Below are 114,194 nucleotides of genomic sequence, written 5' to 3' on the forward strand. Positions count from 1 at the left end.
AGCGGCAGCATACCATATTGCAGAAGGGGAGCCCGCCTGGACTTGATGCTCGTGTTCTGAGCGGTTGATTGTTGCTGCCTGCATTTTAATTGTTCTTTTGATCTGAGTGAGGCTCGGTGTTATGTCAACCTGAACGTGTGAATATTCCGTGGCTTCTTTGGCTAGTTGGCCTGCCAATTCATTCCCTTTGATACCTACATGGCTGGGTATCCAATTAATTGTTATAGTTCCGCCAGCATCTCGTATTTCTTGCGCGGTGGCAATTATGTCAGTAATTAAATGAGTGTTATCAAACGGCTCCTGTTTTCTTAGCGTTTGTATTGCGCTGCCGGAGTCTGTATGGATGATTGTATGGGATGTTGGGTTGATGTCTAGGGCATCATCCATGGCGGTAAGAATTGCAATTAATTCAGTCTGGAGTGTAGAGGCTCCATCTGATACACGCAGGCCAAATGAGTGTTCTCGGCATACGACTGCCGCACCTGCTTTACTGTTATTCACAGAGCCGTCTGTATAGTAGGTTGATGAGTTGGGGGAGGTGAGGGAGGCAATTTGCATTAAGCTCTCTTGGCGTAATTGTTGTACGGGAGTGAGGGCTTTAGTGGTTTATGCATTGCGGTTTTTTGTTGGTCGGTCCATCCAAAGTCAAGTATCACACGAGGTGGACGTAGTTGTGTGTGTGTGTGTGTGTGTGTGTGTGTGTGTGTGTGCGCTCCATGTGTTTTCTGTAACTGTTGCTGCGTTTTTCGTCTGTTTTATATATTTTGTTTGTGCTTTGTGATACTGCAGCTTTATATGCTTGTATGTCCCGTGTTTCGTGTGACTAAAGGTGAACTGCTTAAGAACAGTTCCTTTTATGGATACGATTGCTTCTTCATGAATACAGCAAATGTTTTCAGTTTATTTCGCTCTGTGGACGATTGTATAAGAGCGTCGTGGAAAATACTGGAATTAGAAAAACTGCAGTAGATACAGCCTTGTTTACCAGATATCCTGCCCAAGTTTCATTAGCAGATACGTTGCCCAAGTTGAATAAAATCGTCTGAAGTAAGAATAAGCTTGAAGAGACGTTGCTGTACTGAAAGTCATTGGATATGCCTTGTTTTATGTCTTATCGTATGTGGCTGCCAGATAACAGACTCAGGTTCAGTCTTTTATGGCAAGCGTTAATAGATATCTCAGTGCTTTCTTTAATATGGATGTTAATATATCACTGGAAGGTTTCTAAAGCTTTCCGCCTCCTCTCAAGTAAACATGTTTACTGTGTATTACACTCTCCCAATTGGTAACATCACTGGTGTATTTACAGATCCCCACCTCTCAGGCAAGGGTGTTTACTCGTCTCTGTTACATGGGTGTCTATTACACACGTCCTATTGGTAATCTGTTGATGGTATGTTTTTCAAAGCCTCCCACCTGTCTCTCGTGCAACGGTGTTTATTATCTATTACACTCCTCTTATTAGTGATGTGTCAAGAGCATGTTTTTAGATTCCGACCACCCTCGTGCAAGGCTTTTTACTGATGATTACACGGAAGTGAAGCTTGGACATTGTTGGAAGGACACAAGTCAAGAGTGAGAGCAGTGGAAATGAGTTATTTAAGAGGAGCCTGTGGAGTCACGTGGAGAGACAGGCTGACGAATGAAGATATAAAGGAGCGTTGTGGTCTTGATGTGGATGTGATAGGAAGCGTTATGAGGAACACACTGAGGTGGTTTGGCTATGTGGAGAGGATGGAGGGTGAAAGACTGACGAAGAGAGTGTACGTGAGTGAGGTGGAGGGGGGAAGAGGGAGAGGGAGGCCGAGGATGAGATGGAGTGATGGGGTGGAGAGGTATATGAGAGAGGGGGGCGTGTGAGTTGGGAGCAGGGCAGTGAAATGGCGGGGGACAGGGCGACTTGGAGGCGATTTGTCTGTGGCCACCCCAAACGGGATTCAGGCGTCTGGCAATAGATAGATAGATAGACACACACCAAATTGGGAGTCGTACACGTCCTCTCTGATTATACGATGACAACTCTCTCAAATCATGCATGGTCTTCTCATAGCCTTCATCAGCCTCTGAACCACATAGTCTCGTCTGCTTATACTTGCACTCCTCATAGTCCTAATCAGACCTCAGAGCTACCTATCCAAGCCGTATATTACTGTTATCCTGTGTTCTTTTTATCGTTCTTCTTTTTTTCACTTTTTCTGGCCCCATTCATGCCTTTCTGCGTTTTGTTTCAGTCATTTGCTCTCTTTATCTCATACTCTGATCTGTTTGTTTTTACTCTCTGCTCTTTTTCTCTTATCCTACCTCTTTATCTCTCGTATTCCTGCCACGGTTCGCCAATTAAATATTTCACGGTTTATTATGCAGATACGAGGCTGTAAGTAATGACCAATGACCAGGCAAGATGATAAAGCCGTTGCGAATCAAACAGACATATATGGTAAAAGGTCAGACACAGACTTACACATGCACTTCTAAACTGAACTGGAGTAAAGATATATATATATGTAAATATATATATATATATATATATATATATAAATAGAGAGAGAGAGAGAGAGAGAGAGAGAGAGAGAGAGAGAGAGAGAGAGAGAGAGAGAGAGAGAGAGACAGACAGACAGACAGAGTATAAATTTTTCTTTACAGAACACAACTCACACACCGTAAACACACACAGACACAGACACAGACACACAGACACACACACACATAGACAGACACACACACACACCATCTTCTACTTGTGCACACAGAACCGGCAGAGAACTTGGACGCTGTTACACTCCGTAGACTTTCAGAGAGCATAATTTCTAATATAGCGATTTAGAATGAGCGACCGAAAGTTAGGTTAGGTCACTTTGGGCAGGGTTTGGTCTGATTAGATAATTTTTGGTTGGGTTGGGTTCAGATCGACTAGATATAGACTTTGATTAGGCTTTGATTGCTTTAGAATAGCCTCGGCTTTTGATATATTCTGGGTTGGGCTGGGTCTATTGGGTTGGGTTAGGCTGGGTTAGGTTTCTGTTGGATTTGGTCATTTGAGGCTTAAGTGGGTTTCTGTTAGGTCGGGTATGGTATGGTTAAGTGGAGACTGGGTAGGGATTAGGCAGGGTTAGATGCAGTTAAAAGGCTGGGCGTCAGAATTAGTTAGTTTAGGTATGGGGAGGTTACGTGAGATAGTGAGGTTAAATACAATTAGACTGGGTTAGGTGAGGTTAAGTTAGATTAGTTTGGGTTATTTTAGGTTTAATTAGGTCACTCGAGGATAGGCCAGGTTCAGTTCGAGCAAATATGGATAGGTTTGGAGAGACTGGCCTAAAAAATAAGATTCAGAAAACGTTAAGTAAACACAACCCCCTCCTCCCATCTGATTCTGCGTGACCTACGTCTCTTGCTTCCAGTCTTTTCTCTCTCCCTATTTCCACTCTCTCGTAAAAGTCTTGGTCCCTGTCGAAACGCCTAAATTTACTGCATTGTCAAAGTGGTTTATGCATTGGCAGGTCTTTTGTTGGTCGGTCCTTCCAAAGTCAAGTATCGCACGAGGTGGACGTGGTTTTGTGTGTGTGTGTGTGTGTGTGTGTGTGTGTGTGTGTGTGTGTGTGTGTGTGTGTGTGTGTGTGTGTGTGTGTGTGTGTGTGTGTGTGTGTGTGTTCGTGTGCGTGTGCGTGTGCGTTGAAGCTGTATGTGTACTTGAAGTAATGCCCACATGCACACACAAAGGAAACAGGAGACAGTAGTGTGTGTGTGTGTGTGTGTGTGTGTGTGTGTGTGTGTGTGTGTGTGTGTGTGTGTGTGTGTGTGTGTGTGCAAACGTGTGTACTTGACTAATATCCACATGCATACACACAAAGGCCAGGACACACAGAGTAGTTGTTTATGTGTGTGGGTTTATGAATAGACTACACTCTACACTCAGGCCAGGACAGACATAGGGTAGTGTGTGTGTGCGTATGTGTTTGTATGTGTTAACAGAATACACATACAGAGTACCATGTGTGTGAACAGAATATGTAGAGTAGCATGTGTGTGTGTACGTGTGAATAGAATACACATGTAGACGTGTGTGCTACCCACACTAACACCCTCTAATTCTTTCAGCCAGGATTGGAGACGTAGCGTGTATATGTCAGGACTCGATATTATAATTACAAATCATAATAGATAGCATGATAGATAGATAGATAGACAGATAGATAGACAGACAGATAGAAGCAGCAAGTACGTGTGGACATTCAAGTGCATATACATACATACCAGTTCTGACAAACCACTTACTAAAGTCAGTCAATAATATCTTTACAAAAACTCCCGACGCAGTGCCAAGCGACATAGGTTTCGTAGCACTGTTTTTTTTTTTTTTTAGGGATTTATGTGTATTAAACCTTAAAGATTCTTTAGTATGTTGCGTTTATTGTTTTGATATAGACACAATTTCCATCAGTAACCTTCAGAATGACACCAAGGTGTAATGTACAAAATAATTCGCTATGGAAAACGTGTTAGGAAATCTCAAGAGTCACATATAATATGGCCCAAAAGCTTATGACATCTAACCTTCAATCCGATGACCTAACAGTAATGAGGGGGAAATGAAGACTAAAGCTCACACTTTCAAGTAAGAAAGTCTGCTTCCTAAATGAATAAAATTGCTTGTCGGTATCCACACTATAATGAACCCCTTCAATACGATGTCTACTAGATTTAATTATTGCAACTACCACGAGATTTTATTCAACTTATGACATCTCAAAACTCTTCACCTTAAGTGCAACTGCCGAGACAGACAAAGAGACAGAGCGGAAGCAGAGACTAACAGAGAGACAGAGGCACAGGCAGAGGAAGATTTAGAGACAGAGACATTGGATGAGTTACAAGGACAGGGAAAACTGAGGAGAGGAAATCAGGTAAGGAGAGAGGGTAGAAAGACCAAGAGAGAGACTGAGACAGAGAGAAGGGAGGCAAAGACAAAGAACATGATGCAGAGGTGAGTGCATGCAACTGAATCAGGTAAACGTGAGAGGATGCCGGGTTTGGAAGTGGAGGAAATGGAACGATTCATTCAGTCCAAAATGGAAGAGGCTAAAAGAGTGCGCACATATTCATTCACGCAAACACTGATACAAGCACTGATCAGCGCATGCACGCACAGTAATACACGCAGGCACTGATACACGCAGGCACTAATAGGCACTGATACACACAGGCACTGATACACTATCTATCTATCCATCTATATACCTAGGCTGCTTCCCCCAAGGAAAGGGAGGTAGCTGTGACAGGAGGACACACTCCCCATTTACTCATCCATTCAAAGACGTTCATTCGCATCTTAGCCCCAAAGAGGAGGAAACGGACAGATCCTCACCGCACCACACTGCAACAAGGGTCAACTGTGCAATGCAATCAGTGACATCCGCAGCAGGGCCCGACAGCAGAGCTGCTTTACCCTGCCACATCATAACAGACTCATCCCCTTACCCGCACCTGACCTGGAAATAGCTGATCAGACCAAATGGGGGAGAATATCCGCCTCAGGGCTGCGTCATCACTTTTTCTATTCATTCACAATTCTCTCTCCACCCATTTCTGTCACGCTTGCAGCCACTCTTCCTTGCTCAACAGACGTCCCTCTTGAATCTAGCGCTCTCTTCACACTGTCCATCCATCCTCTATTTGTGGTCTTCCCTCTCCAATAGCCTTACACCTCTCACATCAGATCTAGTTATCTTTTTCACCAATCGATCATTATCCATTCTCTCCATATGCCCAAACCATCGCAACACCCTCTGCTCAACTCTACCAGCCATCTCCCGAACAACTCCAGTTCTCCTTCCCACTTCATCATTCCGGCACTCGATCCATACAGCGTCACTCACACACATACACCTCTGTGACACCTCATCTCCATTACATTCAAACTTTTCCTCTCTGCTAGCACCCATATTCCAGGTTTCCAGCCCCATACAATGCAGTCGGTACCACAACACCCTCATACAGCCTTCTCTTTGCACGTCCATTCTAAGCGAACGACATCTAAACACTTTTTTCATTCCTCCCAGCACCTTTCCTACTTCATTTTATTCCGAACTTCACTTCTGCATCTATTCTTCCATCCACAGAAACATGTGACCCAGGTAGATATTTAAAACACTCTACCTCCTCAAGCAACACGCCATTCAAAACTATATTCATCCTCCTACCATCTACCAACCTCGTACACTTCATCACTTTACTCTTATTCCCATTTACTTTCAATTTCCTCCTTTCACACACCCTTCCAAACTCCTCTACCAACTGTCTCAATCTCTCCTCTGAATCAGCCACCAGTGCAGTATCATCTGCAAACAGCAGCTGCCACTTCAGATTCCACTCTCCACCATCAACATTCACCAGACTCAGACCTCCACCTAAAACTCTTGCATTCACCTCCCTTACAACACCATCCATGTAAATATTAAACAACCAAGGCGACATCACACATCCCTATCGCAGCCCCACTCTCACAGGAAATCACTCACTCACAGCATTTCCCACTCTTACACACGCTCTACTATTTACATAAAAACTTTTCACCCCTTTTAGTAACCTACCATCAAGTCCATACAATCTTAAGACAGTCCGCAAAGCCTCCCTATCAGTTCTATCATACGCTTTCTCTAAATCCATAAATGCCCAAAACACATCCTTACCTTAAGCTAAATACTTTTCACACACTTGTCTCACAGCAAACACCTCATCAACGCATCCCCTCCCTCTCCTAAAGCCACACTGCTCATCACCAATCACTCCCTCTGTACCCTCTCTAACTCTCAAAATTAACACTCTACCATACACCTTACCTACAACACTCAACAGACTTATAACCCTAAAGCTAGTACATTCATACTTATCACCCCTGCCTTTATACAACGGGACCACACAAGCACTTGCCCACTCAATTGGCACCATACCTTTCTCAAAGCACACATTCAACAATCTTACTAACCAGTCAACAGTAGTCACTCCACCACCCTTCAGGCTTGAGATTTTATTAGGTCTTGTGGTATTATTCTTACAAAGCTCATGGCCTCATAGTGCCAGGGATTGATTCCTGGCACTGCAGCATCCTATCCTATCATCATCATCATTGTCGCTGTTCTCAATAAGCAAGTAATATGAGTACCTAGATTAAGTTAACTGGCACTGGACACTCTAGTGGTGGAAAGATCTACTTAGCCTACTCAGCCTGGCACTGCCACTAATCCTAATTATCATCATTAGGCATTATCATTAGCTCTCATCATTAGGCATTATCATTATCAACAGCTCTGCCTCCTTTTCCCATCCAAGGATGGGGTGAGGAATTCTCAATTAAAATTTCATAAGTAGGGGAGCAACTGTAATACTCTGTACATCTCAACTTGGCTAAGAGTGATTTAGAAAGGATGCAAATTCAAAGTATTGCCATCCTTGTCTTACTATGCTTCAGGGCTTTGGGGATTGGCCTACAAATGACACAAATCTTTGCCAAGTCAAGGTGGACAAACCAAAAATTTTCTAACTCACTTTTCAGAAGGGCGGTAATATCCGTAGTTGTAGTGGTAGGTGTAGTAGTAGCAGTAGATAAGATTTGAAGACAGATGGCCTAGGGTAACCTCATCTGACCAGTTAATTTCCCCACAGGTTAAAGGCCACTGTGTTACAAGGAGCCTGCAGCACCAACCCCAATGTAGCATTGTTGCCCATCGCAGCATTGACATCAATTGCAGGATCACTAACCCCATCGCAGCATCACTAACCCCGTCGGCAGTGGTAACACCAACACAGCAACAACGGAAACATCAACACGAGTTTCACAGGCAGCCCCTGAAAATGTGGCAGGTTTTTAGGAGATAATCTCAGCTCTGTTGATAATTTAACTCTTTGTCTGTGGAGGTGTTCAATACAGATCTTAGTTAACTCTTAATGTATTGGTGCTGGAGTGGCACTACTAGGATGAAAGGGGGGAGATTGCCTTCCCTATCCCCCAACAGGAGAAAGGTGCACTACAGAAGGGTAACTCAGCCTGCCATCCACTGAATTCATATTCTGATGGGCCTGGGGTTGCAACTACTACAGCCACTAGTACACGGGAACAAATATGAACAAATCCATTTTACATCATTTGTCTGGCTCAATTCCCTGGTAATAGTCCCTCATGTACTTCCTTATTCCCAGAAAGGTTCTGGACTGCAGCAGAACATGACAATCCTATGGTTCTGCATTATTTACATAAGTCTTAATGACTAGTATTATTCTTGTGTTACTCTTTTGTTACTGTAAAACGCCATAACTTCGGACATTTTTTATATGTTTTAATGAATAACTCCTTGTAGAATGGTGCAATTTTATTCCTGTTGGTGTCATGTGGTAGCCAGGGAGAGTACCTACTAAATCCATATGTTTAAAAAAATTAGCCAAGCTAAACTTGTGCTTTTTTTTTTTTCATTTTCAGGTGTCCAAAGTTAGGAACAAATTTCCTAACTTCGGACAGCTCTTCCAAACTTCGGACATCCATGTATTTTCCCTTTAAACATGAGAATGGTTAATGGGATCTATCTCTGGACACACTGGCCAAACTTCGGACACTTGAGAAGTTTTTAAAAAATGTAAAAAAAAATACTGGGCACTCGTGACCAGAGTTATACATATATATAGAGAAGTATCCCAAAATATCTTCTTTTTGGAGCTCGTAATTTCATATCACATTAAATTGCATCATATCACATTGTAGTGAGGTATTCTGGCCGTAAATAGAACTAAGAACTATTCACGAACTTTTTGAGATGAAAAAATAAAATAAAAATGCACTGCATATACCCAAAACTGTAAGAGGAACTGTCCTCATTTTCCTAAACAAAACTTCACTTAATTATCAAGTATCTACCTTACTGACTCAACAAATGCATACCGAAATAACATATGATGTTGAACATTTCTTACAGTTTCTAAAGACACACACACACACACACACACACACACACACACAAATCAACAGACACACGCACACACTGGCACATGTTATGAAGGCACCATGGAACATATTAACTGTAGTACATCAGTACAAAAAACTATTCCTTAACTACCAGTATAAAATACTGTAACTAAATATATAGTATCATTTTTTTCTTTAAAATAAACCTCATTACTGGTTAAGGCACCTTATTGGCAATAACTTTGGTACTGGCAGTACTGACTATGGTATCTTACAGATCTATATCAAAATTATTATCATTACTTAGGCCAAAGGTTCACATCTACATCAAAAATCATCCTTTGCTTTCGGTCAAGTGTTGGTTCTGGTAACACCTTCAGTATATCCTCTTTGTCTATGTCACTGCTGTCATCAACCATTTGGTATACAAATGTGTGAGGTGTACCCTGAACGTGTTTGAGAAACCTGACATGTATTTCTGGTTTTACCTTCACAATGATAGCAATATAATGCCTATATCTGTCTTGGGTATCAAAGGGAACCCTCACAACTACCCAATCTGAGGGAACAACTTTATCCCCAATAATCTGGGTAGAGGTGACTGTCAGGGGAGATGCTTGTGCTTCATGGTTGGGTGCAGATGTGGAAGTGGAAGGCTGTGCTGCTATCTCTGCTGTATCCTCTTGTGGCTGCAGTGGCTGGGGTTGTGGATCATCAACTTCACACTCTTCATGCTGGCTCGCTGTTTCATTTTGTAGTGCCCTTGTAGTAATACTCATGCCCGGTGACACATTCAACCTTTTCTTTCGCCTTGGTTTCGCTATAGCTGGACTTGAGCTTGACTGACTGGTTCCATGCCTCATGTCCTTCAACAATTCCAACACTGAGCTGTCTAAGGCAGTACTGGCAGATGGTCCTGGTGTACCAGTATCAGCTGTATCTTGGACTGAATCTTCTGGAAGTCTTGAGATGGATTTCTGTGGATCAAGAGGATAAATGCCACACTTCCTAAACCCACTACGTAGGTTGTCAGCAATGGTCCCTTTAACTTTATCCACCAGTTCGGTCAGTAGTGCTGGGAAGCAGTCTTTAGGTAATGAAGCACTCAGCCTACCAACAGTAGTTTTCTTGAAGTTCTCGAGGATCTTACGCCAGTGCACTTTTAGAGGCCGGAACACAGCAACATCGAGAGGTTGTGTCAAGTGCGTGGAGTTAGGTGGTAAGAGAAGAAAGAAGATATTATGTTTCTCACATGACTCATTAACACTGGGTGATACATGGCTTGCCAAGTTGTCTCCTATAATGACAACTCTACCTGTCCTGCGTTTAGCATAGGGGAGGATAATTTTGTGGAACCAGTCATCGAATGAACACGAGTCGAACCATCCACTGGGGGACCTATTGTATAGTGTTCCAGGAGGGCCCCCTTCAGTCCAGGTATCGTAAAGATGGATAGCTTTATACACCACATATTGAGGGAGTAACACACCAGATGCAGTTCCAGAGAACATAATAGATATTGAGGATTTTGTTGAGTTCATGATTCTCTCTGGATATTTAGTGCCCCGCCTCACTATGACTTTCTTTTTACCTGGATCATCAGTAAGATTGGTCTCATCAAAATTTATTATGTTCTCTGGAGGCACACCTTCTAGTGATTTTTTCAGGTTACTGTAGAACTCGGCTAGCACGGCTCTTGTCACTCTGGCTCTGTCAGTCTTTATATTCTGGGACAATCGTCTACTAAGGGTTTGTTTGTGGCGCTTGAAGAAGGAATGGGCCCATTTAACACCAGGTACATTGTTACTGAATCGTGACACAACAACCCCTCGTTTGTCTAAATAAGCTTTCACTAACATCCTCAAGTCCAAATTGTCGAGTGGGAATCCCCATTCTGCCAATGTGAGGATTCTCTGACACACCAGTAACTCTTCATCATGGCTCAATGAAGTATTACATCCCACTTGTTTGCAATGTTTTTGTATCAGGTAATCATGTAATGTGCTCTTTTTTAATTTATATTTTTCAGCTGCTTTGCGCACACTCATGTTCTTGTTATTTATGTCATCTTTAGCCTTTTCCAGGGCACTTTTGGACACTTTACTTGTGTAGACTCTTTTCCTCTTTATAGGAGATTTCGCTGTTTTAGCCATGTTTTTCTGTTTATATAATTAGCATCACTTTACCATTAATATTATTGTCTGTCTGAAGTTTGGACTTTATTTGGCTCAAATAATTTGTCTGTCCGAAGTTAGTAATTTCTTCTGCAAAATAAAGAAGTATTCATTAAAGCAGGCATAGCAGGATTATCCATGCATATATTTTGAAACAGTTTACTTCCCAGTACTTACAGCACTTTTCTACATATAATCGTACTGTTCACTTTTTTACAATTGAAACTGTTTGTTCTGTGTGAACAAAGTTTTGCAGGGTAAGAAAATTCAGTTATTTTTTCCAATGGATTCACGAATTTTTTTCACCCACACATATTCAAGCTAGTTTAAAAGGATTAATACATAATAGTCTTAGAGGATTACCCTACCTACCCACATCATTATTTTTTGCAAATATCGCACTCTCTTCCAATAAACTTGAATTATTACATTTTTTTTCGAAATGTCCGAAGTTTGGACGCCGTCCGAAGTTATGGCGTTTTACGGTACTACTCAAGACTGAATATGAAAAGATAGCAGTTTAGATAAATAGGTAGTAGGAAACGGGGTTGTAGATAGACTTAATTTCTTCACAGAGAGGGCTGTCTCCTAATATGAATAAAACAGTCTGGTGGTAGCAAGTATAAACTATATGACATCAGCAGAAGGCCCCATACTACAGGTCCCTTTGGCAAAATAAAAGATGTCACAGCCAAAAGAAAAAAAAAAACCTGCACTTTTCCCCCCATGTAAGATGAGGTACTTTAACTGGTTATAATAATAATAATAATAATAATAATAATAATGATAATAATAAATCATCCATCATCCAATCCTACATCGGCCAATGAGGCAAGTTGATCCCAACATTTAAGATGAGAGTGACCAGCCTCACTCATCCCTGAATGGCATTACGTGAGCAATAAACTCCAACCACCCCTTGGATATAAACCTTCACCAGCTCAATCCAACTGGAACATCACAATTACCCACTAAGTCACCAGGCACAAAAATTTCGTTATATGATTACCATCCAGCATGATAAATGTTTCCCTGGTGTACAGGAAACCATTTGGCTTGTCACTCAGTGCAGAGTCACCCACAGGCTGAAGGAAGGGGAAAGAATGAAGGAAAGAAAGACAGAGGAGGGGGTGTAAAGTCACCTTTAAGCAGAAGGATGAGGAAAGAATTAAGGAAAGAAAGAGAGAAGAGGATGGAAGTAAAGAAGGATGGAGGAGAGGAAAGGGCAGACCCCCAATAGCAGCTCTACATCGAGTGAGTGGATGGTGAGCACTCCCACCTACCACAAATAATCTATCTATCTATCTATAGCCCGACGCCCTAATCCCGCAAAGGGTGGCCGCAGACAAAACGCCTCCAAGTCACTCTGTCACCCACCATTTGACTACCCTCCCCCCAACTCACCCCCCCCTCCCTCATATACCTCTCAACTCCATCCCTCCACCTCATCCTCGGTCTACCCCTCCCTCTCCCTCCCTCCACCTCACCTACATACACCCTCTTAGTCAGTCTTTCATTCTCCATTCTCTCCACATGTCCAAACCACCTCAGTGTATTTCTCCTAATCTTTTCAACCACATCCACATCTACCCCACAACGTTCCTTCACTTCTTCATTCGTCAACCTGTCCCTCCACGTTACTCCACATGCTCCTCTCAAGTAACTCATTTCCACTGCTCTCACTCTTGACTTGTTCCCCTCTTGCAAGGTCCACGCCTCGCTTCCATACGTCAGGGTAGGGATCACAATACCATCATGCAGTGACTTCTTAACTTCCATACTCACCTCCCTATTTCTCATCACTGCTTTCAGTGTACCAACGACCTTTCATCCCTGCTGTACCCTTTCACGTACTTCATCCCCCAAAGTTCCATCCTTACTCATCACACTACCCAAGTACTTGAATGCACTCACATTCTCCATATCCTCACCATCCAACCTCACTGCACACTCTGTGACTTCATTCCTCTCAAACACCATAACTTTACTCTTGTTTACATTAACTTTCAGCTTCCTCCTCCTACACACTGTCCCAAATTCATTCACCAAACCTTGCAACTCCCATTCATCTTCACTCAACAATACTGTATCATCAGCAAACAGCAACACCGGAAGCTTCCAAATCTCACCCTCATTCATTAAGGCCACCCCCACATCCACTGCCCTACCTTGTACCTCATTTACAACCCCATCCATATATATATTAAACAGCCATGGAGACATTACACACCCCTGTTTCAGTCCCACATTGAGATCAAAGAGCTCACTCAGCTCACCATCCACTCGCACCATAGCCCTAGCTCCCTCGTACATACTCTTCACAGCACTCAACAATTTCCCCTCCACTCCATATATTCTTAATACCTTCCACATACCTTGCCTATCTATTCTGTCATAAGCTTTCTCCAAGTCCATGAAGGCAGCATACACTTTCCTTCCCTTCTCTAGACACTTCTCCACTAAACAGAACAAATATCTGATCTACACACCCATTTCCCTTCCTAAATCCCCCTTGTTCTTCTCCAACTGGCTCCTCTGTCATATGCCTAACCCTATCAATGAGTATTCTACCATATATTTTACCAGTCACACTAAGAAGGCAAATACCCCTATGGTTACCACATACTTCTCTCTCCCCTTTTCCTTTGTACAGAGGAACAATTATACCTGATTTCCAGTCCTCTGGAACCCTTCCCTCTTCCCAAGCCAATCTACACAACTTCCATATCCACTCCACAACAATCTCACCCCCATACCTAAGCATTTCACCACACACTCCATCAATTCCTGGGGCCTTTCCGAGCTTAATCTTCTTCATCGCTTCCACTACTTCCGACCTACTGATCTCTTCCTCCCTCCCCTCATCTCTTCTTCTCCCAGCCATTCCCCAACCACTTATACTCACACTGCTCTCACTCTCTACATTCAACAAATCCTCAAAGTGCTCCTTCCATCTCCTCAATTTCTCTCTCTTCTCCACCAACAATCTATTATTCCTATCTTTCACTCCCCTACTATTTCCCCTTTCACACTGCCTTACTTTCTTTACCTCCTTCCAAAACAATTTCTTACTCTCCCTCCATTTCACACTCAAATTCCTCCCAAACTCTTCATCCACTTTCTTCTTACTCTCCTTCACCAGTCTCTTAACCTCCCTTCTCCTGCTCACATATACCTCTCTCTTCTCTCTCTCATCTTCTCCCCTACCTCTACTCGCCAACCATTCACCATATGCCTTCTTCTTTTGTTCCACAGCTCGTTTCACCTCATCATTCCACCATGCTGTCCCTTGCACACCCTTGCATCTCCTCCTCACTCCACAAACCGCCTCACACGCTGCGCTTATCTCTTCCGTGAATATCTTACATACTTCTTCCACCCCTTCCATCTGCTCTAGCTCATACCTTCCCAATCTTTCTTCCACTATGCTCTTATACTCTGTCCTTTTCTCACTATCTTGCAATTTCTCCACTCTTCTCACAGGAGCTGCTTCCTCCTGTTTTCCCCTTCGCCTCCTCAACCACTTTCTTTGCAGCTCTACAAATAATAATAATAATAGCTCTACAAATAAAAATAATAGTAATAATAATAAGTACTTTAATAACCCTGTCTCCTGCCATTTCACTGATCCCCCCCTCTCATATACCTCTCCATTCCTACCTTAACCTCAGTCTCCCATTCCCTCTCCCTCAACTCCCTATGCCAAATGAGGAGGATGGTGGACCGTAGGAGAAAGGGAACTTCTGGTTTCCTGTCCAGGCAGCTGGCTGGTATTTATATGGTAGCTGGTTGGTATTAATTTGGCTTTCTTCTCCCCCCCTGCTCCCTCTCTGTAGGCGGTTTCCATGGCTCAGTCAACTCACACACCTGAAAATATACTACACATTAGTTCTTTCCTTTCAAACCTTGATTAACAAAAGTAGCTTGTTGGCAGCAAGAACATTATCATCTGGAGACAACATGAGTTAAATAACTTGGCAATACCAAATGCAAGATGTTTTTAATAATAATTCATCCATCCATCCATCATCCAATCCTACATTGCCCCATGTGGAGCATAGGAGCCCGGGGCTAGGTAATTGGTCCCAACAATTATGATGAGAGTGACCAGCCTCACTCATCCCTGAGTGGCATTACATAAGCAATCAACCCCAACAACCCCTTGGATATAAACCTTCACCGGCTCAATCCAATTGGAACATCACAATTACCCACTAAATCACCAGGCGCCAAAATTTGGTTATATGGTTACAACCCAGCATAGTAAATGGTTTCCTGGTGCACAGGAAACCATTTGACTTGTCACTCAGTGTAGTCACCCACAGGCTGAAGGAAGGGGAAAGAATGAAGGAAAGAAAGACACAAGAGGGAATGTAAAGTCACCCGTAGGCAGAAGGACAAGGAAAGAATGAAGGAAAGAAAGACAGAAGAGAATAGAAGGAAAGAAGGATGGAGGAGAGGAAAGGGCAGACACCCGAGAACAGCACTACATCGAGTGAGTGGATGGTGAGCGCCCCCACCTACCACAAATAATAATAATAGTAATAATAATAACTACTTTAAGAATAACGAGAACTACTCTAAGTCTCAATGGCATGCCTAATGGGCCACATCCCCACACATCATTCAAGCCCCTGAAATCCTGATACCACAACACAGGCATAACTATCCACACACATGCATTTCATAAAAACCATCCAATAATCCATCCAACTTTTCAAGTTAAATAAGTGCTGTCAACCCTCATCATGTACTCCCCCATACAAATGTCATCCAATCATCATCTATCTGCTCCGCAAAAAATCAAACACACACCAAAATGAGATACTGGTCTCTGGTTTGAATAAATCTACACTACCTGTCTACCTATAGCAGGACGCCTTAATCCTGTAAGGGGTGGCCACAAACAAATTGCCTCCAAGTCACCCTGTCTCCTGCCATTTCACTGCTCCCCCCCCCTCATATACCTCTCCATTCCTACCTTATCCTCAGTCTCCCATTCCTTCTCCCTCAACTCCCTATGCCAAATGAGGAGGATGGTGGACCGTAGGAGAAAGGGAACTTCTGGTTTCCTGTCCAGGCAGCTGGCTGGTATTAACGTGGCAGCTGGTTGGTATTAATTTGGCTTTCTTCTCCCCCCCTGCTCCCTCTCTGTAGGCGGTTTCCATGGCTCAGTCAACTCACACACCTGAAAATATACTACACATTAGTTCTTTCCTTTCAAACCTTGATTAACAAAAGTAGCTTGTTGGCAGCAAGAACATTATCATCTGGAGACAACATGAGTTAAATAACTTGGCAATACCAAATGCAAGATGTTTTTAATAATAATTCATCCATCCATCCATCATCCAATCCTACATTGCCCCATGTGGAGCATAGGAGCCTGGGGCTAGGTAATTGGTCCCAACGATTATGATGAGAGTGACCAGCCTCACTCATTCCTGAGTGGCATTACATAAGCAATCAACCCCAACCACCCCTTAGATATAAACCTTCACCAGCTCAATCCAACTGGAACATCACAATTACCCACTAACCCACCAGGCGCCAAAATCTGGTTATATGGTTACAACCCAGCATAGTAAATGGTTTCCTGATATAGACATAATTTCCATCAGTAACCTTCAGAATGACACCAAGGTCTAATGTACAAAATAATTCGCTATGGAAAAGGTGTTAGGAAATCTCAAGTCACATATAATATGGCCCAAAAGCTTATGACATCTAACCTTCAATCCGATGACCTAACAGTAATGAGGGGGATATGAAGACTAAAGCTCACCCTTTCAATCAGGAAAGGTTGCTTCCTAAATGAATAAAATTGCTTGTCGGTATCCACACTATAATGAACCCCTTCAATACGATGTCTACTAGATTTAATTATTGCAACTACCACGAGATTTTATTCAACTTATGACATCTCAAAACTCTTCACCTTAAGTGGAACTGCCGAGACAGACAAAGAAAGAGACAGACGGAAGCAGAGACTAACAGAGAGACAGAGGCACAGACAGAGGAACATTTAGAGGAAGAGAGATTGGATCAGTTGCAAGGACAGGGAAAACTGAGGAGAGGAAATCAGGTAAGGAGAAGGGTAGAAGGACAGATAGAGAGACTGAGACAGAGAGCAGGAGGCAGAGACAGAGAACATGATGCAGAGGTGAGTGCATGCAACTGAATGAGGTAAACGTGAGAGGATGCGGGGTTTGGAAGTGGACGAAATGGAACGATTCTTTCAGTCCAAAATGGAAGAGGCTGAAAGAGTGCGTGGGATGGGAGCAAGAAAGAGGAAGGAGAAAATATATAAGTTACTTAATGACAAAGTGTAAGATGGTGAATTGAAGTAGGAAATGCAAATGTGGAAGACAGGAAGACAAAAGATTATTAATGAGAAGCAGTGGAAATTAGTGATTTGAAAGCAGGAAATGCATACATGGAAGGCAAGACAATGCTTGATAGTGTCCTGGTACCAACACAGACGTCAGGCAGTGAAATCTGAACAGTGATAGCGAGGTAAACAAAGAATATTTACACTCCCACTATATTTTGCATTCTGAAGTAAGGCGAAGAGCTGTGAAATACAACACTTTCTGTTTAAATTTTAACAACTGAACAGAAGACAGAGCTGTGAAATAACTATGCACCTCACATTTCAAGAAATATATTATATTTTAACTTTTTTTTAGCATAAACATATATTTTGGCCACTCAGAACTACCATACACGCTGAAATGTATGGGGAAATATTGTTTGGTTTCAGTTTCATGGATGGGAGAGAGTTCGTTACCTTTCTGTTTGATTTAGTTCAGGAAGACAGCTGTTCAGGAGAGGAGCATAAACACCCCAAAGAGGAGAGAGAGAGAGAGAGAGAGAGAGAGAGCACAAAAACCAAACACAAAACAGCCAACGAGAACTACAACACTGTGGGGAAAAAAAAAAAAAAGAAAGAAAAAGGAACTCGAGAGCATAAAAACATGTATGCCTTCAACAGAATACCTTGGGCAATTCTGTGCTGTCTGGACATTGCGACACCTCACCCTGCCCTTGGGTGGGAAAGGAGGTTCGGATGATGATGATGATGATGATGATGATGATGATGATGATGATGATGATGATGAGGAGGAGGAGGAGGAGGAGGAGGAGCAGGAGGAGAGACACGACGACGACGACGACGACGAGGAAGATGAGTGAAGTTTAAAATATAAGGAGTCGATCACGCATACACAAATAGGGCTCAGAAAACGTTATAAACACAACCCCCTCCTCCCATCTGATTCTGTGACCTACGTCTTGGCTTCAGTCTTTCTCTCCCTATTTCACTCTCTCGTAAAGTCTTGGTCCCTGTCGAAACGCCTAAATTTACTGCATTGTCAAAGTGGTTTATGCATTGCGGTTTTTTGTTGGTCGGTCCATCCAAAGTCAAGTATCACACGAGGTGGAATTGGATTTGTGTGTGTGTATGTGTGTGTGTGTAATTCACCGGGTCGGTCAGGATCACTTGATCGTCGTGATGGTTAGCTTTTACCCTCCCGGAAGGGAGCTGAGAGCTCATATAGTCCGATTTAAGGGCAAGGCTGTGACCTTCACACACGCACACACCCGTCCCCTTGCTCAAGGGGGACAGTAACAACCCACTTCGTCAGTGAAACTTTTCGCAGCCTGAGCGAGGCGCGAACTCCCGCCCACCAGTTGGCAAGCGGGAACGTTACCACTGCACCAGCGAGCGGTGTGTGTGTGTGTGTGTGTGTGTGTGTGTGTGTGTGTGTGTGTGTGTGCGCGCGTGCGTGCGTGAGTGTGTGTGTGTGTGTGTGTGTGTGTGTGTGTGTGTGTGTGTGTGTGTGTGCGTGTGCGTGCGTATAGTTGTGCGTGTGTGTGTGCTTCGTGTTCCATGTATTTTCTGTATCTTGTGTTCCAATTTAAGTCTGTTTTATATATTTTGTTTGTGCTTTGTGTTACTGCAGATTTATGTGCTTGAATTGAGAGGTATATGAGGGAGGGGGGCGTGAGTTGGGGGGAGGGTAGTCAAATGGTGGGTGACAGAGCGACTTGGAGGCGTTTTGTCTGCGGCCACCATTTGCGGGATTAGGGCGTTGGGCTATAGACAGATAGATAGATAGATGTTTCGTGTGACTGAAGGTGAACTGCTTAAGAGCAGTACCTTTTATAGTAACGATTATTTCTTCCTGAATACAGCAAATGTTTTTAGTTTATTTCGCTCTCTGGACGATTGTATAAGACCTTCTTGGAAAGTACTAGAATTACAAAGATTGCAGTCGATACAGTCTTATGCGTGATGAGTGGTATGTGTGGTGTGGTGTAGTATGGTGTGTGGTATGGTGTGGTGCTGCGCAGTGTAGTGTGGTGTGACCAAGGTGAGAGGTATGGTGTGATGTGGGCGGGGTGAGCGGTGATATGTGATGCTGTTTGGTGCAATGTGTTGTGTTGTGTTGTGTTGTGTTGTGGTGTGTTGTTCTGTGTTGTGGTGTGGTACAATGACATGCGGTTTGGTGCAGTGTGGTGCGTTGCGGTGTGGTGTTTTGAGGTGTGACGTGGTTTGATTTGGTGTGGTTTGGTGTTTGGTGTGATGTGGTGTTGTACAGTGTGGTATGGTTCAGCGTGGTGTGGCGCAGTGTGGAGTGGTGTGGTGTGACGCGGTGCAGTGCAGTGTGGTGCGGTTCGGTGTGGTGTGACGCGGTGCAGTGCAGTGTGGTGCGGTTCGGTGTGGTGTGGTGTGGTTTGTAGAGTATGATGTGATATGGCTTGGTGTGGTGTGGCTTGGTGCGTTACTGTATGGTGCTGAGCAGTGTTTTATGGTGTAGTCAGCCTGGTGTGATGTAGTGCACAGTGGCGTGTTTTAGTGTAGTGTGGTGTGGTGTGCTGTAACGGAGCGTGGTGTAGGTCAGTGTGTTGTACTGTGGTGTCGTGAGGTGGTGTGAGGTGTGAGGTATTGTCAGGCGTGGTGAAGTGTTGTGTGGTGAGGAGTGGTGTGGGTTACTTTGATGTGATGTCGCGTGATGTGGTGTGGTGCACTGTGGTACAATGGCGTGTGGTGTGGTGTGATGTGATGAGTGTGGTGTGATGCGGGTGGTATGAGCGGTGTATTGTGGTAGGATGCTGTGTGGTGTGGTGAGGCGCTGAGGTGAGTTTAGTGATGTGGTACTGCGCTGAGGTGAGCTTATCCTAGTGGCGTGGTGCCGTGTGGTGTGAGGCAGTGTAGTGTGATGTTGTGTGACAGTCTGGTGTAGTGGTGTGATGTGTGGTGCAGTACGATGTGGTGTGGTGGTGTGGTAGGATGCTGTGGTGTGGAGGTGTGAGGGTGTGTAGGAGCCAGCAGGTGTCCACTGTGGCGCGGGACACCAACGGGTTCACCCCCACACTTTACGTTTAAAATAGTCCCCCACCCAGCCTTGGTCACGTTCAGGGTTCACACACCCCTGAATACAAATACCTTCCTCAAACTTCACAAATCAACATACATACCACACACACAAATACAATATCTACATTTAAACATAAGTAATCTAGCTATCTATATACCTAGGCTGCTTCCCCCACACAAAAGGAGGTAGCCAAGACAGGACGACACACTCCCAATTTACTCATCCAAACACACTCAATTATTCGTATCTTAGACCCAAGGGGGAGAAGGGACAGATCCTCACTGGATGAACATGTTTACATTTTTAAAGCTCTTAGTGATCTAAAATACCCTCCATATTTTATCCACAGAACTAGAAAGAGTGTCACTAAAATACACATGAGTAAATACAAAAAAGAAAAACCTGAGAAAAGAATAATAGTACTCACACCCTGTGTAGCGGACACTGTTTCTCCCTGTATGAATATGGCAGGAATACAGGTAGTCAGAGCAGGAAATACGACTGTGGGCAAGTTAGTCAGAAAACTAACAAATACGTAAAAAGAACAAACAAAGCAGGTGTGTATAAAATTCCGTGCAAAGATTGCGAAAAGGTACCGTACATGTGGGAGAGACTTTTAGGGGGTTGATAAAAGGTTAAAGGAAAATAAATATGATATGAGAGTTTTTTATCTCAACAATGCTACTGTACAACATGGATTTGATACCGAACATGGAACACTGGAATAAGGCAAAGTTTGTGCTACACGAGAGTATTATAACTAAACGTAATGTGTCGAGTCTGCCCATATTGCTGATAGAATAATTTTAATCAGAATAGAGGATTTTATTCACTTGCCAAACCTTAAGCCCACCATTTAACTAGCGGAAGAGCTAAAATAGGGTAGTTAGTTCTGGTTGTTCAAGAGCAGTCGTTGAATGTAAAAATTATATGCCAATCCTGAAGCTCGTCTTGGCGAAATCATAGCTCTCTGTACAGGTTAAGAACTAGACTCACGCTCTTATATCATTTATGACTCAAAATTAGTCCAAGCATAACTTCCTGATTTTTGGCACACTCTCCACGGGGTAGCCTGTACATGTGAGTGAGGGGAGAACCTATGAATATATGCATCTGGTGGAGAGAGGACATAGGGTATAGAACCATGTGAGAAATTCGGGGCGATAAATATATTGCGAAGAACGAGCTCCAACTTTTTACTTCTTTCGTTTCGCTACTGGTTTCACCGTCCAACTATTTTCTGTCACTGAACATGTGTGTCACGTTCTGGCAATTCTAACTAACTAGAATATCCTGCCTCGTTTTTTCCCTCCCTCTCTCTCTCTCTCTCTCTCTCTCTCTCTCTCTCTCCTGGGAGTTGCCTGTATGTCTGTCCAACTACCTCTCTAAATGCTGCAGACCACTGCCGTCGTTTTATAAGTTGTTTTAGTGATGTCGTAGCATATCTACTTTAGTGATTTACTCTGCACATCACACCTCAACTGCATTAATATATACTACTAATGCAATTGTGTTGATATTAAAGCAACACAAATAACAAAGAAGATAATGTCATAGTGTAGCGGGCCAAACAGATCACCAAGAAACGTGTGCTACAAAGCTGGAGTGCCATTTAGAGTACGGTCTCGTGTGTGTGTGTGTGTGTGTGTGTGTGTGTGTGTGTGTGTGTGTGTGTATGTATGTGTGTGTGTGTGTGTGTGTGTGTGTGTGTGTGTGTGTGTGTGTGTGTGTGTGTGTGTGAAACCCTTTCATATCTAAAAGTCTCTTCAAAGCTGAAAGTCTCTTCAAAGCAATCATATGGAGACAGTAAGAGTGAAATAAAAGAAAAAATGTCATCTCACAGGAGAGGTAAAATCCTTTCAGGCCGGAGTGCTTAAAAAGGACGCGATAGCATCTCAAGGAAAGGTTGTGTCTGTCTGTCTCATTAACGTTTTGGGATGCGAGGTACTTCATTCCCGGCGACATGAGCGAGGCCACACCACACCATTCAAAGCCACTCTCTCTTACCACATGACGCCAAAGGCATAATCAATGGGTCTTGAAGCTCCAGCATCTATTATATTTGTATCCAGTTAATTTATTTTTACTAACTCCAAACGATATGGTTCAGTTTGGGAGAGAGTTTTCAGGAGGGGTTTAATACTCGTATAACCTTCATTAACACCTCCCCCAGAAAAAAAAAAAAAAAAGTCCAACGGCATTCTCAGTTGGATAAAATCGTCTGCAAATAGAAAGAAATACCTAAAAAACTGTGAATAGTCTGATGGAATTTATAATTACGAAATCTGTGTAAGTTGCGGCGATCTATCCTTGGAATGTTATGACTTGTCTCAGGTAAAAATAATCACCTGATGTTAATTTGAATACAATAGTTGTGTCCATACCAGCTTAAGGATAATCGAAAGTTACCAACGATTATACTGACAGACTTCTCAGAGCTGAATAACCTTGTATTAGCCTGACTAAAATACCCAGATGCATCCACGGCAGCGATGTAGTTAATATTCTTAGAGGCTGATCAGAATATAACAGATTTGATACTGTGCTGGAAATAACAGTCTACCTTTCAGCTTGACGAATTATTTAGCGTTTCTTTTTGTTGTTCAGGGAACTGTGAATATATAGAGGTTTTTGTCTGACACCTCATCCAGTGAAATGTGATCGGAACCAAAAAGCTCCTTCATCTCTGTCCCTATTCATCAACCATTCGTCCACCTCTCCGTCCTATACTACCCATCTGTTTTCATCATCCTTGATCTAGATTAACCTTTCTTCTCCTCGCAACTACTCCACTCTACATCTTCCCTTGTGTATTCCCTACATGTTCTATCCACGATCGTCTTGGCCTTCCTCTCTTCTTCCAACCACTACACTCTCATACATACTTCTCTTCGTGCTGTACTATCTCACATTGTTTGTTCACCCAGTTCTTTGCCAACTTTTCATTCATCTTTCTTCACTCACATGCTCTCTCCTTCATGTACTCCTTGGCTTTTCTTTCCATCCACGTTGTTATTGGCCTACCTACTTTTTGTCCTTTATACTTCATCACTCATATGCACCTTCCCTCACGGACTGTTTCTCTGTCCACCACCTCATTATTTATAATATGTCTCTCCTCCCAACTATCTATCCCACAGCAGAACATCTATTCCACCAAAGTCAATGGAGGGTAATGTTATCATTGGTGTCCGTCCGTAGAGTTGGGACGGTTAGGCGGGCGCAGAGATTTTATTTCTGGAGCAAATCTCAGAAAGTATTAAATGCAGTCATGAACTTTCATTATCGAACACTGTCATTTCAGTTTGTTCTTTGCCTCCGTCCCCTTTCCCTCTGTTATCCCACTTTCATATATATTTCTTATGTACTCCCTCACTTCTATCCTTCCACCTTGCTCTTGGTCCACCTCTCTTTCCACGCCAATCTCTTACTCCCCATTACCTTCCTATGACCAAACCACATCAGTGTTGCTGAAAGTAAAGGAAGAAAAACTGAACTGCTGTAGCCAGATTGTGTGTGCGCGGGGAAGGATACGTGTGTGTGTGTGTGTGTGTGTGTGTGTGTGTGTGTGTGTGTGTGTGTGTGTGTGTGTGTGTGTGTTTGCTTCGTGTTCCATGTGTTTTCTGTAACTGTTGCTGCGTTTTTCGTCTGTTTTATATATTTTGTTTGTACTTTGTGTTACTGCAGCTTTATATGCTTGTATGTCCCGTGTTTCGTGTGACTAAAGGTGAACTGCTTAAGAACAGTTCCTTTTATAGATACGATTGCTTCTTCATGAATACAGTAAATGTTTTCAGTTTATTTCGCTCTGTGGACGATTATATAAGAGCGTCGTGGAAAATACTGGAATTAGAAAAACTGCAGTAGATACAGCCTTGTTTACCAGATATCCTGCCCAAGTTTCATTAGCAGATTCGTTGTCCATGTTGAATAAAATCGTCTGAAGTAAGAATAAGCTTGAAGAGACGTTGCTGTACTGAAAGTCATTGGATATGGCTTGTTTTATGTCTTTTCGTATGTGGCTGCGAGATAACAGACTCAGGTTCAGTCTTTTATGGCAAGCGTTAATAGATATCTCAGTGCTTTCTTTAATATGGGTGTTAATATATCACTGGAATGTTTCTAAAGCTTTCCGCCTCCACTCAAGTAAAGATGTTTACTGTCTATTACACTCTTCCAATTGGTAACATCACTGGTGTGTTTACAGATCCCCATCTCTCAGGCAAGGGTGTTTACTCGTCTCTGTTACATGGGTGTCTATTACACACCTCCTATTGGTAATCTGTTGATGGTATGTTTTTCAAAGCCTCCCACCTGTCTCTCGTGCAACGGTGTTTATTATCTATTACACTCCTCTTATTAGTGATGTGTCAAGAGCATGTTTTTAGATTCCGACCACCCTCGTGCAAGGCTTTTTACTGATGATTACACGGAAGTGAAGCTTGGACATTGTTGGAAGGACACAAGTCAAGAGTGAGAGCAGTGGAAATGAGTTATTTAAGAGGAGCCTGTGGAGTCACGTGGAGAGACAGGCTGACGAATGAAGATATAAAGGAGCGTTGTGGTCTTGATGTGGATGTGATAGGAAGCGTTATGAGGAACACACTGAGGTGGTTTGGCCATGTGGAGAGGATGGAGGGTGAAAGAAAGACGAAGAGAGTGTATGTGAGTGAGGTGGAGGGGGGAAGAGGGAGAGGGGGGAAGAGGGAGAGGGAGGCCGAGGATGAGATGGAGTGATGGGGTGGAGAGGTATATGAGAGAGGGGGGGTGTGAGTTGGGAGCAGGTCAGTGAAATGGCGGGGGACAGGGCGACTTAGAGGCGATCTGTTTGTGGCCACCCCAAACGGGATTGAGGCGTCTGGCAATAGATAGATAGATAGACATACACCATATTGGGAGTCGTACACGTCCTCTCTGATTATACGATGACAACTCTCTCAAATCATGCATAGTCTTCTCATAGCCTTCATCAGCCTCTGAACCACGTAGTCTCGTCTGCTTATATTTGCACTCCTCATAGTCCTAATCAGACCTCAGAGCTACCTATCCAAGCCGTATATTACTGTTATCCTGTGTTCTTTTTATCGTTCTTCTTTTTTTCACTTTTCTGGCCCCATTCATGCCATTCTGCGTTTTGTTTCAATCTTTTGCTCTCTTTATCTCATACTCTGATCTTTTTGCTTTTACTCTCTGCTTTTTATCTCTTATCCCACCTCTTTTTCTCTCGTATTCCTGCCACGGTCCGCCAGTTACAATATTTCACGGTTTATGATGCAGATACGAGGCTGTAAGTAATGACCAGGCAAGATGATATATTGAAGCCGTTGCGAATCAAACAGACATATATGGTAAAATGTCAGACACAGACTTACACATGCACTTCTAAACTGAACTGGAGTAAAGATATATATATATATATATATATATATATAGAGAGAGAGAGAGAGAGAGAGAGAGAGAGAGAGAGAAAGTATAAATTTTTCTTTACAGAACACAACTCACACACCGTAAACACACACAGACACAGACACAGACAGACAGACAGACACACACAGACAGACAGACAGACAGACACACACACACACACAGATACACACACACATAGACAGACACACACACACCATCTTCTACTTGTACACAGAACCGGCGAAACTTGGACTGTTACACCCGTAGACTTTCAGAGAGCATAATTTCTTATATAGCGATTTTATGGGCGACCGAAAGTTAGGTTAGGTCACTTTGGGCAGGGTTTGGTCTGATTAGATAATTTTTGGTTGGGTTGGGTTCAGATCGACTAGATATAGACGGATTAGGTTAGATTGCTTTAGAATAGCTCGGTTTTGATATATTTTGGGTTGGGTTCTATTGGGTTAGGTTAGGCTGGGTTAGGTTCGGTTGGGATTTGATCATTTGAGGCTTGAGTGGGTTTCGTTAGGTCGGGTATGGTATGGTTAAGTGAGACTGGATAGGATTAGGCAGGGTTAGATGCAGTTAGGCTGCGTCAGAATTAGTTAGTTTAGGTATGGGGAGGTTACGTGAGATAGTGAGGTTAAATACAATTAGACTGGGTTAGGTGAGGTTAAGTTAGATTAGTTTGGGTTATTTTAGGTTGAATTTGGTCACTCGAGGTTAGGCCAGGTTCAGTTCCAGCAAATATGGATAAGTTAGGCAAGACTGGCCTAAAATAAGATTCAGAAAACGTTATAAACACAACCCCCTCCTCCCATCTGATTCTGTGACCTACGTTTTGGCTTCAGTCTTTCTCTCCCTATTTCACTCTCTCGTAAAAGTCTTGGTCCCTGTCGAAACGCCTAAATTTACTGCATTGTCAAAGTGGTTTATGCATTGCGGTCTTTTGTTGGTCGGTCCTTCCAAAGTCAAGTATCGCACAAGGTGGACGTGGTTTTCTGTGTGTGTGTGTGTGTGTGTGTGTGTGTGTGTGTGTGTGTGTGTGTGCGTGTGCGCTTGAAGCTGTGTGTACTTGAGTAATGCCCGCATGCACACACAAATGCCTGGACAGTAGCGTGTGTGTGTGTGTGTGTGTGTGTGTGTGTGTGTGTGTGTGTGTGTGTGTGTGTGTGTGTGCAAACATGTGTACTTGGCTGATATCCACATGCATACACACAAAGGCCAAGACACACAGAGTAGTTGTTTATGTGTGTGGGTTTATGAATAGACTACACTTACATTCAGGCCAGGACAGACATAGGGTAGTGTGTGTGTGCGTATGTGTTTGTATGTGTTAACAGAATACACATACAGAGTACCATGTGTGTGAACAGAATATGTAGAGTAGCATGTGTGTGTGTACGTGTGAATAGAATACACATGTAGACGTGTGTGCTACCCACACTGACACCCTCTAATTCTTTCAGTCAGGATTGGAGACGAAGCGTGTATATGTCAGGACTCCATATTATAATTACAAATCATAATGGATAGATAGATAGACAGATAGACAGACAGACAGCTAGAAGCAGCAAGTACGTGTGGACATTCAAGGTCATATACATACATACCAGTTCTCACAAACCACTTACTAAAGTCAGTCAATAATATCTTTACAAACACTCCCGACGCAGTGCCAAACGGCATAGGTTTCATATCATCTATTTTTTTTTTTTTTTAGGGATTTACGTGTATTAAACCTTAAAGATTCTTTAGTATGTTGCGTTTATTGTTTTGATATAGACACAATTTCCATCAGTAACCTTCAGAATGACACCAAGGTGTAATATACAAAATAATTCGCTATGAAAAAAGGTGTTAGGAAATCTCAAGTCACATATAATATGGCCCAAAACCTTATGACATCTAACCTTCAATCCGATGACCTAACAGTAATGAGGGGGAAGTGAAGACTAAAGCTCACCCTTTCAAGTAGGAAAGTCTGCTTCCTAAATGAATAAAATTGCTTGTCGGTATCCACACTATAATGAACCCCTTCAATACGATGTCTACTAGATTTAATTAGTGCAACTACCAGGAGATTTTATTCAACATATGACATCTCAAAACTCTTCACCTTAAGTGGAACTGCCGAGACAGACAAAGAAAAAGACAGACGGAAGCAGAGACTAACAGAGAGACAGAGGCACAGGCAGAGGAAGATTTAGAGAGAGAGAGATTGGATCAGTTGCAAGGACAGGGAAAACTGAGGAGAGGAAATCAGGTAAGGAGAAGGGTAGAAGGACAGAGAGAGAGACTGAGACAGAGAGAAGGAGGCAGAGACAGAGAACATGATGCAGAGGTGAGTGCATGCAACTGAATGAGGTAAACGTGAGAGGATGCGGGGTTTGGAAGTGGAGGAAATGGAACGATTCTTTCAGTCCAAAATGGAAGAGGCTGAAAGAGTGCGCACATATTCATTCACGCAAACACTGATACAAGCACTGATCAGCGCATGCACGCACACTAATACACGCAGGCACTAATACACGCAGGCACTAATAGGCACTGATACACACAGGCACTGATACACCATCTATCTATCCATCTATATACCTAGGCTGCTTCCCCCAAGGTGTATGGTCTCAATTAATTATGGTTTATTAGAGCCAGGACAATAAAGTAATTAACTTAGTATTCAATATGTATTCGTATATAGTTATTCAATAAATCGCTCTTCAGCTACCCTAAGGTATTCTTCCATACAACAATATAAACAAATAATTCAATCCCTCTAATATTATGCTACATATAAAAAAATTCAGGAGAGAAAATTAATCTGCTTATGACTGTATAATGAATGTGAATATGATCATTTGTATTAAGGTATGTGTATCATCAATGCAAGTATGCATTTGTGTGTGTGTGCATGTGTGTGTGCATGCATGTATTGTGAATACAGGCATGCGTGCATGCAAGTGTACGAGTGTGCATATATTGTGAATGTACAGTGAGCAACAGTAGTAGTGTTGCGGTTTTGTCCGAAGATTAAATGTAACTCGTGAAACATTATGAACCGTCTGTATGACAGACGGCCGAATGTATCAGACGCTTAGCCCGTTAGCTTATGTTTTCACCAAATTTCACGACACGATTATTGTTGCTTACTGTAGGTGTGAATGTTTGTTTTGGTGAGTGTTCTTGCCTATATACTTATTTGTGTTAGGTTTGCTTGTCTTTTTTATTTATTAAATACTTTTGAAATAGCCAAAACAGAGAGCAGCAACTCAAGAGTGTTACAAATCAGGTGCCTTTTACGAGTTTTTCTCTCAAAACGCTAAGCCAATAAAATATTCATGTTTTTTATTGTTCTTAATGTATACATGTTTTTGGCTAAATAAAACAATTTCAGTTTCAGTTTCAGTAAGCAGATACAGGAAGGTGGTTCGAAACAGCTCTTAAAAACATCCACACACAGCTGGGCCAGGCTGTTTCCTGCAGTCTCATATTTATAAACTCGTTCACAGAATGCTACGCATGGTACTAATAAATGAATATTAAAGATTCTGAATATTACATATGAATATAAGCATTGTGTATCGGCCACACGTAACAAACCATATTGAATGGGTTCACCTGAAACAGTGGCGGCAACAACACAAACAAATTAAGCTGAACGTCATCGTACCGAAAGGATTTAATGTCAGGGAAATGTAATAATGCACTTAGAATATTAGGACTACGCGTCACAATATATCCTCAATCAAGTGGATTACACATGGAATACTAACACACAACACCGTGAAAGGCCTTAATCCCGTCACTACGATGATCTCTATTCATTTTATGCTGGCTAACTCCGGATAATTTTATTCAGAAGAGTTCTCATATTCAGGGTGTTGTATTCTACCTCAATTACCCCATTACCTACGATGGCAATATATACATCAGCCTCTAATGGAGGTGACGTCTCGTGTTTATCTTACCTACGCTACTGACTGATATTCTTCGGCTTAGGGGAGGCAATTTCCATAGCCTCTTCCCAATGATGACGTCCTTCATATTTTACTTGTTATTCACACATGATTATACTTTAGGTTTGGGCAGCTCTCACGTAGAAAAGGTGTTAAATTCGGTCTGGCTCTCTCCTGTCGACTTTATTCGGCTTGCTAATAACTAGTTGATTCCAAGAACTTAACCGCACTCCCTGCTCCTCAAGTGCTCCTTCCCCTCCTCAGCAAACTCCTTGGCATCACTTCTTCCCTTCCCTCAGTTCACCTCCCATTCCTCCTAACTCCCCTTTCCTCTCTCCACTAGCTCTTCTTTCCTCCTTCCACTCAAACCATTTCCCTTCCTCCTCCTACCATCACCAAAGACGACTGTGAAGCCAACCAAAAGGGCCAAAGTAAGTTAATAAAGGGGAGTGAGTGTTAACTGACAGAATTACCATCATATTAGGCTAACTCTCTTGCCCAAATACATGGGACGGGAGGGATCCAGAGACAGGAACAGGATAGTCAAAGTTAGGAAATCTATCAACAGAGTCCCTTCAAAATCTGCCTATTTTCAGGAAACATTTCGTTTGGTATTATTCTCTCGATGGGGAGTGAAATGGAGGAGGAGGAGGAGGAGGAAAACAGAAACGAAAATAAAGAAGATGAAAGGAAACAAAAAAGGACAAAGAAGGAGAAGAAATTAGAACGAAGAAAGAGCAAAGGCGAAGAAAAAAAGAGGAAATGAGAAATAAGGAAAACAAAGGAAAAGGAAGAAAGACGAAAGAAAAAAGAAAGAATGAAGAATATAGGAGAAAGATGAACGAAGAAATGAGAGAAGAAAGGAGAAAAGAATGAAGAATGGAGAGAAAAGAGAAGAAAGAGAAGGTAAGGAAGATGAATGAAGGAAAAGGAAGAAAGGACGACGAAAGGAGAGAAAAAAGAAGAAAGGAGGGAAGAAAGAAGAAAGGAGAGAAGGAAGACTGGAGGGAAAAAGAACGAAAAGAAGGAAAAGAAAGGAGTGAAGAAAGGGGAGGTAAGGAAGAAGAATGATGGAGCAGGAAGAAAAAGAAAGAATATGAGAGAAGAAAGGAGAGAAGAAATAAATAAGAGAAGGAAGGAGACAACGGAAGGAAGAAGAGAAGAAAAATATGGAGAGAAGAGGAACGAAAGGAGAGAGACGAAAGGAGAAAGAATGGAGAAGAAAAAGGGAGCCAAAGAGAAAGAGGAAAGAAGAGGAGAAAGTAGGAGAAAATAAAAAGAAATGAGATGAATGAAAAAGAGAAAGGAAAAAAAAGGAAATAAAAGACGGAAGGAGAGGAAGAGAGGGAAGGTCAGGAAGAGGAGGAAGATTAGGAAGAGGATGAGGAAGAACAGGAGGAAGAAGAGGAGGAAGGAGAGGCAGAAGGAGGAAGAAAAGAAGGAAGAGGTGTAAGATGAGGAAGAATAGAAGGAAGACGTGGAGGAAGAGGAGGAAAAGGAACAGGATGAAGGAGAAGAGGAAGAGGTAAAAGCAGAGGAGGAAGGAAAGGAAGAGGAGGAAGAGGATGACGAGAAACGAGAAGAGGAGGAGAAAAAAAATGGAAGAAGAGGAAGAGAAAGAGGAGGAGGAAGGACGAAATGAAGGAAGAGAAAAGGGAGAGGAAAAGGAAGAGGAAGAACAAGAGGAAGAGGAACAGGAAGACGAACAAATGGAAAGGGAAGAGAAAGATGGGGTAGAGGAAATGAAAGAGGAAGAGGAAAGGGAAGAGGAAGAAGAGGAAGGAGAAAGAGGAAGAAGAGGAACAGAAAGACCGAGGAAAAAATGGAAGCAGAAGAGGATGAGACAGAGGGAGAAGGGGAAGAGGAAAGAGGGAGAAGAAAGATGAAGAGGAGGAAGAACAGGTAGAGGAGGAAGAGGAAGAGAAAGAGGAAAAGGATGAAGAGGAAGAAGAGGAAAAGGAAGAAGAGGAAGAGGGAGAAGAGGAAGAGGGGGAAGAGAAAGAGGAGAAGAGGAAGAAACAGGAAGAGATGGAAGAGGAAGATGAGGAAGAGGAAGATGAGGAAGAGGAAGAAAGTGAATATAAGGGAGGGGGAAGAAAATATATAAAATCCAGCTAATCATTTCTAAATTGTCATTATCACATTTAGAAAATAACATGCACGACACAAGCCGGCAGGTAGGTAAGCGTTAACTATCGTAATTGATGACTTAACTGTACAGCAATAATAATAATAATACCTCCCCTATTCCATAGAACATCCAGATAATAACGACATGATGAATGCAATCAGTTTAAACCGGTAAGGAAGTTACAGTAAGAGGTAATTATCAAGAAGCCTGCGCTTACAAAATGTAGGACGATCAAAATGGCTGACCTTGCCGGTGGTGTCGGGGTGGCGGCCGGGCAGTTCACCTTAGAGTCTTCAGGACCTCAGTCAGGCCCCGTCTCTTCACACCAGAGCGAGGCCATCAGGTCCACAGTCACTCTTGTTCTCGAAGTTCACGACAAGACGCATATCACACACAAATTAAAGAATACTTTCTTCTGCAACGCCACCTGCGGGAAGAGACGGGAACAAGTTTTTTGGTTGGAGCAGGGTAGGTGGCACGTGGTGGGCAACGCAGGTGTGCCAACCGTCTCGTGTCACAAGTCAGTAACCTCACCTGCCACAATCCAACGTGCTACGTAATCCACAAGCATCAAACACAACCACACAGGCTACTGACTAATCTATCTGCATTTCGGGATTAATACAAAGTGGTTCAGAGAGTTTCACAAGCCTAGACAACTAATATTAGAAAATAAAATTAAATATCACCTCTCAATCACTGAGTGCATCGGAAGCATTGGTACACTTGATGCTACAGACATGCGCGATGCACAAGCTCAACTGAAGTTGCTACCGATCAGATTTACAGCACGACTAATAACAGTCAATAAGCCACTTTTTACGGCTCAGTTATGTATAGTTTTTAGCTATATTTAATTATAACACGATGAGTTTGTTAAGATAAGATGATAAGAATTACTGGAATACAATATTTAATCGCACTAAGCAACAGCACTTGTTCATTCCGCCTTTGAAAGAATAGACAAGAGGGGGGGAAGGGGCTGGGGGGAGGTGGGGGCTGTTGCAGGGGAGAGAGGTTGGGGATGTCTTCGTCTTGTTTCACTATTCATAGTACAAAAGATACACCCTTAGTTATCGGGGATGTGAATGATAGAAACAGCCTCAGGACAATATGATGGAAATGAATGACAAAGAGGAAGGCGAGCTGCAGAGGTGAACGATCAGTGTGCAGATCCGAACACTGTTTAGGATAAAGAACGTCTAATTTCTATCCCGTGTGTTATTTTCCATTACGGTTCGCACTCGGTGAAATTAGGTTTGAAAATAATGCGGTTATGGTTTACACCAATTTAACAAGACATTAATGTGTTCAAGTGATACATCGATTAATGTGTGTGTGTGTGTGTGTGTGTGTGTGTGAGGAGATGGAGGGAATATGAAGGAAGGAGGGATGACGAAGAGAGGGAGAGAATGCCAGTGACACAGAGAGAGAGTGGAGGAAAGTTGGAAAATGGATTGATGAAGGTGGTGGAAGGAAAGAGAGAAGTCGGTGGTAAGGGAAGAGGAGGAGAAAGAAAAAAATTATGGGAAAATGGGGAGAAGGAAGAGAGGGAAGGAATGGAGAGGGAGGGAGTAGTAGAATGGGTGGTTGGTTGAGGAGAGATGGAGGAAAGTTGGAGGTGAAGGAGAGGGAAAGGAATGAAGAAGGGAGAGGAGGAGGAATGGTTAGAGGTGAAGAGAAGATAGGAGGTTCGAGAGGTGAAAGAGAACGGAGGGAGGGAGGGAGTCACTTCAATATACACACCACGACTGGTCTCGGTGTTCCCATTTTTCTTTTTTTTTTTTTCCCCCTCAGCATTTGCGGTGGGAATCGTGTGCGTTTGTGATATCCAGCCCCTCAAACCTTCCCCTCAATGTGACTTTATGGCCGAGAAATATGGCCAGAGGAGAAAGGTAAGGTGAGAGGGATAACATGGCATGCTAATATGTGTGGAAGGTGGTGTGGAGGGGTAGCGCCCATGTAACTAGTGTCGGTATTGGTGGTGGAGAGGGACGCCTGCACGTGGTGGCACTGATATCACAAGTGGAAAGGTTGGGTGGCAGGGAGACAGGTTAGAGCTGGCATTCTTTATTTTCCCTAACGTTTTGGGCTACACAGGACCCATCTTAGAGAAACTGAGGAGAGAAAATTAAGACTTAAGTTGTACCCTGTGTCTCTCCCACTCAACATTTCCACTTGTCGCAATGGACCAGCTGCCTACTTCATCTTAGGGAAGGTGTTAAGCTCTTCAGTACGATGACCCTCTTTGCTTATTTATTCCTGCTACCTCCAGACGTCTGTAATCAACTCCAGGGAGGACTTAATTTAGCCTTAAAGAATACATGATGCCAATATTTAACCCATCCACTGCGGTAAATCTCTCCTGAACTGAATAAAATCGTCTGGAGGCAGCAAGAATAAATGGAAAAATAAGTCACCGAACTGAAGGTGTTACTGGACAGCCTCTCCCTCCTTCTCCTCCATGTTGGTTGTCTCTCTTGCTGAATAAAATCGTCTGCCGCTACCAAGATTGCCTAAACCCCTTCTCCCCACGACGTATCTCAGCTTTATTCTTGCTACCTCCAGACGATTCTGGAGAGAGAGAGAGACCTAGTAGTGACGTAAATGTAGGTTGTATCTGTTGCCTGCAGTACAAAATGTATCCCCAGGTAACTATAATCAAGTGAAGGCAGCGATAACACAATGAATAAAGGTGTTGTTGTTGTGGCATCGGGTTTATCTGACACAAGAGACAGCTGAACTGCAGGATGAAGTTGTCCTTTTTTTGCAGTTCAATCATTTCCTGTGGCACCCTCGGGGATGCATAGGGCCTCGATGAACTCACACCACCACATCCTATCTTGTGCTAACTCCTCAAGATCTCCCCAACACTCATCTCCAGCTTCCCGTCTCATTGTCCTCACCCACGTCTCTTTTGGCCTTCCTCTACCTCTCCTACCAGGTGCCACCCACCCTGGTGTACCTCGTACTATTCCCTGTCTCCTATACACATGTCCTAGCCACTTCCATCGTGAGAATCTAACATATTCATCGATCGGCTGCACTCCCGTTATTTCTCTAATTCTACTATTTGGTATCCTTTCCCACCACTTAATTCCTAATATTCTTCTAAGTGCTTTATTTTCAAACACCAAGAATTTATTTTCCATAGTCACTGTGCTGTACCAAGACTCGTGTCCATAAATTAAGATACTCCTAACCATTACCTTATAAAGTTTGATTTTTGTATGCACAGAGAAATTGTTATTATTCCAAATATTTTTAAGCATTTCCATTGCCTGATTAGCCTTCTTTAACCTTTCCTTGAATTCAAAGTTCAAAGAACCATCCTTGGCTAAATAAGTACCTAAATATTTAAACCTATCAACTTGCTTTACAACCATACCTCCAATTACACATTCCTGCGCATTTTCCATATTCATATTGATTATTTCAGTTTTTCCACAATTAATAACCAAACCCACCTTGCGACCTTCACTCACCAAACAGTCCAACACTCTCTGCATCTCTTCTGGCCCATCACAAATCAAAACTATATCATCTGCATAATCTAAATCCAAAAGTTTCCTGTTCTCTCCCCAAAGTATACCTGCACCGGTTTCTGTTCCAACACGTTTCATAATGTAATCAATGACCAATATAAATAGTAAAGGCGATAGAACACCACCTTGAATTACTCCGGACTTGACTTCAAACGAATCACTCAGACAACCATCAACCATCACTTTACAAAATGTGTCCTCATGCATGTTCATAATGACCCTCACAAACTCCTCTGGTATTCCATAATGTCTCATGATCTTCCCCATAGACTCTCTCGAAACACTATCAAAAGCCTTTTCAAAATCAACAAAACAAAGACTTAACGGTACTCTCATTTCATTAACTTGCTGCATCAAATGCCTAACTATAAAGATCTGATCATTGCAACCACGTCCCTTTCTAAAACCAGCCTGTTCATCCCTCAGAATACCCTCAACCACCGGCTCCAACCTATTTAACAACACTCTACTGAAAACTTTCAAAGCTATCGGTGACAAAGAGATTCCCCTCCAATTACCACATTCACTCAGGTCTCCTTTCTTCGGAACTTTAACAATTACACCATTCTTCCAAACTGATGGTAGTAACCCCGTCACCCATATCTTATTGAATAGCTTGGTCAAGATCATTATTAATCTATCCCCCTCCACTTTAAACATTTCCGGAAATAAACCATCCTCCCCTGGTGCCTTATTATTCTTTAACTGTTTTACTGCTTTCTCCACTTCTGCAAGCCTCAACTCTCCTGTTTCTATATTTAAATCTTCCTGAGCAGACGGTATATCCTCTTCTGGTGGTATTGGTCTATTAAGAACTGTCTCAAAATGCTCTTTCCATCTATTTTTAATATCTCCATCTTTGGTCAATAAATTTCCTTCCCTGTCTCTAACTGGTATTTCCTTGCGTTTACCTGCATTACCACTCAGTTCTCTAATCGATTCATATGCTATTCTTTGACTCTGTCCATCATTTTTGTTTATTAAGATTTCAGTCTCTGCAACCTTTTCATCCACACATCTTCTTTTATCTCTCCTAGCTAACCTTCTTACTTCTGAATTCAAACTCCAGTACGCAGCTCTTGCTAATTCAATCTCTTGTTCATCAACGCATTGCATCTCACTCCTCAATTTAGCCTCACCTCTCTTTTTTATCATATCCCACGTTTCCTCTGATATCCATTTCTTTCTCCTGAATCTATGTCTCCTTCCAATCGTACATTCAGCAGTCTCATGCAAAACTTTGTTAACATCCTCCCACATCTCATCTACACTTCTCTCCCCCTCTTCCAACGTTTCCAACACCAAAAACCTATTTCTGCATTCTAATCTGAATTCCTCCTTTTCTTCTCCTTCTCTTCTAAGCTTAACAATATCGTATCTACCAACACCAGATTTTTCCTTCTTCTGATTTTTAAGTTTAAACCTTATTTTTGCAATGCTGAGTTGATGGTCACTACCAATATCCGCTCCCCGTTTAACATGAACATCTAGCAGAGAACTTCTATGCCTCCTACTGATAGCGATGTGATCAATCTGATTTTTATATTTTCCACACGGCGACACCCAAGTTGTCTTGTGTATATTGCAATGCTGAAAGAGTGTGCCCCCGATGACTAAGTCATTTGCTAGACAGAAGCTTCCAAACCTCACTCCGTTTTCACTCATCCTACTACCAACTCCCATCTTACCCATACATGCCTCAAATCCCTCATTTGAACAGCCCATTACTGCATTAAAGTCTCCAACGCAGATCAAAACATCATGTCTAGGTACCCTTCCTACTCCTTCTTGCAACTTTTCATAAAATGTGTCTTTCCTTTCATCGAGTGCATCATTAGTAGGTGCATAACACACAAACAGACTGATGTTGCCATGATTTGATTTAAACCGTGCGTATAACAATCGCTTATCTATAGGATCCCACTCACATAAAGCCTTATTTGCCTTACAACCCAGCAACAATCCTACTCCCTGATAATGCATTCCATCCTGTCGGCCAGATATCAATAAACGTATACCATCCTCCAAATCCAACTTATCGACTCCAGTTAATCTAGTTTCTGTCAGAGCACACATATCAAGTCCGTAATTTTGAAAAACCTTCACTAACTCATCGATTTTACCGTCATGATTTAGCGTTCTCACATTCCAGTTACCAATTTTAATTGTATTTTTTGCATTAACAAAGGAATTAGATTGTAATTGGGGCAACCGTGAGATTCTTAGCACCCCCTGCCCATTTAAGGGCTGCACGGGACTGGGGGCCATTATTGTTCTTTCAGAGTCCATCAAGGTTTCTTTGGCTAACTTCCTGAACACCTCGCCATTGTGTTGCAGTCGCAGTAGGCAGCTAACTTGCCTGATTGCCCACACCCGAAAGACCCAGCTATGCTGTAGCCAGTCACGTGCCGGCATGCTTCCCAGCCATTTCACTCTCAAGTAGTTCCTCTGCCTGGATGTGAGAGGGATGTTTGTAGAGCAAGGAAGAGTGGCTGTGCGTGATAGAAATGAATGGAGAGAAATTGTGAATGAATAAATGATGACGCAGCCTTGGGGGGATATTCTCCTACATTTGTCTGATCAGCTGATCAGGCAGATGCGGGTAAAGGGATGGGTCTATTATGATGTGGCAGGTGTAAACCAGCTCTGCTGTAGGGCCTTGCTGTGGATGTCACTGATTGCACGGCGCAATTGTCCCTCGTGCGGTGAGGAATTGTCCCTTCTCCCCCTTGGGGCTAAGATGCGAATGACCGTGTTAGAGTGGATGAGTAAGTGTCGACCTGTCTCGGCTACACCACTTTCCTTGGGGGAAGCATCCTGGGTATATATATATATATATATATATATATATATATGTGTGTGTGTGTGTGTGCCCTAGTCAAAATGACCTGAGTAGGTTATTCCTTGGGGATTGGGAGCCATTCCTCACCTCACCTGTCCTCACTCCCTACATCCACCCCTCCCCTTCTTTCTCTCTCACTCTCTCTCTCTCTCTCTATGTCTATTTGCCTCTCTCATATACAGTATATATATATATATAGATAGATAGATAGATAGATACAGATATAAATAGATAGATAAATCGACCTACAGAAAAACAGCCAGATAGATATAGGTAGAAATAGACAAGTAGACGGATAGATCGGATAGATAGGTGTGTGTGTGTGTGTGTGTGTGTAATTCACCGGGTCGGTCATTATCACTTGATGGTCGTGATCGTCAGCTTTTTACCCTCCCGGAAGGGAGCTGAGAGCTCATATAGTCCGATCTAAGGGCAAGGCTGTGACCTTCACACACACACCCATCCCCTTGCTCAAGAGGGACAGTAACCACCCACTTCATCAGTGAAACTTTTCGCAACCTGAGCGAGGCGCGAACTCCCGTCCACCAGTTGGCAAGCGAGAACGTTACCACTGCACCAGCGAGCGGTGTGTGTGTGTGTGTGTGTGTGTGTGTGTGTGTGTGTGTGTGTGTGTGTGTGTGTGTGTGTGTGTGTGTGTGTGTGTGCGTGCGTGCGTGCGTGCGTGCGTGTGTGTGTGTGTGTGTGTGTGTGTGTGTGTGTGTGTGTGTGTGTGTGTGTGTGTGTGTGTGGGAAAATGACAGTTCCACAAGGTGACGTCTCTAGAGGTTGAAAATCAACCGTGCTTTGTCAACCTTTTTTAATTTTCATCTATGTGTGAATTGGAAATGTCAGATTCCTGGCCAGATATAAGGAGCCTGCACTGGATGTATATCTCATTCAGTTCGCACTCCAGTTGTTGTAGACGTCTCGGCATCAATTATTTTACTCATCGAAATCCTGTATCATGGAGCATCTGGCCACTGACAGAAAATGCACAAGAAACCGCATCGTAGGAATGGCCATGGCTGGATCAACCCCCTCAGAAATAGCAAGACACCTGGGAATATCAAGAACGACAGTATATTATTGGTTGAGGCGATATGAGGAAGAAGGAAATGTTGATGCGCGCAAGTCGCCTGGAGGAACAAAGAAAACTACTGCAGAGGAAGAGAGAAGAATTGTGGAAGCAGTTAACCGAAATCCTTTTCTTAAGAGCAGTGAAGTTAAAAGGCAGTTGCAGTTAACGGTGTCGGACGGGACAGTGAGGAGAAGACTTCATTCATCAGGTTTTCGATGCCACGTTGCAGCTGTAAAGGAAAAAATGACGGACAGCCACAAAGAACGCCGCCTTCAGTTTGCCCAGCGATACTGTGGCGAAGGGCTCGACTTCTGGGCTAGGGTAATCTTCTCAGACGAAAAGATCTTCTCGTCATGCAGCCATGGGAAAGTGCATTGCTGGAGGATGACCAACACTAGGTAAGACCTGCATTCATTTTGAATCCTTAAACATGTTCTTCCATCATCACATCTATCGGTTATTGTTTTAGAGATAAAATAAGCAATTAGAACCATTTTCTTTTCTATTATTATTATTATTAGATTGAACCGGTGAAGGTTTATATTCAAGGGGTGGTTGGGGTTATTGCTCACGTAATGCCACTCAGGGTTGTGAGGCTTGTCACTCTCATCTTAAATGTCAGGACCAACATGCCTAGCCCCGGGCTCCTACGCTCCTCATAGAGCAAGGTAGGATTGGATGATGATGATTATCGTTATTATTATTATTATTATTATTATCATCATCATCATCATCATTATTATTATCATTCAGACATTCGGGACGTTTATGAAATAACTCGAAATATATTCGGCTTTCAGTGGTTTGGGATATAATCCATATCCAGCCCAGCAGAGACTAATCGATACCTTAATCCTTAATCACTTGATCATCCCCATTGATCATTGTTTTCCTACGACAGATATAACGAGGCGAACATCTTTTACGAGGGAAGGAGCGGCCACGTCACTTGCAATGTGTGGGGGTGGATCCATCTATATGGTGCTGGGGAGTTGGCTCGGATTGAGGGAAGATTCACCGCTGATACTTACTTTGAAACTTTAGAAGAGGTGATGCTTCCTTCAGTACGGGCCTATGCTCTCCCTTACCCAGAGAAGATCCTCTTCATGCAGGACAATTGTAGTGTTCACACGGCAAGAATAGTGAGGAGGTGGTTCGATGAACGAAATGATGTGGACCTCTTGCCCTGGCCCAGTAAGTCAAGTGACTTAAATCCCATCGAAAATGTGTGGGGAAACACTGTCAATTCCTGGGAACAGGAAATGGAGAGAACGCCAGCAAATCTGTTCCAGCATACTCAACGGGAATGGGAAGTCATGCGCAGGAAACAGCACATAATCTATAATCATGTCAGCTCTATGCCAAACCGCCTGCAAGAAGTGATTAGAAATAATGGAGGTTGGACACGATACTGATCGAGAGAGAGAGAGAGAGAGAGAGAGAGAGAGAGAGAGAGAGAGAGAGGCAGAGTGTATGCAGACGCGAGCTTAAAAGCTGGCTACATTTGTCTAACCGTGAACTGTAGTTATCTTTAAATGTGTTATAATGCTTTGTTTATTTTATAATAACATGTTTTATTTATTTTATAATAATTATATCAATAAAATCATACTTTGCACTGACATTATCATTCACCCTACAGAACCTGAGAGAGAGAGAGAGAGAGAGAGAGAGAGAGAGAGAGAGAGAGAGAGAGAGAGAGAGAGGCATATAGACGGGACGGATCTGGTGATGATTATGGGAGAGAGTGGTGAAATGAGGGATTGCCCCATGCTCTTGGATACCGGAGCATGTCGATCGCTCATTAATCAAGGAACCTATGAGAATTTGGGTGAGACCAAGCCTGAGCTCAGACCGTATCAAGGACGAAGGTTAGTATCCGCAAGTGGTAATGAGCTTGAGGTGGTAGGAGTGGTTAGCCTGCCTATAGGGTTGGCTGGTCACACCTACGAGAGTGAATTAGTAGTGGTGAGGAACTTACCATGTACTATCTCAGTGATTCTAGGTTCCGATTTTATTTTCGCTCGGAATATATGTATTACACCAGATCCTTTGTGCATAGAGATCGATGGGGAGAAGGTAGAATTACAGTAGGGAGAGGAGAATCTTCGCATAGATGGTGCTTCCTCCTTGCATGTAGTTGAAACCGGCTTATCAGATGACCAGGAGTATATCTCTGGGCGTTGTATGACGAGTGAGACAGTCGTGATTGATCCGTTCACAAGTGGAATGATCTCGTTAGAGACTGAAATTTCAGGATGGTCCTTTGGGTTATTCTCACCTAATCCTGGTAGTACTTTCGCTGCTATGCTGTGGCCAGGGATTGTACAGATGGTCCCGGGCGAGGCGGGAGGAAAGTCCAGGGTTTATGTTGCCTACACTAACGCCACCCCTGACCGGGTCAGTATATCTGGCAGGTACAGGGTGGGGACAATAGAACCGTTTGAGGAGATAATGTGGGACGAGGATCAGGAGGATGAGCAAGGGCAAATAACTGGTGTGACACAGGGAGAAGGGAGATTAACTAAGCTCTTTCTAAAAGTAGATGAGTTATGTCCACCGGAGATTAAGGAGAATGATGCTCTCAAACGTCTAGTGCGAAAGCATCCTCAAGTGTTTGCCTTGCCTGATGAACCACTGAATATTACACCTTATTTCCTCCATCACATCTGTGCTACAGGACCGGTTGTAAACCGTCGTCCTTATAAGGTACCGGTTAAGTATCACGAAACTCTTAGGCAACAGCTAAATGAACTAAGGGAGCAAAATATAATACGTCCTTCTAGATCACCATTTTGTTCACTCTTGGTCCCGGTGGCCAAGAAGGATGGTGGACTAAGAATTTGTCTCGATTTTCGTCATTTGAATAAGCAGATTACAGCAGACCCCTTACTGACCATTCTATCTGACAACTGACGCGAGTGGTACTGCGATAGGTGGGGTGTTACAACAGGAAGATGAGGATGGACACCTTAGACCGTTGACATATTTTAGTAGAGCATTAAATAAAGCTGAGCTTAATTATGCCACTATCGAGCAAGAAGCCTTAAGTATTGTGTACGGATTGCGGATAAATCGGCCTCTTGTCTTGGGATACAAAGTGATTGTGCAGACGGATCACCGACCCCTCACGTGGCTCTTTAATGTGAAGGAGCCTTCTGGCAGAATAGCTAGATGGCAGATACAGGTTGCCGAATACGACTTAGAGGTATCCTACCTGCCAGGACACCAGAACCGAGTGGATGACGCCTTGTCACGTCTGCGCAGAGAGCAAAACGAAGATATAGAACTTATAGCTGTTACGAGGTAAGTAGAGAGTGGAGGACACGACACATGGTCTTCTCATAGCCTTCATCAGCCTCTGAACCACGTAGTCTCGTCTGCTTATGCTTGCACTCCTCATAGTCCTAATCAGACCTCAGAGCTACCTATCCAAGCCGTATATTACTGTTATCCTGTGTTCTTTTTATCGTTCTTCTTTTTTTCACTCTTTCAGGCCCCATTCATGCCATTCTGCGTTTTGTTTCAATCTTTTGCTCTCTTTATCTCATACTCTGATCTTTTTGTTTTTACTCTCTGCTCTTTATCTCTTATCCCTCCTCTTTTTCTCTCGTACTCATGCCACGGTTCGCCAATTAAATATTTCACGGTTTATGATGCAGATACGAGGCTGTAAGTAATGACCAGGCAAGATGATATATTGAAGCCGTTGCGAATCAGGCAGACATATATGGTAAAAGGTCAGACACAGACTTACACATGCACTTCTAAACTGAACTGGAGTAAAGATATATATATATATATATATATATATATATATATATATATATATATATATACATAGAGAGAGAGAGAGAGAGAGAGACAGAGAGACAGACAGACAGAGTATAAATTCTCCTTTACAGAACACAACTCACACACCGTAAACACACACAGACACAGACACAGACACACAGATACACACACACACACACCATCTTCTACTCGTACACAGAACCGGCGAAACTTGGACTGTTACACCCGTAGACTTTCAGAGAGCATAATTTCTTATATAGCGATTTTATGGGCGACCGAAAGTTAGGTTAGGTCACTTTGGGCAGGGTTTGGTCTGATTAGATAATTTTTGGTTGGGTTGGGTTCAGATCGACTAGATATAGACGGATTAGGTTAGATTGCTTTAGAATAGCTCGGTTTTGATATATTTTGGGTCGGGTTTTATTGGGTTCAATTAAGCGGGGTTAGGTTCGGTTGGATTTGGTCATTTGAGGCTTGACTGGGTTTCGTTAGGTCGGGTATGGTATGGTTAAGTGAGACTGGGTAGGATTAGGAAGGGTTAGATGCGGTTAGGCTGCGTCAGAATTAGTTAGGTTAGGTATGGGAAGGTTACGTGAGATTGTGAGGTTAAATACAATTAGACTGGGTTAGGTGAGGTTAAGTTAGATTAGATAAGGTTAATTTAGGTTGGATTAGGTCATTCGAGGTTAGGCAGGGTTCAGTTCCAGCAAATATGGATAGGTTAGGTAAGACTGGACTAAAACAAATTGGTTTATGCATTGCAGTCTTTTGTTGGGCGGTCCTTCCAAAGTCAAGCTTCACAAGAGGTGGACGTGGTTGTGTGTGTGTGTGTGTGTGTGTGTTCTAATACAGTCTCCCCATTCCTCTTATTTTTTTTACGTCATTATTATCCACACAAAAGAAACCTATTGTAAATTATAAAAGATACTGTACCCACACAGTGAAATTGTGGGAAGTGCCATAATAGAACGAATTAAGTCCGACCAGAATCGTGTTCTTCCATATGAATAGTTATCTATCTATCTATCTATTGCCAGACGCCTCAATCCCGTTTGGGGTGGCCACAAACAAATCGCCTCCAAGTCGCCCTGTCCCCCGCCATTTCACTGCCCTGCTCCCAACTCACACCCCCCTCTCACATATACCTCTCCACCCCATCCCTCCATCTCATCCTCGGCCTCCCCCTCCCTCTTCCCCCCTCCGCCTCACTCACATACACTCTCTTCGTCAGTCTTTCACCCTCCATCCTCTCCACATGGCCAAACCACCTCAGTGTGTTCCTCATAACGCTTCCTATCACATCCACATCCACACCACAACGCTCCTTTATATCCTCATTCGTCAGCCTGTCTCTCCACGTGACTCCACAGGCTCCTCTTAAATAACTCATTTCCACTGCTCTCACTCTTGACTTGTGTCCTTCCAACAATGTCCAAGCTTCACTTCCGTACGTTAGAGTTGGTATCACAATACTGTCATGTAGTAACTTTTTCACTTTCATGCTCACTTCCCTGTTTCTTATCACTGCTTTCAAGGAACCAGCAACCTTTCTTCCCTGCTGTACCCTTTCAAGCACTTCACCCTCCAAACCTCCATCCTTACTCATCACACTGCCCAAATACTTAAACGTACTCACATTTTCCAATTCCTCACCATCCAACCTCGCTGTACATTCACTAACTTCACCTCTCTCAAAGACCATCACTTTACTCTTCCCTACTTTCAACTTTAGATTCCGTTTCTTACACACTCTCTCAAACTCATCCACCAAGCCTTGCAGCTCCCCTTCGTCTTCACTCAACAACACAGTATCATCTGCAAACAACAGTACAGGGAGTTTCCAAACACTATCTTCTCTCACCAGGGCCACTCCAACATCCACTACCCTACCTTGTACCTCTTTTATTACCCCATCCATGTACAGATTGAACAACCATGGAGACATGACACATCCCTTTCAAACCAACTTTCAAAGAGAAAAATTCACTTAGTTCACCATCCACACGCACTGCAGCCTTCGCACCATCGTTCATACTCTTCACAGCATTCAACAACTTCCCATCTACTCCATATATTCTTAACACTTTCCACAATCCTTGTCTATCCACCCTGTCATATGCTTTTTCCAAATCCATGAAAGCTGCATACAACTTCTTTCCCTTCTCTAGAAACTTTTCCACTAAAGATCTAAGAATGAATATCTGATCTACACAACCTCTTCCCTTCCTAAAGCCTCCCTGTTCTTCTCCAACTAATTTCTCTGTTCTTTCTCTAACTCTGTCTATAAGTATCCTACCATACACTTTTCCTATTATACTAAGAAGACAAATGCCCCTATGATTACCACACACTTCTTTTTCCCCTTTTCCTTTGTACAAGGGAATAATTATACCTGACTTCCAATCCTCCGGGACTCTACCTTCCTCCCAAGCCAATCTGCACATCTTCCACATCCATTCTACTACTATCTCTCCCCCATGCTTCAGCATTTCACTACACACTCCATTAATTCCTGGGGCTTTCCCCGATTTAACTTTCTTCATTGCTTCCACAACTTCTATCCTACTGATTTCTTCCTGTCTTCTCACCTCCCTCCTTCTCCCAGCCATTCCCCAGCCAGTTATACTTGCATTACTTCCATCCTCTACGTTCAACAATTCCTTAAAGTGTTCTCTCCATCTGCTCACTTTTTCTCCCTTCTCCACTAGTAATCTACCATTTTTATCTTTCACTCCCCTGCTAACTTCACTTCCACCCTGTCTTACTCTTTTCACTCCTCTCCAGAACATTTTCTTACAGTCCCTCCACTTTACACTCAAATTCCTTCCAAATTCCTCATCCACTCTCTTCTTACTCTCTCTTACTAATCTTTTCACCTCTCTCTTTCTTTCCACATATAACTCTCTCTTCCGCTTCTCAACTTCTTCCACGCCCCTATTTCTCATCCATTCATTGTATGCTTTCTTCTTTTGTGCCACAGCCTGTTTCACCTCTTCAGTCCACCACGCTGTTCCTTGCACCCCCCTCCGTTTTCTCTTCCTTCCACACACCACATCACATGCTGCACATATTTCTTCTGTAAATACCTTACACACAGCTTCCACGTCTCCCATCTGCTCCAATTCATATTTGCCCAATCGTTCCTCCACTTCTCTCTTATACTCTGCCTTTTTCTCATCCTCTTGTAACCTCTCCACTCTCCTTGCAACTACTCCTTCCCCTCGTCTTTCCCTTCTTCTATTCCTCCATCTTACTTGCATCCTAATTCTGGCCACCACCAAGTAGTGGTCAGAAAGTCCACTCCCCCAACCTCTATACACTCTTGCATCCTTTACACATCTTCGCATCCTTTCATCCACACACACATAATCAATCATTGCCTTCCTTTCAGTCAGTTCACCACCCACCCTTCTCATCACTCGCCATGTATACCTGTGGATCATTTTATGCCTGAAGAGGGTATTGGCTATCACCAGCCCCCTCCCAGCACAAATGTCCACTAACGCACTCCCATTCTCATCTATCTCAGCAGGCACACCCCACTCACCAACTATTCCATCCACCTTCACATTACCAACTTTACCATTCATATCACCAATCAAAAACACTCTCTCATTCCTTCCAAACTTTTCCATGCACACTTCCACATTTGTCCAGAACTCTTCTCTCACTCTTCTAGCATGATCTTGCGTTGGCGCATACACACACACAATCGCCCACATTTGTATTCCAACTTTCAACTTTACCCACACAATCCTTGACCCAACTGATCCATACTGTCTTATGCTCTTCTTCCATCTTTTACTCACAACTATACATACTCCTTCCTTTGCCCTCTCATTCTCATCTACTCCTGCACATATACCCCATCCATACTCCCATTCTCTCACACTTTCTCCTCTCCATTTTGTTTCAGTTATTCCACATACATCCACTTTCGCACCCTCAAGCACCTGGACAATCTCTCTCTCTTTCACCTCATCGACACAGTGAAATCAAGACCTACTGTAACGACATCTTACACTGAGATGGTTATATCGTGAACATGGGCCTCGTCTAGTTCCTATGTTGGTATGTAAACCCAAATGCTTAACATCTATCTATCTATCTATAGCCCGACGCCCTAATCCCGCAAAGGGTGGCCGCAGAGAAAACGCCTCCAAGTCGCTCTGTCACCCACCATTTGACTGCCCTCCTCCCAACTCACCCCGCCCCTCCCTCTTATACCTCTCAACTCCATCCCTCCACCTCATCCTCGGTTAACCCCTCCCTCTCCCTCCCTCCACCTCACCTACATACACCCTCTTATTTAGTCTTTCATTCTCCATTCTCTTCACATGTCCAAACCACCTCAGTGCATTTCTCCTAATCTTCTCAACCACATTCACATCCACCCCACAACGTTCCTTCATTTCTTCATTCGTCAACCTGTCCCACCATGTCACTCCACATGCTCCTCTCAAGTAACTCATTTCCACTGCTCCCACTCTTGACTTGTTCCCCTCTTGCAAGGTCCACACCTCGCTTCCATACAGTACATCAGGGAAGGGATCACAATACTATCATGCAGTGACTTCTTAACTTCCATACTCACCTCCCTATTTCTCATCACTGCTTTCAGTGAACCAACAACCTTCCTTCCCTGCTGTACCCTTTCACGCACTTCATCCCCCAAAGTTCCATCCTTACTCATGACACTACCCAAGTACTTGAATATATACATATATATATATATATATATATATATATATATATATATGATAAATATACCTCTCCAGTCCTTCCTTCCATCTCATCCTCAGCCTCCCCCATCCCCTTCCACCTCACCTACACTCTGCTAGTCAGTGTCTCTTCTCCATTCCCTCCAAATGGCCAGACCTTCTCAAGGTATTTCTCATAATACTTTCCATCACATGATACATTGCATAATAATTACCTTAAGCCATGCAAAGGAAGGCATGTTGCCTCGTGTTGTGGCCCCGTGTAGATAGATTAGTATGTAGTCCTCTGCAATTAACTGGTCTAGTGTTGTCAGCACATACCTGTACAAGTAATATATAAGTTTCATATACCTTTGTGCTATTAATGTATTAGGTGGTCCATCTATTGTGCTCTCCAGTCTTGTCTGTTGCAGGAAGGACTGTCTACTAATGTGAGGAACAAAGTCATTTTGGCTGCCTCATGAAATTATTAATTAACTGTACAGTCAGTGAACATAATAGAATAAACAGTAAAAGGCATGAAAAAGGCTATGGGAAGTAGAAAATGATGCAGGGTATGCACTATACTATTTTTACTATAACATGGTTCAGATTTTTGTCCTTTAGTGACTTATTTCATGTTGCTAGTGGGAGAAAAAGACAATACTACACCTGAACATCCTTTTCATAGCATATCTTTATAGGTGACATCATATTCTAGTGTTAATTTATTGTTACAACTCATCATTAATGATGTTGACATGGTAGTTTTAGGCCAAGTTAGAGTAAAAAGGATATAGTATTGCTGACTGAGCTGTCCCAGCAACACATGAACTTTGGTTGCATAATACATGGATCACCCTTGATAAGTTTCACTTATATATTTTACTTAGACTTTATACAAGTTTCATATACTATACTTGTATTTCCACTGTGTAAGTTAGCAGTACCAGTCATATAAAAGTAGCTGATACTTTATTTATATTTCCATATAAATCACTGTTCCAGCATTAGGCCTACATTATTTTAAAATACAGTAATTTCATACAAGCTGGAAGAAAACTTACATGAAGAGGTTGTCCATGACATAATCATAGTCTTTGCGTGACCTGTCAGGGAGGAAGCAGGCAGAAAAGACGATGATGGCCTCATTAGCCCCTGGATAGTAACCCCCGTGGCTCAACACTTTCTTGTACGGCTCAATCACCTGCAACATTATCATCACCATCATCATCATCATCATCCCAACCTCTTTTCCCATACAAGGGTGGGGTGAGGTAGGGTTAAGAGAGCAATAAAAAACACTAATAAACTAGAGGGAGAACTATCTAATTTCTGCCTAGTTAACTAGGCTGCACTCTCATTCACTCACCATTAATGCTCCTGGGATTCTGACTCCACCTTGCAGTCACAATCCTTACAGAGAGAGTGATGGCCTTGGGAGAGGGGGGGAGAACCAACACATCATCCATTTTGGGATGAGATACCCTAGAAAATATGAGTATGAAACGTATTGAAGACGAGGAAAATTTATATAATTAATGATAAACGTAAGAATGCTAAAGATAGCGACATACAGTTAACAAATTAGAAAACTGCCAAATTTCGCAACATCAAAAGCAGTGTTTTGGTGATATATATATATATATATATATATATATATATATATATATATATATATATATATATACTCTATTTGTATGTCATCATCATCATCAGCAGCAGCAGCCATTATAAGTCTACTGCTGAACAAAGGCCTTCCCTTACCTTCTCCACGAATTCCTTGACTGAGGCAATCTCTGTCACATTTTCCCTGAAAATATCTTGTTCTCATATCTCCTCCTCCTCCTGTCTGGCCTTTTTCTGCTATGCTTACAATCTCTTGATGTCCAGTCAGTCAGCCTCTTGCTCCATCGGTTATCCCTTATTCTAGCTACATGGCCAGCTCACCTCCATTTCTGTTCTTTTATAACTTCTATAATGTATTAACTTTTGTCTGCTTTCTCTCCCAAGTTGATCTTTTCCTGTCTCATAGAGATATTCCCAACACTGACTTTTCCATTGCTTTCTGAGAACGGATTAGTATATTTTCCATTGATTTTATTAGTTTCCAGGTATCACAACCACACATCATAGCTGGAATAATTCATTTGTTATACACTTTTTGTTTCATACATATTGCCAAGCTACTTTTCATAATGTCTTTCTGTTTACCAAAAGCTTTCCCTCCAATTGTAATGCGACTTTTTATTTTGTTATCGTGGTCTATCATTAATTTTAGTATTTGTCCCAAGTAACTGTACTCCTTGACTACTTCAAGAATTTCTTCTGGTATACTGATGATGCTCTTTGGTGTGTGAAGATTACACATTACAGTAGTTTTAGTCCAGTTCATCTTTAGCCCTACTTTGAGACTTTCTCTGTTCGGGTCATTTAACATTTCTTGCAATAAATGTACCATCATGCAATCCCATTTTGCCAATATAAAAAGGAGTCCTGAGGCCCAGGCATAGGCTACCCATTCCTAATATTTATAGGCAATGGTGACCAGCCCCACTTTCCCGTGAGTGGCATTGTGCAAGCAAAGAGCCCCCAACTTCCTCCTCAGATGAAACCCATAGAGGCTCCATCTGGTCACAGTGCCTTAACCCACTAAACCACCAAAAACCATTTGGTTATAAAGATATACTGACTGAAAGTATCCAAGCAGATGTTGCTCATAAAGGTGTACAGTACGTACTATGGGTGGATGGGGTTTACTGCTCACACAATACCATTCTGGGACAATAGATTGGTCATTCTCACTTCAAAAATCAGGAATTAAGTAGACCAACCCAGGGTCCCTATGTTCCTAGTGGGGTAATAAAAGATTGGATGATGGATAAATGATGATGTACTGACCTTCATGTCAATCCTCCGTTCAATTCCAGATATGACAACTGATCGCCATGACCGTTCCTCACTGGTTTCCTGCACTGCTGTGTACTCAGGTAGTGGCTCTATCCTTGGCTGAGGACCCAGACCTGAATCAAGATAGAAGGGTCTTGTTATCTATTCTTTTTTCTTCTTCTTTTTTTTTTTTTTTTTGGAGAAGGGATGTCTTCATGTTGTGTCACTGATATAACCAGGCAACTCCACTGCCTGATAATGCTAATGCTCCTGAACTCTCATCCTATCCCCTGAAAAGAGGTTGATGGACTGCAGGGGAAGGACAATGTACACCTGCAGTCCACTGGGTTCATGTTTCAGATGAGCATGATGGCACAACAACAGCAGTTTTTTTTTTTTTTTTTTCCAAATAAAGCCACTGTAAGTTACAGAAAGATTGAGTGTTAAAGTTCTTTTGTCACCTGTAAAGCTCACTTGACAATTTCCCTGTTTCGGTAGTAGATGGATGGCTATCATCAACTTGGGAGATACTACCATGAGAGTGGTATGTGATTACAAGCTCTGTAACAAGGCACATAATCATCACTCTCAGGCATGAAACTTTGACAAATTGTTAGAGTCCAGGATGAGACATTTATATTGTTACAAAGCTTACCGAACATCTCTGATATCTTTTTTCAGCAGTTATCAGCAACTGTAGGAAAGTAATTAGCTAGTTTTGGCACTTAATTTAGTTGCCAGTTCATATAAAACATAAGTAATACCATGATCAACCCTGTATAGTATGACGATTCCACGAGAGGAAACATGGCATCATTTTGCTTGTGCATGTACCTTATATATCCTACTGGCTGCATGGAAAAAACTGTGATATTATGGAACTTATCACTGTAGTGCATTTATTTTAGGTGAATAACCAAGGGGACGCATTCCTGCCTAATAACTATAGATTCATGAAATTCATGCAAGGTCACATGCTATAAAACTGCTTCAAAGAAACTTGGATTTTCATACAAAATCCATAATGTCTACCCTAATGAGCAGTTAGCTGTAATTTGCAAGTCATGTGCAGTCTCAGCATAAATAATGCTTTCCCATGTGGAGTGGATGTGGAGATGTTCCACTAAAACAACTGGACAAAATTCAGAGCAAAGCTATAAGAATAATTAATAATCCTGCAATTATAAATTAACTACCTCTCTTACAAGTCAGACAAAGTATTGCCTCCCTTGAATTATTTTACAGATACTTTTATGGCAAATTATCAGACAAAGTTGCATCCATTGTGCCACCTCTCCATCATTCCCCTGTGCTACATGGGCATCTGGTAGCACCATGATTTGACTGTCACACTGCCATTTTGTAGAACTTCTGCATATCAGAATTCCTTTATTCTCCAAACTACTTCTCTCTGGAACTTGATTCCCCAGATTTTTCCCCAAAACTTCAGCCTTCAGCAGTTTAAGTCAAACTGTTGCAGAGTTTTTATGAATGGAGGATACCTGTAATTTGGTGTATGATATTTTGTTTTGTTTTGTTTTTCCTTCCTCTGTTTGTCTTTTGTTTAGAAAAAAAAAAAAAAAAAAAAAAAAGGACAAGAACCCAGTAAATTGCAGGTTGAAGTTGCCCTTGCATTCAATCATCCTCCTTTCAGGGGATAGGAAGACTGGGAGGGCTTGTATAACTGGGCAGTAGTATCACCCCATTACACTGGTGTCACCTTGTGAAGTCATCCCTATCCAGAACCATGCAACCTTTTGATACAGCCAGACCAATTGTCAGTCAGCAATACTCACACGCCATGATGGATTTCACCATGGGTGTCTGGAGAGGGGGGCAAGGGGGGGCAGCTGCCCCACCTTAGAGTTCCAAAGTGTGTCTGGAACTTTTCCGGACGTCACGTATATTTTCGTTCCTTTGAGTTATAGCACATCAGCATATGAATACTTTTCGCCTGCAATTTAAGTACATCTTGATACTATATTTTATAGTGAATTATATGTTCGGTCGGCACATATATGTATAATTTCTTTTATTTTGCCCCCCCTTACAAAAAATCCTGCAGATGCCCCTGGATTTCACAGTTCATCCAGTGTATCTGTGTCAACACGGGTGAGCACATTGGTGAACTCGCCACATGAAAGCATCTGTGTATCATCTTCATCACTGTCACATAGGTTCTTTTCATGTAACCTTTTGTTGTAACCAAACAGCTCTTAGCAATACTTACATTCCATAATGGATTCCTGCCGTACATCTAGTGTGTCTGCATCATCAATGAACTTGTCTTGTGAAAGCACCTGTGCGTGATTGTCATTATTTCATATAACCCTTTGATATATTCAGACCAGGTGATGACATAATTATGGAGGTATGCAAAATGTAGGAGGACTGCTATGTAGCAGAATGGGTTAAGATAAGCCTGTGCCCATGGTCAGACACGATGAAATGGCTGTTAATCCTTTGCCCAGAGTAAACACATAAAGAAAAAGAGAAAAAAAAAACTCACGCTCCATGATGGATTCCTCTAGTTCATCCGGTGTGTCTATGTCATCTGGCGTAAGCATATCAGTGAACTCATCATGTGAGAGCATCTGTGCGTCATCGTCGTCGTCGTCATCATCGTCATTAATGTGTTGGCTGAGGGAGGAGAGGGAGTGTTGGTCGTCCTCCACCGCCACTGTCAGAAGCTCCTCTGTCACTGTCAAACGTTTCTTCCGGGTCACCTCCAAGCTTGACGGACGCTCTGTAGAAGAGATGCTCAAAAATAAGAAACTGGGAGTGAGATTCTTGAACATAACTGTATTTATGATCAAGGCCCTGTTGTAACTGTGATAAGTATTCCCAGGAAGGACAAAGAAAGGACAGTACAGTGTCTTCCCATGTCTCTTGTTCTTCCCAGAAAAAGAAACCTTGGTTATGAGAGATATTATCGTAGGTTAATATATATATTTTTTGAGGGAAGAACAAGAAAAGGGCAGTACAGAATCTCTCATATCTCTGGTTCTTCCTGTAAAATACATATAAGTTATAACAGGGAATTGATTGCAAATGTGTTTGAGAATCCCACCTTGGGATTGGATTCATAAATACACATAGCCCCGTATTCTCTTTGGTTAAGTAGGCCCCCCTAGATTTTATCTGTGTGTCTGATATAATGTACCATAGTATCTCTGTTTCTAATATACTGTTGATATATACAGTTAACTTTTGTGGTACATGGGGGGGACAGTCATCCTGTCACTCAGTGTAGGGATGCCCTATGGTCCCTACACTGAGTGACAAGCCTAAAGGTTTCCTGTACCCTGGAAACCATTTACTACACTGGGTGGTAACCCTATAACTGGGTTTTTTGGCAAGGTTAAGTATACCCCAGATTCCCCTATCAAAAATCACTTATCATGGCAAATGTTTTGGAGAGCCTCAGAGGACCCAATACCAGCCAAGGACCCCAACCAAATGGACAGGTTTCATGGCCATGTGGAATGTGAGAGGTGTGCATCAGGACAGCAAGAGGGCGGAAGTGGTGAATGTGTTCAAGAGTGCGAGATATGCCATGATGACACTGTGTGAAACAAAGATGAAAGGGTGTGCAGTGGAGGAGTGGGAGGGTGTAAAGTGTGTGAGGTCGGGCATGAACGGGCGAGGAAGATGCAAGGAAGGAGTTGCTTTGTTGATGAATGAGGTGTGGCAAAATGGAATGAGAGATTACAAATGTGTCACCTTGAGATGTATGTATGTCATGTTCAAGTTTGAGAAGGTGAAAGTGGCTGCCGCTGATTCTAGCATATGCACAGTGTGATGACAGGAGTGAGGGAGAGAAAGACAGGTTTTGGAATGAGCTGGATGAAGCAGTGGGAGAAATGCCTAGGAGCTAGAAAGTGATTGTAATGGGCGATATGAATGGAAGAGTAGGAACTGGTCCTGAGGATGACATAATGGGTTGTAATGGAGTACCAGGAGAAATTGATAACAGGAAGCAACTGAAGGATATATGTCAGGAAAAGAGGTCCTGCATTTGTAACTCGTATTTCAAACACAGAGATGCACATAAATATACATGGTATAGAGGGAATGGGGATCAAGTTGAAAGAAGCCTGACTGATTATGTGCTTGTGGAGGTCAATGCTGGGAATGGTTGCTGATACGAAGGCAGTAAGAGGACGATGTGGTCTGTCAGATCATATGATTGTGGTATGCAAGATCAAGCTGAAAGGAGTGAGGTGGACCAGGAGAGAGAGGACCAGTCAGGGAGAAAGTCTGAAAGTCGAGAATCTGAGGATCAAAGAAATGGATGAATACAGGACCAAAGTAGGGGAGGAGTTAGAATCAGTATATTGGAATGAAATGGATCTGGACATCCTGTAGAATGCATATAGGGATTGCTTAGTTAGGAATGCTGAAGTGGTGTGTGGTGTGGCAAGAGTAACAACAAAGAAGAAAGGTACGGCATGGTGACGTGAAGAGATTAAGAGAGGCGTGAAGGAAAAGAGAACGAAGTGGCTGGAGTGGTTAAAGGACAGGGGTTCAATTGAAATAAGAACTGAATATATTGAGTGCAAGAAGCACGTAAAGACTAGTGAAGAGGAAAAGGAGATAAATGATGATCAAGGAAGAAAAATGAATGCAAATTCCTCTGAAAATAGGAAGTTATACTGGAAAGAGGTGCATAAATGTAGAAGTGACAGTGGAAAGAAATGTGAAAGAGTGAAGGATGTAAGTGGTAGATTTTTAACCCATGGGGATGAAGTAGGGACAAGAGGGAGAGAATATTTTGAAAGCTTGGTGAATACGTATAGAGAGAGCAGAGCCACTGTAAACATGATTGGGTTTGAGGATGCGCAGAGGAATGCAGTGATAGGAAACGTGACACTTGCACAGGTGAAGAATGCTGTGAAGTGGCTGAAACATGGGAAAGTAGCTGAGGTGTATGCAAAGATAATTAAGTCTAGTGGAGAGAGCAGAATGAAGTGCTTTTTGGAGATATGTAAGAAGGCATGGATGAGTGAAACTGTGCCAGCAGATTGGAAAAAGGCTGTGATTGTACTCCAGTAGTTGAGCAAAGTGGGTACAAGGATTATTGTGGCATAAGTTTATTAAGTGTGGTAGGGAAGGTATTTGGAAGAATTATTATAGAGAAAGTAAGAAAGATATCAGAAGTCCTAGTGAGTGGTGAACAGGGTGGCTTTAGGAGTGCCAGAGAATGTGTGGATCAAATATTTGCAGTGAGACAAATAGTGGAGAAGGTTTGTGAGGACTTTAAGGTGTTTATGGTATTCAAGGATCTGGAAAAAGCATACAGCAAAGTAGATAGAGAAGGATTATGGAAGATTTTGCACATGTATGATGTAGTTGGGAAACTGCTAGGTGCCATCAAGAGTTTTTATGATAGCAATGAAGCATGTGTAAGGGTAAATGGGCATCTAAGTGAATGGTTCATGATCGGTGTGGGTGTGTGACAAGGTTGTGTGATGTCCCCATGGCTGTTCAGTATATATATGGATGGGGTGATGAGAGAAGTAAAAACATGAGTAATGGAGAGAGGGATGGCATTGGTATTGAATGATGATGGATGGAATATCTCAAATTTGTTGTATGCTGATGATGGAGTACTACTTGCAAATACTGGACAAGAACTTAGTAGACTAGTGCAGAGTTTTGCAGATGTCTGTGACTGTCGTGCCTTGAAAGTAAATGTAGAAAAGAGTAAAGTGATGGTTATTGAGAAAGAAGGTGACTCCCAGTGTGATGTTACAGTGAATGGAGAAAGACTGCAATTGGTGAGAGAGTTCAAGTACCTGGGTACAGTGATAGAAATGAGAGGAAAATGTGCAAAAAAAGTGGAAAGTCAAGTGACACAAGGAAGTAAAGAAGCTGGTGCTATTAAGAACTTGATAACAAACAGAGGCTTGAGTGTTGCAGTTGTGCGAGGCTAACATGAAGAAGTGTTCGTGCCAACTTTAACATATGGATGCGAGAGTATGGTGTGGCATGAAAATGAAAAGTCAAGAGTGAGAGCGGTAGAGATGGGACTGCTGAGGATTGTATGTGGAGTACAGAGAGTGGATAGGATACAAAATAATGATTTGTGAACGATGTGGAGTGAGGAAGTCTGTGGACACCAGAGTCAGAGAGAGTGCACTGAGATGGTATGGTCATATGGAGAGAATGGATAACAATAGAGTGGTGCAAAAGGTATATCTGAGCAAATTTGAAGAAGGGAGGAGGCGAGGTAGGCCAAGGAGAAGGTGGAGGGGTATGGTGGATGAGTGTGTGAGGAAGAAAGGTATGGAAGTCAGTGAGGCTAGGTAACTGACAGGAGATCAAGCTGGCTTGATGAATGTTGTGAGAAGAAGCTCATGATCAGGGATTTGGCACCCCTTTTTAACGTGATAGCATCCAGAGTGATTATATTGGATACGTTTATGTGAAACTACAGAGTGTGGTGAATGTTTTTAACGTATCAGATAGATCCAGGATTCTGGAGGCTTGAATGATGAGTGAATGGAAGCATGGACCATTGTACTGGGCAAATTTGGGCTGTCTAGACATTGCTGCTCCTCACCCTGCCCTAGGGTGGGAAAAGAGGTCCGGATGATACTGACTTTCAGTTATCTGCCATCACAATATACGGCTGAAGGCAATATCTGGCGCTGCTGGCTCAGCTCTGTTAAAGCAATATCATTCATGGGAAAGTTTTTAGGATAGAGGGTCGACAGGGATAGTAACACAGTATCCTGCTCGACGCTGAATGTCGAGCCGATGGAGGGTATTATGCAGTATCTGGTGTTTCACTTTATTTGGCATAGGGCTTGGCTGAATTATGCGGGATAATTGAAGGTTTACTGTACACATTTACAGTCACACTCTTCAGCCAGTCATCTTTTTTTTTTTTTTTTTTTTTTTTAATAACAGAACGGAGGAAGGAAAAACAAATGGAGAAAAAAAAATAATCCATACACCAGATTACTGGTGTCCTCTGTTCATAAAATATCTGTAACAGTTAGACTTGAAGAGTTGTAGGTTGAAATTTGGAGGAAAACAACTCTGGGGAAGCGAGTTCCAGAGAGATGCAGTTCGGGGAATGAAAGAATTCTGATAGGCAGAAGTTCTGCAATATGGTTGAGTGACATTCCAGTCATGAGCGCTACCAGATGCCCGTGTAGCACGAGGGAAGGCATGGAGAGGTGGCACCATGGACGCAACTTCGTCTGAGCATTTGCCAAAAAAATATCTGTAAAATAATGCAAGGGAGGCAACATTCCTTCTTACTTGCAGGGGAGGTAGTTTATATGTAATGGCAGGGTTGTTAATGATTCTAACAGCTTTATTCTGAATTTTGTCTAGTTGCCTTAATGCAACCTCTCCACAACCATTCCACAAGGGTGAGCAATATTCAAGCTGAGAGCGCACATGACTCTTATAAATTATAGCTAACTGCTCATCGGCGAAGAAGTTACGGACTCTGTACAATAATCCAAGTTTCTTTGAGGCGGTTTTAGCAAGTGATCTGACATGAGAGGTCCAGCTGAGGGCACTGTTAAGTGAGACACCAAGAATTTCAATACTTTTGGAGATGGGAATATTAGTAGCACTGAAGGTAATGTACGAGTCTGGCAATATCTGTCTATTGGTAAACTGTATATATTTAGTTTTACTAGCATTAAAAGAGACAAGGTTGTTTTGTCCCCATTCACTGATTGTAGATAGATCTTCATTTATGGAGATGGCTGTATTGAGTTGAGAGGTAGAGATATTAGACTTTGTAAATGGATGTCTGAGTGTGAATGAACTATGTAGTGTTGAGTCATCTGCATATGAGTGAATGGGATTGTGAGTGACAGATAAGAGATCATTAATATGAACCAGAAATAGGGTTGGCGCCAGAACTGATCCCTGCGGCACGCCGGCGTTAATTGAGTGGAAATTCGAATATACATCATCTACTTTTACTCTTATTTTCCTGTCACTAAGATAAGAAGAAATCAAAGGAACAAAAGACGTTAGTCCATAGCAAGGGAGTTTGGACAGCAGGGAACGGTGCCATACTCTGTCGAAAGCCTTAGAGATATCAAGAGCTACTGCATGAGTTTCTCCAAAAAGATCTATTGATTGATGGATGGTATGAGTTAAGAGATTGAGTATGTCAATGGTGGATCTTTCGTGGCGAAAACCGTATTGTCTATCATTAATTAAGTTGTTGGATTCAAGATGTTTAACAATATGCTTATTAATTAAAGTTTCAAATACCTTACCAAGAGAAGATGTGATAGCTATTGGTCTGTAATTGGAGGGGTCAGACGAACTTCCTTTCTTCGGAACTGGGTGGATATTGGCTTCTTTCCATGAATTTGGGAATAAATCAGCAACTAAACCCACTCATATATATCTCCTGAGGCCTTCAGCTTTTCAGCAGTAAATCCAGAAACACCCACCACCTTCCCCAACTGCATATTGCCTATCGCTCTGCTCCCAGTATCATCAATCAAAGTTCAAGGGCCAAACTTTGGATCTGCTGACTCTAAACTTTCCCTGTTCCAGTCAGACTCCTCATTCAGCAAACAGTTATAATGCTCTCTCCAGGGATCTTTAATATCTTCACTGTCTACCATTACCATTTTTTCATCATTCTTCATATACTGCTTACCTATGATATCCCTGTTTTCCCTTTTTGTCTGATTTTCTACCTTAAATACCATGTTCTTCCTTTTCAGATGAATAATGTTGGCAGTGATGATGATGATGGTCCTTTATGTATTATAAGTTGATGATGATGATGGTGGTGGTGGATCCTTTATGCTTCCTAAGTTTATAGTGATGATAATGACAATGACAGTGATGATGATGATGAAGATTCTTTACATATCCTAAGTTGATGATGAGAATAATGATGATCCTTTACCTTTCCTAAGGGTGACCTGGCCGGTTGGGGGTGAGACAACAGCGGTGTAGAGAGAATAATCGTCCTCTGTAGGGGTGACAGGTGGCTGTGAGGTTTCTTCCCTCTCTGCAAGTCGCACTCCCCCACACTCCTCACTGCCAGGCTCCACCAGGTATCGGAGGGTTGTCGGGGAGCTTGGGAAGTCCACTGGGGGTTGACAGGAAGGGGGGTTGACAGGAAGAGAAATTAACAGATAGACTGATGCTTTAGTTTACTGGATGAATAAGTAGATTAGACAGATTGGTAGTTAAAATTATAGACTGTTTTTTACAATTGACTTATATGATCACATGCTTTTATGACTGTAACATTTAGCACATTTTTTTCATTGGTGTTTTTCACTGCTACATTGCCCATTTTTCTCATTATACCTGTATGTTCATTTCCTCACTTACAGTATATGATTGCTAGAACACTAAATTCATTAAAAAATCATTTATTATACAATCCATCCACCCATCCATCATCCAATCCTACATTGCCCCTTGAGGAGTGTAGGAGCCCAGGGCTAGGCAGTTGGTCCTGACATTTAAGATGAGAGTGACCAGCCTCACTCATCCCTGAATGGCACTACATGAGCAATCAACCCCAACCATCCCCTGGATATAAACCTTCACCACTCAACCCCAATCACTCCTTGGATATAAACCTTCACCGGCTCAATCTGATTGGAGTGCAATAATTACCCACAAAACCACCAGGAGCCAAAATTTGGTTATATGGTTACCACCCAGTGTAGTAAATGATTTCCTGGTGTACAGGAAACCATCTGGCTTGTCACTCAGTGTAGAGTCACCCACAGGCAGAAGGAAGAGGAAAGAATGAAGGAAAGAAAGACAGAAGAAGGAGTGTAAAGTTACCCATAGGCAGAAAGACAAGGAAAGAATGAAGGAATGGAAGACAGAAGAGGACGGAAGGAAAGAAGGATGGAGGAGAGGAAAGGGCAGACACCCGACAGCAGCACTACACTGAGTGAGTGGATGGTGAGCATTCCCACCCACTTTCAAAAATGCATCCCATTCATATAATGATGGCATGCTGTTGATAAATAAGTAGACATTTTGTTGACCACAACCTCTGTAGGCATAAATTTATAAAACTGCATTTTTCTTTTCTCCATCCAGTTGACACTACATCAAACTCAGTCTGTAACTTGCTTAACATCATACATGTACCATGTCCACTAACATTTACAGAATATATAGAAGAGTATGTATAATGCATGAATATTATAACCTCTTTCATGTTGTCTCTATATCAGAAAGGGTGTACTCAGGGTGTGTGTGAAGCTGAAGGGTGTATTATTATTATTTGTATTATTATTATTATTAATATTATTATAATTATTACTATTATTATTCTGTGGTAGGTAGGGGCACTCACCATCCACTCATTCAGTGTAATGCTGCTCGCGGGTGCCAGCCCTTTCCTCTCCTCCTTCCTTCTTTCCATCCTTCCTTTTCTGTCCTTCTTTCTTTCCTCTTCCTTCGGTCTGCGGGTGACTCTACATTGAGTGACAAGCCAAATGATTTCCTGTACACCAGGAAGCCAAATGCTGCACTTGGTGGTAACTATATAACCAGATTATGGCGCCTGTGGTTTAGTTGGTCATTAAGGCACTCCAATCGGATTGAGCCGATGGAAATTTATATCCAAGGGATGGTTGGGGTTTATTGCTCATGTAATGCCACTCAGGGATGAGTGCGACCAGTCACACTCATCATCAATGTCAGGACCAACCTGCCTTGCCCAGGGCTCCTACTCTCCTCGTGGGGCAACACAGGATTAGATGATGGATGGATGGATGGATTATTATTATTACTGTTATTATTACATGATTGGATGATGGATGGATGGATTATTATTATTATTATTATTATTATCATCATGATAGAGAAGTTAGAAGGAGAGTGGAAGATAAAAATAGTAGATTGATGGTGGAGAGGGGAGAAAAAGTGAGTAGACGGAGAGAACACTTTAAGGAACTGTTAAACATAGAGAATGAAAGTAATGTGAGTATAAGTGGCTTGGGAGTGGCTGGGAGCAGGAGGTAGGTGAGAAGGGAGGAAGAGATCAGTAGGATGGAAGTAGTGGAAGCAATGAAGTAAGTAAAAATGGGGAAAGCTCTAGGAATTGATGAGGTGTGTGGTGAAATGCTAAAGCATGGGCAAGAGATAGTAGTGAAATGGATATGGAAGATGTGAAGATTGGCTTGGTAGGAAGATAGAATCCTAGAGGATTGTAAGTCATGTATAATTTTTCCCCTGTACAAAGGAAAAGGTGAAAAAGAAGTGTGTATCAATCATAGGGGTATTTGTGTAATGGGAACAGTGTATGGTAGGATGTTTACTGACAGAGTTAGAGAAATAACAGAGGAATAAGTTGGAGAAGAAGAGGGAGATTTTAGGAAGGGAAGAGGTTGTGTAAATCAGGTACTCATCCTTAGGTCTTTAGTGGAAAAGTTTCTAGAGAAGGGAAAGAAGTTGTATGCAGCCTTCATGGATTTGGAGAAGGTATATGACAGAATGGATAAACATAGCATGTGGAAAATATTAAAAATATACAGTAAAAGTCCTGCAATCTGAATGACAGGGGACTGAGGGTCTTTTGAACACCTTTTTTTTTTTTTTTTTTTTTTGACTATTGAGAGGGACCTCAGAAAACATTAGAAATATGTACATGATCATTAAATAAACACTTAATATAATATGGGTCATTGTTTTACTCGCTGGAAATGCATAAAGGTGTAGCTGAATAGTTGCAGGCAGTTATTCCAAGTCCAAGAGCAAGTCCAAGCCAGATAAATCCTTTGATAAAGCCCAGACAAAGCCCAGAGAAAAAATCCACTTGATTTACTTAGTTTTCACTCAGTTAACTAAACAGTAACTTACTGTAATTCACTTAATTTTCACTTAATACACTTATATTTATTACTGCATTTAAAATTATCTGCCAGCTCAAAAAATTTGGAGTATTGGGATATTCAGATTATTGGTGGTTGGATTAAAGGACTTTTACTTAATAGAGTAAATGGGAAGCTGCTGAATGCTGTGAAGAATATGTATGAGGGTGCTAAGGCTGCAGTGCGTGTGGATGGTGAACTGAGTGAATTATTCTATCTGAATGTTGGATTCAAACAGGGATGTGTCATGACTCCATCACTGTTCAATCTGTATATGGATAGGGTTATAAAAGAGATGCAAGGTAGGGCAGTGAATACTGGTGCAGCCCTAATGAGAGAGAGCAGCATTTGGAAACTTCCTGTTCTGTTGTTTGCAGATAATACCGGTACTGTATTGTTAAGAAAAGACAAAGGGGAACTGCAAGGCTTGGTGAAAGAGTTTGGGAAAGCGTATAAGAAATGGAATCTAAAGGTGAACATAGGGAAAAGTAAAGTTATGGTCTTGAAGAGAAATGAAGTCACTGAATGGTCTGTGAGGTTGGATGATGTGGAAATGGAAAATGTGAGTCTGTTTAAGTACAGTACTTGGGTAGTGTGATGAGTAACGGTGGAAGTTTGGAGGATGAAGTGCTTCAAACGGTACAACAGGGAAGAAAGGTTGCTGGTGCTTTGAAAACGGTGATAAAAAATAGAGAAGTGAGCATGGAAGTAAAAAAAGCCGCTCCATGAGAGTATTGTGAAACCTGCTGTAACATATGGAAGCAAAGCTTGTGCCTTGTTGGAAGGACACAAGTCAAGCGTGACAGCAGTGGAAATGAGTTATTTGAGAGGAGCCTGTGGAGTTACATGGAGAGACAGACAAATGAGGAAGTGAAGAAGCATTGTGGTGTGGATGTGTATGTGACAGAAAGGATTAGGAGAAATACACTGGCCATGTGGAAACAATGGAGAGTGAGAGACTAATGAGGAGAGTGTATGTGAGTGAGGTGGAGGAGGGGAGAGGGAGGAGGAGGCCAAGAATGAGATGGAGGGATGGAATGGAGAGGTATGTGAGAGGGGTGTGTGAGCTGAGGGGAGGGCAGTGAAATGGCAAGGGACAGGGTGACGTGGAAGTGATTTGTTTGTGGCTACCCTTTACAGGATCAAGGCAACTGGGAGTTGATAGATAGGAAGATAGATAGTAGTAGTAGTAGTAGTAGTAGTAGTATTAGTATTAGTATTAGGATTAGTATCAGTATTGTTATTACTATTATTACAGTACAGTAAATGTCCTCTAATACGAATCACATGGAACTAAGGGTCTTTTGATTGTTTTTTTTAGGACTATTAAGAGGGGCCTTTGAAAACATTTCAAATATGTACATGATCTTTAAATAAACACATAAATGATATGAATTATTGTTTTACTCACTGGAAATGCATAGAAGTGTAGATGAATAGATGAAGGCACGTATATCCAAGTCCATGGGCAAGTCCAAACCAGATAAATCCTTAGATATAGCCCAGAAGAATTGGAAAAACACCAGAAAAAATAGAAAATTTTTGCCTTGGCAAATTCTGAATATTGGGATTTTCGGATTATTGGTGGTCGGATTGGAGGACTTTTACTGTATTATTAATATTACTATTTTATCTATCCATCTATCTATCTATTGCCAGTTGGCTCAATCCCATAAGGGGTGACCACAAACAAATGGCCTCCATGTCGCCCAGTCCCCCGCCATTTCACTGCCCTCCTCCTAGCTCAAAACCTCCTCTCTCATATACCTCTCCACTCCATCCCTCCATCTCATCCTCAGCTGCCCCCTCCCTCTCTCTCTCTCCCCCTCTCCCCTTCACTCACATACACTCTCCTCATTAGTCTCTCACTCTCCATCCTCTCCACATGGCCAAACCACCCCAGTGTATTTCTCCTAACGCTCTCTATCACATCCACATCCACACCACAGTGCTCTTTTACTTTCTTATTTGTCAGACTGTCTCTCCATGTAACCTCACATGCTCCTCTCAAATAACTCATTTCCATTGCCATCACTCATGACTTGTGTCCTTCCAACAAGGTCCAAGCTTCACTTCCATATGTTAGAGTTGGCATCACAATACAGTACTATCATGCAGGCACTTTTTTTAAATATCATGCTCAGTTCCCTATTTCTTATCGCTGCTTTCAAAGAACCAGCAACCTCTCTTCCTTGCTGCACCTTTTCAAGCACTTCATCCTCCAGACTCGCACCCTTACTCATCACACTACCCAAGTACTCGTGCTTAAATGCACTCACATTTTCCATTTCCTCGTCATCCTACCTCACTGTACATTCATTGACTTCATTCCTCTTGAAGGCCATAAATTTATTCTTTCCTACATTATTATTATGGAGAATGAGAGTACATTCAAGTACTTGGGTAGTGTGATGAGTAAGAATGGAACTTTGGGGGATGAAGTATGTGAAAGGGTACAGCAGGGAAGGAAGGTTGTTGGTACACTGAAAGCAGTGATGAGAAATAGGGAGGTGAGTATGGAAGTTAAGAAGTCTCTGCATGATGGTATTGTGATCCCTACCCTGACGTATGGAAGTGAGGTGTGGACCTTGCAAGAGGGAAACAAGTCAAGAGCGAGAGCAGTGGAAATGAGTTACTTGAGAGGAGCATGTGGAGTGACATGGTGGGACAGGTTGACGAATGAAGAAGTGAAGGAACGTTGTGGGGTGGATGTAGATGTGGTTGAGATGATTAGGAGAAATACACTGAGGTGGTTTGGACATGTGGAGAGAATGGAGAATGAAAGACTGACTAAGAGGGTGTATGTAGGTGAGGTGGAGGGAGGGAGAGGGAGGTGTAGACCGAGGATGAGGTGGAGGGATGGAGTTGAGAGGTACCGGTATATGAGGGAGGGGGGGGTGAGTTGGGGGGAGGGTAGTCAAATGGTGGGTGACAGAGCGACTTGGGAGGCGTTTTGTCTGCGGCCACCCTTTGCGGAATTAGGGCGTCGGGCTATAGATAGATAGATAGATAGATGATATGGGAGGAAATATTGTACTGAACAGCAGAATTATTATGACTCCTATGCCCACAAACGTCAGCTGTGTTTACAGCCACAGCCCTTGCATCTACTTCTTCCCCATCTGATCACTGTCACTCCACCCCTCACTCACCACTCAGCTGTTTTGTAGAAAATAAAATAAATATGTAGGAATTGCAGGCACAGTAATTTTGTCTGGCAAAACAAACATTTATTCCTGTCAACTAGATTTCTCTTCTTTGCCAGAGCAAATGCAATGACGAGTGAGTGCCCTGGAACACCACGTATCCCCCAGCCTCAAAGAGACCCATGATGATGGCTAAACAGGACCTGGTACTCAATAAGGTTAGTTACACCTGTTTGGTTAGTGTGTTACATCTACTCAACCTCTGATCACTCTTTCAGTCATACTCATAGGTGATACGGTGATGGAAAGTAGTCAGCTAAGGCATTAAAGGAGGTCTAGGGACCAGTCTAAGGTTCTATCTATTTATCTATAGCCCGACACCCAAATCCCGCAAAGGGTGGCCGCAGACAAAACGCCTCCAAGTCACTCTGTCACCCACCATTTGACTACCCTCCCCCCAACTCACTCTCCCCTCCTTCATATACCTCTCAACTCCATCCCTCCACCTCATCCTTGGTCTACCCCTCCCTCACCCTCCCTCCACCTCACCTACATACACCCTCTTAGTCAGTCTTTCATTCTCCATTCTCTCCACATGTCTAAGGTTGCTGTTGTTATTTTTATGGAGGGGGAAGGGTGTGGGTTCCACTTGGCCTCAAACATAGCCTTATTAAACCCATGTTTTAATTGTCCCGGTATCCCATAAATCATTATCAGATCCACTTTTCATAATTTAACCCCATCGGATAATGGTGGTGTGCTGTACTGGCATTATTCTTAGGCATCAGAGTATTGAATCACCCTGTAGAAACTTGAAGCCTGCTTTTAAATGCAGAACTTGGGGAGGCAGGAGGGAGGGTTGTACCTTACCTGTCACTGGCTCATAGATCGCTGTCTCTGTCTGTCTGTACCTCATAAATGTTCATTAAAAAAAAAGATCAGTATTACTGTCAGGAACTGTGCATTACTTGTCTCTGGCCGACAGATTTCTCTGTTAGGCACGGTGTACTGCGGGTGTGTGATGCTGAGGATAGGAATGAGAATTGCAGATGGATGCTGCAGATGATAAGATGTAAAGTTTTGCAAATGGCTGTACACAACCTGTCTGGGAATACATTACCTGTCTCTAACTGTACCTTACCTGTCTCTGGCTCATAGATCTCTGTGTCAAGTAGGGTGTACTCTGGATATGTGAGGTTGAGAGGTGTGCCCCTGTGTGCGATGGGGGCCTCCACTCCACTGAGGGCAAACATCTCCTCCTCCTCCTCCATCGCAGCGCCCACCAGGCGCCCATTCTGCTTGAACACAGCATTAATGTCTGCAGTTCACTGAGATGGTTAACCATGTTGAAAATATGGAGAATGACAGACTGACCAGGAGAGGGAATGTCAGTGAGGCCGAGGGTAGGGGGAGTGGGAGACCATGCATGAGATGAAGGAATGGGGTGGAAAGGTATATGAGAGAGGGGATATGAGTTGGAGAGAGAGAGAGCAGCCTCTTGGCAGAGGACAGGGTGACATGGAGATGATTCATTTGTGATTATGTTTTCCATGATTAAGGTGTCTTGCTATAGGCAGATTGATGGTGAATTGTTTAGCAATGAAGATAGTATTAGCATTAGAATAGTTTAAAAGAAAAAAAACCTGTCTGACACTATACTGCTTTACTGTACACAACAAGTTCAAGTGTTGTATAAGAAACTTTAATTTCTTACTCCTTATTTTAATTTTTTACTCTTTATTTTGAATATTTACCAGGAGTAGACTGTAGCACCAGTTGAACAGGGCGGCACTTCCGAGGTGGAGGGCAAGCTTGTGCCAGGGAGAGCTGGAGCCCTCATTTCACCAGCCCTCAGGAATTGATCCTTACCATCACCCTTTGCTTGAACATTTTCAGTGCTTTCATTTACACAGAGAGTAGGCCAGCATATTCTCTTAATACCAGTACCTTCAACTGTCTACACCACACTATATGCATGTAAAATATCACACCTCCTATTTCCATTCCCTTTACCAATAGCCGCTACATTAACATCAGCAAACGAGGTGATATCTCGGATTGCCACCACTGGCAAGGTAGGGCTGGCAGCACAGGGTCCTCCTGGTTGCCATGAAGCGACTGTACCAGCAGCAACTGTTGCAAATTCTGTTCTTGCTTGTCAGCGGAGAAGAGCAGGTGCAGCCTTATTCTTCGCCAGTGTCCGTGCTTTTGGTACCAATTAAAATTCAGTTCATTTTTTCCTACAGTCCATATCCTCTCTAGCCTTGTTCCTCACAGAACCCCAAATTTGTCCCTCTACCGAATTTCCCCATTTTGTTTTCCTGGTTACCATCTCTTCACAAACTTCTGTAACAAGGGCGGCACCTGTTGTTATACCAAATCTGAATATGCAGTTGACACTGTTTTAAACTTCACCTCAACTAATTTTGATTACTCACTGTATAAACTAAATTATCTAAATATTACCAAATGTGTCTGTGTAGTCTATCACTCCCCCAATGCTTCTTCAGAACCCAGTGTATTTGACTCCATATCCACACAGCTGAGTAACTTTAACTTTGTCCTTAGCACCAAGATTACCATTTTGGGTGATTTTAACGTACTTAATGTTGAATGGTTATTGCATTCTGCCAGGATTGACGATGCTGGTCTAGAGTGCGAGCCGTTTGCAGAATCATTTAATCTCACACAGTTGGTAAAGCAACTAACCAGAATACCAGATAATCCTGGCCATAATGCCCATCTCTTGGATCTGTTCCAGACAAATAATCCAGATCAATACAGGATAGAAGTACTGTCACCACTTGGATCCTCTGACCACAGTCTCATCAAAGCCTCATTAGTCAGCCCCCCAGACCTCCCTATTCTGAACCTGTCAAGGTGACCCAATGGCACATTGATTATCTTGCTGACATTCCATGGCAGGCTATCTTCTCTAGTGATGTCAATTCTGTCCAGTCCCACATTAATGACTTAATACTGCCTGGTATAGATTTATTCATACCAGGTCAACAGTTAAGTAAAAGATCAAACTCTCCAAAATGGTTTGATAACAACTGTGCCAGAGCAATGGCCCAAAAGTCATTAGCATTTTTTTTTTTTTTTTTTTTTACGTGTCCGACTCTGAGCAGAGGTTCAGGGCCTATTTCTTGGGGGCAGTGGCCTATCCCAAGGCCCAGTAGTCCTCCTACACCTCCACATGTCACCACTTTGGCACTAACACCCACTGTCCATATTGAATACATGCTAGGGCTGTCTCATACAGGACTGGTGTACTGGTATTAGCGGGGGTACTTTTATGACATGTCGGCGGGTCATCTGGTAGATCAGGAAAGTCTGCTTTTTAGGAAATTCAAATCCTTAAATGTCACCACTTTGGCACTAACACCCACTGTCCATATTGAATACATGCTAGGGCTGTCTCATACAGGACTGGTGTACTGGTATTAGCGGGGGTACTTTTATGACATGTCGGCGGGTCATCTGGTAGATCAGGAAAGTCTGCTTTTTAGGAAATTCAAATCCTTAAACTGTTCCCTGCCCCAGCCGGGATTCAATCCTGGGTCCATCAGGACTGCAAGCCGCCTCTCTACCGATTCAGCCACCGCATATAACTCTTACGTGTACGAAAAGTGTTAAGGATATGTATGATAAAAATGGTTTAATATATGGGACAGTACAAGTTTGACTCATTCCTGTGAAGATACAATTAGGTAAGAACACACACACACACACACACACACACACACACACACACACACACACACACACACACACACACACACACACACAATGTATACATTATCATTACCTCAGTGCAGTCTGTATCACTAAAGTCTTACCTGCATGGGGAACCTGAGAGGGTCTCGAACAGACTGCTGGTAGGAGTAAATAGGAGGTGGGATGGATGTGTGATCTGAGAGGGGAGACTGGTTGGCAAGGGTACCACTGCTGCTGCTGCCACCTTCAGACAAGTCCATGCTCTCTTCACTGCCTGGCTCTCCTGCACCCTCACCCTCCCACCTGAAGAAACGTGAAGCTGTAAGAGTTACTCCCCTCTTTGGAGTGTAGGGATTCAAGACCATGTTATCATAGTCCAAAACATTTAGAGATAGGAGAGAGTAAATGGTAATAGTCAATCCCATGTTGCCCCCTTTAGAATGTATGGGTCTGAGTCTTGGCTACCTTTTTGTATTGTATGATACTGATTACAAAGACATCGACATGCTTGCATTCATCGGCTTCGGTCGCCTAATGACAACTCTAGACACTACTTGATCTCATGCAGCCACTTTGTTGTATGCTTTTTCCAGATCCATGAAAGCCATAAACACCTTATGGTCCTTCTCACAAGTTTTCTTTGTTATCTGTCTCACTGCAAATATTTGATCCACACATCCTCTGCCACTCCTAAAGCCACCCTGTTTATCACTTACTAGGACTTCTGATTTCTCTCTTACTTTCTCTGTAATAATTCTTCCATACACCTTCCCTACCACACTCAGTGAACTTATGCCATGATAATTCATGCACTCACTTCACTCACTGTTATTTTTTTACAGGGGTACAATCACAGCCATTTTCCACTCTGCAGGCATAGTTTCACTCATCCATGCCTTCTTATATATCTCCAACAAGCATTTAATTCCTCTCTCACCACTACACTTAATCATCTCTGCATACACGTCATCAACCCCAGCTGCTTTCCCATTTTTCAGCCGCTTCACAGCACTCTTCACCTGTGCGAGTGTCACGTCTCCTGGCACTGCATTCCTTCTCTGCACACCCCTAAAACCAATCATGTTCACAGCCACTCTGCTCCCTCTATTCCCATTTATCAGGCTTTCAAAATATTCTTTCCATCTCGTCCTTGCTTCATCCCCATGGGTTAATAATCTACCACCTACATCCTTCACACCATCACATTGTCTTTCTTTTTTTCACTTCTACATTCCTGCATCGTTCCAGAAGGAGAGTTAATGAGACAAAAAGCCTTTGACTCCACCTTGTTGAGAAGAGTGTATGTGAGGAGCCTCCCCACACAAGAGAGTTATACTCTACACAGGGGCGAATAAAACATTGTGTGTGTGTGTGTGTGTGTGTGTGTGTGTGTGTAATACTCACACGTGTGGCCGCTACTCACGTGTCGTTCATCTTCACCTAGAAAGAAAAAAAAGAACAGGTTAGAGATAACTCTCTAAGTACAAACTCATTATGGGATCTGGCTATAGATAGATGGATAGACAATTTTTTGTTGTTTCCTTTTTGTCAACTTTATTTTGCCATTTCCATTTTTCTTGTCTGTCTATTTTGTTTAATTTTCTCTATAAAGGCTCCAACATGCTTGCATGAGTCAGACTTAGTCACTTAATTATGGCTGTCTGTGCTATACTTGTACACAGAACAGGCGAAACTTGGAATGTGACATCCGTAGACTGTCAGGCAGCAAGATTTTCTCATAGCGAATTTATAGCCGATCGAAAGTTAGGTTAGGTCACTTTGGGCAGGGTTTGGTCTGATTAGGTAATTTTTGGTTGGGTTGGGTTCAGTTCGACTAGATATAGACGGATTAGGTTAGATTGCTTTAGAATACGTCGGTTTTGATAGGTTTTGGGTTGGGTTTTATTTGGTTGGGTTAGGCTGGGTTCGGTTCGGTTGGATTAGGTCATTTTAGGCTTGACTGGGTTGGGCTAGGTCAGGTATGGTATGGTTAAGTGAGACTGGGTAGGATTAGGTAGCGTTAGATGCGGTTAGGATGCGTCAGAATTGGTTAAGTTAGGTATGTGGAGGTTTCGTGAGATTGTGAGGTTAAATACAATTAGACTGGGTTAGATGAGATTAAGTTAGATTAGGTTGGGTTAATTTTAACTTTATCAACTTTATTTTGTCATTTCCATTTTTCTTGTCTGTCTATTTTGTTTAATTTTCTCTATAAAGGCTCCAACATGCTTGCATGAGTCAGACTTAGTCACTTAATTACAGCTGTCTGTGCTGCTCAGTCCCTGGCAGCCTCCCTATTCAGTCCTTTATCCCAGAGGTCACACTCTATGACCTCATCCCAGGTCTTTTTTTGGTCTGCCTTTCACAACCCTACCCCCATCGTTCATACTTGTCACTTTCTACACCCAGTTGTCATCCCCTATCCTCTCCAGATACCCAGACCATCTCAGTATACCCCTCCTCACCACAACACCAATACACCTTTTATGTTTTCTCTTTGTTTCGTATCATATATTTTTTTCTCAATTTTCTTCATTTGTCTTATAATAATTTAGCATTGGTTAAGAAGAGGTACATGATTGGATAATAAGGTGAAGGTCTTAGTGTTTTCTTGGTTGTAGGTAGGGGCACCCATCATCCACTCACTCATTGCAGGGATGCCTTATGGTCTCTAAACTGAGTGACAAGCCAAATGGTTTCATGTTCCGAGGAAACCATTTACTGCACTGGGTGGTAACCATATAATCAGGGTTTTTGGCCAGGTTAAAAGTCCTTCAGATTCCCCTATCTAAAATCACTTAATCATGGCAAATGTTTCAGAGAGCCTTAGTGGGCCCAATACCTGCCCAGGACCCCAACCAAATGGGTAGATTCGCGTGGCCATGTGGAATGTGAGAGGTGTGAATGAGGAGAGCAAGAGGGTGGAAGTGGCGAATGTGTTCAGGAGTGCAAGATATTCCTTGATGGCACTGTGTGAAACAAAAATGAAAGGATGTGAGCTGGAGGAGTGGGACGGTGTGAAATAAGTAAGATCGGGCATGAATGGGTAAGGAAGATGCAGGGAAGGAGTTGCTTTTTTGATGAATGAAATGTGGCAGAACTGAATAAGAGATTACAAATGTGTCAGCTGGAGATCTATGTATGTCAACTTCAAGTTTCAGTAGGTGAAAGTGGCAGTAATTGTAGCTTATGCACCGTGTGATGACGAGTGAGAGAGAGAAAGACAGGTTTTGGGATGAGCTGGATGAAGCAATGGGAGAAATGCCCAAGAGCTATAAAGTGATCGTAACGGGCGATATGAATAGATGGAACGGGGATCATGTTGAAAGGAGCATGATTGATTGCGTGCTCGTGGAGAGGTCGATGATGGGAATGGTTGATGATACGAGGGCAGCGAGAGGACGATGTGGAGTTTCTGTCAGATCATATGACAGTGGTGTGCAAGATCAAGCTGAAACAAGTGAGGTGGACCAGGTGAGAGAGGAGCAGTCAGGGAGAAAGACTGAATGTCAAGACGCTGAGGATCAAAGAAATGGCAGATGAATACAGGACCAAAGTAGGGGAGGAGTTAGAATAAGCGAATTGGAATGAAATGGATCTAGACAGCTTGTGGAATGCATATAGGGATTGCATTGTTAGGAATGCAAGGATCTAGACAGCTTGTGGAATGCATATAGGGATTGCATAGTTAGGAATGCAAAAGCAGTGTGTGGTGTGGCAAGGGTAACAAACAAACAAGAAAGGTATGGCGTGGTGGTTTGAAAAGGTTAAGAGAGCAGTGGAGGAAAAGAGGAAGAAGTGGCTAGAGAGGTTACAGAACAGGAGTCCAGTTGAAATAAGAACTGAATGTACTGAGAGAAGAAGCACATAAAGAGACTAGTGAAGAGGAAAAAGGAGAAGGTAAATGATGATCTAAGAAGAAAAATGAATGAAAATTACTCTGAAAATAGGAAGTTATTCTGGAAAGAGGTGCAGAAATGTAGAAGTGACAGCAGAAAGAAATGTGAAAGTGTGAAGGACGTAAGTGGTATATTATTGACCCACTGGGATGAAGTAAGGACCAGGAGGGAAGAGTATTTTGTAAGTCTGATGAATGTGAATGGAGAGAGCAAAGCGACAATTAACATGACTGGTTTTGGGGGTGTACAGAGAAGGAATGCAGTGCCAGGAAACGTGGCACTTGCAAAGGTGAAGAACGCTGTGAAGTGGCTGAAAAATGGGAAAGCAGTTGGAGTTGATGAGGTGTATACAGAGATGAAAAAGTGTAGTGAAGAGAGCAGAATGAAGTGCTTGTTGGGGATATGTAAGAAGGCATGGATGAGTGAAACTGTGCCAGCAGAGTGGAAAAAAGCAGTTATTGTACCCCTGTACAAAAGTGAAGGTGAGTGAAGTGAGTGCAAGAATTTTTGTGGCATAAGTTATTGAGTGTTGTAGGGGAGGTATATGGAAGAATTATTGTAGAGAAAGTAAGAGAGAGTTGTCAGAAGTCCTAGTGAGTGATGAACAGGGTGGCTTTAGGAGTGGCAGAGGATGTGTGGATCAAATATTTTCAGTGAGACAGATAGTGGAGAAGGCTTGTGAGAAGGACTATAAGGTGTTTATGGCATTTATGGATCTGGAAAAAGCATTCAACAAAGAAGACAGAGAAGGACTGTGAAAGGTTTTGTGCATGTGCGGTGTAGATGGTAAGCTGCTAGGTGCCGTCACGAGTTTTAATGAAGGTAGTGAAGCATGTGTAAGGGTAAATGGGCATCGAAGTGGATGGTTCACAGTCGGTGTGGGCATGCAACAAGGTTGTGTGATGTCCCCATGATTGTTAAATATATATATGGATGAGGTGATGAGAGAAGTCAAAACATGAGTAATGGAAAGAGGGATTGTGGTGGTAGTGAATGGTGATGGATGGAATATCTCAAATTTGTTGTATGCTGATGATGCAGTGCTACTTCCAAACCCCGGACAAGAGCTTGGTAGTCTAATTCAGAATTGTGCTGATGTCTGTGAGTGTCGTGCCTTGAGGGTAAATGTAGAAAGGAGTAAAGTGATAGTCTCCCAGTGTGATGTTACAGTGAATGGAGAGAGACTGGAATTGGTGAGAGAGTTCAAATACCTGGGTACAGTGATAGAAAAGAGAGGAAAATCTGCTGAATTGGAAAGTAGTGGGACACAAGGAAGGAAAGTAGCTGGTGCAATGAAGGCCTTGACGTGAAACAGAGGCTTGAGTGCTGCAGCTGAGTGATGCATACATGAAGGAGTGTTAGTGCCAACTTTAACATATGGATGTGAGAGTATGGTGTGGCATGAAAATGAAAAGTCAAGAGTGAGAGCAGTAGAGATGTGACTGCTGAGGAATGTATGTGGAGTACAGAGAGTGGACAGGATATGAAATAATGTGATTCGTGAAAGGTGCGGAGTGAGGAAGTCTGTGGACACCAGAATCGAAGAGAGTGTACCGAGATGGTATGGTCATCTGGAAAGAATGGATAACCACAGGGTGGTGAAAAAGATATATCTGAGCGAATTTGAAGAAAGGAGGAGGCGAGGTAGGCCAAGGAGAAGGTGGAGGGATATGGTGGATGAGTGTGTGAGGAAGAGAGGTATGGAAGTCCATGAGGCTAGGGAACTGACAAGAGACTGAGCTGGCTAGATGAATGTTGTGAGAAGTGCATGATCAGGGATTTGGCACCCCTTTTTAATGTGACAGCGTCTGGATTGACTCTTTGGATACGTTTATGTGAAGCTACAGAATGTGTTGAATGGTTTTGGCGTGTCAGATAGAGCCAGAATTCCGGAGGCTTGAACAATGAGTGAATGGAAGCGTGGCCCATTGGGTTGGGCAAATGTAGGTTCTCTGGACGCTGTTAACCCTCACCCTGCCCCCAGGGTTGGAAAGGGGGTCCAAATGATGATGATGATGACGATGATGATGATGATGATGATTATGATGATGATGATGATAATGATGATGATGATTATGATGATGATGATTATGATGATGATGATGATGATGATGATTGTTATTATTGTTATTATAATATCCCTACGCGACGCCTCACCAACCACTCACTCAATGTAGTGCTGCTTTGGTGTCTGCACTTTCCTCTCTTCCTTCTTTCTTCTTCTTTCATTATTTCCTTCATTCTTTCCTCTTCCTTCTCACTATAGGTGACTCTGCACTGAGTGACAAGCCAAATGGTTTCCTTTACACCTGGAAACCATTTACTATGCTGGGTGGTAACCATATAACCAAATTATGGCACCTGGTGGTTTAGTGGGTAATTAAGGTGCTCCAATCAGATTGAGCCGGTGCATGTTTATATCCAAGGAATGATTAGGGTTTATTGTTGGGGTTTATTGCCACTCAAGGATGTGAGGCTGGTCACCCTCATCTTAAATGCCAGGACCAGCTTGCCTAGCCCCTGGCTCCTACATTTCTCGTGGGGTGACATTGGATTGGTTGATGGATGAATGGATGGATTGTTATTATAAAATTTTATTTTTGTTACTACTTCTGCTACTATTACTACTAATAATATTTTTTTTCACTTAAGATCACCTCCATCCATATTTTATATTATAGTGTGAAGATCAGTACCAATCTTCATAATACAAGGTCCCATTTGGAGTTGTAATGTGAAGTACCGATACTACTGCTACTACTGCTGTTACTATTACTACTACTACTACTATACTACAATTGTTATTGGCACCATAACAATTTTCATACTACAGACGAATCTCATACATGATAATACCATACATGAGAGAGAGAGAGAGAGAGAGAGAGAGAGAGAGAGAGTTTAATATACATATCCCAGGCCTGTTATTTTCTTGAACTGAATAACTTTTCCAGGATGAAAGGCCTCATCAACTCTGCTTAATTTTTACAGTAAAATATTCACGGGTCCAGAAAGATGACGGTAATATTTGGAGAGAGAAAAAGGGGTTGTGGGGTGGTGGTGATTATGATGACGTTGATGATGGTAACAATTATTATAAAGCTGCTGCAGCTGCTGGTGATGATGATGATAATGATGATGGTAATGATGATAATGATCCTTCTGCCACTGCTGCTGCTGCTGCTGTTGTTGTTGTTGCTGATGATGATGATGCTGCTGCTGCTGATGATGATGATGGTAATGATGATAATGATCCTTCTGCCACTGCTGCTGCTGCTGCTGTTGTTGTTGTTGCTGCTGATGATGATGATGGTTGAACAGTAACATTAGGAGTGACACTAAAGAAAGGAACAAGGAAAGATGAGGAACATGAAGAGAGACCTAGCAATGACCCGAAGAGACTGGAGGAGGGATTGGAGAGGGAAGAGAGGAGGGGAAGAAAGAACAGAGGAGGAGGGAAAAGGGAGGGGACTCGAGAAAGAAGAAAAGGATGAATGATGAGAAATGTGAGGGGAGGAGAGACTAAACGGAAGGTAGAGAGAAAGGGTAGAAAGAGAGGAGGGGGAGGAAGAGAGGAGTGACGGGAGGAAGAGAGGGAAAGGTAGATAAGGAGGGGAAAGAGAGAAGGGAAGCAAGTGAGAAGAGGAAGAAAGAGAGGAGAGAAACAAGTGAGAAGAGGAAGAAAGAGAGGAGGGAAGCAAGAGAACAGGGGGAGGATGAGAAGATAGATGGGGAAGGAAGGGAGAGAGGAGGGAGAGGAAGAAAGGATTGCGTGAGAGAGGAGGAAATGAAGAAGGAGAGGAAGAGAGAAAATAAGAAGAGTGTAGGAGAGGAAGATATGAGATGGATGAAAAAGAGAGAAATGAGAGGAAAAGAGTGGGAGAGGAAAAAAGAAATGTGAGGAAGAAACTGGCAGAAGGGGAGAGGTGCGGAAGATGAGAGACTCAGGCTAGGAGGAATAGAGAGGGGGGACGACGAGAGGAGAGGAATGGAGAAAGGGAAGGGGTAGGGAGCGAGCTGAGGGAGGAAAAGGGTTAAGAAGGGAAGAGACAAGGAAATGAATGGATCTGAGGTAGAGGTGAGGAAGGGAAGAAAGAGGGGCGGCACGAAGAGATACGAGGGCAAGGGGGAAAGGAATGAATGGAAGAGATAGCGAAGGAAAATCGAAAGGAGGGGGATGGAGAGGTGATAGAGGGAGGGAGCGCACAGGAATGGAGGGAGGGAGGGAGAGAACAGGGACGGAGGGAGGGAGGGAGGGAGAGAACAGGGATGGAGGGAGGGAGGGAGAGAACAGGGATGGAGGAGAGGAGAGAGGAAGATAAGAGAAATGGTGGGAAGAAAGAAGGGAGAGAACGGAGCGGGGATATAAAGGGAGGACGGGAGAGAGGAGAGAAAATAAGAATGGAGAGAAGATAAGAAAACAGACAGAAGGAAAGGAGGGAAGACTAAAGGGGAGAGAGAGGAGAGGCAGGATAATGGTGGGAAAGTTGGAAACAGGAAACATGAAAAGGAGAGGAGATAGAAGGAAGTAGAGACAGAAACCGCAGAGAGAGAGAGAGAGAGAGAGAGAGAGAGAACTAAAGGACACGTATTGTTGACACCCAGACCCGGTACACAACACTGTACCCAGTCCGCGGTGCAACACACACACACACACACACACACACACACACACACACTGTAAAAAACTGCATAAAAAGAGAGACGACAAAGACGTAAGGAAATTTAGTTTCCCAAATAGGGCAATTGATCAGTGGAATGCACTACCGAAGGAAATAGTGTGTGCCAAAACAATTCATAAATTTAAGGATATGTACGATAAATATGGTTTAAGACACGGGACAGTACGACCTTGACTCATTCCTGTAAAGATACAATTAGGTAAGAACAATTAGGTAAGAACAAACATATACTTGTATACAGAACAGGCGAAACTTGGAATGTGACATCCGTAGACTGTCAGGCAGCAAGATTTTTCTCATAGCGAATTTATAGCCGATCGAAAGTTAGGTTAGGTCACTTTGGGCAGGGTTTGGTCTGATTAGGTAATTTTTGGTTGGGTTGGGTTCAGTTCGACTAGATATAGACGGATTAGGTTAGATTGCTTTAGAATACGTCGGTTTTGATATATTTTGGGTTGGGTTTTATTTGGTTGGGTTAGGCTGGGTTAGGTTCGGTTGGATTAGGTCATTTTAGGCTTGACTGGGTTGGGCTAGGTCAGGTATGGTATGGTTAAGTGAGACTGGGTAGGATTAGGCAGGGTTAGATGCGGTTAGGCTGCGTCAGAATTAGTTAGTTTAGGTATGGGGAGGTTACGTGAGATAGTGAGGTTAAATACAATTAGACTGGGTTAGGTGAGGTTAAGTTAGATTAGTTTGGGTTATTTTAGGTTGAATTAGGTCACTCGAGGTTAGGCCAGGTTCAGTTCGAGCAAATATGGATAGGTTAGGCGAGACTGGCCTAAAATAAGATTCAGAAAACGTTATAAACACAACCCCCTCCTCCCATCTGATTCTGTGACCTACGTCTTGGCTTCAGTCTTTCTCTCCCTATTTCACTCTCTCGTAAAAGTCTTGGTCCCTGTCGAAACGCCTAAATTTACTGCATTGTCAAAGTGGTTTATGCATTGCGGTCTTTTGTTGGTCGGTCCTTCCAAAGTCAAGTATCGCAGGAGGTGGACGTGGTTTTGTGTGTGTGTGTGTGTGTGTGTGTGTGTGTGTGTGTGTGTGTGTGTGTGTGTGTGTGTGTGTGTGTGTGTGTGTGTGTGTGTGTGTGTGTGCTTCGTGTTCCATGTATTTTCTGTATCCGGTGTTCCGATTTAAGTCTGTTTTATATATTATTTTTGTGCTTTGTGTTACTGCAGATTTATGTGCTTGAATTGAGAGGTATATGAGGGAGGGGGGCGTGAGTTGGGGGGAGGCTATTCAAATGGTGGGTGACAGAGCGACTTGGAGGCGTTTTGTCTGCGGCCACCATTTGCGGGATTAGGGCGTCGGGCTATAGACAGATAGATAGATAGATGTTTCGTGTGACTGAAGGTGAACTGCTTAAGAGCAGTACCTTTTATAGTAACGATTATTTCTTCCTGAATACAGCAAATGTTTTTAGTTTATTTCGCTCTCTGGACGATTGTATAAGACCTTCTTGGAAAGTACTAGAATTACAAAGATTGCAGTAGATACAGTCTTATGCGTGATGAGTGGTATGTGTGGTGTGGTGTAGTATGGTGTGTGGTATGGTGTGGTGCTGCGCAGTGTAGTGTGGTGTGACCAAGGTGAGAGGTATGGTGTGATGTGGGCGGGGTGAGCGGTGATGTGTGATGCTGTTTGGTGCAATGTGTTGTGTTGTGTTGTGTTGTGGTGTGTTGTTCTGTGTTGTGGTGTGGTACAATGACATGCGGTTTGGTGCAGTGTGGTGCGTTGCGGTGTGGTGTTTTGAGGTGTGACGTGGTTTGATTTGGTGTTTGGTGTGATGTGGTGTTGTACAGTGTGGTATGGTTCAGCGTGGCGTGGCGCAGTGTGGAGTGGTGTGGTGTGACGCGGTGCAGTTCATTGTGGTGCGGTTCGGTGTGGTGTGGTGTGGTTTGTAGAGTATGATGTGATATGGCTTGGTGTGGTGTGGCTTGGTGCGTTATTGTATGGTGCTGAGCAGTGTTTTATGGTGTAGTCAGCCTGGTGTGATGTAGTGCACAGTGGCGTGTTGTAGTGTAGTGTGGTGTGGTGTGCTGTAACGGAGCGTGGTGTAGGTCAGTGTGTTGTATTGTGGTGTCGTGAGGTGGTGTGAGGTGTGAGGTATTGTCAGGCGTGGTGAAGTGTGGTGTGGTGAGGAGTGGTGTGGGTTAGTTTGATGTGATGTCGCGTGATGTGGTGTGGTGCACTGTGGTACAATGGCGTGTGGTGTGGTGTGGTGTGGTGTGATGAGTGTGGTGTGATGCGGGTGGTATGAGCGGTGTATTGTGGTAGGATGCTGTGTGGTGTGGTGAGGCGCTGGGGTGAGTTTAGTGATGTGGTACTGCGCTGAGGCGAGCTTATCCTAGTGGCGTGGTGCCGTGTGGTGTGAGGCAGTGTAGTGTGATGTTGTGTGACAGTCTGGTGTAGTGGTGTGATGTGTGGTGCAGTACGATGTGGTGTGGTGTGGTTTGCTATGGTGTGGTGGGATGCTGTGGTGTGGAGGTGTGAGGGTGTGTGGGAGCCAGCAGGTGTCCACTGTGGCGCGGGACACCAACGGGTTCACCCTCACACTTTACGTTTAAAATAGTCCCCCACCCAGCCTTGGTCACGTTCAGGGTTCACACACCCCTGAATACAAATACCTTCCTCAAACTTCACAAATCAACATACATACCACACACACAAATACAATATCTACATTTAAACTTAACTAATCTAGCTATCTATATACCTAGGCTGCTTCCCCCACACAAAGGGAGGTAGCCGAGACAGGACGACACACTCCCAATTTACTCATCCAAACACACTCAATTATTCGTATCTTAGACCCAAGGGGGAGAAGGGACAGATCCTCACTGGATGAACATGTTTACATTTTTAAAGCTCTTAGTGATCTAAAATACCCTCCATATTTTATCCACAGAACTAGAAAGAGTGTCACTAAAATACACATGAGTAAATACAAAAAAGAAAAACCTGAGAAAAGAATAATAGTACTCACACCCTGTGTAGCGGACACTGTTTCTCCCTGTATGAATATGGCAGGAATACAGGTAGTCAGAGCAGGAAATACGACTGTGGGCAAGTTAGTCAGAAAACTAACAAATACGTAAAAAGAACAAACAAAGCAGGTGTGTATAAAATTCCGTGCAAAGATTGCGAAAAGGTACCGTACATGTGGGAGAGACTTTTAGGGGTTTGATAAAAGGTTAAAGGAAAATAAATATGATATGAGAGTTTTTAATCTCAACAATGCTACTGTACAACATGGATTTGATACCGAACATGGAACACTGGAATAAGGCAAAGTTTGTGCTACATGAGAGTAATATAACTAAACGTAATGTGTCGAGTCTGCCCATATTGCTGATAGAATAATTTTAATCAGAATAGAGGATTTTATTCACTTGCCAAACCTTAAGCCCACCATTTAACTAGCGGAAGAGCTAAAATAGGGTAGTTAGTTCTGGTTGTTCAAGAGCATCACGTCAGTATCTTGGAGCTATGAGGCTTGCTGAAGTCGCTGAATGTAAAAATTATATGCCAATCCTGAAGCTCGTCTTGGCGAAACGTTGAAATAAATTAGGTCCATACTCTGTTGTTTCAAACTCATCGGGGTAATCATAGCTCTCTGTACAGGTTAAGAACTAGACTCACGCTCTTATATCATTTATGACTCAAAATTAGTCCAAGCATAACTTCCTGATTTTTGGCACACTCTCCACGGGGTAGCCTGTACATGTGAGTGAGGGGAGAACCTATGAATATATGCATCTGGTGGAGAGAGGACATAGGGTATAGAACCATGTGAGAAATTCGGGGCGATAAATATATTCCGAAGAATAAGCTCCAACTTTTTACTTCTTTCGTTTCGCTACTGGTTTCACCGTCCAACTATTTTCTGTCACTGAACATGTGTGTCACGTTCTGGCAATTCTAACTAACCTAGAATATCCTGCCTCGTTTTTTCCCTCCCTCTCTCTCTCTCTCTCTCTCTCTCTCCTGGGAGTTGCCTGTATGTGTGTCCAACTACCTCTCTAAATGCTGCAGACCACTGCCGTCGTATTATAAGTTGTTTTAGTGATGTCGTAGCATATCTACTTTAGTGATTTACTCTGCACATCACACCTCAACTGCATTAATATATACTACTAATGCAATTGTGTTGATATTAAAGCAACACAAATAACAAAGAAGATAATGTCATAGTGTAGCGGGCCAAACAGATCACCAAGAAACGTGTGCTACAAAGCTGGAGTGCCATTTAGAGTACGGTCTCGTGTGTGTGTGTGTGTGTGTGTGTGTGTGTGTGTGTGTGTGTGTGTGTGTGTGTGAAACCCTTTCATGTCTAAAAGTCTCTTCAAAGCTGAAAGTCTCTTCAAAGCCATCATATGGAGACAGTAAGAGTGAAATAAAAGAAAAAATGTCATCTCACAGGAGAGGTAAAATCCTTTCAGGCCGGAGTGCTTAAAAAGGACGCGATAGCATCTCAAGGAAAGTTTGTGTCTGTCTGTCTCATTAACGTTTTGGGATGCGAGGTACTTCATTCCCGGCGACATGAGCGAGGCCACACCACACCATTCAAAGCCACTCTCTCTTACCACATGACGCCAAAGGTATAATCAATGGGTCTTGAAGCTCCAGCATCTATTATATTTGTATCCAGTTAATTTATTTTTACTAACTCCAAACGATATGGTTCAGTTTGGGAGAGAGTTTTCAAGAGGGGTTTGATACTCGTATAACCTTCATTAACACCCCCCAGAAAAAAAAAAAAAAAAAAAAAGTCCAACGGTATTCTCAGTTGGATAAAATCGTCTGCAAATAGAAAGAAATACCTAAAAAACTGTGAGTAGTCTGATGGAATTTATAATTACGAAATCTGTGTAAGTTGCGGCGATCTATCCTTGGAATGTTATGACTTGTCTCAGGTAAAAATAATCACCTGATGTTAATTTGAATACAATAGTTGTGTCCATACCAGCTTAAGGATAATCGAAAGTTACCAACGATTATACTGACAGACTTCTCAGAGCTGAATAACCTTGTATTAGCCTGACTAAAATACCCAGATGCATCCACGGCAGCGATGTGGTTAATATTCTTAGAGGCTGATCAGAATATAACAGATTTGATACTGTGCTGGAAATAACAGTCTACCTTTCAGCTTGACGAATTATTTAGCGTTACTTTCTGTTGTTCAGGGAACTGTGAATATATAGAGATTTTTGACTGACACTTCATCCAGTGAAATGTGATCGGAACCAAAAAGCTCCTTCATCTCTGTCCCTATTCATCAACCATTCGTCCACCTCTCCGTCCTATACTACCCATCTGTTTTCATCATCCTTGATCTAGATTAACCTTTCTTCTCCTCGCAACTACTCCACTCTACATCTTCCCTTGTGTATTCCCTACATGTTCTATCCACGATCGTCTTGGCCTTCCTCTCTTCTTCCAACCATTACACTCTCATACATACTTCTCTTTGTGCTGTACTATCTCACATTGTTTGTTCACCCAGTTCTTTGCCAACTTTTCATTCATCTTTCTTCACTCACATGCTCTCTCCTTCATGTACTCCTTGGCTTTTCTTTCCATCCACGTTGTTATTGGCCTACCTATTTTTTGTCCTTTATACTTCATCACTCATATGCACCTTCCCTCACGGACTTTTTGTCTGTCCACCACCTCATTATTTATAATCTGTCTCTCCTCCCAACTATCTATCCCACAGCAGAACATCTATTCCACCAAAGTCAATGGAGGGTAATGTTATCACTGGTGTCCGTCCGTACAGTTGGGACGGTTGGGCGGGCGCAGAGATTTTGTTTCTGGAGCAAATCTCAGAAAGTATTAAATGCAGTCATGAACTTTCATTATCGAACACTGTCACTTCAGTTTGTTCTTTGCCTCCGTCCCCTTTCTCTCTGTTATCCCACTTTCATATATATTTCTTATGTACTCCCTCACTTCTATCCTTCCACCTTGCTCTTGGTCCACCTCTCTTTCCACGCCAATCTCTTACTCCCCATTACCGTCCTATGACCAAACCACATCAGTGTTGCTGAAAGTAAAGGAAGAAAAACTGAACTGCTGCAGCCAGATTGTGTGTGCGCGGGGAAGGATACGTCTGTGTGTGTGTGTGTGTGTGTGTGTGTGTGTGTGTGTGTGTGTGTGTGTGTGTGTGTGTGTGTGTGTGAGAGCGCGTGTGTTTGCTTCGTGCTCCATGTGTTTTCTGTAACTGTTGCTCCGTTTTTCGTCTGTTTTATATATTTTGTTTGTGCTTTGTGTTACTGCAGCTTTATATGCTTGTATGTCTCGTGTGACTAAAGGTGAACTGCTTAAGAACAGTTCCTTTTATAGATACGATTGCTTCTTCATGAATACAGCAAATGTTTTCAGTTTATTTCGCTCTGTGGACGATTATATAAGAGCGTCGTGGAAAATACTGGAATTAGAAAAACTGCAGTAGATACAGCCTTGTTTACCAGATATCCTGCCCAAGTTTCATTAGCAGATACGTTGTCCAAGTTGAATAAAATCGTCTGAAGTAAGAATAAGCTTGAAGAGACGTTGCTGTACTGAAAGTCATTGGATATGCCTTGTTTTATGTCTGTTCGTATGTGGCTGCGAGATAACAGACTCAGGTTCAGTCTTTTATGGCAAGCGTTAATAGATATCTCAGTGCTTTCTTTAATATGGATGTTAATATATCACTGGAATGTTTCTAAAGCTTTCCGCCTCCTCTCAAGTAAACATGTTTACTGTGTATTACACTCTTCCAATTGGTAACATCACTGGTGTGTTTACAGATCCCCATCTCTCAGGCAAGGGTGTTTACTCGTGTCTGTTACATGGGTGTCTATTACACACCTCCTATTGGTAATCTGTTGATGGTATGTTTTTCAAAGCCTCCCACCTGTCTCTCGTGCAACGGTGTTTATTATCTATTACACTCCTCTTATTAGTGATGTGTCAAGAGCATGTTTTTAGATTCCGACCTCCCTCGTGCAAGGCTTTTTACTGATGATTACACGGAAGTGAAGCTTGGACATTGTTGGAAGGACACAAGTCAAGAGTGAGAGCATTGGAAATGAGTTATTTAAGAGAGGCCTGTGGAGTCACGTGGAGAGACAGGCTGACGAATGAAGATATAAAGGAGCGTTGTCGTGTTGATGTGGATGTGATAGGAAGCGTTATGAGGAACACACTGAGGTGGTTTGGCCATGTGGAGAGAATGGAGGGTGAAAGACTGACGAAGAGAGTGTATGTGAGTGAGGTGGAGGGGGGGAGACGGAGGCCGAGGATGAGATGGAGTGATGGGGTGGAGAGGTATAGGAGAGAGGGGGGCGTGTGAGTTGGGAGCAGGGCAGTGAAATGGCGGGGGACAGGGCGACTTGGAGGCGATTTGTCTGTGGCCACCCCAAACGGGATTGAGGCGTCTGGCAATAGATAGATAGATAGACACACACCATATCGGGAGTCGTACACGTCCTCTCTGATTATACGATGACAACTCTCCCAAATCATGCATGGTCTTCTCATAGCCTTCATCAGCCTCTGAACCACGTAGTCTCGTCTGCTTATGCTTGCACTCCTCATAGTCCTAATCAGACCTCAGAGCTGCCTATCCAAGCCGTATATTACTGTTATCCTGTGTTCTTTTTATCGTTCTTCTTTTTTTTAATTTTTCTGGCCCCATTCATGCCATTCTGCGTTTTGTTTCAGTCATTTGCTCTCTTTATCTCATACTATGTTTTTTTTGGTTTTACTCTCTGCTCTTTTTCTCTTATCCTACCTCTTTATCTCTCGTATCCCTGCCACGGTTCGCAAATTAAATATTTCACGGTTTATGATGCAGATACGAGGCTGTAAGTAATGACCAGGCAAGATGATATATTGAAGCCGTTGCGAATCAAACAGACATATATGGTAAAATGTCAGACACAGACTTACACATACACTTCTAAACTGAACTGGAGTAAAAATATATATATATATACAGAGAGAGAGAGAGAGAGAGAGAGAGAGAGAGAGAGAGAGAGAGAGAGAGTATAAATTTTTCTTTACAGAACACAACTCACACACCGTAAACACACACAGACAGACACAGACACAGACAGACAGACACACACACACACAGATACACACACACATAGACAGACACACACACACCATCTTCTACTTGTACACAGAACCGGCGAAACTTGGACTGTTACACCCGTAGACTTTCAGAGAGCATAATTTCTTATATAGCGATTTTATGGGCGACCGAAAGTTAGGTTAGGTCACTTTGGGCAGGGTTTGGTCTGATTAGATAATTTTTGGTTGGGTTGGGTTCAGATCGACTAGATATAGACGGATTAGGTTAGATTGCTTTAGAATAGCTCGGTTTTGATATATTTTGGGTTGGGTTCTATTGGGTTGGGTTAGGCTGGGTTAGGTTTCGGTTGGATTTGGTCATTTGAGGCTTGAGTGGGTTTCGTTAGGTCGGGTATGGTATGGTTAAGTGAGACTGGGTAGGATTAGGCAGGGTTAGATGCAGTTAGGCTGCGTCAGAATTAGTTAGTTTAGGTATGGGGAGGTTACGTGAGATAGTGAGGTTAAATACAATTAGACTGGGTTAGGTGAGGTTAAGTTAGATTAGTTTGGGTTATTTTAGGTTGAATTAGGTCACTCGAGGTTAGGCCAGGTTCAGTTCCAGCAAATATGGATAGGTTAGGCGAGACTGGCCTAAAATAAGATTCAGAAAACGTTATAAACACAACCCCCTCCTCCCATCTGATTCTGTGACCTACGTCTTGGCTTCAGTCTTTCTCTCCCTATTTCACTCTCTCGTAAAAGTCTTGGTCCCTGTCGAAACGCCTAAATTTACTGCATTGTCAAAGTGGTTTATGCATTGCGGTCTTTTGTTGGTCGGTCCTTCCAAAGCCAAGTATCGCACGAGGTGGACGTGGTTTTGTGTGTGTGTGTGTGTGTGTGTGTGTGTGTGTGTGTGTGTGTGTGTGTGTGTTCGTGTGCGCTTGAAGCTGTGTGTACTTGAGTAATGCCCACATGCACACACAAAGGCCAGGACAGTAGTGTGTGTATGTGTGTGTGTGTGTGTGTGTGTGTGTGTGTGTGTGTGTGTGTGTGTGTGTGTGTGTGTGTGTGTGTGTGTGTGTGTGTGTGTGTGCAAACGTGTGTACTTGGCTGATATCCACATGCATACACACAAAGGCCAGGACACACAGAGTAGTTGTTTATGTGTGTGGGTTTATGAATAGACTACACTTACACTCAGGCCAGGACAGACATAGGGTAGTGTGTGTGTGCGTATGTGTTTGTATGTGTTAACAGAATACACATACAGAGTACCATGTGTGTGAACAGAATATGTAGAGTAGCATGTGTGTGTGTACGTGTGAATAGAATACACATGTAGACGTGTGTGCTACCCACACTGACACCCTCTAATTCTTTCAGCCAGGATTGGAGACGTAGCGTGTATATGTCAGGACTCCATATTATAATTACAAATCATAATAGATAGCATGATGGATAGATAGATAGACAGACAGATAGAAGCAGCAAGTACGTGTGGACATTCAAGTGCATATACATACATACCAGTTCTGACAAACCACTTACTAAAGTCAGTGAATAATATCTTTACAAAAACTCCCGACGCAGTGGCAAGCGGCATGCATCTTTTTTTTTTTTTTTTTTTGGGGGGGGGGGGGGAGAGAGAGAGAGAGAGAGAGAGAGAGAGAGAGAGAGAGAGAATATATGTGTATTAAACCTTAAAGATTCTTTAGTATGTTGCGTTTATTGTTTTGATATAAACACAATTTCCATCAGTAACCTTCAGAATGACACCAAGGTGTAATATACAAAATAATTCGCTATGAAAAAAGGTGTTAGGAAATCTCAAGAGTCACATATAATATGGGCCAAAACCTTATGACATCTAACCTTCAATCCGATGACCTAACAGTAATGAGGGGGAAATGAAGACTAAAGCTCACCCTTTCAAGTAGGAAAGTCTGCTTCCTAAATGAATAAAATTGCTTGTCGGTATCCACACTATAATGAACCCCTTCAATACGATGTCTACTAGATTTAATTATTGCAACTACCAGGAGATTTTATTCAACTTATGACATCTCAAAACTCTTCACCTTAAGTGGAACTGCCGAGACAGACAAAGAAAGAGACAGACGGAAGCAGAGACTAACAGAGAGACAGAGGCACAGGCAGAGGAAGATTTAGAGAGAGAGAGATTGGATCAGTTACAAGGACAGGGAAAACTGAGGAGAGGAAATCAGGTAAGGAGAAGGGTAGAAAGACCGAGAGAGAGACTGAGACAGAGAGAAGGAGGCAGAGACAGAGAACATGATGCAGAGGTGAGTGCATGCAACTGAATGAGGTAAACGTGAGAGGATGCGGGGTTTGGAAGTGGAGGAAATGGAACGATTCTTTCAGTCCAAAATGGAAGAGGCTGAAAGAGTGCGCACATATTCATTCACGCAAACACTGATACAAGCACTGATCAGCGCATGCACGCACACTAATACACGCAGGCACTGATACACGCAGGCACTAATAGGCACTGATACACACAGGCACTGAATCACACAGGCACTGATACACTATCTATCTATCCATCTATATACCTAGGCTGCTTCCCCCAAGGAAAGGGAGGTAGCTGAGACAGGACGACACACTCCCCATTTACTCATCCATTCAAAGACGTTCATTCGCATCTTAGCCCCAAAGGGGAGAACGGACAGATCCTCACCGCACCACACTGCACAAGGGTCAACTGCGCAATGCAATCAGTGACATCCGCAGCAGGGCCCGACAGCAGAGCTGCTTTACCCCTGCCACATCATAACAGACTCATCCCCTTACCCGCACCTGACCTGAAATAGCTGATCAGACCAAATGGGGAGAATATCCCCTCAGGGCTGCGTCATCACTTATTCATTCACAATTTCTCTCCACCCATTTCTGTCACGCACAGCCACTCTTCCTTGCTCAACAGACGTCCCTCTTGCATCTAGCGCTCTCTTCACACTGTCCATCCATCCTATTTGTGGTCTTCCTCTCAGCCTTACACCTCTCACATCAGATCTAGTTATCTTTTTCACCAATCGCTCATTATCCATTCTCTCCATATGCCCAAACCATCGCAACACCCTCTGCTCAACTCTACCAGCCATCTCCCGAACAACTCCAGTTCTCCTTCGCACTTCATCATTCCGCACTCGATCCATACGCGTCACTCCACACATACTCCTCAGACACCTCATCTCCATTACATTCAAACTTTTCCTCTCTGCTACACCCATATTCCATGTTTCAGCCCCATACAATGCAGTCGGTACCACAACACCCTCATACAGCCTTCTCTTTACATCCATTCTAAGCGAACGACATCTAAACACTTTTTTCATTCCTCCCAGCACCTTTCCTACTTCATTTATTCTAAACTTCACTTCTGCATCTATTCTTCCATCCACAGAAACATGTGACCCTAGATATTTAAAACACTCTACCTCCTCAAGCAACTCGCCATTCAAAACTATATTCATCCCCCTACCATCTACCAACCTCGTACACTTCATCACTTTACTCTTATTCCCATTTACTTTCAATTTCCTCCTTTCACACACCCTTCCAAACTCCTCTACCAACTGTCTCAATCTCTCCTCTGAATCAGCCACCAGTGCAGTATCATCTGCAAACAGCAGCTGCTTCAGATTCCACTCTCCACCATCAACATTCACCAGACTCAGACCTCCACCTAAAACTCTTGCATTCACCTCCCTTACAACACCATCCATGTAAATATTAAACAACCAAGGCGACATCACACATCCCTATCGCAGCCCCACTCTCACAGGAAACCAATCACTCACAGCATTTCCCACTCTTACACACGCTCTACTATTTACATAAAAACTTTTCACCCCTTTTAGTAACCTACCATCAAGTCCATACAATCTTAAAACAGTCCACAAAGCCTCCCTATCAATTCTATCATACGCTTTCTCTAAATCCATAAATGCCCAAAACACATCCTTACCTTTCGCTAAATACTTTTCACACATTTGTCTCACAGCAAACACCTCATCAACGCATCCCCTCCCTCTCCTAAAGCCACACTGCTCATCACCAATCACTCCCTCTGTACCCTCTCTAACTCTCATAATTAACACTCTACCATACACCTTACCTACAACACTCAACAGACTTATACCCCTAAAGCTAGTACATTCATACTTATCACCCTTGCCTTTATACAACGGGACCACACAAGCACTTGCCCAGTCAATTGGCACCATACCTTTCTCAAAGCACACATTCAACAATCTTACTAACCAGTCAACAATAGTCACTCCACCACCCTTCAGGCTTGAGATTTTATTAGGTCTTGTGGTATTATTCTTACAAAGCTCATGGCCTCATAGTGCCAGGGATTGATTCCTGGCACTGCAGCATCCTATCCTATCATCATCAGCATCATCATCATTGTCGCTGTTGTCAATGAGCAAGTAATATGAGTACCTAGATTAAGTTAACTGGCACTGTATACTCTAGTGGTGGAAAGATCTACTTAGCCTACTGAGCCTGGCACTGCCACTAATCCTAATTATCATCATTAGGCATTATCATTAGCTCTCATCATTAGGCATTATCATTATCAACAGCTCTGCCTCCTTTTCCCACCCAAGGATGGGGTGAGGAATTCTCAATTAAAATTTCATAAGTAGGGGAGCAACTGTAATACTCTGTACATCTCAACTTGGCTAAGAGTGATTTAGAAAGGATGCAAAGTGAAAGTATTGCCATCCTTGTCTTACTCTGCTTCAGGGCTTTGGGGATTGGGCTGCAAATGACACAAATCTTTGCCAAGTCAAGGTGGACAAACCAAAAATTTTCTAACTCACTTTTCAGAAGGGCGGTAATAGCCGTAGTTGTAGTGGTAGGTGTAGTAGTAGCAGTAGATAAGATTTGAAGACAGATGGCCTAGGGTAACCTCTTCTGACCAGTTAATTTCCCCACAGGTTAAAGGCCACTGTGTTACAAGGAGCCTGCAGCACCAACCCCAATGTAGCATTGTCGCCCATCGCAGCATCGACATCGATTGCTGCACTGCTAACCCCATCACAGCAACGACATCGATTGCAGCATCACTAATCCCACTGCAGCATCGACATCAATCGCAGGATCACTAACCCCATCGCAGCATCGACATCAATCGCAGCATCACTAACCCCATCGCAGCATCACTAACCCCGTCGGCAGTGGTAACACCAACACAGCAACAACGGAAACATCAACACGAGTTTCACAGGCAGCCCCTGAAAATGTGGCAGGTTTTTAGGAGATAATCTCAGCTCTGTTGATAATTTAACTCTTTGTCTGTGGAGGTGTTCAATACAGATCTTAGTTAACTCTTAATGTATTGGTGCTGGAGTGGCACTACTAGGATGAAAAGGGGGAGATTGCCTTCCCTATCCCCCAACAGGAGAAAGGTGGACTACAGAAGGGTAACTCAGCCTGCCATCCACTGAATTCATATTCTGATGGGCCTGGGGTTGCAACTACTACAGCTACTAGTACACGAGAACAAATAGGAACAAATCCATTTTACATCATTTGTCTGGCTCAATTCCCTGGTAATAGTCCCTCATGTACTTCCTTATTCCCAGAAAGGAAGATTGTGGACTGCAGCAGAACATGACAATCCTATGGTTCTGCATTATTTACATAAGTCTTAATGACTAGTATTATTCTTGTGTTACTCTTTTGTTACTACTCAAGACTGAATATGAAAAGATAGCAGTTTAGATAAATAGGTAGTAGGAAACGGGGTTGTAGATAGACTTAATTTCTTCACAGAGAGGGCTGTCTCCTAATATGAATAAAACAGTCTGGTGGTAGCAAGTATAAACTATATGACATCAGCAGAAGGCCCCATACTACAGGTCCCTTTGCCAAAATAAAAGATGTCACAGCCAAAAGAAAAAAAAAATCCTGCACTTTTCCCCCCATGTAAGATGAGGTACTTTAACTGGTTATTATAATAATAATAATAATAATAATAATAATAATAATGATAATAATAAATCATCCATCATCCAATCCTACATCGGCCAATGAGGCAAGTTGATCCTAACATTTAAGATGAGAGATGAGAGTGACCAGCCTCACTCATCCCTGAATGGCATTACGTGAGCAATAAACTCCAACCACCCCTTGGATATAAACCTTCACCAGCTCAATCCAACTGGAACATCACAATTACCCACTAAGTCACCAGGCACAAAAATTTGGTTATATGATTACCATCCAGCACGGTAAATGTTTCCCTGGTGTACAGGAAACCATTTGGCTTGTCACTCAGTGTAGAGTCACCCACAGGCAGAAGGAAGGGGAAAGAATGAAGGAAAGAAAGACAGAAGAGGGGGTGTAAAGTCACCTGTAAGCAGAAGGATGAGGAAAGAATTAAGGAAAGAAAGAGAGAAGAGGATGGAAGGAAAGAAGGATGGAGGAGAGGAAAGGACAGACCCCCGAGAACAGTGCTACATCGAGTGAGTGGATGGTGAGCGCCCCCACCTACCACAAATAATAATAATAGTAATAATAATAACTACTTTAAGAATAACGAGAACTACTCTAAGTCTCAATGGCATGCCTAATGGGCCACATCCCCACACATCATTCAAGGCCCTTAAATCCTGATACCACAACACAGGCATAACTATCCACACACAGGAGGAGGCCGTAGCACGGGCCGAACAGGGTAGTACTCCCGAGGGGAATGGGAATGCTGGTGATAGGGAGAGCTGGAGCTCCTGTTTCACTAGCTATCTAACCATCCCCCTTTGCTGACCTTTTCAGTGTGACAGTAACATGGAGAGTAGACCAGCATACTCTCCCAAACATTTCCTCTAACTATCTATGCACTACACCACATGCACTTTACATTTCACACAACGTATCCCACTACGTTACAGGGGTTGGCGCCAGCAAGGGCATGCGGCCAGAAAACTTCGCCCCCGTTACCTAGTGGCGGACTTCTGGGGGGAGGCATGGCGGAGGTTCCGCCTGCATAGATCATGGGTCCAGGGCGAGATGGGGCTCGGGCCTGTGCTAGAGGGTACAGGGCATTGCAGTTCCCAGGCTGCCGCTTACGCCCAATAGAGAGGGGCCCGAACCTGGGAGTAGCGCCCCAGGAGGCTGCCCTATCAGTGGGTGTATAATGGCGGGATAGTTGCAGTGCCAAGACGCGCTTGGAGGGTGTCCCTGCAGCTGTCCTGGCAGGGTGCCCCGAGGCCACTACCACAGCCACTGGTAAGCTGGTGGGCTAGGGGTCCCAGATCCATTGCCTGGACCTGGGACTGTGCAGTGAGTGGGACCTGTGCTGTGTCTGTCCCCCTTTATTAATACTGAAGATGACAAAACAAAATAAGTTTCAAAGCAAGCCTGAGGACAGTAAATCATCCATGGGGATGAGGGTGGGTTCATGGAATGTGGGAAGTTTGATGGGAAGAGCAGGGGAAGTCGTTGAGGCATTCAGTAGGAGGTGGGTGGATGTGGCGTGTTGGCAGGAAGTCCGGTACAGGGGTGGATCAGCCAGAAAGATTGTTGGGAAGGACTGTTGCTATAAGTTGTTTTGGCAGGGGGGGACAGACGGATATGGAGGTGTTGGTGTGATGGTTGCGGAGAAATGGGTGGAATATGTTATAAATGTTTTGAGAGTAAGCGATAGGATATTGGTAGTGAAAATTCTGTTGGAAAGAAAGATAGCTGTGATTATATCGGCATATGCTCCACAGGCACGATTGGATGAATCAGAGAAAGATAGATTTTGGGATGATTTAATATGTGTAGTGGGTGGTATGCGGGATGATGAGATAGTGATTTTGGGAGGGGACTTAAATGGTCATGTAGGTGAAGCAGCACAAGGTTATGAAGGAGTGCATGGGGGATGTGCATATGGTCTAAGGAATGCAGAAGGGGAAAGGATACTCGAGTTTGGGGAGGCAACGGACATGATTGTGTGCAACACATATTTTAGGAAAAGAGACAGTAGGTTAATTACGTATGAGTCTGGGGGAAATAGCAGTCAGATAGATTATTTTCTGGTTAGGAGGGCCGATAGGAGGTTAGTGAGGGATGTTAAAGTTATAGGAAGTGAGGAGTGTGTGCAGCAGCACAAACTATTGATTTGTGATATGGTGCTTAAAGAACAAGTGATGAAAAAGAGGACTTATGTACCTAGGAGGAAAATATGGAAGCTGAAAAACCAAGTAGTAAGGGATGCCTTCTATAGCGAGTTGAGGAGAGTGGTGGCTGAACAGGGAGCTGTAGACAGAGGCGTTAATGAACAGTACAGAGCCCTCAAGAAATATTTCTTGAGAGTTACTGATGTAACATGCGGCTGGACAAGAGGACCACCAAGACATAAAGTAACTTGGTGGTGGGATGAGGGTGTAGAAGTTGCAATTAAGGAGAAAAGAAGGCTTTTCCGGGAATGGAAGAAGGGTGGTAGCAAAGAGGAATATTTGGCTGCCAAGCGTAGGGCTAGGAGAGAGGTATACAGGGCAAAGTCTGAGTCACAGAGACAATTACTTGATAACCTAAATCATGGGGAAAGGAAAAATATATTTAGGGTGGCAGGTCAGGTGAAGAGGGATAATCGGGATATCATAGGTGAGCAGTGTGTGAAGAATGATGAAGGAAAGGTAGTGGTGAACAGTGAGGATATTAAAGATGCATGGAGAGAGCATTATAACCGGTTGTTGAATGAGGAGTTTGACTGGGACAGGGAAGGTTTGGAGCCAGCAGATCCAGTGTCTGGCCCTTGGCCTTTGATTGATACTGCTACTGTGAGTGAGGCAATAGGCAGGATGAGGGTGGGGAAGGCAGCAGGTGTGTCTGGGTTGACTGCCGAAATGTTGAAGGCCTCAGGCGATATAGGGGTGAGTTTAGTCACTGACCTGATAAATAGGATTATTTATGAGTGTGTTGTCCCAGATGATTGGCTGAAGTGTGTAATTGTAAATGTGTATAAAGGGAAGGGTGATGCCCTGGAAAGAGGAAATTACAGAGGTATAAAGCTTTTAGATCAGATAATGAAGGTAATGGAGAGAGTTTTAGAAGGTATGATTAGAGAAAGAGTGAATATTGATGAGATGCAGTTTGGGTTTATGCCAGGTAGGGGGACCACTGATGCCATATTCATTGTTCGACAGCTTCAGGAAAAATATATATTGGTAGGAGAAGGGATCTTTATTTCGTTTTTGTTGATTTGGAAAAGGCCTTTGACAGAGTCCCTAGAGAGGTGGTGAAGTGGGCAATGAGAAAGCTTGGCTTGGAGGAGTGGCTGGTTAGGGTGGTTATGGCCATGTATGTGGGTCCTCACACCCAGGTGAGAGTGAATGGAGATTTGAGTGATGAGTTTTCCGTGAATGTTGGTGTGCATCAGGGGTCAGTCTTGAGTCCCATGTTGTTTATCATGGTACTTGAAGCCCTTTCACGTGACTTTAGAAACGGACTCCCGTGGGAGTTGTTGTATGCTGATGATTTGGTGTTGATTGCAGAGAATGAAAGGGAGGCAGAGGAAAGGTTTAGGAAGTGGAGAGATGGTATGGGGCAAAAGGGTTTAAGGGTAAATGCAGATAAAACAAAAGTGATGATATCTAGGGTTGGTGGCGGTACTGTCAAAGACGAGGGAGAGTGGCCATGTGCAGTTTGCCATAAGGGCGTGGGAAGTAATTCCATCTTGTGCGGTGTGTGTGATAAATGGGTGCATAAGAGATGTAGTGGTATCAGAGGTAGACTGCGAGATAATGCTGATTTTATGTGTACGGCGTGTCGGGGTGAGCAGATGGAGATTGTCAGACGTGAAATGATTGAACTTGCTGGTGAATCTCTTGAGTGTGTGGAAGAGTTTTGTTATTTGGGAGACATGTTGTGTGCTGGAGGTGGGGCTGGAGCTAGCTCTGTGGCTAGGGTGAGAAGTGGTTGGAAGAAGTTCAGGGAGCTCTTGCCTCTCCTGACATTGAGAGGGCTCTCCCTACGTGCTAAGGGGTCTTTGTATGCAGCATGTGTTAGGAGTGTAATGCTGTATGGCAGTGAGACCTGGGCAGTGAAGGAGGAAGACATTCGCTGGCTCAGACATACAGAAATGACAATGATTAGGTGGATGTGCAGTGCGTCCCTGCGTCCAAGGCCTGGAGGGGCTGGGTTTACAATGGAAGAGTTGAGAGGTAGGATGGGACTGGAGTGTATTGGTGTTGTGATGAGGAGAGGTAGCTTGAGGTGGTTTGGACATGTGGACAGGATGGGGGATGATAATTGGGTGAGGAAGGTGAGAAGTGTTAATATTGGGGGTGGGGTTATGAGGGGTAGACCAAGAAAGACATGGGACGAGGTCATGAAGTGTGACCTTAGGGTTAAGGGACTGAACAGGGAGGCTGCAATGGATCGTGCAGCGTGGAGAGCCGCCATTAGGTGACCAAGGCCGACACATGCAAGCATGTTGGAGCCTTTAAAAACGAAAACGAAAACGAAACACATGCATTTCATAAAACCCATCCAATAATCCATCCAACTTTTCAAGTTAAATAAGTGCTGTCAACCCTCATCATGTACTCCCCCATACAAATGTCATCCAATCATCATCTATCTGCTCAGCAAAAAATCTAACACACACCAAAATGAGATACTGGTCTCTGGTTTGAATAAATCTACACTATCAGTCTACATATAGCCGGACCCTTTAATCCTGTAAGGGGTGGCCACAAACAAATTGCCTCCAAGTCGCCCTGTCTCCTGCCATTTCACTGATCCCCCCCTCTCATATACCTCTCCATTCCTACCTTATCCTCAGTCTCCCCTTCCTTCTCCCTCAACTCCCTATTCCAAATGAGGAGGATGGTGGACCGTAGGAGAAAGGGAACTTCTGGTTTCCTGTCCAGGCAGCTGGCTGGTATTAACATGGCAGCTGGTTGGTATTAATTTGGCTTTCTTCTCCCCCCCTGCTCCCTCTCTGTAGGCGGTTTCCATGGCTCAGTCAACTCACACACCTGAAAATATACTATACATTAGTTCTTTCCTTTCAAACCTTGATTAACAAAAGTAGCTTGTTGGCAGCAAGAACATTATCATCTGGAGACAACATGAGTTAAATAACTTGGCAATACCAAATGCAAGATGTTTTTAATAATAATTCATCCATCCATCCATCATCCAATCCTACATTGCCCCATGTGGAGCATAGGAGCCCAGGGCTAGGCAATTGGTCCCGACAATTAAGATGAGAGTGACCAGCCTCACTCATCCCTGAGTGGCATTACATAAGCAATCAACCCCAACCACCCCTTGGATATAAACCTTCACCGGCTCAATCCAATTGGAACATCACAATTACCCACTAAATCACCAGGCGCCAAAATTTGGTTATATGGTTACAACCCAGCATAGTAAATGGTTTCCTGGTGCACAGGAAACCATTTGACTTGTCACTCAGTGTAGTCACCCACAGGCTGAAGGAAGGGGAAAGAATGAAGGAAAGAAAGACACAAGAGGGAATGTAAAGTCACCCGTAGGCAGAAGGACAAGGAAAGAATGAAGGAAAGAAAGACAGAAGAGAATAGAAGGAAAGAAGGATGGAGGAGAGGAAAGGGCAGACACCCGAGAACAGCACTACATCGAGTGAGTGGATGGTGAGCGCACCAACCTACCACAAATAATAATAATAGTAATAATAATAACTACTTTAAGAATAACGAGAACTACTCTAAGTCTCAATGGCATGCCTAATGGGCCACATCCCCACACATCATTCAAGCCCCTGAAATCCTGATACCACAACACAGGCATAACTATCCACACACATGCATTTCATAAAAACCATCCAATAATCCATCCAACTTTTCAAGTTAAATAAGTGCTGTCAACCCTCATCATGTACTCCCCCATACAAATGTCATCCAATCATCATCTATCTGCTCAGCAAAAAATCAAACACACACCAAAATGAGATACTGGTCTCTGGTTTGAATAAATCTACACTACCTGTCTACCTATAGCAGGACGCCTTAATCCTGTAAGGGGTGGCCACAAACAAATTGCCTCCAAGTCACCCTGTCTCCTGCCATTTCACTGCTCCCCCCCTCTCATATACCTCTCCATTCCTACCTTATCCTCAGTCTCCCCTTCCTTCTCCCTCAACTCCCTATTCCAAATGAGGAGGATGGTGGACCGTAGGAGAAAGGGAACTTCTGGTTTCCTGTCCCGGCAGCTGGCTGGTATTAACATGGCAGCTGCTTGGTATTAATTTGGCTTTCTTCTCCCCCCCTGCTCCCTCTCTGTAGGCGGTTTCCATGGCTCAGTCAACTCACACACCTGAAAATATACTATACATTAGTTCTTTCCTTTCAAACCTTGATTAACAAAAGTAGCTTGTTGGCAGCAAGAACATTATCATCTGGAGACAACATGAGTTAAATAACTTGGCAATACCAAATGCAAGATGTTTTTAATAATAATTCATCCATCTATCCATCATCCAATCCTACATTGCCCCATGTGGAGCATAGGAGCCCAGGGCTAGGCAACTGGTCCCGACATTTAAGATGAGAGTGACCAGCCTCACTCATTCCTGAGTGGCATTACATAAGCAATCAACCCCAACCACCCCTTGGATATAAACCTTCACCGGCTCAATCCAATTGGAACATCACAATTACCCACTAACCCACCAGGCGCCAAAATCTGGTTATATGGTTACAACCCAGTATAGTAAATGGTTTCCTGATATAGACATAATTTCCATCAGTAACCTTCAGAATGACACCAAGGTGTAATGTACAAAATAATTCGCTATGGAAAACGTGTTAGGAAATCTCAAGTCACATATAATATGGCCCAAAAGCTTATGACATCTAACCTTCAATCCGATGACCTAACAGTAATGAGGGGGAAATGAAGACTAAAGCTCACCCTTTCAATTAGGAAAGGTTGCTTCCTAAATGAATAAAATTGCTTGTCGGTATCCACACTATAATGAACCCCTTCAATACGATGTCTACTAGATTTAATTATTGCAACTACCAGGAGATTTTATTCAACTTATGACATCTCAAAACTCTTCACCTTAAGTGGAACTGCCGAGACAGACAAAGAAAGAGACAGACGGAAGCAGAGACTAACAGAGAGACAGAGGCACAGGCAGAGGAAGATTTAAAGGAAGAGAGATTGGATCAGTTGCAAGGACAGGGAAAACTGAGGAGAGGAAATCAGGTAAGGAGAAGGGTAGAAAGACAGAGAGAGACTGAGACAGAGAGCAGGAGGCAGAGACAGAGAACATGATGCAGAGGTGAGTGCATGCAACTGAATGAGGTAAACGTGAGAGGATGCGGGGTTTGGAAGTGGACGAAATGGAACGATTCTTTCAGTCCAAAATGGAAGAGGCTGAAAGAGTGCGTAGGATGGGAGCAAGAAAGAGGAAGGAGAAAATAAGTTACTTAATGACCAAGTGTAAGATGGTGAATTGAAGTAGGAAATGCAAATGTGGAAGACAGGAAGACAAAAGATTATTAATGAGAAGCAGTGGAAAATAGTGATTTGAAAGCAGGAAATGCATACATGGAAGGCAAGACAATGCTTGATAGTGTCCTGTTACCAACACAGACGTCAGGCAGTGAAATCTGAACAGTGATAGCGAGGTAAACAAAGAATATTTACACTCCCACTATATTTTGCATTCTGAAGTAAGGCGAAGAGCTGTGAAATACAACACTTTCTGTTTAAATTTTAACAATTGAACAGAAGACAGAGCTGTGAAATAACTATGCACCTCACATTTCAAGAAATATATTATATTTAAACTTTTTTTTTTAGCATAAACATATATTTTGGCTACTCAGAACTATCATACACGCTGAAATGTATGGGGAAATATTGTTTGGTTTCAGTTTCATGGATGGGAGAGAGTTCGTTACCTTTCTGTTTGATTTAGTTCAGGAAGACAGCAGTTCAGGAGAGGAGCATAAACACCCCAAAAGGGAGACTGAGAGAGAGAGAGAGAGAGAGAGAGAGAGAGAGTATATATTTTTCCTTATAGAAAACATCTCACACACCCGAAACACACACATATACACACTCAAACAGACAGACACACACACAAACTCATACTTGTATACCGAACCGGCGAAACTTGGACTGTTACACCCGTAGACTCTCAGAGAGCATAATTTCTTATATAGCGATTTTATGGGCGACCGAAAGTTAGGTTAGGTCACTTTGGGCAGGGTTTGGTCTGATTAGATAATTTTTGGTTGGGTTGGGTTCAGATCGACTAGACATAGACGGATTAGGTTAGATTGCTTTAGAATAGCTCGGTTTTGATATATTTTGGGTTGGGTTCTATTGGGTTGGGTTAGGCTGGGTTAGGTTCGGTTGGATTAGGTTATTTGATGCTTGACTGGGTTTCGTTAGGTCGGGTATGGTATGGTTAAGTGAGACTGGATAGGATTACGTAGGGTTAGATGCGGTTAGGCTGCGTCAGAATTGGTTAGGTTAGGTATGGGGAAGTTACGTGAGATAGACAGGTTAAATACAATTAGACTGGGTTAGGTGAGGTTAAGTTAGATTAGTTTGGGTTATTTAAGGTTGAATTACGTCATTCGAGGTTAGGCAGTGTTCAGTTCGAGCAAATATCGATAAGTTAGGCAAGACTGGCTTAAAATAAGACTCAGAAAGCGTTATAAACACAACCCCCTCCTCCCATCTGATTCTGTGACCTACGTTTTGGCTTCAGTCTTTCTCTCCCTATTTCACTCTCTCGTAAAAGTCTTGGTCCCTGTCGAAACGCCTAAATTTACTGCATTGTCAAAGTGGTTTATGCATTGCGGTCTTTTGTTGGTCGGTCCTTCCAAAGTCAAGTATCGCGGAGGTGGACGTGGTTTTGTGTGTGTGTGTGTGTGTGTGTGTGTGTGTGTGTGTGTGTGTGTGTGTGTGTGTGTGTGTGTACTTGAGTAATGCCCACATGCACACACAAATGCCTGGACAGTAGTGTGTGTGTGTATTTAAAAAAAAAAATGGATAGACAGAGAGGGAGGCGGGGTGAGTCAGCATCCATGTTCTTGAGTATCCCAAGCGTTTTAAGCCAAATTACATGCGCTGGGGAGACAGTTGGACTTTGCACCTTACGTCAGGGATCCATAAGGCCTATTTTCCCTCATCCAGGTCGGCGTTGGTATAGGGAAAAATTACCCTTCAGTCACCGACCCTTAAGGATCGGGATGGGGCCACAGGGGGTAGTTCCACTCTATAAACTTTATCCAAAAACAAGCACCTTTTCCATGCTCTCTTTCTTCTTTCCTTATCCATCCGTTCCTTCCTTTCCCCCCTTCCTTCCTAACCTCCTTTCCTCGCTACCTCCGCCCTTCCTTCCTTCTTTTCGTCTCCACCTTCCCTTTCCTTCCTTCCTACCTTCCTTCCTTTCTTCTCTACCATCTCCTTCCTTCCTTCCTTCATTCATTCACTCATTCATATCCTACTTCCTCCTCCCACCCTCCCTTTTTCCCTTCCTTCCTCGCCACCACGGCAGGATGCAAGAGGCAGCCACTTTTCCCTGCGTGTGGTTGTAAACGTGGGCGATAATCTGTATTTATAAGGTAAGTCTTCCCCTGAGGCGGCTTATAGGGACTCACCGATATTGGAAGGAGAGGGACTGGAGGCAAAGTGATGGAGGAGATGCGTGTGAAGGAAGAGACGGAGAGAAAAAGTGACCAACAAGATGAGGGGAAGAAGAAAGGAGTGTTGGAGGAAAGAGGGAAGAAAGGACGGGGGGGGGGGAAGTGGGTGAGGAGATGAAATAAAGTGAGGAAAGATAAACGAAGTGAAGAGAAAAAGAGATGAAACTATAGCCTGCAAGACAAAGTGCTGGGAGGTGGGGTTGCCATACCCGTACAAAACGTTTCATTTCCAGTCCTACACTCCTATCAGTTTCAGTTGCATTATCTGACAGGCGGGGAACTAGGGGTCAAAAACCAATCTTCCTCTTCCCCATGGATAGCATTATATTCCTACAGGTATATATCTTCATACTTAAGTCTTTCTATTAATTTAAGGTCTGGCCACAGTAAAAAGAAAGCAAAGTCTAACCAGATTGTAAATTTATATGACCAATCTCTCTCTCTCTCCTGTTTTGTAAGGCAGCCATCAACTAATTTCCTCTCCTCCTCTTCCTCCTGCTTCTCTGCCGTCCATCATCGGCTTCTCTCTCTCCCCTCTCTCTCTCCCTTTTTTTCACCCATTATTTTCTCCTTCATCCATTTGCATCCCTCGCATTATCCCCTCATTTGTTCCACTAATCTCTCTCTTCTCTAATCTCTGTCTCTGTCTGTTTGCCCGTCTGTCTTTCTGTCTATTTATCTACACTGTTACTCTCCCCCACCTCCTATTCTGACATCCCTCCCACCCCCCACCTCTCTCTCTCTCTCTCTCTAACACGTCTATATTTTGAATTAGGGAAGCAAATGGCTAAACTGAGAGTTGTACTTTGTAGGCAAACCTAATCCTCTTACATACACATCTCTCTCTCTCTCTCTTAACTGCCTTAACAGAAACGAACTGTAATATTCCTCATACTAATGACGGACTGATATAGACAGATAAATACTGAGAGAGAGAGAGAGAGAGAGAGAGAGAGAGAGAGAGAGAGAGAGAGAGAGAGGAACAGAAGCACAGCCGGCAAAAGAGCAAGAAGATGAAAGGCCTTGGAAAAGACTATGAATTATGGATACCTGGAATGAATACCGCGATGATGAATGAATGTGATATGAATGTTGTGGAAATTTATGATGTTGAAGGAATGTTAAGTCAATGTTGCAATGTTGTGATGTGGAGGGAATGTTGTGATGTGGAGGGAATGTTGTGATGTGGAGGGAATGTTGTGATGTGGAGGGAATGTTGTGATGTGGAGGGAATGTTGTGATGTGGAGGGAATGTTATGATGTGGAGGGAATGTTGTGATGTGGAGGGAATGTTGTGATGTGGAGGGAATGTTATGATGTGGAGGGAATGTTATGATGTGGAGGGAATGTTGTGATGTGGAGGGAATGTTGTGATGTGGAGGGAATGTTGTGATGTAGAGGGAATGTTATGATGTGGAGGCAATGTTATGATGTGGAGGGAATGTTGTGATGTGAAGGGAATGTTGTGATGTGGAGGGAATGTTATGATGTGGAGGGAATGTTATGATGTGGAGGGAATGTTATGATGTGGAGGGAATGTTGTGATGTGGAGGTAATGTTGTGATGTGGAGAGATTTCAACTTAATGCCATTCCCTTATTCCCCTCTTTTTCACATGCTTGCCTTCTATACAGATCCTCTCTCTCTCTCTCTCTCTCTCTTTAATCCCTCCACCCCCGTGTCTTTCCTCCACTCAGCACAAGTCCATTACGACATCTTTAACGGAGTAATTGTGATCCACTATGATTCTCTCTCTCAGACCACGGAGCCGAGCAGACGTGCTGACCTACCACTCTGTCTAGTACTCACACTCACGAGTTTGAGCAATGGATATTTCTGTGCTTGAAACACTGATATCTACTCAAGATAAGGCATATCAAGGCGCACTGGAAATTTTCATGAAGCAAGAAAATGAAAAACTGCAAGCATTCCAAGTAACGGTGAATGAACTCACTAAAAGCTTGGAGTTCAAGCAAGGAGAAGTAGCGGACTTGCAACACCAAACAAAGCAGTTGGAAAATGATAAGAAAGGCAAAGAAACCTTGATCAAGAAATTGACAGATGATCTAAATGCAAGTGAGAAAGTAATTCAAGAACTAGAAGAACGCTGCAATTACCAAGAGGATTATAGTCGCCGAAATAATATCAAAATAACTGGCCTAAAGGAAAGTCAAGAAGGTGAAACCTGGGAACAGTCCACCGTTCATGTCTCGAAGTTGTTGGAAGAAAGGCTTCAATTACCCAAGATCAACCTGGAGCGGGTTCACCGAGTTGGACGACGACATGACAACAAGCCTCGGCCAATTATAGCCCGCTTCTTAAGATTCAGTGATCGTGAGGCGGTGCTCCGGAAGGCAGCAAAACTACGAGGTACAGGAATTTACATAAATGAAGATCTATGTCCAGCCTCGCAAGAAATAAGAAGAACGAAGTTATCCTTACTCAAGCAGGCCAGGAGTGAAGGAAAAATAGCATATTTCAATCACACTAAACTAGTCATCAAGGAAAGACCGGTAACGAGCAGGAACGATGGTACGAATGGTGGTGCTGTTGCTCGCCGTAGTCTTGGTGCTGGCGTTGGTGCAGAGGGAATCATCACTGGTGCCTCGCTTAGTGCAGGTGGCAGTAGAAGTGCTGGTGATCCTGGTGCTGGTGCAGGCTCCCTCATTGCTGATGGAGCAGTCGCTGGTGGTAGCACTGGTGTTGGTGAACGGACTGGTGGTGTTGGTGAGGCGGTTGCCACTCGCACAACCAGTATGGAGGAGCAAAAGAGGCGCCACCGGTACTGCTGATGCTACTGATATACCAGGTGTTGATGGACGTGCCACGGCTGGATTAAGCATGTGGGAGGCCCGGGGCCCGCTTGGAAGGGAGGCCCCCTCCCCAATGGCATACACCACAGACTGGTAACCTAAATCCTAATATAAATAGGACACTTTTAGTTAGGAAATACTGAACGGGGACTATTCATCCAATGCTGTAATATGTAATGCATAAACACGAAATGAAATGAACACAAGTTGCTCTGGTGGGAGGCCCCCTCTTGGTGGGTGGCCCAGGGCCCGGGCCCCTTGGGCCCCCCCCTTAATCCGGCGGTGGGACGTGCTCCTTCGGGCAAGGAGTATGCTACCAGAAAGAATACAAGAGTATCTAAGAAATAAGTAGCTAAGTAACAGTTACCTGGACATTTTTTTTTCCTTTAATTTTTTTTTTTTTTTTTTTTTTTTTTTGCATGTTAGATAACTAATTTTTTTTCATTTTATAGTCTTAATGATGCAGAGCTTGTTAGGCTGTCGACATAATTACCATAACTATCCTCTAACAGTCATCGATAAAATGATGTTTAATCCATTTCAGTACAACGAAAGTGACAAAGTAGACAATAACTTGACTGATTATGAATCAGATGAACTTACATGTAACTACTACTTTTCTGATTCGGTTTAAACTTACTGATACCAGCCTCAAGTTGCTGTCATATAATATCAACAGTGTTCCACTACATTTGGAATCATTATTTGACCAATGCTTAGATTCTCTAGAGATTAAATTTGACATTATTGGATTATGTGAAACAAGATTAACTGGTGTTTTATATGTTGTGTGTGTGTGTGTGTGTGTGTGTGTGTGTGTGTGTGTGTGTGTATTTATATATATTTATATTTAGATATATATATATATATATATATATATATATATATATATATATGTATTTTTTTTTTTAGCTCAGTCACGAATGCTCCTTACTTAACTATTGCATGAGGTCCGTAAGAGAGTCTCGACTCATCGGACCTATATGTGCGTACATGTAAAGTTTTCCAATATTGTACTATCTGTTGTGGACAACACAAAAATATCAATAAAATCTCTCTCTCTCTCTCTCTCTCAATTCTTCTTCATTTCTTGAATCCTTCTCTCCCTCACTCCATCTAACCAATCCTTCCTCCCTCTCCTTCCCATCTCTTCAGATATCTTCCCTCCCTCCACTTCACTCTCCTTTCCTCCACTCTACTTCTCTGCACTTCTTCTCCCTCTCTCACTTCTCCTTTCTTTCCTTCCTTCTTCTTCATTCTACTTATTCTTTCCAACTCTTCATCTTTCCCTCCCACACGTTCCTTCCCTCCATTCCTCTTTCTTTTCCCCCTTCTCCCTCCTTCTCTCCTTCCCAACCTTCTCCTTCCTTCCCTCCTCTTCAGCCTTCTCCATCCTTCCTTCCCTCCTCTTCAACCTTCTCCTCCTTCCTTCCCTCCATCTTCCTCCAACCTCCCTCCACTTCCTCTCCCTCCTCCACCCCACCTCAGTGAACCAGCTGGAGCAACAATACGTGAGGAATAAATTTCTGGCGCTGTCACCCCAACACTCCAGATTACAGTCGAGAGAGCCAACACCCCCGTTACACAGGCCAGGCGTCACCCAGGCTGGCAAGTATATAGGCCAGGAATCATATAGGGTGCCAGGCATATAGGGCAGCAGCGTCATGAGGTCAAGTTACGTTACAGGATGGAGCTGCAGGGCATGGTATTGCAGGTGTGTATAGGGCAGAGGGTTGATGCTATATAGGGCAGGAGTATCACACGGTTGGGTTATGCAGGGTCAAGTTACGTCTAGTGCTGTTACGTATGGTCCAGTTACGCGGGTGTTGTTACAAAGGACTGAATTACATAGGGTACGAGGTATATAGGGTGTGAGGGATACCCTGTACAGGAGGCGTGACATAGGATATAACAATATGACACATCACATAGGGTAGAATCATACAGGGCAGTATTACATACATTAGAATCATATAGGACAAGGTTTCATAGGGTGGAATTATACAGGACAGAGTTATATATGGCAAACGTAGGGCACGGTAATATAAACCCGTTACAAAGGCGCATCGCGACAAACGGGACCCTCATCACACAGGACACACGTCACACAGCATACTATAATACACAGCTCCCGTCACAAATATGGCTGAGTCACATACTGTAGGGCAAACGTATAATATAAACCCAAAGTCATAAACAGACTCTTTGCCACACTTTTCATATAAGGAAGCTATACAGGGTAGAGTCAAAGGGCAAGGGACACATAGGGGAGTAATAAAACAGGGTAGAGTCCAAGGCAAAAGACACACAGGGCTGAATTATATATGGGAAGCATTCTGCAATAAACCCCAGGTCATGCAACTAAACCCTCCATCACAGAAGTATGATGAACGTTGGGCTATTTGTCACACAGGGTAGGGTCACACAGGCCTTATATAGGCTGCCATAGGCCACCCTCACGTCCATCCCTACGGTTATGAAGGCCACGGATCAGATCTATTGCATTTCCTCCCTTTTTTCTTTCTCTTCAAATCTCCCTTTTTCTCTCCTCTCCTCATTTACTCCTTTCCTCCGTCTTCCATTACCTAGCTTTTCTTTCTTGCTCATACTTTTTCCCTCCACTCTATTATCTGGTTTCTTCTACCTTCCCGCTTTCTGTGTGTGTGTGTGTGTGTGTGTGTGTGTGTGTGTGTGTGTGTGTGTGTGTGTATCCACCATTTTTACGAACTGAACAGCATATGCCAACAAATACTGTATATTCTCTCTTATTTGTACAGTACATGGATAAACAGAAATATACCACTACCATAGTACACCCAACCTAGCTATATATAAAAAATAGAGATAATGCAATAAATAAATAAAAAAAAAAACCGCAAGGAAAATAAATGCAATAAATATATACATGAAAATAGTGCATAATTCCCTTCCCTTAAGAAATGAGCCCAAAGTGAAGTAAAATAAACAGCTGGAGGGCCAACTGCAGTGAGGGTATGTGGAGCGGCTCGGGTGTCTTGAAGAGCAAACGTCAGCGAAAGAAACTTTAATTATCAAACGTCATGCTCTTAGTTCTCAAGGTAAAGGCCGCCCCACCGCAAATATTACACACTCCTAAAACAGCCAAAAAGAAACTGTTTATAGAAAGTCTTAGGCAATATGAAAAATTAAAATTAATGTTTTTCTGCCGTATACGTTGATTCATTTCATCAATTTCCCCATACGTAACTTCTAAACAACTAGAATAAATCGCCATCATAACTCGATGATAAGTGCAAGAAATTATCACTCAGGTTCACATGACTCATTCCTATGCTTAGTAAAATCGTCTAGTGTTTGTCACAGTTTTACGTATTGTACATCACCTTCATCTACCTGCGTTATCAGACTCCATCTACCATCTCCCATGAATTTTACATCTATTACTAAACTGCATAAGTGACCAGATTTAAGAGAAAAATTACTTAGATGCATTATTTACCTTGAAATCCTTTAATGAGAAATTAGTTTATTTAAGAGTTGTCAGAAAAGCCATATTTCACCAGCAACAAACACAACTGCATAACAGCACACAGGAGGGGGAGGCTGAGGAGGGGAGGGTGGTGGATCGGATGGCTTGGCTTGCACTGAATCCTCCATATTCTTCTCCATAAAATCAAGTGAGTTTCGTTACACTGCAGAATATTTCTGTCTTGAGATATTGAATAAAGTGTGGTATGTTAATTTTTATCAAATACACTCTCGCAACAAATCATATCAAACTTATACTCAGATGCAAAGGAATCGAACATTTAAAGAGATCGTCACAACATTCGCAGCACATTATACTGTTCGCTGCTATTTTTCAATGAACTTCACCGACGTGTGTATTATTTATATATACAAACCTTTACTGTTAACACGACTCTGAAATAGTGGAAATGTAATCAGACTGAATTAAAGCAGATGTTAAAAAATGCGGCAACATTTCCGGAGCGACCACTCAACCACCTCCAAGGTCGGTGCATTTGTTATTTAACTCCGGCTAACATTACACGATTTTTATTTCGGCCTGAGAGTGAGTCATGGCAGCCTGAGAGTGGTGATTGTAGACTGGCTGACTTAAAAACTCAAGGGAAGAAAAATAAGAAAAAAACATATAGAATGTAATCTGGTAATGGCAATGAAGCAAACCAACCCTTCATTACAATGACGCCTCTTGTTTGGAGCTTATTCTTGCTGCCGCCATGCTATTTTGTACAGTTCAGGGAAACCTTTTGTACTGAAGGGGTTAATGAAGCTGTATCTGACACTTTAAATGAAAGTTTAAGCTGTGTAAAATCGCCGGAAGGTAGCAAGAATAAAGTGAAAAAATACGTCACCGGACTGAAGGGGTAAACTATCAAATAACAGACAAGTAATGGATGGATACGAGGATCATATGGAGCTTCATTAAACTGAACCATCTTATTTGTAAAAATCCTTTGAGAGCAAAAATAAAGCAGAATACGAAGCTTCACTGGATGGATATCTTGTGTACTCCTGCCACTCCTCCCACCAGCCACCCTCGGCATCCCAATAGTCAGCGTTATAGACACGATTCCTCACACTTATTCACGACCACTGAGAAAATGGAAACTATTTAATACTTGTTACCTCCTGCCCCTCCCTCTCCTCCACCATTCTTATCTCTCCCAAACATTTCATCTTCCCCCTGATACCCAACCCCCACCTTATCCCCCACACACATCCCCCTGCTCCAGTAGCCGTGAGTGGTGTGGAATGGTTCTTATCGTGTTGGTATCTGCTCCCTGCACCGCCAACAGATCCTGCACATATAAACGCGACGTGGGATAATCCGGCACTTGGAATGCTAGGAGGAATAAGCACCTCCTCTCTCTCTCTGAGTTAGATACAGCCTTGATTAGTCTCCCTTCATTATTAAGAAGCCTCCTTAACTGAATAAAATCACCTGGTAGAATATCATAAAAAAGACGTAACCTGTTACGACATGGAGGGGCTAAAGGACTATCTAATAGCCTGTAAAATGTGCAACGGATATTTTAGAATACCAAGTGGCGGTCAGCCACACCAAGACGTAAGTTTAAAAGGGGAGAAAATAGTGATAAAGTGAAAAATATATACCAATGACGAAAAGGGGAATGAAATTAACACTAACTTAAACCTACAAGAACAAAATCAAGCAAGTTCGAACAGGATTGTCAAACTAGCTCTTGCAGAAGTTATCCTAAAGTTCCAAATGTTAATAATAAAGAAAAGCCAGAACATAAACTAGCTCCTTGGGCTGTAAAGCCCTCTGGGGGCTTGGCAGTAAAGACCTGGCATACAAGACAGACTCTTGACACTAATATAACACGTGACATTAGCTAGGGCAATAACAGTGATCCTAAATCAACAATTCTTATAAACAAAAGCAATCTCAAAATAATCTAATAAACCCATCATGTGCTGACAATAAACTTGTTAACTCACGTGTGGCAGATAAACTACTATATTATACCAATATCCCCAGAACAGAGCAGTCCAATGGCACACCGGTCTAGCTCAAGCGGTTAACTAACTCGAGGGTTATTGGTTGGTTGGTTAGGAGCTTTATGGCCATCACCCAAACCTTCCTGGTCATTAGGCCAAACAATATACTATGTAGAAAGACAAAAACAAAACTAACAAAACTCGAGGGGAGTCCCAGTCCCGGCTTAAACAGGAACAAACTCAAAGAAGCGCAACTCGAGTGAAGCAAGAAGGGCAGAACAAGAAACTCAGGGTCGAAACCGTGAGTCTCTCTCGCAGCTACCAACCACGTGGGTGTAAGAACATAAGAAGAGGAGAGGATAACTGCAGTAGGCCAGTTTGGCCCATGCTAGGCAGCACAAGAGTAACTGAACTACTAGAATGAGATAAGGATAGCAAAGAAGAAGGCTCTCCCCCGCCCTCCAAAACCCCCCAGCCGAAGCCGGCAGGAAAAGTCCAGAAGAACACCGCCGTATAGAAAAACTGGCGTGGACATTTTACAGGAAAGTGTGAAAGGAGAATAGAGACTATCATAGTGTAACCTACGATGAAGTTTTGAACTTGCCCGATATTTACCAGGATTATTCGATGTTATATTAAGTGAGAGTAAGTGATAGAAACCAGAATTATACGGTGTTAAAGTGAGTAATAACAGCAGTGACTGTGAATAGGGTTTTGCAGAGTTACAATGAGTGGTGGTAACAGTAATCAGAAAATGCTTGGTTGCTCCTGCAATGGATATCTGACACATCTTTGTGACAGCGTATGATGAGGTGAAGACATAACGTCTAATTTAAGAGTTGTTAACTGGACGATAAAAGATGCGTCTGAACGATATATGATTGACTCAGCATGCTGTTTCCTGCAGTCTCATATTTATAAACTCGATTCACAGAATGCTACGCATGGTACTAATAAATGAATATTAAAGATTCAGAATATTACATATGAATATAAGCATTGTGTATCGGCCACACGTAACAAACCATATTGAAGGGGTTCACCTGAAACAGTGGCGGCAACAACACAAACAAATTAAGCTGAACGTCATCGTACCGAAAGGATTTAATGTCAGGGAAATGTAATAATGCACTTAGAATATCAGGACTACGCGTCCCAATATATCCTCAATCAAGTGGATTACACATGGAATACTAACACACAGTACCGTGAAAGGCCTTAATCCCGTCACTACGATGATCTCTATTCATTTTATGCTGGCTAACTCCGGATAATTTTATTCAGAAGAGTTCTCATATTCAGGGTGTTTGTATTCTACACTCAATTACCCCATTACCTACGTGATGGCAATATATACATCAGCCTCTAATGGAGGTGACGTCTCGTGTTTATCTTACCTACGCTACTGACTGATATTCTTCGGCTTAGGGGAGGCAATTTCCATAACCTCTTCCCAATGATGACGTCCTTCATATTTTACTTGTTATTCACACATGATTATACTTTAGGTTTGGGAGCTCTCACGTAGAAAAGCCCTGTTCAAATTCGGTCTGGCTCTCTCCTGGTCGACTTTATTCGGCTTGCTAAGAACTAGTTGATTCCAAAAACTTAAACCGCACTCCCTGCTCCTCAAGTTCTCCTTCCCCTCCTCAAGCAAACTCCTTGGCATCACTTCTTCCCTTCCCTCAGTTCACCTCCATTCCTCCTAGCTCCCCTTTCCTCTCTCCACTAGCTCTTCTTTCCTCCTCTTCCACTCAAACCATTTCCCCTTCCTCCTCCTACCATCACCAAAGACGACTGTGAAGCCAACCAAAAGGGCCGAAGTAAGTTAATAAAAGGGAGTGAGTGTTAACTGACAGAATTAATGCATCATATTAAATTTTGCTAACTCTCTTGCCCAAATACATGGGACGGGAGGGATCCAGAGAGCAGGAACAGGATAGTAAAAGTTTGAAATCTATCAACAGAGTCCCTTCAAAATCTGCCTATTTTCAGGAAATATTTCGTTTTGTATTTTTCTTTCGAAATGGGGAGTGAAATGGAGGAGGAGGAGGAGGAGAAAACAGAAGAGCAAAGAAAATAAAGAAGATGAAAGAGGGGAAACAAAAAGGGCAAAGAAGAAGAAATTAGAACAGAACGGAAGAAAGACAGAAGGCGAAGAAAAAAAAGAGGAAAAAGAGTGAAAATAAGGAGAACAAAGGAAAACAAAGGAAAAGGAAGAAAGACGAAAAAGAAAAAGAAGGAAGAATGAAGAATATAGAAAAAAGAGAAGAATGAAGAATATAGGAGAAAGATAGACGAAGAAATGAGAGAAGGAGAAGAAGAATGAAGAATGGAGAGGAAGAGAAGAAAAGAGAGGTAAGGAAGATGAATGATGGAAAAGGAAGAAAGGACGACGAAAGGAGAGAGAAAAAGAGAGAAAGAGAGGGAAGAAAGAAGAAAGGAGGGAAGAAAGGAGAAGGAGACTGGAGGGAAAAAGAATGGAAAGAAGGAAAAGAAAGGAGTGAAGAAAGGGAGGTAAGGAGAAGAAGAATGATGGAGCAGTGAAGAAAAAAGGAAAGAACATGAGAGAGAAGAAAAGGAGAGAAGAAATAAAACAGAGAAGGAAGGAGACAACGGAAGGAAGGAAGTGAGAAGAAAAAAATGGAGAAGAAGAGTGAACGTGAAAGGAGAAAGAATGGAGAAGAAAAAGGAAGCCAAAAGAGAAAGAGGAAAGAGAAGAAAGTAGGAGAAAATAAAAAGGAAATGAGATGAATGAAAAAAGAGAAAGGAAAAAAAAAGAAATAAAAGACGGAAGGAGAGGAAGAGAAGGAAGGTCAGGAAGAGGAGGAAGATTAGGAAGAGGAGGAAGATTAGGAAGAGGATGAGGAAGAAGAGGAGGAAGAAGAAGGAGGAGGGAAGGAGAGGCAGAAGGAGGAAGAAAAGAGAGGGAAGAGGTGTAAGATGAGGAAGAATAGCAGTGAAGACGTGGAGGAAGAGGAGGAAAAGGAACAGGATGAAGGAGAGGGGAAGAGGTAAAAGCAGAGAAGGAAGGAAAGAAAGAGGAGGGAAGAGGATGACGAAAAAACGAGAAGAGGAGGAGAAAAAAATGGAAGAAGCGGGAAGAGAAAGAGTGAGGAGAAGGACAGAAATGAAGGAAGGAGAAAAGGGAGAGGGAAAAGAGGAAGAGGAAGAACAAGGAAAGAGGAAGAGGAACAGGAACAGGAAGACGAACAAAATGGAAAGGGAAGAGAAAAGATGGGAGTAGAGGAAATGAAAGAGTGAAAAAGGAAAGGGAAGAGGAAGGAGAAAGAGGGAAGAAGAGGGAACAGAAAGACTGAGGAAAAAAATGGAAGCAGAAGAGGATGAGACAGAGGGAGAAGAGGGGAAGAGGGAAGAGGGAGAAGAAAGATGAAGAGGAGGAAGAACAGGTAGAGGAAGAGGAATAGGATGAAGAGGAAGAAGAGTAATAGGAAGAGGAAGTAGAGGAAGAGGGAGAAGAGGAAGAGGAAGAGGGAGAAGAGGGAAGAGGGAGAAAGAGGAAGAGGAAGAGGAGAAGAGGAAGAGGGAAAGAGAAAGAGGAGAAGAGGAAGAAACAGGAAGAGATGGAAGAGGAAGATGAGGAAGAGGAAGAAGACAGAAGAAAGAGGAAGAAAGTGGAATGTAAGGGAGGCGGGAAGAAAATATATAAAATCCAGCTAATCATTTTTAAACTGTCATTATCACATTTTAGAAAATAACATGCACGACACAAGCCACGGGCAGGCCGGCTAGGTAAGCGTTAACTATCGTAATTGATGATTTAATCTGGTTACAGCAATAATAATAATAATACCTCCCCTATTCCACAGAACATCCAGATAATAACGACATGATGAATGCAATCAGTTTAAACCGGTAAGGAAGTTACACAGTAGGAGGTAATTATCAAGAAGCCTGCGCTTACAAAATGTAGGACGATCAAAATGGCTGGACCTTGCCGGTGGTGTCGGGGTGGCGGCCGGAGCAGTTCACCTTAGTCTTCGGGACCTCAGTCAGGCCC

At 42.9% G+C, this 114,194-nt stretch overlaps 1 protein-coding gene across 1 annotated transcript; it reads right to left on the bottom strand.

Moving 5' to 3' along the window:
• Positions 1-9,797: 9,797 nt before the first annotated feature.
• On the bottom strand, positions 9,798-70,997 carry LOC145389989 (uncharacterized; the record flags this gene model as incomplete). The annotated part of the gene is made up of 10 exons (XM_080265083.1): positions 70,982-70,997; positions 69,681-69,861; positions 66,980-67,133; positions 59,752-59,937; positions 53,359-53,595; positions 50,862-50,983; positions 49,028-49,167; positions 48,197-48,302; positions 10,599-10,863; positions 9,798-10,109 (listed from the first exon to the last, which is right to left on the bottom strand). Coding segments are annotated over exons 1-10 (1,714 nt in total), but the record flags the coding sequence as incomplete, so codon positions are not given.
• Between the last annotated feature and the right edge of the window lie 43,197 nt (positions 70,998-114,194).

This window comes from Coenobita brevimanus, unplaced genomic scaffold (genome assembly GCF_032717465.1).
Source record: "Coenobita brevimanus isolate Jiangsu-jjx unplaced genomic scaffold, ASM3271746v2 jjx.HiC_scaffold_2682, whole genome shotgun sequence".
Taxonomy (NCBI): Eukaryota; Metazoa; Arthropoda; class Malacostraca; order Decapoda; family Coenobitidae; genus Coenobita; species Coenobita brevimanus.